Source organism: Pelodiscus sinensis, chromosome 6 (genome assembly GCF_052426305.1).
Source record: "Pelodiscus sinensis isolate ZL-2025 chromosome 6, ASM5242630v1, whole genome shotgun sequence".
Classification (NCBI taxonomy): Eukaryota; Metazoa; Chordata; order Testudines; family Trionychidae; genus Pelodiscus; species Pelodiscus sinensis.
In genome coordinates, this window is record NC_143057.1 from 55113394 (window position 1) to 55234734 (window position 121341).

A 121341-nucleotide genomic window follows, 5' to 3' on the forward strand; every position below is an offset into this window, starting at 1 on the left:
TTATATATATACTGTATTCATTATATACTGTATATAAAGTGTTCTTAACCATTTTTATTGTACATACTGTATACAGTATACTGTAATGTTTTAGTTTTTTTAAGCCTTTTTTACCCTTTTTCCTCAGTTCAGCTGTTGGCGCAGTTACCTTGTGACTCTTTTTTTGCCGAAGCTCACTCACTAGGCTCTTGCCATTTTGATGCCGGACTATCAGGAGTGCCGGTGTCACAGTCCACCCGCTGGTCCTGACCGTATTGTCAAAAAAAAAAAAGGAATGCTTTGGGGTAACGCGTCGACCACTGCCGGCGGGGTGGGGTTCGGGCCCTCCCTCGCTCCCGAACCCCGGTCCAGGGCCCTAACACTAGGAACTTGACTCCCAGTGGAGTCACTCCTCATCCGATCCAACCTCACATAGAGGGACAGGGGCACAGAGGTGCCAAGAGGAGCACGCTCCCCCAGAGCAAATGACAGGATGAGGAAATCAAAACGTGAAAAAGTGTAGTGCTGTCATCACATATCTCAAAGCCAGATCCACTGATGGGGAGCCATAAGGTGCAGCTGCTCTGGAGCCTAGTGAATCAAAAGGGCCCAGGACTCCTGGCCACCACTACCACTATAGTGACCAGAGCCCCACACTCTTTAAATCGCCTCCGGAGCCACAGACGGCATGCTTAGGACTGGTGTGTGTGTGTGTGTAAACATGGTGCAGCTGGCTGCCCCAGCCCCATCCCTTTTGGCTAAGGCCCCATCCCTTCCAGGAGCATGGAGCCAGCTCCCCAACCCCACGATTTCCAGGGGCTTGGCAAGTCTGTTGGCTGCCCCTGATCAAAGCACACACCACACAGAAAAATTCACATACTCCTACTCCTAAATTCCCAACTTTCCAATCCCTCCCATCCTCTTTTCTTCCACTACTCTCCCTAATTTCTACCGTTTCTGCCTTTACCTGAGCCTCCAAATCCTCTTCCTTATCCTACTAAACATTCCTATTAACCCTCTTCACCACAATATCCCCATCCCTTGCTCTGCATCCAGTTTCCAAACCACTCTTTCCAAAAGTCCATCAACTCTTACACCCCCGCAGTTGCACAACACCTCTCAGGAAGCATTTCTATGTGTAATTTGTTTTCTTTTCAAAAATAGTTTCAGTGCTTTCTTGACTATTCTGCTGTACTCAAATTACGTTTCTCACAAATAGACAAATACACCACATAAATAAAATTCCCAACCCACAATCATCCTTAACAATGACAAATTCTTGACACTGGCAGATTTTCCCCAAATATTTACAGTTTATTCTCCGATTTCTGCTCAGGGTTGGCTGCCAACCTCAGAGAATGCACAAACTTAATGAAATACTATTTCTATTCTCAGGGTTGCATCTCTTCTCAGAAACCCCTTACAGTACATCTAGACTACAGAGGTATCCTGGAAAAGCTCTGCTGTATTCAAGGAACTCATCCACTTTTCCGAAAAAAATGTCAGAAAAGCAAACACAAGGAAGAAAGGATGTTCCAAAAGAGGTTTTTTCCCAACATTTGGCCCTGAGTAGCTTCTTGGAAGTAAATTGGAAAAAGATATGCAATTTGCCCTATTAACCCTCTTCATCACAATATCTTTGTTCCCTCCCCACCCCCAAATGCAGACAATTGTGTCAAGGAAACAAGCACTACAGATCCCAGCATTTAATCCATTCTATGGAGAGATGATTTGTTTTTTCAGTGCTATTAGTCCAGTTTTCACAAACATACAAATGGTTGATTGTTTCTTACTTGAAAAAACTTGATACAGCAATGTCATAGGTCTGTAGTATGGCTAAAATAAATGCTGTATTTTACAGCAATTTAAAAAAATACCGGTGAGCCTCAAAGCCCAATATAATTTTTGTTCTCTTAAAAGAGGTATATACATCCACACAACTTCATCATAGCTTCATGAAGTAACTAAGGTATCAAATACATAAATTAGAATCTGACTAAGGATTTGCCTTTTGGCTCCAATCTGAGTGGAATGATCCACTCATGCTGCTTCCAGGGCTGGGGCTGTGGTATGGCTGCTCCTGGGGCTGAGGCTGGGGCTGCAGTGTCACTGTCCCCATTGGGATAAACCAGATTCAAACCACCTCTCTGGGCATTTCCCTTGTACCCAGGCCCTGTGACACCACTAGGAGGACGGATCACATAACTGCACAGTCCCTTTCTTCTTCCTTTTAGGAAGCTAGCTAAACAACCAGTGGGGCCACTGGACGATTGAGATGCTAAAGGAGCACTCAAAAATGATAAGGTAATTGCGGAGAAAAGAGATAAAAAAGACTGGGACTTTTCAGCTTAGAAAAAAGGAGACTAAGGAGGGATATGCTAGAGGTCTATAAAATCATGACAGGTATGGAGAAGGTGGATAAGGAAAAGTTATTTACTTGTTCCTCTAACATAAGAACTAGGGGGTCACCAAAATAAATGTATAGATAGTAGGTTTAAAATAAACAAAAGGAAGTTTTTCTTCATGCAGCGCACAGTCGACCTGTGGAACTCCTTGCCAGAGGATGTTGTGAAGACCAGGACTTGAACAGGGTCTGTAAAAGGGCTAGATAAATGTATGGAGATTAGGTCCGTCAATTGCTATTAGCCAGGAGGATGGGTAGGAATGGTGTCCCTAGCTTCTGTTTGTCAGAGGCTAGAGGTGGATGACAGGAGAGGGTCCCTGGCATTGGCCACTCCCTCTGGGGCACCTGGCACTGGCCACTGTTAGAAGACAGGATACTGCGCTAGATGGTTCTTATGTTCTTGCTTTGTGCTCCCGCATGTCCAGAGCGCTTGGGGTGTTGTTCTCCCTTCTCGGCCACAGGCGGCGCTGTTCCCTACACTCTACGACCTCGAGCCTGAAAGGCCGCCGTGAACGCTGCTGTGCAGGGCGGCCGGGGGATGATCCCAGACCGGAAGCGGCGCTCTCTCTTCTCCCACCCTAGTCTTTGTGTTTCTCGGTCCTCCAGCCTGCCCGGTGCCGCTTGGTTGCTAGGCGGAAGTGAAGCGGCGGGGGCAGCGGTTTGATTTAAGCGTCCGAGGCGATAAAGCGACGCGGCAGCGCGAGTGGAGCTGGGCGCGGCGCATCCCCGATTTGTCCCCGCAGAGGTGGAGACCCCCTGTTAGGGCCGGGCCTCCCCCCACCCAGTAACCTCGGGATCAGCCTGGGCCGGGATCTCTCTCGCCCCTGCCTTAGACACCCCCGCAGGCCAGGTGCCCCGGGCTGCCAGCCTCCGCTCGCCCCTCCTCCCCGCGTCCTAGCCCTTCGCCGGAGCCCCGCTCTCACAGGCAGCCCCAAAGCAGAAATGGCTTCCAAATCCGACCAGCTTCTGATCGTTGTCTCCATCCTGGAAGGTAAAGTAGCGAGTCCGGGGCACTGTCCTCTGAGCCCACAGCTGGCTCTTGCTCCAGCTCGTTTCTCTCCTGGCATTGGCGCTTTTGCGTTTTTCTTTTATGGTTTTTTAACGGTGTAAATTTTGTTAGAATACCGGGATGATGGCTTTACTAATCCTTATAAATAACATGCCAGGATGTGGGGCGGAGTTACCTTTAAGTAAAGCATATGGACTTGCCTTGCAACAGCTGATGTATTTTTGTCAATTTTTTTCTTTGTATTGTCAACAGCAAAGTACTTCATCAGGAATATACAAAAAGAGTTTGAATACTGAAGTTACATTATATTTTAAAGGCACAGTCTCATCTTAATAAAATCAGAATCTAAATAAATGAACAATCATTCCTTAGCCTTGTTGAAAGCTCTATGAACTAAATTCATTTCTGATTTAAGAGGTCATGTTTTTCATTGCAACTGACATATTAATGACAAAGATAATGTAGGGCCTAAATAGCTTAACAGGAGTCTCTTAGTTGCTATCTATAGTCAGGAAGGTAAAGCAGGTGCTGGGATAACATTTGTGCAGACTTTAATAACATCTTCCTTTTTGGCGTGTTTGTCCTGGATTTGTATCTAATTCAAGGTATACAGGCAGTCCCCGGGTTACGTACAAGATAGGGACTGTAGGTTTGTTCTTAAGTTGAATCTGTATGTAAGTTGGAACTGGCATCCAGATTCAGCCGCTGCTGAAACTGACCAGCGCTGACTACAGGAAGCCCGAGGCAGAGTTGCTCTGCCCAGGGCTTCCTGGAATCAGCCGCTGATCAGTTTCAACAGGCTGAATCTGGACGCCAGTTCTTACATACAGATTCAATTTAAGAACCCCAGGCGTCCCCAAGTCAGCTGCTGCTGAAACTGATCAGCGGCTGATTCCAGGAAGCCCTGGGCAGAGCAACTCTGCCTCGGGCTTCCTGTAGTCAGCGCTGGTCAGTTTCAGCAGCGGCTGACTTGGGGACGCCTGGGACAGAGCAGATGGGGTGCTGCCGGGTTGGTCCCGTAGTGCCCAGCGCGGCGCTACGGAACCAACCGGCAGCGCCCCAGCTGCTGTACCACAGGCGTCCGGGGCAAAGCCGTGGAGCACGCCGGCAGTGGGACAGCCGCAGCGTGTCTGGGCTGTCCGCTGCCTGCGTGTTCCGCAGCTTTGCTCTGCTTTGCTCCCTGTCTCCCTGGTCTGTTGGTCTCCAGCAGACCAGGGAGACGGGGAGCAAAGCCGCGGAACACGCCGGCAGCGGGACAGCCGCGGCGCGTCTGGGCTGTCCGCTGCCCGCGTGCTCCGCGGCTTTGCTCCACGTCTCCCCAGACCAGGGACAGCCCAGACGCGCCACAGCTGTCCCACTGCCGGCGTGCTCCCCGGCTTTGCTCCCCGCCTCCCTGGTCTGCTGGAAACCAGCGGACTAGGGAGATGGGGAGCAAAGCCTCTGAGGACGCTGGCTGCGGGACAGCCGCGGCGCGTCTGGGCTGCCCGCGTGCTCCGCGGCTTTGCTGCCCATCTCCCTAGTCTGCTGGAAACCAGCAGACTAGGGAGACGGGCAGCAAACCCCGTTTGTAACTGCGGATCCGACATAAGTCGGATCCGCGTAACTCGGGGACTGCCTGTATGCAAATAACAGGTTATTTTTTCTAAAGCATCAGAAAGTAGAAGTATTAAACTTTTGGTTGTGTCAGTTATTTTATGGTGGAGCTCTCTATTCCTCCAATTTTAAATGGTAGAAAATATTTAAAGAAAAGTAATTCATGTAAAATCATGAGATTTGACAGTAGAGAAATCAATTTTGGTTGTTAAAATAATCTCTGATTTTGCTTTGTTGGTTGGAAATGAGGCTTTGGCTATGTATAAGGGAAAATGGGAAAAGTAGAAAAAGGGAAACAATATTTTCAGTGTTGTAGCTAGTTTGTATGATTACTTTAACAGAAAGAAATTGGATGAGGACTAAGAATGTTAAAATGATTTTATTTAAGTACAGTAAAACTCCATTAGTCCGGCATCCAATGCTCCGGGACTCCTGATGGTCTGGCACTATCAGGAACCCGGAAGTGCTGGGGCAGCCGGACAGGCTTCCCCCATTCAGCTGCTGCTGAAACTGACCAGCAGCTGAATCGGGGAAGCAGGGAGCAGAGCAGCTGGGGTGCTACCGGGTTGGTCTCGTAGCGCTGCCCCTCGGGGCTGCGGGACCAACCTGGCAGCACCCCAGCTGCTCTTGGGGACACCTGGGACAGAGCAGCTGGAGTGCTGCTGGGTTGGTCCCGCAGCACCAAAGGACGGCGCTGCGGGACCAACCCGGCAGGACCCCAGCTGCTCTGCCCCGGGCTTCCTGGAATCAGCCGCTGATCTGTTTCAGCAGTGGCTGACTTGGGGACCCCTGGGGCAGAGCAGATGGGGTGCTGCCGGGTTGGTCCCGCAGCTCCGAGGGGCAGAGCTACAGGACCAACCGGGCAGTATCCTAGCTGCTCTGCCCCAGGCGTCCCCAAGAGCAGCTGGAGTGCTGCTGGGTTGGTGCCGTAGCGCCATCCCTCGGCGCTGCGGGACCAACCCGGCAGCACCCCAGCTGCTTTATTGCAGGCATCCCCGATTCAGCTGCTGCTGAAACTGACCAGCAGCGGCTGAATCAAGGACGCCTGGGGTAGAGCCGAACTGTCGTAAGGGGGGGCTATGAGGAGTCTGGGGTGGCATCCCCTCCCACCCCACTCCAGACCCCTCATAGCCCCCCCTTCTGATAATCCGGCACCTTTGGGACCCAGTGGGTGCCGGATTATCAGATATTCTGGACTATCGGAAGTTTACTGTAAATGTGTAACACGGGGGAGGGGAGCAGCTCCCTGGGAGCTGATGCACAGGGGGAGCTGGCTTTTAAGCCACCTGTGTGCTGCTGCCTCTGATATGGGGTAGGGAGGGTGTGTACTCACTCCCCTAGAATTGTCTGTCCCCTAACAACACCACTCACCTCTGCCTCTGTATCAGCGGGCTCCCGCCTGCCTGACTCCTCACTGCTACCTTTGATATAGTGGGGGAGGAGAGGGGCTGCATGTAACTGTGAAGGCCTGGGATCATTGATTAACCATATACAGGATTAGGCTTTCACATCCATAGTGAGGACTCAGGAACTCCTTTCAGTGTTGTTAGAACATGTGACAGCTGCTTGTATATGATGAGTTTTTAATGGTTCTGTTTGCATAGTGGTTTAACATCTCTCTATTAAAAAAAAATGTTCTGCAGGATGACAGTGACTTCATCACTCTGCGTCCTGCCTGCCTCCCCTCTCTCCTTTCCCCAGTGCTTGGTAGCCAGGGCTGTCATGCTGCGGCTTCCTCCTTCCCTGATGCTGGGGGGAGCCTGGGCCATGCCTTGGGCCCCTCCCCCCCAAGTGGCCAAGGAGAGAGCCAGGGCTGCCTACCTCCGGGGTGGGGGGGCTTGGTGAGCGTAGCAAGAAGGGGTGCAGCCCCCTATTATAGATAAACAGAGAAGGGAACTTGAGAGAAATGCAAACAGGGTACTGCAAAGTTTTGTGTGTTTTACAAAGGTGTTTTAAAGACGGGTATAATTTCTGAAACTGTTGACATACTCATGGCACTCAACTCTAGGCAGCTTTTTTTAAAAAGTTTATAGGCCCCTTTATTTGCCATAGCCTAGTGATCTATATCTGAATATTTTCAAACAAGTCATGATCAAATCGGTTTTAATATCTGAACTGACCAAACTTTTTAAAAACACAATATTGAAAAATTGTTAACAGAATCTATCAGCGGTTATACCCCTGTTATTGAAGGCCTTGTATGTTATCTTAACCAAAAGATAGTAGGTATAAGGTCTAGGTGTTGTAATAAATTTTATTTAGACCTCATTACAGGTTTGGAGTCTAGTACACCACGATGTTGCACTTGTATTCCTTACCGGTGGATCCCCACCTCATTTATCTAACACTGATAGATAGCTCTATGGACCAACAGCTTTCAACATTTATTTTGTGCTTTTTTAGGAGGTTCTTATACATTTTTTACATTTCAATAACAACTCAAACATTTTTAGAAATTATGGTATTGGGCTGAAAATTTGTATATAAAATTCAGATAGATGCTAATCAAATCCATAAATCAAGTATTATGAACATTTTTTGGGGAAAAATTTTACAAGGCCTGTCTGGCTGAGTATTTTTAATAACTTACTATTATGAGCACCAAAATAACAAAATGTACAAACTATCACAAGAGGTATAATTTATCATTTCTTCTATCCCTGATTGTTTAAAAAGAACCTCACATCAGATTACAAACTTCTATTAAGCTTTTCACTAATGAATCACTTTAAAAGACATAAAAATCTGCACCAGCAATATTCCTGCTATGTATCTGACAGTATTATCTTTCCAACTTTGAATGCAAGCTCTCTATAGCAGGGAATAAATTATTTTGTTTATGACAGTACTGGACGCTGCTGGTACACAGTACATAATATAAAAATTGATATATTATGTCTCTTTAGTTAGAAAATATTGCTTATTGTATTCATTTAAATAACCAATGAACTTCCAGAGCCAAAGGAAAAAATCTAAAATATTGTAAGTGCCTGATCCCATGCACATGGGATGGTAAAGTTTCTTGTGTGAGTAGTTCCATTATAATCAGCTAATTAACTCACTAGTAAAGTACACATAGGCAAGATTGGGACGAACTGCATTAAACACTGTTTGTTAATATAGGTGACAATTTTTTATTAACTCAGGATACTTTCATACCTGGTATGTGTGGAAGTCCACCCTCCACTGTTTTGGACTAGCACAGAGCTACTGAACTTTGGAAGCTCTTGGGGACACAATGAGAACCACAGCTTAAGTGTGGTAGCATATACATGCAAATATCTCCTTTCACACTGACAGGCATGAATACAAAGATTAAGGCAAGACTAGACAACACGCGGGCCCCGTTTAAGTCAGTTCTGCTGATATTAATAAAATTCAATATTTACCCCATTTCCACCCATATGACAGCACTTTTAATGAGCAATGACAGTCCAGGAATTTAACTACTAAAACACATGTGAACAGAAGACCATTATATTGACTGCTTTTTTGTTTTGGCTCCCTCCCCCACCACCTCCGCGGGCTGCATGTACCCATACTGCACTGTGGGCCACAAACAAATGGGCTGTGGGCTGCATGCGGCCTGCGGGCCACGTGTTGAATAGCCCTGGACTAGCAGAAAGGAAAGATATCTTTTAAAATACATTAATACACTTTCCAAGTATTAATTTTTAAAACAACTTTTAGAAGAATGATACAGGAAACTTATTTGTAAATTATCTGTTTTGTGACAAAAACACCAATTCTTTCATGTTTTTACCAGACATGCCTGATAGTTGTGTCTTTGTATTTTGTTCCAGGACGCTATTTTCCCAGACGTGCAAAGCATATGCTGGTGGTAGAAGCAAAGTTTGATGGTGAACAGCTAGCAACAGATCCTGTTGATCATGCAGACCAGCCAGAGTTTGCCACAGAATTGGCTTGGGAGCTTGATAGGAAAGCACTTCACCAGCACAGGTTATATTATTAAATTCTCAATTTTGTCATGATTTTTATCTTTACAGCCATTGAAAAACTGTATCTGACGTTAAAAATGTTTCCATTACAGTAGTACAATCTGCTATGTTTAATTAAAGTATATATTGTAAGTTTTCCACCATTATATTGCTTCTACAGTACAGATGATAACTGGTAATGTGAGCGACACTGAAGGAGTCTAATACTCACATGTGAAGTTTAATTTTTTTTAAAAAATCTTGTAGCAGAAGAATATTATGCTACAGTACATACACTGGATTCAAGTTATTTTGTATAAACTGGAATATATTATGAGAGAACCATATTGATCTTAAACCATATTAAATGCAAAGAAAAAAATTTTACAATACTGTTTCATTCTAAGAAAAGTTTGGAAACTTTTACAGTTTTTGTAGCAATTGTCACTTAGCCTACTTTGAGTATATATCATTATGTGGCATGAACTTTATGCCTTAATAGTAATATTCAATGTGTCAGAATCACCACACATGGATAAATAGTTTTCATTTTGAGTAGTTATACCTCCATTACTAGAGAAACCTTTTCACACTTGCTACTGACAAGTAAATTAGCAGCATGCCAGTACAAATTTATTGATAAAGCACAAACCATTCGGGGTCGCTATGTGTGCAGCCATAATTATAGATGGTTGTATATGTGGGGAATAATTTCAGTTATTTTAAGACCATTTAAAAATAATGGTGTAGATAAACTTGTATTCTGAAAATATATGTGAAAATAACCAAGGAACATAATCAAGTATTTAATGCAACTGTTTGTTTCACACATTTATACTTTTGTAACCAATTAATTAATACTGAGGAGAAATTGCGATTGAAATGTGTTGTACTGCTCATTTTGTGTGGAAGTTAATACTGTATGTCCAACTGCTATGTCTGAACCTGCCTTTGTTTCTGGTGAGGAATAGGTTCATGAAATACTATTATCTTTTCTATGATTGCTTGGGTTTAGGAAGGTACTGTATAGTGAATTATTTTTTAAAATGGGGTTATTTTCTTTTTGCTTCTATAACACTGTTTTAGGTTTAACAGTATGTATCCTAATTCAACCTAAACCTGTTAAAAAGTTGCTATATTTTCATTTTTATTTTATATTGTAATTTTTCCATGCTGTGAAATTTTTTCATCATTTTTGTCACATCTTGGATTTCATTGTGGTATTGTTCCAGGCTACAGCGTACACCTATCAAACTTCAGTGTTTTGCTTTGGATCCTATATCTTCAACTAAGGAGAATATAGGCTATATTGTTCTAGATTTAAGAGCTGCTCAAGAAAAGAAACAGGTGTGTTTTTTTTTTTTATGAAGAGATGTTAATAACTAACAGATGGTACTTATTGCATTTTCCATTTTTGTAGAAATACTGAAATAGTTCTTGTAATGAATTTGCAAAGCTTTGAATCCTATTCGAAGGAATGTTGACTTATCAAAATATGTAGTTCAAAACCTTTACAAAAGAGATCTCAATAGCATGTTGAAATACAAATACTGATATCTTGTGTGCATCACTCTATTAAAATGATTAAATGTAAAATGCATTTGAATTATTTTTAATTAGTCATTGGAGATGATTGTGATATGAAGAAATTAAACATGTGAGAAGGTTCTTTTGCCTTCCTGAATTTTAAAGATTTTGAGACTTGCAATCTTGATATATTTAAATAATTCTCTATAAGCTGTTTCTAATAACCAGACTAATATTGGATTTTTATTTTTTAGTCTAATGGAGTAGATGGTTCCTATCTTCTGAAACTACTAAATTTCCAATCTTAAAAAAACCCTCCCGATTTTAATAAAGAAATAATAGTACAGGTAAAAACATTCAGGGAATGGTTACAGTGAGTGAGGGATTTAAACTTAAACAGATTCAGATCTTTATAAAAAATATTGAGCGGTAACTTGATTACGATGTTTAAGTACCTTCTTAGGAAATAAATACTGGGTACTAAAGAGCAAATTTGTAACAAGAACTAGTGGCTGGAAATTGAAACCAGTAAATTTTAACTAGAAATAAGGTAGACCAGGTGGGGGGAGGGGAGGTGCGGGGGTAAAGTAATAGCTTTTGTTGGTCCAACTTCCATTGCTGAGAGGGCTGCCTTGAAGAGCTCTGTAAAAGCATATTTCTCTTAGTAGCAGAAGTAGATTGAACAAAAGGTATTACCTAACCCACCTCTACTATCTTGGGGCCAACACAATAACACTGTACATTTTTAACACTGTGGATCTGGAATAAACTACCAAGTGAAGCAGAAGATTCTCCATCTCTTGAGATCTTCTAATCAGGCCTGTATGCATTTTTGGAAATGATGTTTTAACCAAATGTAAGATATAGTGCTCAGTACAGGGAAAACTTGGTGAAATGTAATGTCTGTGATATAGAGGCTAGATGATCTAATAGTCCATATTGGCCTTGAACTCTGTGTGTACACCATGGCTAGTCACATCATATCCCCCATTCACTGAAGCCACAGGTTTCCATTTTAGCAGAATAAGAAAGCTTGTGTTCCATCCAATCTTACTTTGTTGGGGGCCTGTCGGATGAAACCTATAAAAAACAAGATTTTTCTCTATTGTGATGTAAGATTGTATGGCAGTGTTCCTCAGAGTGGTCTGTGAAACTATTTTGAGAAACCTGTTAAGTGGCCACTTCGGTGTGTGTTATTACTAGCTCCGTAGCCACGGAGCCTCACGGCTCCCATTAGCTTTGGTTTTCCATTTACAGCCAAGAGGAGCCGCAGGGAGTGGTGTAAACTGGTCTGCCACTTCCTATGGCTCCCCTTGGCTGCAAACAGTGAACTGCAGCCAATGGGAGGTGCAAGGTTTGTGGCTGTGGAGCCGGTAAATATACACTCTGGAACGGCTTTTGTGGATTACTTTGAGAAACACTGTTCTATGGTGTTCTTAACTTCTTCCTTTATTGAGTATGCCCAGCTATTGGAAGGAATATGCAGATTTTTATCTATGAGTCTAGTCTAAAATATAGTCAGCTATTATGGCTTCAGATATGTCAATCTATGTCTTGATGCAGTTTTTCAGTAATTGGACTGAAATATACACTCTCTTTGTATGTCAACATAGGGCTTATGTCTCACAAAACAGCTATAATTCAGAGTGCAATCTAACCTCCAGGTAGTCAGACAGGTGCACAGAGAGGTAATGATTTGAATGAGGTTATGCAGGGAACTTGGGCAAAACTGAGACTAGACTTCAGACATCTAGACTGTTGCTTTCCATGCTGCAGTCACTAAAAACCAGTTTTTGATTTGTTTTTCCTTTATATAATGCTTTTCTATCTGTGTTCCTCTTTCTCTCTTCTCTGAGATAGGCAACAGTCATTTAGAGAGCTATTTGTATGTGGATGGCAGGCATTTTTGAGTAAACTTTGGTCAGGAGTGCCTGGGATAGAACACGTGCAAAAGGGGCAGTTTACTCCAGGCCCTCTGCTTGAGGGAGCTCCCAAGCTTGTGGAATTTGAGGTCATAGCATTTTGACTCTGCGCACCAGGTCAAAGTGCTACTTAGGTTTGATGGAAGAAAATCATTACTCTGTCATGATGGAAGTGTGGCTGAGCCACATTTGGGTGAGTGGTGACCCTATGACAACAGGAGCAAGGAACCATGCCCAGCCCTGTGGGATGAGAGGCATTTCTACAGAGTGTGGGACTGGCTTGCTCGCTACCTCTCATTTCCCTCCCACCTGCCGACTGGAGGGTAGAGGGGGCAGTTGCCCCATGGCCTGGTGATTTGAAAGGGCCTGGGTTCCCAGCAGCCGCTACTATAGGAGTGGCAGTGGTCAGAGCCCCAGACCATTTTAAATCACCACCAGAGTGCCTCCTGGTGCGCTCTGAGCGGCTCTGAGGGCTTCCTGGGGTGAGGGGATGAGAGAGGAGGCCGTAGCACCAAGTGTTCCAGATGGTGCTGAATGCTGGCTGCCTCTGAGGGCATTCCCCTTCTGGGAATGCAGAGCCGGTCTTTCCAGCCCCCCCTCCCCTCCTTGCTCAAGGAGCTCAGCAAGTTGGTCAGCTACGCTGCTTCAACCCTAAGATCTCAGGTGGGGAGTAAGAGGTTCAGTTTCAGATTTTGATATGGGGCTCTGTAAACATCTGTGATCTTGATGTAATTTGGTTTCTGCTTCATCTTAGCCTTTGGAAGTGTGTAGAATGTATCAAAAACCAACACTGTTATGGTGGAATGGAAGTGACACAATCAGATTGATACTTTGAAAATAAATACTGAAGCACATTTTGAATCTCTTGGCAGTTAGGCTGCAGCAGAATTAATTTCATCCTGTAACTACGTTGTATTCTTTTGCCATTCTCTTATGTCTTATTTTTGGAACATATCAATTTTCTAAAATTCTGCAGGCACCAAAATGGTATCCTTTGCTCAGCAACAAATATACTAAATTTAAATCTGAGATGCAGATAAGCATAGCATTGGAAACTGATACAAAAGCACCAGTGGATGGCTTTAAAGCAAAAGAAGCGCCTCCTAGAGAAAGGAAAGGTTAGTAGCATAATAAAAATGTTAATAACATTCTGAAAAGTTTCATGCTTATGAAGAATGTACAGTTTCTTGCAAATGATAAATTGTGTTTTGGGGCACAAGTGCATTTTAATTTAATAGTGTTTTTATAGAAAATACAGGTTGGACCTCCCTGGTCTGCCTCCCTTGGGATGTGACTGGTCCCAAACATCCAGGAAAATCCCTCCAGGAGAGGACATTTCTGGCCCTCCATCCCAACTCCTCCTGGCCTGGTTGCCGGCCTCCTCGCTGGCTTCCCCTGCCAACCACTGCTGGAGCTCCTGGCCCCACTGGCTCTGCTGCAGCTGAGCTGGGGCACCTGGCCCCGCCAGACTCGCTGCAGCAGCCCACAGTCCTGCAGGCTCTTATCCCCACCGCAGCGGCCCTGCTTCCAGGACTCCTTGCCCCACTAGGGCAGATTGGGCTCCAGCAGGGCCCTGAGCTTAGAATGGCCGTACTGGGTCAGACCAAAGGTCTATCTAGCCCAGTAGCCTGTCTGCCGACAGCAGCCAACACTAGGGACCCTGGAGGGGATGGACTGAAACAATGACCAAGCCATTTGTCTCGTGCCATCCATCTCCAGCCTTCCACAAATAGAGGCCAGGGACACCATTTCTACCCTCTGGCTAATACCACTCCATGGACCCAACCTCCATGACTTTATCTCACTTCTCTTTAAACTCTGTTCTAATTCTAGTCTTCACAGCCTCCTGCAGCAAGGAGTTCCACAGCTTGACTATTTGCTTTGTGAAGAAGAACTGTCTGTTATTAGTTTGAAGCCTGCTACCCATTCATTTCATTTGGTGTCCTCTAGTCCTTCTATTATGGGAACTAATGAAGAACTTTTCTTTATGCACCCTCTCCACACCACTCTTGCTTTTATAGACCTCTATCATATTCCCCCTCAGTCTCCTCTTTTCTAAACTGAAAAGTCCCAGTCTCTTTAGCCTCTCTTCATATGAGACCTGTTCCAAACCCCTGATCATTTTAGTTGCCCTCCCCTCTCCCACCCTCTCTCTTCCCCTCTCCCACCTCCTTTTCCCAGTCTCCCCGAGTTTTGTTCAATAAAGAGAGTTTCTATTTTTGAACACACGTGTCCTTTATTTTGTACATCAGGAAGGGGGGCGAGGGAGGGGTAAGTGGAAGGGGGTGAGGGAAGAATGGGGTACGAGCCCCTGATGAGGAGGACTAGAGTGGCTCTGCGGGCTCCTCGGGATGGAAGCTCTCCTGCAGCCCCCCTATTGATCCCCCCCTCTGGATGGCAGCCTGCGGCAAGTGCAGCCAGTCTGATGGCCGAGTGCTGTGATGTGCCCAGTGTGGGCACTGAGGGCACTCCAAGCCAGGACTGCTTTGCAAGTGGGGTACCCCTGAGAACTGTCTGTCCGGGGTGGGGGTCGGGTCCCTTTAAGCACAGCCCTCGGCTAGCCTGTGACAGCAGCTCCATGCTCTAAGTCCTACTCTGATGCCCTGCCGGCACTGCTTCCAGCCATCCTTAACCCCGGTTCAGGGTCCACTCAATGTGGACATGCTAGTTCGAATTAGCAAAACGCTAATTCGAACTAGTTTTTAGGTCTAGATGCACTTGTTCGAATTAGCTTAGTTCGAATGAACTAATTTAAATTAAGTTAGTTTGAATTAGTGCTGTAGTGTAGACATACCCTCAGATAGAGACAGCAAGAGGGGCGGGGGAAAGGGAGAGAAAAGGAGGATAATTAAAAGCGGCAGCGCTGCATTGAGCCCGGGATCAGCAGGGGACTTCTTCCCAGTTGACCCCAGGCTGAATGCGATGCTGCTGCTTTGAAATGCCAGGTGGAACAGGATCAACTGGGGACTTCCCAGCTGACCCCGGGCTCAGTATGGCACTGCTGCTTTGAAATTCTGGGTGGAGCCTGGAATCGTTTGGGGACTCCCCAGCTGACCCTGGGCTCCGTGCAGCATGCCAGCTTTGAAATGTTCAAGCATTCCCAGCGGGGCTCTTGTGCATTTCATTGAGGAAGTGCAGCACCAAGCCTGGGGCCAGCGTGCGACTCTGAGCCCCTGCTGGGGTTTTTGCGCATTTCAAAGCGGAGGCACCTGTGTGGAACCTGGAGTCAGTGGGACTTCCCACTGGCCTTGGGCTCCACGCTGTGTTCCAGCCCACTGGGGCTTTTGTATATTTCGAACACAGAAGTGCTTATTGACTAGTTGAGTAGTCAGTGGAAATTCCATCAACTACTGGAATAGTAAATTAAGCGCTACTGAACATCCCTAGTGTATACTAATGTAAGCATTGTTAGGGTTATTTTATAATGGAGGCAGGTATAACAAGATGACTATCAGTGCTGGTGCTCTGAGAACTGTCTCAAGAAAATAGTTCAATGCAGTGTTAAATGGTATTGTGTTAAATAAACTATTCAGAGTGCTCTTTTCAGCCTAATTCTTTGTCCTTTATATTCTCTCCTCCTTCCTTGGAAGGAGGAATGAGGGCACATGTGAAAGGTTGCCTAAATTTGTCTTCCCTGTTTCCTGTAGGCTAATAAGAGAAAATTTGGGGTACCCATGTCTTGTATTCATGTTTGTGTCTGGAATATTGAGCTCTCCTCCACAAATTGTAGCAAATTATGGGCTTCACTTAGGATGAGAACTTAATGTTTTAATTTCTCACTCATTAACTTAAAGTCAGGCCTGAACCCAATAAACAGTGATCTGATCAGACTATCGATCTTGAAAACAGTAGTGAAACTTGGTGTGTGTGGCAGTAATCTCTGTAGGATGGCTGCTGCTTGTCCTTGAGATCGTCAAATATAGAAATGAGTGGCACCATGAAAAAAATAATTTCTCTTTCCCTCAAATCCAGTTAGGCAGCAGGAAGAGTTGGAAAAACCCATCTTACTTCTTTCCTGCACCTCTCTGTTCAAGCATGATCCCCACTTGTATTCTGTATGGAAAAGATTTGTGTAATGGAAGGGCCTTGCCCTTCTCTCTCCTCTCCAGACCACCTCATAAGGAATTGTGGTGCAGGATGAGAACCTCGAGTGTCTGGGCAAGCTAACTGGGACAAGGGGCCAGGAGGGAAGTAGGCACTGGATCTCAGTGACCATGGAGAATGAGGGTTGCATGGTGTTGGTAGAGACAACTGGAGGTTGTGTATGTAGGGGGTGAGATTTGAATTTGCTTGGAGACGAAGACTAGTATTCGAATGAGGAAGTTGGAGTGGAGACAGACTAGTGAGGGCAAGCGAGTGTCAGGAGCAGCCAGGAAAGGGAGCAGATATGGCCAAGACAAGGACAGATTGGAAAAGATAGGGCAGAAGGAGTGATGTTTACAAGGGACGGAGGAATGGGCAGATGAGTCTGTGTCTGATAGAGCACTCTTTTCCATAGCCTGGGATTTTCATGTGATTCGAGCCTCTGTTCCTCTGCTGTCAGCAAATAACTGTGAAACCCATGGGTAAATTGTACTGGTCTGCATACAAGATGCCAGTTTGATACTTCTTTAGTTACTCTATTACCTCAAGCAATCTGTGTCTGTGTGATGGATATAAAGGTTCCAACTCTGCTAGTGGCCCAGGTTGATATGAATCTGATGTTCGGGGTTAGGGTGGGATTCAGTTATTACTAATTTAAGAACAGATGTGAAATACACCAATCTGGTGATCTAAGGAACATTAACCAGAATAATTCTCATCTCTTCAAGTGCCTGCTCTGCTTTCTGGGCTAGATCCTAAAAATATTGTAGCAGTTCTGAATGAGGAAGAAGGCTATCATCAAATTGGCCCAGCAGAATATTGCAGAGAATACTTTGTTTTGTCTGTGACTATAGCATTTGCTACACAGTTGGAACAGGTAATTATTATTATTCATCTTTAAGACCATTATGCCAATAAAACTTTTATAGTTTGTGAAAAAGTAATGATTTGGCCATTTTCTCATTTCCTGTGTACAGGACTTTAATCTTTTAAATCTTTATCTTCTTCTAGTGAAAGAATGGTATTCATTTTGGGCCAGATTTAAAATTGTATTTTAAAATATTATGCATTACTGTATACTAAATAAAATTATTCTGACCATGTGGACAGTGTAAGATTAATATCAAGCCATTCATATATTTTCTTTATGCATTTGGGTTTGTTAATGGTGAGATATATCGAAAGTACATTGTTGTCGCTCAGCAATCTTAACTGATTTCTAAAATAAATTGAGGGTTTTTGTTTATTTGGAACTTGGAAAGTTGTGTATTCGGGTTTTTTTAATTTGCTTGTAATTTTATATTTAATTGCAACTACAGTTCTAGGATTGTGTATGTTTTTAAATGTGGAGAACATTTTTTTTTCTCCCTAATGTTACACGCTTAGCTGAAGTTTGAGAACTTTTGGTCCTTCATCTTCAATAATACAAATCTGTGCCACTTGAGTTTAAGGAAGTTCTGTTAGCTGCTTGCTGTAGAAAGAACTTCGGAATATTTCTAAAATGCAGCCAGCCCAAAAAGGACAATATGTTCTCTCATAGTAATTGGGCTCAAAATTATCCAAATGATAACTTTAAATTCAACATATTTCTTCCAACATAGACATACATAAATTTTACAGTGATCTAACTAATGGAAAATGTGGAGGGTTTACAACAAGTTGCTTTTTTAATTACAAGGACACAAATAATTTTTAAATATAAGTAATGCTTTCAAGTCAGCATAACTTTTAAATTATTTATAACACAAGCTGTTAAACTTTCTTCAAATCTCAGAGGTATTTTTCTTTCTTGAATAAATTTGGCAAATTTCCATGCCAGAATCCTAGGCAAACAAAATTAGAGCTTTATAAACCAAGCTGGTTGCAGCCATAGGAACTGATTTGGCTACTTTTTACATTGTGCCTTATTTAAAAGTGTTATGATCATTTCTGTCTCTACCATTGACTTGTTTGACTTTGGGAAAGTCATTACAGATCTGTCTGACCTCTCTTGCTTGACTAGATTCTCAGTGCTTGGGGAAAAGACTTAGTACATATTTGAACAGTCCTACCGTGTTAGGGCCTTTTCAGCTAAGTTCTCTGGGTACTAATGTGAAATACAAATTAAAGCTACTTGGCAAGTACTCCCATGGAAGTCTTTAGGATGACATCTGGAGTAAAGTGTTGCGCAGCATTAATAGGAGTGGCAGGATCTGGCTGTCAATATGGAAAGACTGTTGCCTCTCCATATATATGTTAGGGATGTTAATGCGTTTAATCAACTAGTCACAGAAACTGCAGAGCCACAGTGGAATTAGCTCCCAGCCCCAGGAGCTAACCCTGCTGCAGCTCTGCCTTTTAGTGTATCAAGAGCGTGGCATCTGGGACCAGGCGCAAGCTGGAAATCAGCTAATTCCTGGCTCATGCCCAGTCCCCTGCTATACCTCTGCCTCACCTGTCACCCATGGGAGATGGTGCTGGAGGGCGGCTTTTAAGCCACCTCTTCCCAGCACCAGCTCCTGCTCCTCCCACCCACCCCCTACTTACATCCCTAGTATTTTAAAACATTTTTGCAATCTCATGTTTAAGTTAGTCTGGTCTTCTGGAGTTTGAGACCAGTTTTATCTACAATTTTTATAACTCTAAGGAGATGCTCGAAGGCAGCTGTAATTATTTGTGTTGGTAAAATATATATATTGTGTTTTTCCTCACACTTAGTTAATTCCTAGTACAATGAAACTTCCGGAACGACAGCCTGAGTTTTTCTTTTACTATTCGTTACTGGGAAATGATGTAACAAATGAACCCTTCACCGATTTAATCAATCCAAACTTTGAGCCAGAGAGAGCATCAGTTCGAATACGCAGTACTGTTGAAGTCCTTCAGGTTTATTTTTCTGCACAGCCAAAAATACAGGTAAACATTCTTTTTGCCTATGATAACCTAGGTTAAGTAAAAATCTGTTTAGCTCTAAACTTGCCAGTCTAGAAATTAATGAAGTAGACTTAAACACAATATTTTATAGATTTCTAATCTTCTGTTTTGTCTTACTGGGTGGTAATTAAAAACTTCTCTTAGATCTTGATTCTGCTCCCATTAAAGTCAATAGAAAAATTCCCAAAGAGCAGTATTAGTGGGCCCTAAGTGACACAGTTGACGAGCAAGCCATGTTTCAGATGCAACACATTTTATCCCTTTTATTAGTTGTCTTTTTAAATGTGAAGTACAGAGTTGATTTTTTTACAGGGATTTTTTTCTGTTGATCTTTTCTCTACTGAACTACATAGTTTTGTTTTTAAAATGTATATTTTAAACCATTTTAATTTAACTAATATTACTCTGTACCTAAAATAATTTTATTTCGGATTGTTGCATTTCACAGTAGAATAGCATTTGTTAACCAAGACTCTTTAAATTTATATTTCTGTAGACAGGACTCTACTGAGCTCACATAGTAGAGTTAATTAAACCTGATGACATCTTGCCTTGATGGAAAATATTTTATGCATTTTATATGTTTGGCGTATGTTTTTTTTTCTTTTTTTAAAATAACAATCTTATTGTAACATACCTTGCAAAAAACACATTGAGCTGGATTCTCATCTGGTGTAAATTAGGGTCATTCCATTGATATGAATGCACCTATTCATTTGCTTAAAGTTAAGCACATATTTAAATGCTTTGCTGGATTGATGTCAGCATGCTTGTATCATTCAATCTCTGTCATTTGCTAGTAAGACATATTTATTGCTAAAGAGGATCAGATTTATTTATAGGGTTTATCAAGACAAGGAAGAATGGCTATTCTTTTCCCCTTAAACTTTTTTTGCATACAAATTAAAAAGAAACTTGTATTGAAATAATAGATATGCATATGTACACTCTTTAGACAAAACTTTATTCAGGTGTGACAAACAACAATTCTTCTTGAAATCCAACAAGAATTGAGGGCATATATTCAAGCGCAAAATAACCCTAAACAAGGAATTAAAGAGCTGTAGACTTCATCTGGTAATTCCCAAAGCCTTCATTGTTAGACCAATATTTTAAGTACAGGCAGTCCCCGGGTTACGTACAAAATAGGGACTGTAGGTTTGTTCTTAAGTTGAATTTGTATGTAAGTCAGAACTGGTACATATTGTAGGGGAAACTCTAGCCAAACATTTCTCCAGAGCTCAGTTTTATTCTCCCACACCTCACTTCCCTCAGTCCTTTATTCTCAAGCTGAGGTGTCTGCTGAGAAAAGCCGCTCCGCGTCTCCCTGGTCTGCTGGGGGGAAGCAGCTAGTGCGGGGTTGCCTCACCCCGTTTGTAAGTAGGGATCTGATGTAAGTCGGATCCATGTAACCCGGGGACTGCCTGTATATGAATGCATAGAGATACAGGAGACAGGACTCTGCATTTCCCTTTTTGTATGTCACTGTGATGTAGATAATTGTTATCTTGGCTACCTACTTCAGTGTCTGCTCTGAGAGAATCTTGACCCAGATTGATACAGAGGTTTTAGGGTCTATTTATGCCACTCCAGCCCTTTTACTCAGCATAAGGAGACTAGGCAGGGGGCTGGATCTCATCGTTCATTTCTTTTTAGAAGGCGGTTCAGTTTCAGACATTTGGCAGTGGTAGACGTAAACACTCTAATATTTGCTGAGCACTTCTTTTTCCAATAGATCCATCTTTGCTGTGGGGACCAGTCTCTTGGAAGCACTGAAATACCACTAACTGGATTGCTGAAGAAAGGAAATGTGGAGATTGACCAGCACCCTGTGGCAGTTGAAGGGGCGTTCAACCTTGTCCCACCAAATAGAGCCAAGCAAAAATTGCCACCATTGGCCATAGATATGGCTCCTACTGTTGGGGTATCAGTAACCTTACAGAAAGACAGCATAAACACCCAGGTATGCTCCACCCATTTTGATTGTGGTTCAGCTGCTGGTTTAAAAGATTTAAAACAGTTGGATTTTGTTAAACACAATTTTACACTTTAAATCGTGGACAGGAAAAGCCTGAAAGAACTAGCTACAGTATATTGTATAGCTCCATCAGTGTTTCTGTGCCATAAAAATAATCTCAAATTCTGTAAAGATAGAAAGATTTTGTAAATATAGAAAGATTTTCAATGACAATTTTTTTAATAAGAAAATTGTATTATTTTGTTCAGTCATTGATCCACTTAGATCCTCAAACTGAGCAAGAACAACAGTCTCTGAAAAGAGTTTTTTCTCCTACACGGGATAAAACAAAGAGTCCAGAGCAAAGATCTCAGAGTGCCCCTTGTGCCCCACTTCAGAATGACCATTCTCTTCCCATAAAAGATGATGCAACAGAAAGTGAAATAGAAAGTCTTCAGTATGATAGGGGCACAAAATTAAACAAAAAAGGTAAGTGATTTGTAATTTTGAATGTTAATAGGCATAAACCAACTTTTGTTAAACGTTTTCATAGCACAGACCACAGATTGCCCCTTAGACCTCATCCTCTCCCGTTTGTGATCGTATCATTGTGGCAAATAAACAACTCATGTGGAAAACATATTAGAAGAGTAGTTAATGTATTCTAGCTGTTTTTAATATTTATTAGCAGCTGAAAATAACAGAAGAGCCAGCCCCATTCAAGCAGTGTGCAAAAGACCACCAGTGGTCCATGGACAGCAATTTCATAGAATTGTAGCACTGGAAGGAATCTTGCAGGTCAAGTCCAATACCCTACACTCACTCCAAGACTAAGTACCATCTAGACCATCATGGCAAGTGTGCGTTTGTCTAACTTGTTCTTAAATCTTCAATAATGGATTTACAATCACAACCTCACTAGACTATTTTTTCCAGTGGTTGACCACCCTCATGCTTAGGAAGCTTTTTCTATTGTCCAACCTAAACCTCCCTTGCTGAGATTTAAACTTCTTGTTGCTTGTCCTATCATCAGAAGTTAAGGAGTATCATTTTTCTCCTTATTCCTTGTAACAACTTTTTAGGTACTTGAAAACTGTTATGTCCCCTCTGTCTTCACATCTTCAGACTAAGCAAACCCAGTTCCTTCAGTCTTCCCTTATAGATCATGTTTTCTAGACCTTTAGTCATTTTTAGTGCTCTACTCTAGACCTTCTCCCATTTGACCACATCTTTCCTAAAATGTGGTGCCCAGAACTTTACACAGTGCTCCAGTGGAGGCCTAAGCAGTGCAAAGTAGAGCAGAAAAATTATTTTGCTTACAACACTCTTGTTTATACATCCCAAAATGTTTCCTTTGCGTGTGTGCGTGCAAGTGTCATACTGTTGACTTAGATTGAATTTGTTGTCCACTTCGATCTCCTAGATCTGTTTCCATGGTACTCCATCCTAGACAGTCTCAACTCATTTTATATACATGCAGCTGATTTGTTCCTTCCTTAGTGGACTATTTTGCATTTTTCCTTTTTTAATGTTATCATATTTACCTCCAAGCATTTCTACAGTTTATTCAGATCATTTTGAATTCTAACCCTGTCCTCCAAAGCACTTGCAACCCCTCCAAGCTTGGCATTGTCTACAAAAGTAATGAAAAAGAGTGACATAAAAAAATGAAATGGGGGAGGAAAGAAAGAGCATAGGATATTTAAACTTCAAGGAATTGGTAAATTAGTATTTTGTAAAAATAGCTGACTATTTTAATGATTTGTAATGCATTAACTTCATGAAAAATAGGAGAGATTCAAATTAATATTGAATAATTAAATGTTCAATAGAACTTCACCAATTTTCTATTTGCTAATTAACAAATATATTTTTTCTGAAACCCCACATCACTCCTATTCCTCACCAAACATTTAATAGCAGATTTATTTTTACTAAACATTGCCCATTATGGAAGCCCCCGTCTTGGTTCCCTGAGTTGAATTTTTCCATTTGGGAGCACTGTCACCAAGAATTCTGTTTACTGTATTTGCTAAATTGACTTCTTGTTGTTCTGCTTTCTGAGACTGGTCCTAAACCACACTGTGGAGGGAAATTCAGGGTCTCAATCCTGCTTCCTTTATTCAGGTGAAAGCCCTTTCATCATTAATACTTTTCCTAGACAGGTCACCGGGATTGGGCTCTTAATCTGAAACATAACAGGGAGAAAAATCATTAGCACAGGAGACAAATGTATACTTATGATGAAAACTGAAGGGATGTAACTTTTTTTTAAATATAGACACTTCTGTTGTAGAAATGGTTATTCCTAAATTATTTCACAATTATCTTTCAGAGCTGATGGTTGAATCTTGCAAAGAAGTTAACAAACAAGAGCCTGAAGAGCTAGCAGTTTTCAAATCACAAAACAAAGCAAAGTCACCTTTACACTCAGAGCTGCAAAATTTATGTAATGCTCACTAATGTTCAGTCAGAAAAACCTAATCAGTGCAACACTGTTTAAAAACAGAAAATAGAAGTACAGTAAACTTCCGATAATCTGGTACCTTTGGGACCCACGGGGTGCCGGATTATCGGATATGCCGGAGTATCAGAAGGTACTCCGGAAGGGGGGCTGTGAGAGGTCTGGGGGGCAAAGGGAGTCAGTGGGGAACGATGCAGCGTGGGCCAAATCCTCCGCCATTTTGCAGGGTGGTGGGGGAAGCCCCACGCAGCCGCCAGCTACAGGCCAGCTGGGGCTGCAAGCGGCAGTGGTGATTTAGGGAAGCCGCGGGCAGAGCAGCTGGGGTGCTGCCGGGTTGGTCCCGCGGTGCTGCGGGACCAACCCGGCAGCACCCCTGCTGCTCTGCTCCACAGCTTCCCCAAGTCCGCCACTGGTCAGTTTCAGCAGCGGACTTGAGGAAGAAGCGCAGCGGACTTGAGGAAGAAGCGCGGAGCAGCTCCTATTGTCCGGCTGGCCGGAGCACTTCCAGGTTCCAGTTGATGCTGGACTATGTGGAGTGCCGGACCACTGGATGGTGGACAATTGGAGTTTTACTGTATTTGTTTCCATATACCCTGAGAATTCGTCAACCTTATTGTCTTGGTTCATTTTTAAAAATTGTAAATTATATACAATATTGTAGTTAGAACAGATCTGTAATGCTGTGATGATCTCTGGTTCCTATCCAATCACTTTGGCTACACAATGTAATTTAATGAATCTTTTTGCAGTTTGAGAGCAGTTAAAAATCTATTTTCAGTGGCTCACTCTATGTATAGAGTAGCATACGTTGAAAGATCTGCTTCTTTTTTAAATTACTACCATTAATACTATGAAATACAAGCTAGCAGAAGATGGATGAAATTTTATTTATTGTATCTCTTTATTAGTATGAGACTTACTTTAAAAAATATAACAGAAAATTGCACCAGGTTCGAAAGACCAAAGCAGAAGAACCAGTATTTAAATTAATTTTAAATTAATTTAAATTATAAATGATAACTCTGTCCCTCTCTTAGATCATAAAATAGGGTGAGTGCAGAAACAGTTCTTTTGAGATTTGAAGATGCTATGTCTTGGTAACCTCATTCATTAAACACACAAGTTAACCAGCTGTCAGCTCCCTGGAGGAGCATTTGAGAAGGTAGGGTCTAGTTGGTAGGGCATTGGTCTGAACATAGAGGTCTGGCTGGCAAGCTGGTAGATCTTTGGCAAGGCACAGTTTTTAGGTATCTCAGTTTTCCCATCTGTAAAATGGGAATAAAACTCTTTTTTTTGTTTTTGTTTAAGTTCTCTAATGTATGAAGATGAAAAGTTTTTATATAAAAGAGAGGTATTATTGTTTAATCTAAGCACTTTCATTCCACACCCAGGACAAGCCTGGGGGTTTGCTTCTCTCCAAGCAAAGGATCTATCCATACAGTTTAACTAATACGTCATTCCTTTTAGAAAAACTTTCAGAATCTTCATCCAACTATTTTACTTAGTAATTTGCATGTGGCTACTTGATGGCACATACTTACTAAACTCTTAATGAGTGTCTTTAAGTTTTGATGCTCCCCAAAATCTCAGCATCAAGTTCTAAAATTAGTGCCAAAAGGCTCTCTGTTTACGTATTTTGTCAAATTCAATATCCTTACTAGGAATATACTTATTGGGTGATGTTTACCAGATAATGGTTAGTTGGTTCCCTGGGAGCAGCACCTCGCCCCGCACCAGAACAGGGACTACTCCAGATGGGCTGGAGCTGTTCAGCACCCCGGATCCTGCTTAGTCGGATAACGAGTTAAATATTTGATTAACCTAATATTTAACCAGTTGATTGTTTAATCAGGATTTTACATCCCTAATTCTTAGTGCTATATAAGTTATGAATGCCCATTTTAAAGTGGATAGTCAAGTAGCTTCTCCTTCAATATATCTTCTCATATGCACCATAAATATATAATCCATACAGGATTTTATCTTTCCAAATGGCTTCCCCCACTTTAGTAGTAACTTAAAAATTGGAATGCCATTTCTTACATTAGAAAAGTAACTTATATTGTAAAAATGTTTCAGAGTGGCTGTCTATTTCCATTTATAGTGCCAGGCATGTTTTTGTATTATATATAAATGATATTATTTTGGACAAAATAGAGGATAAAACGATATACAGAACACTCTGTATTTATACTTTCAGCTTTGAATGTTGAAGCATCTGTTTCCCAGTCCCAACCTGGAGCTACACACTCTGCTTCTGAGTCTACATCGGGGCAAAAAATTGCAGTGCCAGCAACATCACATCACTTTTGCTTTTCAATAGATTTAAGAAGTATTCACAATCTGGAGGTTGCATTTCCTGTCAACTGCATTTTAAGGTATGGTATATTTTTACTGATGGCCTTATTGTAAGGAAGGGTAATGGATTTTGTGGTTTTGTTCCCTTCCCCCATTCTATTTTTTAAAAGGAAAACTACACACCATTTGGAATATTGGTAGTACAGGCAATTTGATACCTTCTCAAGTAGCCAAGTAGCTGCCTTTAAACACTTTGAAATGTTGGACTTGCTCATTGCAAATGAAAGTTGGGATAAAACCTAGCATTACTGATACTGGATTTTCCTATGTGTCTGTCACCTAAAATGTTTAGACTGTTTGATTCAGATTATCATTCAGCCCTAGGAGGGAAAAAAGAGAGATTGTTTCTTAGGTACAAGTAATCTTAAGGCTTGAGTGGGGTCTTCTGCATTGTAAGGGAACACATCTTTCCACCTAATTTCTATATGGAAGAACAAATAGAGAAAACGCACTCCAGTATAACAGAGCTCACAGTCAGTGTCATCATGCGTCATATGTAAGAATTTTTAGTGAAGACAAAACATTTTTCCTGTTTAGTATATTCCAGAATAATTGTGCTGATGACAGAGAATTTTTCTTGAAAGACCTAAAAAGCAAACAAATATTCTAATAAGTTGATATGTCTCATTGGTTACAATTTCAGTACATATTCTGGAAAGTTCTCTCTCTCTCTCTCTCTCTCTCTATATATATATATATAAAAGAAGTTTTTTCTGCTGGGCTACAGAATGATGTCATCATGCTCTCTGGCTGCAAAAGTTGTCAGAAAGAAGGGGGGGAGGGGGGAGAATAGCGAGCAGTGGGCACAGCCCCCTAGATTAATTGAAGATCAAAATTAACTTTTAAACAATATAGATATGCAACTAGACAAAGTTGGACTTCTAGTAGCAGCAGGAGTTTAAGTTGCTTTTTTTCAAATACAGATCTGGAATAGAATAGAAATATAACTTATTTGGTTTTGTGTGTGTTTAAACCCTGAAAACAATATGTCCTTAAATGTAATTGTAGCTAACATCCAATTTTAGATTGCCAATAGCAACAAGTTTAGTCTGATTAGAAAATTCCTTTCCTTTCCTTCACAACCTTGGATAACTATTCTCAGAAAGTAGATATTAACCATTCACAGTCATGCTGGAAGGGCATAACAAGTGGGGTTTCTCGGGTCTGTTTTGGGACCAGTTCTGTTCAATATCTTCATCCGTGATTTAGCTGATGGCATATGGAGTACACTTATTAAGTGTGCAGATGATACCGAACTGGGAGGAGATACAAGTGGTTTGGAGGACGCAGTCAAAATTCAAAATGATCTGGACAAACTAGAGAAATGGTCTGAGGTAAATAGGATGAAGTTTAATAGGGAGAAATGCAAAGTATTCCACTTAAGAAGGAAAAGTGAGTTTCACCCATACAGAATGGGAAATTACTGTCTAGGAAGGAGCACTGCTGAAAGGGATTTAGGCGTCATAGTGGACCACAAGTTAAACATGAGACAACAGTTTGACATTGTTGCAAAAAAGCAAACATGATTCCGGGATGCATTAAGAGGAGTGTTGTGAGCAAGACACGAGAAGTCATTCTTCTGCTATACTTTGCACTGATTAGGCCCCGGTTGGAGTATTGTGTCCAGTTCTGGGCACCACATTTCAAGAAAGATATGGAAAAATTGAAGAATGTCCAGAGAAGAGCCACAAAAATGATGAAAGGTCTAGAAAACATGATCTGTGAAGGAAGAGTGAAAGAATTGGGCTTGTTTAGTTTAGAAAAAAGAAGACTGTGGGGACATGATAGCAGTTTTCAAGTATCTAAAAGGGTGTTACAGGGACGAGGGAGAAAAAATTGTGCTCTTGGCCTCTGAAGCTAGGACAAAGAACAATGGGCTTATATTGCAGCAAGGAGGCTTAGGTTGGACATTAGAAAAATCTTCCTAACTGTCAGGGTGGTTAAACACTGGAATAAATTGCTAAGGGGCTTTGTGGAATCTCCATCACTGGAGATAATTAAGAGCAGGTTGGGTAGAATCTGTCAGGGTATGTCTACACTTGCACCCTAGTTCGAACTAGGGATGCAAATGTAGGCATTTGAAATAGTTAATGAAGCGGGGATTTAAATATCCCGCACTTCATTAGCATGATCTCACCGACGTGTTACTCCGATCAACAGCTGTTTCGAAAGTGAAAGTGTGCGCCGGGACGCATTAGTTCGAACCAAACCCCTTGGTTCAAACTAACATTACTCGTCATTTTTTGTAACCAAGGGGTTTGGTTCGAACTAACGTGACCTGGCACACACTTTACTTCAAAACAGCTGTTGATCGGAGTAACGCGCTGGCGAGATCATGCTAATGAAGTGTGGGATATTTAAATCCCCGCTTCATTGACTATTTCAGATGCCTACATTTGCATCCCTAGTTCGAACTAGAGTGCAAGTGTAGACATTCCCTCAGGGATGATCTAGGCCAGTATTTCTGAACTTTATAAAAAAAAAAGTACCCCCTTTAATTTTTTTTAAAAAAGGTACCCCTAGTACCTACAGTTTTTTCAGGGGCACAAATTTTTTTCTGCCATTGAAACACATTTGTTTAAACAACTTAATCATAGCCGGGCAAGTGATGACATGTTTGGGTGTAAAAAGTACAAAAATAATAAAGTGCTGTAAAATTTAAAACAAATTCAGTTTTCTCCAAATTTACTCATACAGCTGGTTGAGAAACACTGATATAGATAGTGCTTGGTCCTGCTGTGAGGGTAGGTGACTGGACTCAATGACATCTTGAGGTCCCTTCCAGTTTTAGGATTCTATTATTCTAACCCTTAGAGAAACTAGATATATGCTTTAGAAGACTAAAAATATTAAATATAACTTTCATAGTCCTGAAGATTAGCAATAGCTATTAAGGGTGTTTGTGTTCGAACGGCAGTGAACTTTAGCTCTGATCCTGCAATCTTAAAGTAAATGGGAGCCATTGAACATCAAGAGCCAAATTTCTGGTTTTGGATATGCTTGTACAACTGACATTGCCCTTAGATATTCCCAAAGTAGAATTGGTTCTAAGCTACTAGTATCATCAACTGAAAATGATTTCCCTTGGCTTTCTTGCCTACCAGAATATTACTTGAGTTAAATTTGCATTTTTACTTTTCTCATTAGGTACTCGTATCCATTTTTTGGGAGTGCAGCACCCATTATGACAAATCCTCCTGTAGAAGTGAGAAAAAACATGGAAGTTTTTCTACCCCAGTCCTATTGTGCATTTGATTTTGCAACTATGCCTCATCAACTTCAAGACACCTTGTTCAGGTAACACTTGTATTTTTATCCTATTACATGGACCATTATTTAACCATGAGTAGTCCTATGGTTCATTGTTTTTAAAAATACAGACCAACATGGCTACTGCTTTGAGACTTGTCACCATTATTGAACTGTTTTTAATATAAAACATACTTCTAAATCTAAGCTTTTGGGTGGGGATGGGGGGTTGGAATAATTTTAAGTTAGTAACCAAGAAGATGTTGTTTATTTTTTTTTGCACTTTGAGGCTTTATAGTCTAACACAGTGTTTCTCAAACTGTGCTCTGCGGAACCCCAGGACTCCGCGAGACATTTCCAGAGGCTCCGCAAGGTTGACAAACTGGAAACATCGATAGGTACAACACATACAATCAGTGGACCGCTGGGGCTCTGCATAAATTTTTACACATGTAAAGGGCTCCGGAGCCCAAAAAGTTTGAGAACCGCTGGTCTAACATATAAAGGTCAGATATGTGCAAACCTTACTCATAGTTGTGAACATTTACTTACACAGGAAATGTTTTGATATCAATTGGAGCATCTCTTTGGGTTAATTCTTACTAAAGTAAAGGGCTACATAATGTGGTCTGAAGAAATCAATTTTGCTTTCACAGAATCAGAGCAAGATTTCACCTACTCTGACTGGATTTGAAGGATGGTTATCAAACTGACCAAAACCTGTGAAACACAGTTGCTGTATAGGTTACAATGAATGTCTCCCATAAACATAGCTTCCTTTTGTAGGCAAGTGAATAGGGTAGAGAATAGCTTTCATGCATACTCCCACCATAAAGCCTAAAACAAAGTGGTAATTTGAAAAGGAAGGTAGAAGAGAGGTTTTGTAGATGCAGTAACTAAATCGTAGATTGATATTTTCGGTAATGGAGAAAACTTACGAGATCATCCAGTTCATCATCATGTAGGTGTAGGTTTGTTCTCTGTACAAAAACTGGAAAAGGGTTGTCATCTAGCCAAAGTGATTGAATGAAGAAGGAGACACAGAGTTTTAAGTCAGTCTTTTGTGGGGAAAATGAGAGGTATAAAGGGTATATTTTTTGCTATGGTAAGAATGAGTTCCTACTGCTAGATTGCGTTTGGGAAATTATTTTTGTAAGAAGCTCCCTTCTTAAGTGAGAATATGTTTTCTTTTGTCTGGCTACTGATGCCAAAAATGTTTCTGTATTCTAGATTACCACTACTGGTTGAATTGTGGCACAAAGATAAAATGACTAAAGATATACTTCTGGGAATTGCAAGGCTGCAGCTTTCAAATGTTTTGGGCTTGGAAAAAACCCGATTCTTGGGAACTAATGGAGAACAATGTTGGCGTCAGACCTATAGTGAAACAGTTGGTGTTATGGCAGCACAAGGGTAAAACCTTTTAAAAACATTATTTGCATTATATCATGTCTTATCTTTTTAATTTTATTTGTTTAATGTTTTTTCCTGATAAAATAACCCTTCTTCCCTCTAGTTACTCTTTATTATACTTTGAAAACCTTTTAGTCTTAATTTTCATTTGAAGTATTAGATCAGATTAAAAAGGACAAAACTTGTCATTCATAGAATTTTATGAATAGCTGTAATACATACTTGATTCAGAGGGGGTAGCCATGTAAATCTGTTCGAGCAAAAATAAAGAGGAGTCTTTAAGAGTAACACATTTATTTGAGCATAAGCATTGGTCGTCTGGAACCGACTTTGAGCTGCATGAAGTGGGAACATCAGTATAAACATATAAAAGATGGGTGTGTTACATTACTAAGCAAAGGACCAGTGATCATGCGGTCAATTCAGTCAGGGTGCATAGGAATCATTCCCAACAGTTAATGAGAAGGAGTCAATATCAAAAGAGGGAAAATTACATTTAATAGTGAACTAGCCACTCAGTCTCCATTCTGATAGTGTCAAGTTTGTGTATGAAGATTATTTCTGCAGTTTGACAGTGCAATCTGGTTTTGAAGGTTTTCAGGAGAAAAAAAAAATAGCTATTTCAAGTCTTACTGAATATCAAGGCAGTTAAAGTGCTTTCCTGGTTTTTGAATGTTACAATTTGTGATGTCTGAATTGTGTCTGTTTAGTCTTTTGCATAGAGTTGTCTGGTTTGGCCAATGTACATGGCAGAGCAGCATTGTTGGCACATGATATAACACATAGTAGATGTGCAGGTAAATGAGCCTTTTATGGTGTTGCTGATGTGATAAGGTCCTGTGATGCTGTCATCTGAGTAAATCTGCAAACAGAGCTGTCAATGGAGTTCACTGCAGGGTTTGGGTGCTGGGTTAGTGTTTCTGTGGTGTGGGGTTTAGTTGCTGGTGAGTATTTGGTGGTATTGCACAAAACTTAATCACTAGTAGATAGCAGTTTACCTTAACATCTCATCTTTTTATGTAAACTACTTACATTTATATATTTTTTCAAGGTTATGTTAGAATGTTCTGAGAAATTAATATAATATGCTTACATACTCCACACTCCAATTTATTTAACGTCTTTCTTAGGAAAAGAGAATATAACATAGGCATAGTTTGACTTTTATATTTGGGAGGTCCATTCCAGGCAGGCCAGTGGAGCCACTTGTGGGAGGAGAGTGGGTATTGTGCAAGTATTACTATAGTTCTGTAAATTAATAGTGTTTTAGCACTCACATATGCAGCATTGTATGCTTTGTAAGAGATTTGATCAGACTACACTGTAAGCTTGTTAAATCTTATTTCCTTGCTGTTTTACATTACCTTGCCAGAAATGAACGACACTGAGTTGTGGCAGCTTCCAACAAAAATGAATAATCATTCTTGTGTAATGCAATTTGCAGGGCAAACAGTCGGATAGCAGAACTTTCTTACAGTGTGACTCTAGAAGATTATGGGCTTGTGAAAATGCATGAAGTTTTGGTGTCAGATTCTTCTCAGGTAAGTTGTACATAAGCATAATCCTTTTTCTTTCAAGTTTTAAAGTTACTTTTTCATTCAAATTACATTATTTTTATAATTAGTGTTTAGGTGCTGGGCAGCAGCAGGCACCTCCACCACAGCCTCATCATGTCCCAGAAACTGAACCAGAGCCACGAGAAACTCTTGAATACAAAGCAGCACTTGAGTTAGAAATGTGGAAGGAAATGCAAGAGGACATATTTGAAAACCAGGTCATTACCTATAACTAGTTCGAGTTAACGTTTGACTACTACGTGTAGCCACGGGCAGTTAGTTCGGACTAGGGGGATTTAAAAATGACACCCAGATGGGAAGTTGCAAATAAAGCCCAGGATATTTAAATCCCGGGCTTCATTTGCAACATCAAATGCCTACGTTAGCCTCCGTAGTTCGAACTAGGGGGCTAGTGTAGACATGCCCTTAGGTATTATCTAACTTGCTGTCACTATTCAACTTGCATATTGTTTTCATTCTCTAAATCAGTGTTTCCCAAACTATGGGCCATGGCCTGATACCAGGCCATGAGGAAAAAAATACCAGGCCTCAGCGTGGTTGCCGGGAGGGGAGCAGAGCAGAGTGGGGTGGGGTGGGCTGGGGGGGACTGGCTGCTGGGAAGCAAGTTTGGGGGTAGTAGGGCTGTCACGCGGAGATGGCAAGGGAGAGGGAGTGGGGGCGGGCAGCCGGTGGAAGCAGGTTTGGGGGTAGCGGTGCTGTCCCGCGAAGTTTGAGGTGGGCGGGCGGCGGAAGCAGGGTTGGGAGCAGCGGGGCTGTCCAACGGAGATCGGGGAGGGCAGGCGGCGGAACCAGAGCTGGACAGAGTGGTGGGGGGAGGCTGGGGGAGATCAGGAGGATGGGAGAACCAGCTGCAGAAGCAGGGTTGGATGAGGTCAGCGGGGCTAACCGGGGGAGATTGGTGGGGAGCGGAGGGGAACCGGAAGCAGGGCTGGACGAGGGCAGCAGGACTGGACTGAGGAGATCGGGAGCTGAAGGGGGAAGTGAGACTGGCCCGGGCACATGAGTGAGTCCGGCTCCAGGGATTCCATGTCTCCCCTCCCCTGCCCCCTCCACCCCTCCACATACCCTCCCTCGAGTAGTTGCGAACTGTCTGGCTGGTAGACACTCACACAGCATGAGCACATCTGCCAGACAGGCAGTTCGCAGCTAAGTACCAGCTTTCTATCCATCTTACAGTCCATTTATCCAATCCATAGTCCCTTAACTTGCTGGCAAGAATATTGTGGGTGACTGTATCAAAAGCTTTGCTAACACTGGCATTGGGGGCTTTGAGAGGACCAGAAACAACTTATTTGAATATTCATCATTTGCTTAATGAATATGCAAATGAATGTTACTGGTCCTCCAAAAACTTCAGTTCATGAAGTCATGTTTATATATCGTAGGCATTGTTTCAAAAATAGTGGTAATCATTCTTATAAATGATCACATATTGCTTTTAGAAGAGGTTTTTTTTATAGTTAAGGGACCCTGAGTTGAAGTAGGAAATTTTTTTATCGTAATTATAAAAATAATTATTGCATAATTATGTATGTTGTAACAGCATTTTGCAGTACAATACAAGGTGTTTCATACTGTATGTGTTTCACACACCATTAAATCAGATGCAGAGTGGTCCAGTGTATTCACTAGTTTTAACAAGTATTGTTCATAGCATCCTTCTACTAAAAGCCCTTCTTGTTCAATATTTTGCTCTCTCTGAAGGTCAGATTTCACTATGAGATACAGAATATTTGAACTGAAGTCTGCTATATGGATCTGAAATCTGAATTTCATCCCCTACTTTGGTAGTTGACATCACTCTTCAGCAAGGCTCTCCTAAATACTTAATTCATAGATGGGGTAGCTGTGCATTTTTATTTTTTATGTAGCCTTTATGTTATTGACTTCCAAAGATGAAGTGTGTTTTTGTTTTATTTTGCTTTTGTTAGCTAAAAAAGAAGGAATTGGCTCACATGCAGGCACTTGCAGAGGAGTGGAAAAAAAGGGATAAAGAAAGAGAAGCATTAGTAAAGAAAAAGGTAAGGAGAGCAACCTATGCATATTCTTTTGCAGTATAATGACTTGTATCAGCATGTATGCTCTTGGTTTGAGACTTCAGTGGGTGTGATGGGTCGGGGCCCTCAGGACTGTCACCTGATGTGCTGAGACTCCACTGAGCAGGCACGTGCTTGTTTTATGCTGAATGGAATGCCATACAGAGTAAGCTCATGTAAATTTTCCCTTTTTATCAATGTAAAGAGGGATCTGTACAGACTCCTCTCCCCTCCCCAGGTAAAAGTTATTTAAACTGGGTTTATTAATAATCAGAAGTGATGTATTTAATATAAAAGGTAGGATTTAAGTGAGCATAAGAGATCGCACACAGAAGAAAGATTAATAAGCAAAATAGAACACACAAATTTAAGGGTGCATTTTAATACACTAAGGGTGCGTCTATGCACCCGAAGCTTCAAAATTCAGCACTGTTTACACAGAACTTATTTCAAAATAAATCACTATTCCAAAACGTCCCTTACTCCTTATGGAATGAGGTTTACAGCGATGTTGGAATAGTGAGCCTGTTATGTTTTGAAATAACAGGCACGCTCAGAAGACATGGAATAGCTATTTTGGGATACTTCAGGTATCCTGAAATAGCGCTGCAGTGTAGATGTAGCCTAAGGGAATTGGTTACACATAAATTTTCATAATAAATATGGGTCTTATAATCTCTGCACCGGCTGTCCTTCCAGTCTGATTCAAGTGTTTCCGCCCTGTTCAGCACTCATTATGGGTGGAGTCCCAGGAGAGAACTGTTAACCTGGATTACCTCACTCTTCACTCTTAAAGGATTCCCTTTTTAGGCAAATCCTTTTTATCTCCTGAACCTGACCCTCCCCTTGTAGAAAAGTACAGAATCTAAGAGATATTCAAGCATTAGGTGACAGAGCCAGCAACCACTTGTTACAGGCTGGTTCTCACACTTACAAGAAAACTACATTGTCATGTTAATGGGGCATTTGTTCTGTGTCTGGTTTCTTTATTGTTGTATCTGATAAGCTGCTAACAGGTTTCACTTAATATGAATACATTGTTAGTAAATCTACAGTCAATATTCCTAACTTGAGATGCAGGAATGATATATGCACACAAACAGGATAAAAACATTCAGTAAATCATAACCTTTTCAATGATATCTCATAAAGTATTTTTCATAAAGCGCATTCCATTTACATCATATTCATAAGCATATTCCCCATAAAGTATGGAATGCCCTGTAATAGTGGGTTATCCATACTTCATATCATTAAAGAGCACACAAAAATCCTTTGTTCGAAGTAAATCTAGCACAAAGTCCACTGTGCTACCAATCACAGTACTGAGGTAGTGTATTAGAGAAAAATGATCTATGGCATCCTGAGTAATTTCTGTATTAGGTAGCCTTAATATTTGGCAATTTGACTTGCCTTGTGTATAGAAGTTGATCTATAATTTTGGATCCTAATACATGCATGTTTTAAGTTTCATTACTGTTTGGTTTATAAAAATATTGGAGTTTATATGTGAAGCTCCTGACTTATTGCAAATTGAGGTTTAATTACAAGAAAAAAATCAAGAAATCAGTGCTTGTTTTTAGGTGGCGGAATATACAAATTTGGAAGAACAACTTCAGAAAACCTTGGCCGATTTAGAGAAGCGTGAACGACAGCTTGTCAGTGCAGAATCGGAGGTAAAAATTACTTACAGTATGTTTAAAGAGAATGTTAAAATCTCCCATGCATGTAAACATTATCTTGAGCTTTCCTCTGGGGACAATTTTATTTCTGGTAGCGGGGTGACAAACACTCTATCTTCTCACCTACTTGATTCGTTCATTTGTGATTATGGAAAATCTAAATTGTGACCTCCAAAATAATAGTATATGTGCAGAGAAGACATCTGGCTAGATGAGCAGTTGACATTGAAAATGGTCTTGGGGAAAGATTGAGGTCATAGTTAATGTTTTCCATTATGTTACAAGTCACATGAATTTGTTAAGCGTGTTACGTACAGCTATGTCTGTTAGAAATGGACATTACATTTCTGTGGTTGGCCACACTGTCTCATTGATGGCGTATTTTGATGCATGGGTGATAAAACACAGGAAAAGTTTTCTCATTAACTGGCAGTTTTCTTGGGTTTTTTGTTTTGTTTTGAGAGTGCAGGAGTTAGACTGCGGATTCACATAAAGGGTGTCTCTACACTGCAGTGTTATTTCAGAATAACGACAATGCAAGCATCTACACAGCAATTCCGTTATTTTGTTATAATATCAAAATAACAGGCAGCTTATTCCAACTTCTGTAAACCTCATTCCACGAGGAATAACTTGTCTTCCGAATTAGCTATTTCGAAATAGCTGCAGTGTGGATGCTCCACTGCTGCTACTTCAAAATAGCTCCTCACTAGGGCCATTCTAAGTAATTTCTCCCCAGGTCTTCCTGGGGCTCTTAAACTGAGAGAATGCATAGGGGCGCCTACCTCAGACTAATTTTGAGGCTTCCTTGTAGTGTGAATGCGCTATTTTGGAATATATCTTACACAGATGTACCCAAACTGATTTTAACAATGTCTCTGCTGAAGTTTCTTGGGTGCCTTTTTTTTCCTTCGAAAGGACCCAAATATTTGGGAAGGAGGGTGTGTGTGGAATATGGAGATGGGGGTATACTTAACAGAGGGCAAAAGTAGACAGATATTAAGTGCCTCTTGTGCGGTGTCTGTACTAGTGGTCTAAAGTGAGGACAAGTTTTCCAAGACCTCACATCCACAAATAGTTCCTCTTGTCAGCCTCCCCTCATAAGGATGGCGTTTTAGCACTCATCAGCTTTACACAGTAATGGCAGCATCCTGTCCTTGTAAAAGTGGTTCTGAATTGGGGATGAGGGCATCAATCTTCCCTCACAGACATTCTCCCCCGCCCCCTCCCCCGCCCCAACTCCTTCTTTAGAGACGCCAGTTTCCTCTTCAGAGATCGTTTTATTCTCTGAGCAGCCTCGTCAGGACCACCAGATGTTTACCTGCTGGCAAATGAGCAGAAAGTTGCTGGGTCAAGAAGTTGCTTGGAAAGGAGACCTACTCTCTTAACAGCTTCAGAAAGAGACTCCTCCACTTTTCCTCCCTCTTCCTATCTAACACTTAAGAATGCTAAGAAGGGCCTGGATAGGCTGTAACTGTCCATATTTTGGCAACTAGATAAAATGTGTCTGCTGTATATCTCCTAGCTTGACATCCCCAAGAACAAGGGAGAAAGAGGGGCATCAGCACCTAATAGTGCTGCTGGGTCCCCGAGGATCTTCCACAGGAAGCGAGAAAGAGGCCTAATTGTAGAACTGAGGTGGAGAGGATTTCTTCTTTTGCCTTTTCTGTTTTCTCTTTAAGCAGTGTGGATGGATATACTGGTTTATCACCCTCAGCATGTTAAGATGTTGGTATCTTTGGCCCATAACAGGCAGGTGAACTAGAGAAATTAGATGTGAGATTATTTTGAGTCTGGTAAGGATTAGTGGATGATTCTAGTCCATATTGGAGATACAGAAATCAAGGAAGTAAAAGTAGTACTTCATAGATATGAGCCTTAAAGAGTGAATACAAATGTACTGAACGTTTATTAAAAAGAATGCTAAAGATTTTAATCAAGACTTTCAACCGAAGATCCTAATCCTGTTTATTATTGTATTCAAAAATGTTTTAATTATAAGCTCCAAAGAGTAAAACGAGAGTTGCAAGCACAGCATGAACGAAACTTTCAAGAACTGCAGGATTCTGTGCGGCGAATTAAAGAAGAATGTGCACATCAAGTTGAGTTGGAGAGGTCAAAAATTAAACAGCTGGAAGAGGACAAAGTCCGTCTGCAACAGCATGTAAGTAAAGAAATTACCTGCCTTCCTTCTTGAGTGGAAATAAATATATTAATAATGTTAAAAAGTTGTATATTTGAACACAAGCACGTTCTGGCAAGGTGGAAATAAACACTTGGGTCCCAATCGTTCAGTGAGCTTGAAGCAAGCATGGGGTCCACTTATAAACAGAGCAAGACCTTTGTTTTACTATTTAGATGTGATAGCCTCAAAGAGCACATAATGCTGAAAACCAAATTGAAATTACAGTGGTGTATTGCAGAGGTGGGCAAAAGGGCCTCAACGGGCTGGATGCGGCCCACCAAATGGGTGGATCTAGCCCACGGAGGTCCTGCTGCTCCCCCGCCCCCAGGCCAATTAGGACCTGGAGTGGGGGAGCATCCGAAACCTCCTTCTCTCTGCCCCTAGCCTTCAAGCAGCATGCAGTGGGAGCAGAGCGGAGAAGGCTTTGTGCGTCTTACTTGGCCTGGGGAGGGGAGCATGCGAAGCCTCCTTCTGCTCTCAGGGCAGGGTGGAGAGCGGAGGAGGCTTCATGTGCTTGCCCACCTCCAGGCCAATCGGAGCCTGGGGCAGGGGAGCTGCGTGAAGCTTCTTATGCCCTACCTCAGCCCTGCGAGGAGCCCGCGGCTTGTGCTTCTCCCAGGGCAGCAGGAGGCTTCCTGTGCTCCCCCTCCCTCAGGCTCTGGAGCATGCCAAGCCTCTACTAGGGCATGGGTGCCTAGTGGAAAGGGGGGGCAAGGGGGCTCCCCCACCTCCAGACCATGATTGGTCTGGGGGTGGGTAGCCTCGCCCCTTCCCATTAGGCCCCGCCCCTTCCAGGTTGGCCCAGGGCTCACTTCACCCCTGGGAAAAAATTATTGCTCCCCCCCCCCCCCCCTCGTGTAGTGTATTTAGGAGTGATGCTACTGAAGTGTAGTTGTATATTTCCAAAATGTTGCTGAAACAATTGGAATTTTTTACTGTCATCTCTAACTACCTTGACTGTTCATTTCATTTTACAGCTGAATCATAAAGCAATGCTCAAATAGTTAAATATTTTAAAATGGTAAAAATAATTTTGAGAATACATTATTTTGTGGCTTTCATTTTTAATCCTATTTCAACTTTCACAATAGTGGAAGATGCAGATAACTGACTTCTGTCTCCATAAAACATTTTTTTTTTCATTCAGCACTGTTATCTCTCTGTCATGTGAATAGGGAGCAACAATTTTTGTCGAATGCTACAAAGGATGTTGTAGAGAAGGATGTTGCTACAAAGGTCCATCAATGGCTATTAGCCAGGAAGGGTAGAACTAGTATCCTTAGCCTCTGTCTGGAAATGAGTGACAGGAGAGGGATTATGGGAGGATTACCTGTTGTGTTCACTGCCTCTGGGGCATCTAGTATTGGCTACTATCAGCAGACAGGATACTAGGCTGACCCAGTATGGCCGTTCTTATGTTGGTACCAGAAAATATAACCTGTTGTTTTCTTTTTTAATTTTAATAGTCTTATACCTAACAATTCATGTTCAGCCATTTTACAGCAGTCTCTCAATTATTGTCTCTGGAAATACACTATAGAATAGTGCTTAAATATTTTTCAGTGTGTTTATCTCATTTGAATAGAATTTTTTCTTTTTTAATGTGTTTTTCATTTCTTAACATTAGCATATAAAACGTATAAATCAGTGGTCACCAACCAGTCGATCGGGATCTACCGGTAGATCTTGGAGCCTCTGGCAGGTGATCCTGACTGGTTTGGCTGGGAGGCTGTCAAGTTCTGGTGCTTCAGCTGTCCCTCCCCCTACTGCCCTGCTGCTCCTGGCCAGAGCCTCAGAGCTGCTCCTACTTGTTGGGCAGGGTTGGGGGGAGAGGCAGGGGAGTGCTGATGTCACTCTGGGAAGATGGGATGCAGGGGAGGAGGACAGAGTGAGGAGGGCGAGGCCTCAGTGAAGGGGAGGGGCAGGACCTTGAAGAAGAGGTGGGGCAGGGTATTTGGGTTTGAGGTACATCCTGGATTGACAAATTCAAAAAATGATCTTGTGCTTAAAAAGGTTGGGGACCCCTGGAGTAAATTGAATGGTAATCCCACAGTAGCACTGACTAATGAAGAGAACCACCTGTATCTTGCTAGAAGAATTTTTTATATTAGAAACACCTGGATTTTTTTTCAGTTTTGTAGTGAAAAGTATGTCTTGCATTTTCATTTAGCGTTAGCTTGGTTTTAAGATATTTTTAATGTGAAATTTAATATGAAAAGTACTACCTAGTGTACCAAAGTTGAAGGTACATTTTTCCATTGTGGCATTGAAGAGAAATTGAAAATAGCCCAACTGTTGAGTCAGTATTTTATTATTATTATTATTATTATTATTATTACAAGTATGACCTCTATTTAATCCTCCATGTTTAATCATTTAAAAATAGAGCCCAACTTCAAAACTCATTCTCTTGCATTCAGCCATCATTTTAAATTGTGGATATATCACCCAAGCATACATTTCAGTTTTCACAGTAATCATATTAACTATTTTTAATTGTTAGACTATTTTATAATATTTAGAGCATGAAATACTTTTTTATAGGTATGTAACCTGGTCATGTCACACCTCTGACCATATCCTAAGATAATATATTGGTTCATCACCAGAGGCCCAGTCAAGTCATAGCTTGGGATGCTCAGGGACAGATTCAAATGATTTAAAAGGCTGCCGCAGCAAGATTTCAATAGCAAATGACTTACTCAAAGTACAACTCATACTCAATCTGGTCTTTAGTGTACAAAGCTAAGCTCAGATGATCATTAAATATATCCCTAAAATTCATTAATATTAGGGAATGTGGTGAGCCAGAAGACTCACCTGATTAGTAAAATATTAGTTGCCACTCAGAATTAGGGATGTGAATGGGTAACTGGTTACCTGGTAAGCACCACCCGGTTAACTCTTACTTGGGTGCAGCCCGCACGGGCTCACAGTCTGGGAGCCTGCATCCATACACAGCGGATTGGCTCCCTTCTGACCCATGCGAGGTTGCTGACTCCCAGCTCATGCAGGCTTGGAACCATTAGCTCAGCACAGGATCAGAAGCAGCTGGGCTGGAGCAGCCCCTGTCTGTGGTGCAGAGGCTGCTTCAGCCCAGCCATGGTGGAAGGTGGGGGAACTGCTCCAGCCTAGTAGGCTGATGGAGTGGGTTCCAGCCCATGAAAGTTTATGCCCAAATTTGTTTAGTCCTTAAGGTGCCACCAGACTCCTCATTGTTTTTGCTAAATCTACCTGGCTACCCCTCTGAAACTTGTGTTATTGAAGTGAACCAATTTAGTTATGTAATTAAATAATTTTCTAAGACTAATTTCTATCATTATTTTATGTATGCCTATTCCCAATATTTAATTTCACTGTTTTGCCAGGCATTTTCTCTACATTTCTAATCTGCTGTTCTGGAAGAAGATTGAAATTGTGAATTATTTGAAGATATGATTTGCATAGCTATTATGATGGAATTATATGGTAATATGTTGATTAAGGCAGCATCTTTTAAATTATCAATTTTTTTTCTATAAAGCAAAACACCTCTGTTTTTGCAACTATTTGAGTATCCATGTAAGTCATTTGCTACTGAAATCTTTCTGTGGCAGCCTTTTAAATCATTATTTGTCGGAAAAAATATTTCTTCTTCCAGATATTCCTGGACAAGCTAAACTGGTGAAGTTGAGTCGATAGTAAACATTTGATATAGCAGATACTAAAGTAATTAACCTTTTTAAAGTTACAGCCATGTGTACAAACTTGATAAAACCACATTATTGGTTGTAATTCTATAGAATTACATTCTCCCTGGAGAAATGTGATGAACAGCTATATTTAGGCTTTTCTTTCCTATGTAGCAAAAACTTTCCTTAAACTTTATTTCTGTTATGCTCTCTCTGTATCCCAAAATCAAGAATTCATTACTTATAAAACATTCATTACTTATAAGACACTGAAAGATTCACATTTGTATCAGTTACGTTACTGAAGTAAAATTTTAGGTCCACGGACTAATTTTAAGTTCTGTGACACATTCCATTCCCCTGTGCATGTGTTTTATTGTGAAATGAGTATATTCTAATGAATTTCATATGTGGGTGTTTCTAATGCAGTTTTATGAAGCAGAGAACAAGTATAAAGTTTTGGAAAAGGAGTTCCAGCAGTACAAGGAACAGCAATGCAGCAAACCAGAAATTCGGTTACAGTCAGAAATAAATCTTCTCACTTTAGAAAAGGTACCATTGGACTTCACTAATCTTGTATAATGATGTTCTCATTGGGTAACGGAGATGAAAGAATAATCTGCTTCCAACATTAAATGGGTTATTCTCTTCATATTTTTTTCTTTTCCAACCATTTCTTTAGCCACTAAATATTTAGAATCTAATGGTGATCTGGGAATGTTTTAGAGAGAGTTTGACGGATGGGAGGTGGTGTGGAAATCTGAGCAAGTTTAGGTAGTTGATCCAGAGGATAAAAATACCATTGCTTGTCTCACGTGTATCATTGGTTTCCTGGTGCATTTGTCCAGAAATTCTTTATCAATGAGGCCCGTGAAGGTTGGAACATTGGGGAGCCATCCTAATATCCAGGGCTGTTCACATGGTGAGACCATGGCAGCAAAGATGGTGGTGTTAATGTCGCAGAATGTCTGGAGAAAACAGGCCCTTTATGTGGGGAGTGATTTGAGGATGGTTTCTATGATTCTTGATATTTCTTTAGTAAGAGTGCCCTGGCCACATATGATGGGTCTGCCTGGGTTCCCTTGCTTTTTAATCTTCAGAAGTATTTTGAAGGTCCCATGGGTGAAGGAACTTATTCTAGAGATTCTCTTGGGGTTGTTTGGGAAAGGAGTTAATTATATCCTTACATTTCTGTGGTATGAGGTAATCTTTGAGTTCTTTATAGATAATATCCTGCAAGGAGGTTTAACGGTAGTTCGAATGAGGAGCTTTAATTCGAACTACCTAGTCCGTGCCGCGTGTAGCCGTGAGCAGGTAGTTTGAACTATGGGACATTTAAAAATGGCGGCGCCCGAGAACATGCAAATGAAGCCCGGGATATTTAAATCCCAGGATTCATTTGCAAGTTCGAATGCCTACATTAGCCACCCTAGTTCGAACTAGGTTGGCAGTGTAGACATACCCTGAGAGTTGTTGGTTGCCCTTATTGGCATAGTTGTAATAGTTCAAGATAACAACGGTGCCCCCTTTGTCTGCTGATTTGATCATGGTTTGGTGGCTGACCTTCAGTCACTATGTAGCAGTCTTCTTCATGGTTGAGAGAATATGGTAGATGTGACGTTCATGGAGTTCACAGTTATTTGTTTTTGTTTTCTATGAAGCAATAAATGTAACAAGCAAGTGTATGGTTTGTCCACTGGGAGGTCTCTGGTCACATGATGATTCTTTTTCTTGTGACTTTATGGATGAGTATGTGTTAGTGTGGGTAATGTCATCTTTGTGGAAGAATTCTTTGAAACTGAGTCAGCAAAAGATTATCTGCATGTTAGTGATGGAGTTGAAGCTAAAGCCTTTGGTGACTACTAAACTATTCAGCTCTTAATTGATAGATGATTTTGGGATGTCAGGTAGTGGCCTGTGGGTTGGGGAACTGTAATCAGTTCCATTTTCTGTTTTAGTGTAGGATGGCTCTTGTAGGGTTTTTTAATAGTTGCTTTGGATTGCGTGCATGGTTTCCTGATTCTTTCCCACCTGCCTTCTATTCTGTGGGAACATCTGATGATTACTTGTTTAAGGTTGCCCTTTCTGGATTATGTGAGATGTAAAAGATATCTCTTCACTGTTTTCTGAAGTTCTTCTGCAGAGCTGTTCAACATATTTAGAATTGTACATAGTGGTCAGAAGGTTATGGGTGTTGAGTCTTCTGGGGATATTTTGTTTCTTCATTTTCTCAGGAAGTAACTATTGCTAATAAGTTAGGCTTCCTAGTTTGAGGTAGTATAGCCACGCCAGATGTTCTGCTATAGAATATCCTATCTTTCTTAACAAAATGTAATTATTTTTTAAATTTCTGCGACTAATTTGTAGTATAAAGTTTAATACTTCTGTATATCGTGATAAACTTCTCTGTGATAAATGTAGATGATTCATCATTCTAAAGCAGTGACATTTCCCATTTATATTTCATTTTCTTTGAGTTATATCCAATGCTTAGAAAAGAAATAGTCAGGAGACAGATTGAACTATTCTGTATTTGAACTTCTTTTCAGATCCTAGCGAGTACACCTTCTTGTCCACCCATTAGGACCACTGTGAGGAGAATCAAAGCCTCTGCTGCTGTACATCATTGGGTGTTTCAAGCTATTGGAGCATGAATACAGTCCAGATACTGCCCCAATATTGAGGTCCTTATGCACACTCTCAAGGTTCAGACTTTGTATCTGATACCTCCCTGTGAGTGTTAGAATTTGCTGTCCAGCCACCTACCCTCTTTGGATGTAGCATGGCCTCAGATTCCCTAGTATTTAAACACACCCCTCTCCTAGAAATCCATCCCAGATGTGAAGCTTCTTGTTTAAAATTTAACTCTGTAGGGATCTGCGGTAGTGAAGTTGTCAACACACTCCTTGTCATATATTTTTATGCTCTCTTTACTTAGTAGATAAAACACAGAAGAGTACAGGTCATATAAAACATCTTTAAACACAGTGTCCCCTCACTAGCTCACCATTTTCTTGGGAGTCTTTGGGGGACCCATCTGTGTTCTGTCAGGCAAACACTGGCAAAGGTCTCCACCACAATCTCCCTGGGTTATGCTGCCCCAACAGCAGCCTTCTCATTTTAATGTGCCACAAAAAAATTTCTTTCCAGTTTCCTTATGAGTACTGTTGTGGGTTGCTGCTGGCATTTACCTGCTTCTTTTAGCTGTCCTGGCAACTTTCCATTACTCTACAACAAACACTCCCTTTCCTTCATCCTCTGCTTGTCTCAAATCTCTGTTTGTCTCTCTCTGTGTCTCCACTAGAGCTATCCTATTGTTCCAAGATTCTTTATGTTGAATCGATGATTGATGGTACATCACTCACCATTGGTTCTGGCCTGGCAGAGATATATCACAATTATGATGATCCATGGTGGATCCATATATTTCAGCTTTTCATGACACAATAATTTTGACACAATTTTACAAAATCCTCAATGATTCAAAATAGGAATGTTAAATTTCGATTAATCAACTCTTCGATTAGTCGATGGGAGGAGGTGGAGTGCTCACTATTCCAGCTGTACCTCTGCCTTTTAAATATAGTAAGAGTCACTACGCGGGGCTCTTGCTACACGTCAAAGGCAGCAGGGAACACTGCTTAGGTCCCTATTCACCCCATCTCCGCTTGCTCTGGGTCCCGATTGTTGTGCTTCTGCCTTGGAAATGTAGCAAAAGCCCCACCCGTGCTGTTTCCCCACTGTGCCTTTGCCTCCCCCCACCCCCATGGAGACAGAGCTGGGGGGAGCCAGCTTTTAAGCCAGCTCTCCCCAGCACTAACTCCTGCTCTCTCCCCTCCCCCCTTTGCTGCCTCTCTCTGGGTATGTCTACACTACCCCGTTAGTTCGAACTAGCGGGGTAATGTATGCATACCGAACTTGCTAATGAAGCCCGGGATTTGAATTTCCCGGGCTTCATTAGCATAAAGCCGGCGCCGCCATTTTTAAAAGCCGGCTAGTGCGAACCCCGTGCCGCGCGGCTACACGCGGCACGGGCTAGATAGTTCGGAATGGCTAGCTAGTTCGAACTATCTAGCCCGTGCCACGTGTAGCCGCGCGGCACGGGGTTCGCACTAGCCGGCTTTTAAAAATGGCGGCGCCGGCTTTATGCTAATGAAACCAGGGAAATTCAAATCCTGGGCTTCATTAGCAAGTTCGGTATGCATACATTACCCCGCTAGTTCGAACTAGCGGGGTAGTGTAGACATACCCTCTGATAGAGGCAGCGGGAAGAGGGGAAGTGACCAGTTGAGTCACTACTTGACTACCCAATAAGCTTATACCCATAGTCGCTTAGATCCCTAATTTAGAAATGATAAAATTAGCCATTCTATATCACAACTTGTCAGTTAAGAATTGAAGAACTTATACTGAAACTTGGACAGATTTTCTATTACTAAAACTCCAAACTCTGTATTGGCCACAGTAATTAATTTGGTTCTTAATTTGAGGCATTGAGGCAGTGCATTCCTGAAAATTATGCAAGTTGGCTTTAATGCGGGTATAACAGACTGCTTAGTGCATGTAAAAATAAGTATTTTCAATATGAACACTGGTGCCTAGTTCTTATTCTCATATATCACATAGAACCTGGAAAAGTATTTGCCTTTAACTGTAATTACCTCTTACCATGTTTTACCATTTTAATATAATCATCAAATATTTGTTTAGTTGATTTTGTATCTTTCTCAATGGTTAATTAAGCAACAAAGTATTTTGTAACTTTCTGGAGCAAATTTACCTGTGTACAGATATGGAACAAAGGTGGCAATTGCCCCATGTCCAAGAAATTCAAAGGGGCTTGGAGCTGCCAGCCTCCACTGGTACTGTGGCAGAGGTCTCTTTGAATTGTCAACGGAATGCCACTCTGCATGTCTCTGAGGGTTGTGGGAGGCGTGCCATAGTCTGGGTGACCCTAAAGGCTGACTGCCTTTTGCCCTGCCACTTCCCCACTTTTGGGGGCATGGAGCTTGTTACCCACATTTCTTGCCCTGGGGCCCATAATGGCTGTCGGCCCCACTGAGTATAGCGGGACACATGAACCTGTGCCAACTTTTCTGATTCTTTCCCCCACCTCCCATCAAAAGTCCAAATTCTGCACTGACATGTATCTCCTACTGGCTTTAATAAGAGCTGCCTAAGGCGAAGACTTGGCCCTAAGAGTTTAGAGTGCCCCTTGAACTGGAATGCTAACAATTAGAGCTTATTATAGAAAAATAAATGCGTTTTTCATTGCTTTGTAGCTCTTTAAACAAAAGTTTACATTAGCTATCTTGGGGCTAAGACTAATCTAGTTCGTTTTTGTATAGACTGCGAGACAATAAAAATAAGGCTATATTTAAACAAGAAAATGTTCATGTGCCATAATATTTACATAACAGCTTTGGGTGATGTTGTATGGTATACTGCAAATACGCTTTTCTTAAACGGACTCTTATTGTGTATATATAATCTTTCAATGACTGTTACCACAAGTATAGTGCTTCAGCTGATTATGATTTTAATCACCGTAAGGTTGAACTTGAAAGAAAGTTGGAATCTGCCACCAAGTCAAAGCTGCACTACAAGCAACAGTGGGCAAGGGCTTTGAAAGAACTTGCAAGACTAAAACAGGTATGAAAATAGGGTACAACACATGAACAATAAGGATGCAATAATCTTTTTCTTTATGGTCCTATTGTAGACTGTTTATAGTATATGCTAGTCATGCCTGCTATTGTTGCATATTAATTTCTATTAGAACAGCCAGTGTCCATTAAAATAGTTAAAACATTCCTAAACTGTTGCCTTTGGGGTGGAATTTTCATAACTAGACTTTGACAGCAACTTTTGGCAAAGTCACTTAATCTGTTTGAGTTTTGGGAAAATGGAAAAATATACATTTCCCATGGGTTTTTTTAAATGTCTGACTACCCTTTTTTTTAAAAAAAAAAAAAAGGATACAGAACAATTGTCTGACACTTTGAACTTGGACATAATTCCCATTGTATACCAAGGCCTTTGCTTGGCTTGGAACTTGGGTGAGTTTAAAAAAAAAGTCACTTCTAGGAATGGTCAGAAAGCATCTGCTGGAAATAAAAAGTGACAGTGGTTTATCTTGGCCAAGGTGCACATCTTGTTGTTATATTTTAGACAAGAAACTTGTAATATTGAGCTTTTAACATGTTCAACACTGAACCATAAAAATAAAAATGAAAATGCTATGCATGAACAATGCCGGTGAGTTAATGTTGCTAGTAGAACCTAATCTGCACACCCTAATTATGAAACCTTTAATTATGAAACCTTAAAGTTGCATTCAAGACTGCTTGAAGAAAATCTAGAATGTCCCATGTGAAAGAGCACATTCCTTTTAGGGATGTAATAATATAACTGTTTTTAAATAGTTTTATTGGTTATGGTAGCAGTTACACGCTGGCCCTAGCCCTGCTCCCAGGGAGCAAGCGGTCACCTTGTGGTGCTGCCTCCTTATCAGCTTATACTGTAGAGTCCACACGCAGCTGGCTCCCTGGGAGTGGAGCAAGGAATCGACTCCCAGTGCCCACTGGCTGCCAGCCCTGCTCTTGTATAGCTGGCTGCATTGTGGGCTCTGCAGTATAAGCTAAGATTTCAGTGGTTACACAGTTACTTAATTAACCACTCTTTAACAACCTTAATTCATTTTGAAACCTCTGTTACCACTGCTAGCTGCAAAATAAAAATAATTACTCAGAAAACCTCTGCTGTGCAATCTCATACGGAATTTGCCCCTAATCCCTTTACAATGTCAGATGAAAAGGTAGAGGTATAAATCACGTGTTCAGAAGTATATAATTGGGAAGTACATTTTGTAATAGTGGATGGAGATTTCCTGCTAAACAGGAAGTAGTTATCTACAATGTGCCTGAGTTAGAGTTGTGTTTTAGCTGAACTTCTTAGCCTGAAACACCTAGAAAATATGGTTAGATCATTGTCATTATAAAAAGGTTTGTATGGCATATCCCTTAGTACTGGAGCACGAGTACGAATAATTGGACTTCAGTACGTCCCTGGTGAGGATGAGGCATCCGGATGTCTAACGATCCACTACAGATTAATGCTTAGCAGTACAGGCAGTCCCCGGGTTACGTACAAGATAGGGACTGTAGGTTTGTTCTTAAGTTGAATTTGTATGTAAGTCGGAACTGGCGTCCAGATTCAACCGCTGCTGGTCAGTTTCAACAGCGGCTGAATCGGACACGCCTGCGGCAGAGTAGCTGGGGTGCTGCTGGGTTTGTCCCGCAGTGCTGCTCCTTGGCGCTACTGGGCCATCCCGGCAGCACCCCAGCTGCTCTGCCCCAGGTGTTCCCAAGTCAGCCACTGCTGAAACTGACCAGCAGGTGACTTTAGGAAGCCCGAGGCAAAGTTGCTCTGCCCCGGGCTTCCTGGAATCAGCCGCTGTTCCGTTTCAACAGCGGCTGAATCTGGACGCCTGAGACAGAGCAGCTAGGGCGCTGCCGGGTTGGTCCAGTAGCGGTCCCACCGCCCGCGTCCTCCACGGCGAGAAAAGCCGCTCCGCATCTCCCTGGTCTGCTGGGGGGGCGCTAGCTCTGCGTCTCCCTGGTCTGCCTTGGGGGGAGCCCCTGAATTTTCCCAGTTGTGATGCCAACGGAGGGTTTTTTGGTTGGTTTGTTCTTGTGGATTTTTCTGTGGGTATGTCAGGGAGGCATTTAAAAAATCTTCTTTAGGCAAACATGTAGCAGCAGTTCCTTCATCATCAGTAATGCATATACATGTCAGTATATTATTTTTCCTTTACCTTCTGCCATCTATAATTATGGTAGGATTTTGTGCTTGTAATAATTTGATTTGGTAAGCTCTTCCATTAGGCATGGTCAAATACAGTAGAAAAAGTAAAAATATTACCAATTCCTAGATACCAAAAAAAAGCCTGATGCATTTAAATTTTGAGGGTTCAGATAAGTCTTCATGTTTTCATACTCCATCTTCACCTGTTTTCCATCCTATTTTTGCTTTATGGAAGGGCTATGTATCAAGGAGAGGCAATTCAAATTCACTCCAGCATTAGGGATACTCTTCACAGGATAAGTGAGCCCTTCAACTCCCTGAATCCAAATCTGATTCAGCAGGACCCAGTAATTTATATCCCACTTCTTTTTCATTACAGTATTTTGAAGCGTATGCTCCAGGTTGCAGCATAACTGCTTTCCCTGTATTTCCATGAGATTTGCAGTGGAATCTGAGGATTATAGATACCAGTTATAAGGAGATACAAGAAAGGAAGGAAAACTCTTTTTTCTACAAGAGCAAAGATCTTTCTGGTGCATTCTATCTTAAAGCGGTAGTTTAACAGGATCTAGAGGAGACATTATTAAGAAATAGGCTTGTCTGATCTTAGAAAATTACATCTTTGGATTGGAAAGGAGAGTCTACTGGATTGTGAGGAAAGAGGAATGATCTGTCTGGACATGTTTTTAAAAGGAGGCCCACTTTTGGGAAGGGATAAACAAGATACTGCTACTTCGCTACCTCTCCCTTTTCTTCCCTTGTGATGAGAGAGCACAATCTAATGTACAATTGAAGCTTGAGGAAGATACTGCAGGGAGAGTTGCATGGCCTATTGGGTGAGAGAATTTCATGTGCTAATCAATGAGGGATATGGGATGTAGGGCAAGGTCATCATCAAAATCTGAACCAATGAATTTGAGATCGCAAATTCTTAGTGAGTAAGTCTTCCCTTCTTTCTTTATATCTTAGGGTATGTCTAGAATACATGGCTCCATCGACAGAGCCATGTAAAGTAGTTTACTCGGCATAGTCAAAGAAGCGGGAATTTAAATAATCCCTGCTTCATTAAAATAAAAATGGCCGCTGCGCTGTGCCGACGATCAGCTGATATGGCACAGCGCAGCAGCCATTTTTATTTTAATGAAGCGGGGATTATTTAAATCGCCGCTTCTTTGACTATGCCGAGTAAACTCTTTTATGTGGCTCCATCGACCGAGCCATGTAGTCTAGATGTACCATTATAGATAAATCGTAGAAATTTAGTAAAATGTATATTTGATAATAGTTAGAAAATCAAAGGTTCAATTTTACACGCTGTCATCAGATTGTTCCTGTTTGTCTAATTATTTTAGGTGTCAGAAACTGGTCTCTAATATTTCTGAAATACTTGTGCATAGAGGATCATTTGCTCCTCTAATCTTTTCACCCCAGAAGCTGGATTTTCCCAAAGGAAACACCAAAATATCTTGTCTGTTTGGGTTTTTTTAGAGTCCTGTTAGATACATTTCGTCTTTTAGTTGACTGATTCAAGTCATGCCAGATGGGTAGTGACAAAAATCATCACTAGTTAATAAATTTGGTAAGTTTAAACTAGTAGTTCTAGACCAGGACCAGCTAAACCTCTTATTAGACAGCTGAGCCATTTAAATGAATGGACATCAAGACCAAATTATACTCCCCTGAAATGTTATCCCTGAAAGCAGTCCACTTAAAATTAGATGGAGCCTTTTGGTGAGAATATGGTATTATTTATTATACCATTGTTAATTCTGTATTTTATCTGCTATGTATTTGAGAGAGTTTCTCTGTTTGCTCAAGAAAGTCTCTTACATGTAAGAGTTAGGACCACCAAATTTGATATACAGCTTCCTCTTATTATAACTTAAAGCAAGGTAAGGGTTTGGTTATGCCAGGAAAATGGGACGTGCATAGAATGGGATTGTTTCTCATAAAACCATATAGAAAAGAAACACAATGACCAGGCAGGTGAAAGGGGCTGGCTGGGTGTTCGCTCCCCCCTTGTCCAGGACTATCCCAGTCCCGAGCCTCCCACTCCCCAGTTTCCCTTTAGGGAGGTGGGACTGAAGCTTTGTACCGGCACATGGCTGTTCCCCTTCATCAGGAAGAGAGGGGAAAGTGCACACAATGTGCTGCATTCCTCATTCTGGCTGGGGAGCGCAAGAGGCGGATGAGCTGTAGACAGGGACAGGAAAAGCAAGCAGCCGTGGCACGAATCAGGGGTGGCCCTCTGGCTTTAACGCCCCCTCCCCTGATGCCTGCATTCCACTCCCAGCTTACTGCTCTGAGCCCCTCCTTGAGAACCCAAGCAATACTGGGTAAATATGCTAGTTCTACTCGTAAATAAGATTTAGTCAGTCTGGTATTTAAAATTCAGTTAAAATTTAAAAAGCAAAACTGATCAGGAACCCATCTGCTGTGTTTGAATAAAAAATTGGAAATGTAGTTGCCTTCAGGAATCCCACATCAGCTTTAGTTCAAATGATTTGTGCAATTGCAATAGTTCATCCAATTTCTTGTTTAAATTGGATTAGTACCATGTTAATTTTGCATTGCTTAAGGTGAATAGCCACAGGGTTGTAATCTGTGCCAGTAATTTGTCACACCAAAGCCCTCTGGAGGACTATACAAAACATTTGTGTTGTGAGGATTAGAAGTTGAAAGCCATATCTTAGATTGTTAATAAATGTTAATGACAAAACCCAGCTGGTAAGTCTTGGAAATGAGGTCTAATTCTTTGTGCCCATTGCCAAAGAAATGTTTAAACAGAGATTTCCATTACTCAAAGGTGACATAGCACAGCCAATTTATGAAATAAAGAAGTATAATCAACTGCCTAAGTATTTAGCAAAATGCTCTTTTCTTCTGATTTTAAACTTTAAAAGTCATTGTTTCCTTAATTATAGCATTTTCTTTTCTTTTTCTCTTTGGGAATCCAGTCATAGCTGTGACGGTTTTATATTCTATAGACTATATGCACATTAAAAGGAAGAAATTCTTAATTTCTCTCTAGCTGGAATTTTTGGATAATCAAATGGAGTAAAACCAGTTATAATTAGGGAAGTCCCTGATGTTTGTGACAAAGGCTCATCCTGAAGTATGAAAACTACAAAATTATACATTATAAATATATTTGATGATGGTGTAAAAGTTTATAAAATATTCTGAAAATCCACAAATTGTCACAAAGCCACACAGATATTTCTCCCTTACACACACCCATCCACTTTTTTCCTTGAAGATATTTACTGTAACTTTTTATTTGTACTGTTTAACAAAATGTTTTGTTTAAAGTGCACGCTCCCCAATCTGCATTTTTTTTTAAATACCTCAAGGCTTTAAAATCTTGGTCTTTAAAATTTGCCAACTAAGATCCAGATCCTGCAGAGATTTACCGGTAAGCACAAATATAATTTTACTCACGGAAGTTGAGTTTAAAGTCAGTGGATCTACTCGTGCAGATTACACACATGCTTACGACTTTGCAGGTTCAAGATGTAAAAGTTAACAAAAGTTTGATGCAAGAAATCCCTTTTTAAAAACAATATTGCAATTGTGGTTGTAACTTGCAATAGTGGCTGTAGTTTGCAAGCGATATTTATGCCAATTTTGAAGACTGGTGATCTCCCTTTTTTGATCTGGAAAATTAACAGAAACAAAGTTTATTCTTAAATAAGAATTATGTATATTTTGGGATGAGATATTTTTACCATATTTGTACTCTATGGGTTAGTTCAAAGCAGAACTGATGGATTTGTTTAAAATAACACAGACCTTATTGGCTGACATCGGCTCTATCTTGTCCAGCCTTCTGCTTATCCACTTAGAGTAATTAATTTGATTAATTTATAAGTAATTTAGCCGAGGATGGGATGTAAATCTTTGTTTAAAAAAAACAGTTGGAGGTCCAAGTCTTGGTTAAAAACTGTGTCTTGAAACCATCCAGGCCCTCCTACTGACTTGTCAGCTCTGGGTTATTTTCAGAAAACTTTACTTGAGTTCCTGAGCTTCAGTCGTAATTTTTTTCCCACAGACTAGTATGGTATGTGTGAGTGGGAGAGTGAATAGTGGCTGCTATTTAGCCATTGTTTAGTCTAGTGTATGTATGTTTACATCTCCCCTTTGGATTTATAGGCATCTATAGCAAAATAAAGATTGTACTCTTTTGATTGAAGAGCCTCTTAACTTGAGCACCTGGCGGCATGAAGGGATTCTTCTATAATCTGATTATTTTGCTTGGTTACTGATTATTTAATTCATAAATTGCTGTAGTATCTAAAGGCCCAAAATCATGATTTGGAGCCCAAAATATGCAAGGCACTGTTCAAACCTATAAAAAAGCATCATTCCTGCCCCAGAAGAGCTTGCAATCTCAAGACACACAAAGAAATGAAGGATGATGAAAAAGAAGATACCAGGATTAAATAATTGCACCTGATTGGCAGAGACTTTGTTAGCTAGGTATGGCTTGTTTGTTTGTTTTTGCTTGGTTAGGTCATTGGTGACATGAATTTTGAGTATAGGAACTGGAAAAAAGAATATATGATTTTTTGAGGGGAGAGAGAGAAAAAGTGAAGGAGAGGACAGTATAGAAGGCAGGGTGAGTGAGACACTCAGTGAGAATAGAGTAATAGAATGGTGCTGTACCATATAACCAGTGAATGTAAAAATATCTCTTCAGTAAATATAAAACATAATTTGCTGACATGGGCTTCTGGGTCTTCTGACGCTTTCTTATTTCTCTGCTCCACTGGGGGGCTGTTGATATTTGGTGACCTGGTAAACTTGAGCAGGGGTTCCTTCATTTCAGAGGCGTACTATTCCACCTTCGTCTCCTAGCACGCTATCAGAAGTAGATATATATCTGAGAAAATATATTTCAGGAATGTTTTGCTTTTTTCAAACCATTTAGTGAAATCAGTTAGAGTGCTCCAGGAGTCATTTGATTTTAAACTTCAAAATGTGATTGTGTAATATGAAAATTATCCATCCAGGCAAAATAGCTATCTGAAATCTATATTTCTCCATATGAGGAGAGTATCAGCTCAGTAAGCAGTTTCAGACCTAAAAATACTCTTCTGTTTGTCTTTAGGTTAGGAGTATTACAAATAGAATGGAGATGATAAATAATATTTTTAAAATACATTAACTACGCTTTTTGTTAAGATAAATTGGTAGAGACCATGGATTCTGGGGGTGCTTCTGCACTCCCCTACCCCAGCCTGAGGTTTCCATCTTATATACAGTTTATAGTTTTGGTTTAGTGGCCTTCAGCACCCCTCATGGAGGATGTTTAATATTTGGATTAATCTTTGCATTATTGTGATTCCTCAAAGTATTAGTGGCAATGTACCTTTTTTGCAGAGGCAGTCCATTTCATTATTTCAGCACTGTAAAAATTAAGATCTTTTTCCCTGTCTCATTAATATATTGTAGCTTTATAATGAAAATACTTAATATTAGAGAAACTGCAAAAATGTAACTGTCCTTGCTTTATTTGTCAGTTCAGTGTGAAATAGAATGTAATATAAATAGTATAAATGAACGTGAGAATGCTGAATCATTTCAATATCTCTTCCTGGTTTCAAAAGACATTTTTCAGTAATTTCCATTAAGATTGAAATAGTCTCACACTTACACTATTTTTAGCACCAGTGAATAGGGAGCTTGTTTCATGGTGCAGTATTGAAAGTGTGATTGAAAAAAAATGGTTTTGGTATCTGAAAGAGTCTGATAAAGGGTAGCAATTTTCATCACCAAATATGGATAAAGAATCTTTCCTTCACTCTCCTCCCCAAAATCTGAGTTTTACAAAGGATCCATTCTTTTTCTGTCCTCTGATGTGATACAATTGAATGCTAAGATTTTGTACTGTATCATACATAACATACAATATATGAAAATCATACTAACTCCTCTATCCTTGTCAGATATATAATGTACATTTTTAACATGCTTTTCCTTTATTGAATAATTCTGTGGGGAGCTAGTTTCTGTTTATTCTGAATGCTACATAAATCACATTTATTTCTGAATGTTCAGCATATAGATTGACAGACTATAAAAGATTAAAAATAATTATGCTTGGTAAATAATATTATGTAATTTAGAATAAGGGGTTTGCATTTTAAACTACATAATTATAGTTTGAACCATAAATTGTCGTGTAGTCTATAGGATCACTTCCCCTGTGCTTTTATGGATTTTCCAGGAGAAGATTGGTTTTAGATATTGTGCTAATATGGTATTGAAAAAAAGAGAAAATGACACAGCTAAAAATATAAGCACATCTTCCAGTTGGGTAATTCATACCCATACCAGTATTTTTGTTTTGTTTTGACTTTCTAAGTTATAAAACTGATACTTTTCCGCTTATCATAGGAACAATAAAAATTATCAAAATATAGAATGCCTTAGCAATAAATACATCAAACTACTACTGTGTTGAAGGATTTTATTGTAGTAATCTTAGTTAAGATTTGCTTATAAATTATACTGTACCCAATGTATTAATCTTGATGCTGCTGGGAAGTACTGTCCACAGCTGTTGTTGGAGAAAAAGTTTCTTGGAGACTAATTCCTGGTTTGTATGGGCAGGAGGCATTTTAGCACCTTCAAACTAAGCTATCTCCTGTTTCACTGCAACAGCTCACTTTCTTAATTCTTTGCCCAAATAGAAAAAAATGCTTTGTACAATCACCACATGTATATCCACTCTGCTTCCACTTCCTGTGTAGCTTTGCTTCAGCTTGGTGCAAGGCTGGAAGGCCTGATGCAGCCCATTCTGCTGTGATGAAATGACAAAGGTAACATCATGTAGTCCTTGTTTCTCCACAAGGTCTCGCTCACATTGGCTTCCACAGATTTCATTTGTGACTGCTGTTCTCATTATCCCTCATTTATGTCCCTCAACCTGTCATTAATGATTTTCTCTATCAAGAAACTTCTGGACCAAAACTGTTAGACCATTGCAGCATAAAAGAAGACATCCAGACTTTCTTTTGACTAAGGAAGAATCAAGAGGTTTCTACCCTACAGCTAGTTTGTCTCCACCTAGCCAGGGATGACTGGTACATCAGCCTTAAAAATATATACAGGTTGGACCTCCCTGTCCAGCACTCTCAGGACCTGAGCTGTCCCAGACCAGGGAGTTTGCCAGACTACCGGAGGTCAGTGCTCCCCTGCTGGCTGCCCCATTGCCAGCTCCTCTCCCTGGGGCTCTCAAGGCTGGGGTTCCCTGCCCTACTGCCAGGTGTTCCCTCGCCAGAATTGCCCTGCCGCTGCCAGCCCTGCTACCTCCAGGGGTTCCTTGAGATTTTCTGGCCCTGGGCCGCCTGCCACCACCGGCCCCACTGCTGCTGGGGGTTTCTTGGGGTTCCCTGGCCGGGGCAGTCCCTGGGAATTACCCTGCTGCAGCCTGCCCAAGGTTTCTTAGCCAGCGCTCTCGCACTGCTACCATCCAGGGGTTTCCCAGTCAGGGCTTCCCAGCCATCACAGCCTCACTACTGCCACTGTTCCTAGGATTCCCCGGCTGGGCTGCCCAGCCACTGCTGGCCCCCACTGCCAGGGGCTCTCTGGCAACCTGACACCGCTAACACAAAGGCTCCCTGATGCCACCTGGCCCTGCTGATGCCAGGGTTCCCCTGTGTAGCTGCTGCTGGCCCTACTGGGACCCTGTGTTCTTCTGGCTGGTTCCTGCTCCTGGGGCTCTTTGATTCTTCAACATTTGTTACCTTGCCAGCTCACAGATGTTGCTAGACCAGAGAATCTCAGATTTGGGAGGTTCAACCTGTACTTTCACTTTCTAGGTCACTTAAGCTTTCTTTGTATAACCATAGACCATCATGAAGCAAAGAATATTGTACAGGAACAAGCTTCACTCCCAGCCTTTTCAAACTTCTTTTTTCTCTTGTGGTGGACTTCTCCCAATAATCTACTTCAAATGAAATCCCCCCCAACTATCACGCACATTCTGAATCTTGAAAAAAACAAGTTTGAGGAGCTGGGGAACCCACCTGTGCTCTTTTTACATGACAGGAGCATCAGTACAGAAGGGAGGTTAGTTAAATGGACCTGAGGACCATTTGGATGTTTCTTATAGAAATTCAGGCTTTCCCCAGAATCCATAATAGTCCTTTAGAGAGCATGACAACTGGGAGCTTGTATTGTGATACAGGTTGAAAGAGGAGAGGAACTTAGAGCTTTTCTCTTCAAAGACAATTCAGAATTCTGATCTGTGGTGAAAGGAAAAACATCATAATGTCATCTCTCTCTGTATACAAATGAACTTTCAATATGTGGGCTAGTTCTCAAGACAGAGGAGAAGGGTTTAAACCAACAGGTTCTCTCCAGGATCTTGGTCTTCTAGGAAACCCCATAGGAGGTAGGCACAGTTATATTCTACAATCACAAATATGGTCCTGTTGTTCTCACGCACTGGGTAAAGATAGCTTGACAAGTTGAACCTACTCATTGCAGTGGTTAAGGGAGGTTCTTCTCTATCTCTTTTATCATCATTAATGTCAACAGGAAAATCAGATGGGATTAGATGACATAATGATGGGTTGGGCATTCCACTTTTTGGTAATGGATGATTTCAAGGAGTTGTCTGTCAAATCTCTTCAAACTTCCTGTTGTGGAGAGTCCTCTGAAAGACTACTAGATCAGCTGCTTGAACTTGTGTTCCTAGACTCTTTCTATCTAAAGAATAAGAGCCTGAAACATCTGGATTTATTCTGTTCAGATTACGGATAATCTCCTGAAATCCTATCAAAACATTACAACCAAGGTACATTGTCTCTGTATGCAGCCCTATTTGCTCCTTTGAGTAACAACACAGCATTAATTGGTAACTGACTTTTTCTCTGTTGCATCTTTTCACAAAGGTTAAGCTTCTTGCTGGTTCTAATGCAAGCACCAGGAACTTTGGGGCTATTATGGAGAAGTGCTGGATCCTACTCCTGTTTGTAAACTTATCTGCAGTCAAGATGATCAGTCTGGCCCTTTGGTTTCTTTTGCATAGATATAAATTTAATCTGGTCATCCCGGCTTTGCACTATTTTATCCATTAAATGAGTTCGGAGCTTTAACCATTAAGGAGAACCGTTGATACTGTTCTTTTGGACAAAAATAGGATTGTGAACAACTATGAAAGTTTTATCGCAAGGGAACTCAGCCTTTTTCCTTCAATTAGGATGTTACTCTTCTTCCTTTTTGCCTAGTCTATCCTACTGAAGTTTGCTTTATTATATGTATTCTGAGTACTCTTAAGTACTGTTCCCTTCTACAAATTGTGTGCTCTGTTTCACATTTAAAAAGGCCAGACACTGATGTCTTGGTCCCGCTGAATTTAACTAATGCTCCATTGACTTTAAGAGTGAGCTCCATTGACTTTAATAGTACAAAGCCCAGATAGCAAAATAGACTTACTGTCCTTTGCTTCAGTCTGCAAGTCTATAGGGCTGACTCATGGAAAGAAAGACATAGCCATATCATGAGGAAATTTGCAGGGCTACAACGTGGTAGTTGCTTCATTCATTTACTAATCGTTACTGATCTTTTCTTTCCTTTTTGGACACACTTCAGGCTACAGGTTTCTATCCTTTCCTAATTCATCTCTTTTCTGCTTTTTAATTCCCGGTGGTGCCAGGACTGGTGAATTATATATATTATACGAATAGATTTTATTAATGAAGTCAAAAATTGAAGAGTAAAATGCTTGCAAATAATTAAAATGTTTAAGTTGCAAAATCAAGCACAAGTTAAGATATGCCAGAATTAAGAGTTATGATGCACTGACAGAGGTAAGCAACCCCCAGTATACCTGCCACAAGCGGCATGCAAGCCGATTTTTACTGGCATGCAGACTGGGAGCTTAGCCCCCACCCCACAGCGGGGAGCCCATGCTGTGGCTTGAGCCTCAGCCATGCAGCTGCAGGCTAGAAGAGAAGCAGCTCCGGCTTCCTGCTGGGGAGAAGGTGGGAGAGGTGCACGCGTGTATCCCTGGGGCTGCCTCCTGCTTTGGGAGAGGGCGGATCTGGGCCTGCTCCGCAGAGCTATGGATGGGTGGCCAGCACATGTGGTGCCAGGGCCCAGGCTGTGCTGTGCTGTTCCCTGCGGGCTGTGTGTGGGGGCGAAGAACCCTTTCCCCAAAGCCCTGCTACATCTGGCCTGGCTGGACCCAGCGCTCTGCCTACCCCAGCCCCGGAGCCACAGCCTGCAGGCAAAGGGCTGGTCCAGGCAGGGAAGAGACTCTGCCCCTCCTCCCCACACACACATAACCTCTTCTCGCTCCAGCGCTGCTCCTGGGGGCCTGCAAGTCCCAGCGCTGCTTCCCTGCCAGTGAGAGTGCTGTGGGCACAGGGATATGATGGCAGGAGGGGGTGAAGGAGGATGTGGAGCAGGGGTTGCACTGAGAGTCGATGCAGGGGGTTAGGCTGGGAGGAGTCCTGGGGCTGAGAGGTGCAAGGCTGGAGCAGAGGGAAGATGTGAGGGGGATACAATTTTACTTTGCAGAAGCTTCACTTTCCTTTACTCCCCACTTCTTTGCCTCCCTCCCCAACTAGCTATTTGGCTGCATTCTCACCTTTTCTGCTTTACTCCCCCAACCTCCTCCCACCTCCAACCTCCCTCTCCTACCCCCACCCCATACCTTCTGCTGCCAAACTCCCTTCCAGATCCTATCCTCCTCACCCTGACCTGCATCCAACCTCCTGCCAGATCCTGCACTCCCATCCCTATCCCAGGGCTGACAGCCCTGTCCCACACATTGAACCCCTCATTTTTGTTCCCACCTCAGACCCTAAGGGGGTCCACAAAAATCCACTAACTCTGGGGCCCCAGAAAAGTAAATCTCACCTCTAGGAAACCCTGAACTTCAGTCCCCCCTGTCCCTTCTGCTCACTACATGGGAGCTGGAGTGCCAGAAGAGTGAGGTGTCTCAGTTGGGGGCCACATCAGTGAGGGTTGGGGGTTTGGGGAGGAGTTTTTTTGTTTCTCACTTGTGTGGTTCTCAACTGATTTTTTTTTCTGTGTTTCAGTGACACCCCCCCACCCTCACCCCCGAACCAAAAAGTTTCTCCACCCCTGCCATCAATAAAGAAAACATTGAAACTTTTTGTGTTGGACATAATATTTTACTTTATTTAAAATGAAATTTGGTAAACTAACATGAGAACGCTAAAAATGCTTAATCTGTTTAATAATTTAAATTAAATTGTTCTCTCCAACGGCAGCACTAGCAAAATGGCTCAGGCATAATTATGTAGTTAATGGTGAGTTTCCATTAGCAACAGGTAGTCCATAGAAAGGTTTGCATTGGTCCATGGGCCACACGCTGGAAAGAGCTCTCCCCATCTCCTCTCTCCTCCCCCCCTCCCCCCCTCCCCCCCCCAGGAGAGTGGCACGACCCAGGGCAGGAGGGTTGAATCTTGGCACGCCACTTCAAAAAGGTTGCTGACACCTGTACTATGACATCTAGTATCTAATGACATGATAATATGCTGTTTCGTGCAGGATTCCCGCTCCTTTCAGTGCACAGTAAATTAAGCAATATTCTATAGCTCATTAGTCAGAAAATGACAGGGGGGGAAAAAGATAGTTCTTGTGGTTAATGCAATTTAATATCAACAAGAAGAACTAGGTTTTGTCCCTGGTTTTGCTATAAAATGTCATGTTCGATGCTGGGCATGTAATTATATTTTAGCAATTATGAACTTTGAAAAACCCAGTTACTAACCAAGCCAAATTTATTTACAAAAAAAACTAAAACAAGTCAATGTTTTTATTTCTTCCTCCTTTGGACTTTTACTCAGTTTGAAAATAGAATAAATATAAGAAGAAATCTGAATCTATTTTAGTGTTTCAAGCCAGGCTTGAATAACTTGTCTACATGAACATTTAATGTGCCACAAACTGGCATGTGAATTTACCCCACACTAACCTTCGGACCTGGAACTATACGGTTCTTTAGAACAGTTTTATCTATCCAGCGCTTAAATAGAAGTAGTTTAAAGAACACTCTTAATGCAGATCAGCAGGATCCACACTGACAATAGCATATGGCAGGCTATTCACAGTAGATTCACATCCCAGGTTGCAGTGAATTAAATGTCTGTGTAGACATGCCCTAAGACAGGATACCAGTTTAGAAAGAAGTTCTTTTCTTAGGATAAAATTACCTTTGCTGAACAAAACTTTGTGGTGCTATGCTCTGCAGGTTTAGTAGGACGGAGAGAGTCACGTACTGTTCCTTACAATTTTCAAATGTTATTTTTCACAATATTGAATGTTAGTGTTTATAATTATCTATCTAGGTATTTATATAGCCCCTCTGTCACGTATTTACTTGAGCAGTATTCAAGACTGCAGTATGTGTTTGTTTTTAATTAAAAACTGAAGATCCATGCGCATCAGTTCTAAAATATACCCATTTGATAGTCTACTGCTGACTGAGCTGGTATTTTTGGCCTTAGAGTTGGTTTCATTTGGTTCTCAAAAAATGTTTATTGTGATTTTGATTGATGCAAACTTCTGCCTCAGTCTTTTTTGCTTCATTTGTGCCTAACATCAGAATTAATCTAATCTATATAAAAGTATTTAGTGTATTGATTTTGCTACTTATTTTCTATGTCTGTATGCTGTATCTATATTATTACTTGTGGGTTCTGAAACACTAATTACAGTTAGCACTTTTTATGAGTAATATTTAATGTCAAACTATTTTTTTCCCTTAGCGTGAACAAGAGAATGCAATGGCCCGCCTTAAAAAGCAGCAACAAGAGCTGGAGCACATGAGACTACGCTATTTGGCAGCAGAGGAGAAAGAAGTGGGGAAAACTGAGCGAAAAGAGCTGGAGGATATTAGAAATGAACTGAACAGGTATTACAGCAGTTGTAGGATTTTTTTCCCCCTTGCCTTATAATAGGGGAAGGTTCAGTTAAATCAAATTTTTAATTGGCTGTCAATCCAATAAAAGAACATGGTTTAGTGTCCCTTGGGTAAAAATTGTTCATTTATAAAATATAACAGTCTTGTATTATAGAAAATCTATGCCAAAGGCCACTATACCCAGTTTTTGTCATGATTGTGCTTATACTACAACAAGCCTTTTTTTTTTTTTTTTTTTTTTAAACCTTCAGTTCTAAGCAGAACTGTCGGAAAAAGCTACCCTAATGGAGATTTTCAATTCTCCTCTTGGCCCACATATTTATATTTTAAGTATATCTAATGTGTTCTCCATCTATTATTGTGTTTCCAGTAATTTTAAAATCTGATCTTGGCCACTTATGTGAGTTTTTAAATAGCATTATATAAGTAGAAATCTTGATGAAATCATGGTACACAAACGATCTAAGGCAGGGCTACTTAATACGTAGCCAGCAGGCGGCTTGCAGCCTGTCTAAGGCCCAGAGTGTGGTTTGGGTTTATGCGGGGCTCAACAAATGGCCCATAGGTGAGAGCCAGATAAAAAATGTAGTCAATATAATGGCCTTCTGTTGATATGCGTTTTAGTAATTAAATTCCTGGACTGTCATTGCTCATTAAAAGTGCTGTCATAAGGGTGGAAATCGGGTGAATATTGCATTTTATTAGTATCAGCAGAACTGACTTAAATAGGGCCTGTGTGTTGTGTAGTCTTGCCTTAATCTTTGTATTCATGCCATCAGCGTGAAGAGCTGTTTGCATATATTTGCATATATATGCAATCACACTTGAGTTGCGGCTCTCAGCATGTACTGTGAGTATCATTGTGGCCCTCAGGGCTTCCAAAGTTAAGTAGCCCTGATCTAAGGTATTCTTGGATTTAAAAGGATTCCTTTAAATTTACCCGAGCAAGGGTTAGTTTGTTTTAATTAAAAAAAAAAAATTCCTTGACTTCCATTACTTCAGAAGTAATCTCAATAAAAATCCATCTAAAACATATTTAACAAGACAGATTTTCTGTGTGTCCTTTACCTGAATGATATACGTTTTTATTCTCAGGCTAAAGCAACATGAAGACAAAAAACAATCACAAGATTCCAGAGATATTTCAGTTGAGCAAATGGGTAGTCTTCATAGTAGGCAATTAAATGAAAGCTTGGATGATTATCTCACTCGCTTGATAGAAGAGAGAGATACCTTGTTGAGAACAGGTGTGTATAATCATGAAGACCATATAGTAAATGAATTGGATCGCCAAATCAGAGAGGCTCTTTCAAAAAGAAGCAGCAGTAAATAGTACAGTATGATTGGAAAAAATATTTAAGTTGTCAAATATCCTTAGTTTTAGAATAACAGAATGATTATGTTTACAAACTAAGGCCTTGATCCAAGCACATGATGTTAAATACGTGTGTAAGCTTCTGCAGGATCAGAGCATACGTTTTTATTTTTTATTAACGAATTTTTGTTAAAATATATTTATATGTAAATATACTTAAATATTTTTTGAATGTTCTGTTTAACTATTTTCTATCTCTCCCCATGACCCTGGCTGGATTTATTTATAATAGCATTTTTAAAAAATATATCTGTTCTAAGCTTCCCTTCGGTATTTTTCATAACTTGTTTTGTGGATTTCTTTTTAAATGGGTTTTCATTAAAATTGTATTAGTAAAAAGAGACTGCAGTCATTCCCAGTGATGAGTTTGGTAACTTCTTAGCCAAAACAGGTGTTGCATTTCTTCAGTTGTCCTGTTACATTGGCAAATGTTTAATTTATTTTAGTTTTAAACTTTGTGACTGCAGTTAAAATAGTTTAACCATAAATGTATAGCTGACCATTCTTTTAGCAGAAAACTTACTTTTTGGGCATGAAACTGAGATATAAAGAAGCTAAATAATTGCCATAAAAGAAGAGCACAAAGAATAGAAGGATGTTGTGGGTTTTTGTTGTTGTTGTTGTAGTTTTTGTTTTGTTTTGTTTTTGTTTTTTTGTTGGTTTTTTTTGTGACTGCCACTGTTGAATAAGGGTCACTCGGCATTCAGGGGGGCTGACAGAATTGCTGGGCCCCTGGGAAAGATGGGGTGGGTCCGTGCTTCCAGAAGAAGCAGTCTAGCCTCCTTCTGCCAGCCCTTTAGTACTATCCACAGCATGCCAACAGGTGCTCCAGTGGCCATTTTAAAGAGCCCATGGCTCTGGCTGCCTTAGTAGCAATGACAGCATCCGGGAACACCAGGCCCTTTTGAATTGACAGGCCTCAAGGCAACTGCTCCTTTTGCCCTTTCCTCTCCCTTCGCCCTCTCCTCCCTTCCATCGGCAGGGCAGGCCTGCCTACATTATAAGACCTTTAATCTGTTTTAGCATAGTTAAATTTGTAGTGAGAGCAGAGTTGAAAGCTTACACTTACTGTCTTCTCCCATCAGTGAGTGTTTGGGGTTTTATATATCTCCTGATGTCACAAATGTTAGTTACTGATGCAAATTCATAGTTCTGGAAACAAACCTCAGCAATTCAGCTTCACTTAAAATATGAATGAATACAGTTGATGAGGATACTTACGTTTTTATTTAAAATCATCACTGGACTTTTATGGCTCTATAGCCATATAAGTGCCATACTCTTGTTTTAGAACTTCATTTTCATGGTATACTGACTTTGTATTGGTTTTGATGCATTGTTGATAAAGATGGCAGTATTTCTTTATTCTACCACAGGTCAATAATTTATTTAATGAAAGGTTTGTTTAGGTCACTTTTTCAGAAGAAAACAAACTTTAGGTCACTTACTTTGCAGGAAAAGGACCATAAAACTTTCCATTAGAAATGGTCATTTTTCAATATTCAGGCTTCATAACAACAAGGTGTAATACTTAGTAAAATTGTCAGTTTTTAAAAAATGTTTATTGTAATGGGTTTAAAGATGCTAGATTTTTAAAAAAGCAATAAACTTCCACTGGCAGTCGGAATAATGGTTACCTGAGCGTTCATTATAAACGTATGGAGAATTGTAGATACTTAATTATGGCTACATATTCTATATCACTGATGTATGATTATATGCAAATGTCAAATAAATGTGGGATGTTTTTATAATCTTGAATGGAGGCTCTGTTCAGAGTTCTTTGAGTCCTCTTTCTCAAAAAGTTTGTTTGCTGGGATTATTTTTTTTCCCAACACTAGAGGGGGCCTTAGACTAATAAAAGGTAACTATTTTAAAATATTGAAGTTCCATTTACTTTGGTTTAGGTCAATGTAAACATTTTCACCTTTAATCTGATAATATTTTAAATGTTGTGATTTCCATGTTTTTGCTATTTAAGAAATAAAAATCTGAATTCAAACAACTTCACATTTTACAGAGGCTGAGTTTGATTTTTATTTTCAAATTTGTGTATTTAGGAAAATATTTTTGCTTCAATTTATTGTTACAAAAATCTTGTCTTAGTTTTAAGTGCTTGCAATAATCAATATATTCAATCCATGAAAACATCGCAAGTTTTATGTGTTTCTAATACATTGGCTACTTTTACATATCTTTTACAATAAGAAAAAAGGTGGAGATACTGAAAGGCTTTTTTGGCATTCATCAACATGAACATTTTTCATTTTAATTAATTAAAATATTTTTATTAATTCACTAGATGATGACATTTTAAACCTGTTTCTAGGCATGTTACCTAGATGTTCAGGTCAATTTAACTTTAAAAACAACATTGTAAGAATAGGAAATATATATTCTGTGACCCTCTAGAAAAGATTTTTTTATATATTTTTGTTTGTACCTATTGACAATTTTTTGTACCTATTGACAAAAAATTGTATTGTCAATTTGTTTGTACCTATTGACAAAAAATCTGTATTTTGACCAGGATAGAAAAGGATGTGGACGGAATTTTAGTCTGTTTATATACAGAATAGTTGTACTTTTTTTAAACAACTTGTCCAAAGGCTTTTCAATCTAAAATAGCTGCTTATTGGTAATAAGTATATTTTTCTATAGATGTGCATTGAATTAACTCAAGAGCCAATCTTGTTTCTGCACAGTAGCAATCCAGTGAAACCACATCCACTAATGTGATCTATGCCAGCAAAGCCCCTCTGCAATGTGTATTGGCCAGACTGGACAGTCTCTATGGGAAAGAATCAATAGACACAAATCAGATATCTTAAAAGGCAACATACCCAAACCTGTTGGGTAACATTTTAACCTTCTTGGACACTCATTAATGGATCTCAAAGTCACCATATTGTTTCAGGCCAATTCCACAAGCCAACTACACAGGGAAGCCTTAGAACTTAACATCATTTACAGGTTTGATTCCTATCACAAAGGTATGACTAGAGACATTGGCTGGATGACCCATTATATTCCATATCCTAATGACACAAAAAACCAAATAATGGATACTTAAGAACAATTTGCACCTTCTTTATCAGCTTTATGTAGCATGGACACTCTAATTGACTCCCCCCCCCCCCTTTCTTTTTCCTTCTCTTGTCCTCTCCTCTCATCCTCCCCATCACCTATTTTTTTTTTTTTTTTTTTAAGAACTGGACCTTTAGGAACTCCATTCATCTGAAGAAGTGGGTTGTGCCCACAAAAGCTCATGATATCATCTACATGTTTTGTTAGTCTTTAAGGTGCTGCTAGACCATTCATGGTGTGTTTAAGATTTTCCAGTTACAGACTAACTTGGCAAGCCCTCTGAAATTAGGAGAAGTATAGCTTCAGCTGCCATGTTGGCAGATTGACAGCCCAGGTGCCACTCTGGCAGTGTTCCCAGCACCCATGTGACTCACATGTTGATAACTGTGCTGCACCTATACATGCATGGGTGCCATCTTACAGTTGGTTGCAGTATGCCACAGTAGGGGTTTATCTTTCTTTTCACTTAGCAAATGCTTTCTTACATTTGCTAATTTTTTCCCAACATACAGTTCTTTGGGTACTCTGTCCCCCTACCTCTCATGCTGGGGTCATGACCCATAATTTGGGTAACGGTTGCAAGGAGTCGTGGATCTCCAGAGGATTGTTTATTGTATTCTTGTTTTTTAGTCTGTTGGAGATTGATTCAGTTTGCCTTAATCTGCTAGATGACCATGGCTCTAACCCTGCAATTGACTCTGCAAGGGCAGATTTTTATACGGAATCAGTTGCAGAATCTGGGCCTGTATTTGTTCAAATTCAGTTTTTAATGTAGTGAATAATTGGTACCTCAAAACATGATAGCATCTGCAAACTCATTATTTACATGTGATAAGATTAGCAGTTTGATAGCCATTTTCTCATCTCCGTTAGGCACATTAATTATTGAATATTTATATATCAACAATTCTGACTTTCGTGGCACTAGACAACTTCACTACTAGAAGTGTTACCTGAAATAACTATTTAGCACTGTTGGTTCAAGATACAAAGGTAGACGTGTAATAACAGTGGTTTTCATACTCTCACATCTGACAGTGTAGTTTTGATAAAGTTTTTGAGACTTGTAAAAATAAATGAACAAATGTTTCTTTGCTAATTATTACAATGCTTATCTGAAAAATCTTGGCTTTTAAAAAACTTTGTAACTGCAGTGCAATGTAATTCAGTGATAAATTTGCCAGATGAATTATATAAAAGAAAGCAACAGTATTATGCTTTGGAGCAAGATTTTTTAAAATATAGTTGCATAGCTTCTTCTCGTGTGGATTTCTTTTTTTGTGGTGTTACAGTGATTGTACTTCATTTCTGTAATTAAGTTATTTGACAATTTGTAAGCTACTTTCAATAACTGCACTTTTTCTATTATGGTAACATTATGTCTGACTCTGAGGTTTCAAGTATTCACCCCCTCCCCTTCACTGGAATTAATAGGTTCTTGTTTCCGTCCACTGAGATCCTCTAAACCCATGACACAGTGATCAAGGGTAGAAATTCTCTGTTGCATCTGTTAAGTGCTACTGAATTACATCTACTAGTTGATACATATTTACTCAATTATTTATTTTGATACTACTGTGCTTCAATTATCATGACCTGTGTCCAGTCTTGGATAGGAAGCACCAGCTCTGCTATTGTTAAAGACAAAACTGCAAAAAGGCGGTTATAAACTTAGATCATGTCATTTGCTTCTCCGGGGGGTTGTATTAGTAGTGTTTTCATTACAAATGTTTTTACAGATGTTGGCTCTCCAGATATGAAGTCTCTGTAGTGGAGAAGTAATCAAGAGTTTGGCATCAAAGACAGAATAAAAAAGGAGGGCAGGGGAAAAAGTCAGTTCTGAAAGACTAATTTTATAGAAAAATAATTTACTGACTTTGAGTATAAATGGACAGCAACCCTGTGGAGGCTTTAAGATAAAGGATTTCAATTCTTGCAAGTACAGAAATTGTTTTCTATTCTTACTTTAAAATCCCCCCACAAATCTGTCGTTCCTCATCATAACAGACTAAAATAGTGCCCATTAATAATGCCTTCCAAAAAGTTGCACCAACTATTATGTAGGCCAGGTTTTTTTCAAGTAAAATAGTAGCAGTTTGACAGCATTTGGAGAATTTTGTGTATTATGGAGAAAAGTTTACCTCACAAGTGTACACACAATACACCAGTGTAGGAGTATAAAGGTGTGCTAAATGATCAGATAGTTTCAGTGCATGTGTGAATGTATTCACAAAAGCGTGTTTGCACTGACAAAATAATTCATGATGAACAATCAAAATTTTGGATACTTTGTGGTGGGTTCATGTTTTATGCTTCCAGAAGAACAAGATCTGATAAGTCAAATGATCACAATGGAGTTGTCATCCCTGTTTCTAACCAGTTTGGTTTTACTATGAGGAAACAAACTGTTCTTTTCAGAGATGTGTCATCACTAAAAGTAATCTGTGTGTTAAGAATGTGCTTTATTGTGTAAAACACTAAATGTAAATTGAGTTATTATGGCACTGCTACTGCATTATCATGTATTTTACACCAAGCTGCTGGTTTGATTAGGTGGTACAGATGACTGATACATTAGTCTTCTATTTCAGGACATAATTCACGTTCTACTGCAGGTCATCAGTGGGAAAGTGAATTGGTTGATCTTACCTGAAGTTCTAGTAGAGTTTTATTCAACACCCAGAACCTTGCAATGTGTTCAACAATTGGCTGTGCTTGTAAAAGAGAAGCCCAGGTATGAGTAGACCAGGTGTTGCAGATCAGAACTGAGGTGTATTGGCAGGGCTGTGACTAGAAACAGGCATATTTATTGACATTGCAGTAGTGCCTAAACAGGCCCCTATCAAAGAGCAGTGTCCCTTTGTGTTAGGCATTGCATACACATAAGAAAACAGTTCTTTTCCCCCAAAGAGCTTATGGTTTATACAACTTACTAGCTTTATTTTTATGTATAGCGATTAAAATTAATGCAATTAATCCCTTATTTAACCACATACTTATCAGTGTAGAGAGCTGGGTTTGCGCTACTTCTCTTAAGAACCTTTTATAAACTTTGTGCAAAGAGTTTAAAAACAAAGTTCATGTTTATGTCAAGATATGTTGTTGGGTGTGTATAACTTCTATAATGTATTTACTTTACTTTTCTACTGATGTTTTTCCAAAGTGTAGCTGTTTATGATGTTGCTTGAAACCATCTATTTTTTATTTCATTTTTTTGGAGATGTTTATGGACTAATCATAACTCAAACATTTCTGCTAAAGAAATGGCAAGTTAGTAGCCCAGAACAACCTTAAGCAAATTGACAGGATGTCAGCAAGAGTACAGGACACCTTACTTACACACACCATAATCTGTATCATGGCTGTGCCCCTGTACCAGAGCAGGGAAGCTATCCCTTGGGAAAGCTTTCATGTATGTCACGCTAGACATTCAGCCTCCAACGGGGGGAATTTTCACTCACCATTCTTTCCTGAATGACTGTGCTCTCTGTTTCCTACCAGTTCCATTACCATTTTTCCATCTGTTTTTGACCCACTTGTAGATTTCATTTTTACCACCTTATCGTGAGCAATCAGCTTGCACCTTGTGAGCCCTATGACAATATCAAATCTACACACTTGTCCTTCTGGGAGCTTCTTGCCTTTATCTGTGAATGCCATTGAATGATATTGTGATGCTCGGAGGGAAACATGCACTCATTTCCTTAACGACAGGTGAATTTTTATGGCTCCAAGATTGTATCTTCCTACTGGATACAGATCATTGGTCCCCCATCATATACCTAAAATAGTCTAAAGCTTGTCAGATCTGGAAGATGTTTAGAGTCTCCCCCACCCACAATATTAAGCTCACATTGTAGGGCTGAAATTGTGTGTGCGCACACGTTCATGCATGCGCAACATAGAATGGATGAAAGTAGGAATCTGATTATCTGACCAAGTATCAAACCATGTGCTGATTTTGTCTTCCAATATTCAGACAGAAGTGGGTAGCTTGATACAATGAGGATGGAATCTGCATGCTTGTCTCCTTGGAAGCCTGCAGAAGCTCCTTTACAGGCTTAAGGGGTAGGAAATGAGTGAATGGGACAGGGCTCTCTGGGCTATGCTCCTAAATCCAAAGGTTCATGGTAATGTTGGTTAGCTTAGAGCCAAAGCTTTTGACCCCTCCAAGAGGAATTGATGTGCAGCCATGGAGAGAAGGTCATGTCAGAATAGCTCAGAGATTAAATGATCCTTCTTACTCAAATCAGAATTACACTTGTATTGAGAGTCATCTCAGTCTGTTGATTGTTACCATTTATTCCTGCTTAGCCCTTCAGAATCAACATAACTAGAGTGAACTGGGTTATATTTTGGACTAGACATCATCAGCAAAAATGAAACTCTTTAATTATGTGACCAGCATTAAAGTCAGTGAGTTTGCACAAGTGTAAGTGAGGAGAGAATTTGGACTGAAGAATTTTTTTTTCGTATTGGTGATACATGTGCCAGAATGAATACATCTTGATTTTCCAGATGTCAGATTGAGGTTGCATGCTATGGTAGCTTTAAAAACTACCCCTTTTTTAGGTAACTGAGCAAATCTGATCTGGAGTCATGGAGGCACTGTGAATGGACCCCCACAATACTATTTTTAGAATCCCTTTTAGATGAGAACCAGCCTTCAAATTATTGAAGTCAATGCTAAAATATTCCATTCGCAGTGGAGTCTCTGGTTTACCAATCCAAGAATGTAGTAAATCTAAAGAATTGCATCTTCAACTTCTACCTCTGCTGCCACGGAGCTTTAGTGGTTGTTCACACTCTCTGAAAGTCTAGTCAAGACAATGATTTCAGGCATGTAAACTTACAGTTTCCGCAACCAGTTCAATTTGTTTTACACAAAAATAAACAGATTCTAAACTGCTAAAGATTGGATTTTTATTTAATTTATACAGGTTAGGTGTTGATGAAGCAAAACAGAATAGAGAGAGATCGGATTAGTACAGTAGGAGAAATCAGCAAAGGACAGCCATATAACAGCCACACAATGTAGAACAACCATTTTAATTGCTTCAGTTAACAGAGCTGACCTTTCCTAGTACTCCTAATGTTACAGTGAGATGTGCAATATGAAGTAGTGTTTCCTAAAATTACTCACTAGGTCTACACTAGGACCGTAGTCCAAAATTAGCCCCCCAGGTCGAATTTCTAAGTAATGTGTCCAGAATACCAACCCTGTTATCAAAAAGAAAAAATGTAGTAGCCCAATGTCTGTGACTCTGTAACGCTGAAACATTGGCTGTTCCCTCTGGGCGGCGCTGTTGCCTCCCGCCATGGTGCTTGGCTGACTTCTGCGCCGCTCAGCCAGGCCGCCACGCGAGCAAGCAGCTGTTTGGGGTCCGCTCTCCCCATGCAGCTCGGGGCCCAAACGGCCGTTTGCTCCTGCCCGGCCGAGTGGTGCGGAAGTCAGCCGAGCGCCACGGCAGGAGGCAACAGTGCTTCCCAGAGGGAACAGCCAGGGGGTGGGGCCTGGACGAGCGTGCATCTCTGACGTCAGGAAAGGGCACTGGATTCAAAAGGAGGAAAGCGGAGCGGACGCAGAGGAGACAGAGGAGAATGGAGGAGGCAGAGAGGAGGCAGAAGACAGCGAGAAAGAGAGACGCAGCAAGAGGAGGAAAAGAGAAACACAGAGTGAGGCGGGAGGGGGAGAAGAGAAAGAGAGAGACAGCAAGAGAGGGAGGAGGCGGATGAGAGCTGAGAGAGAGGGCAAAGCAGTAGGAGGAGAAGAGAAAGAGAGGCCATTTGCGCTGCTTGCTCCCGTGTGGCAGCCCAGCTGAGCGGCGCAAAAGTCAGCCAAGCGCCACGGCGGGAGGCGAAGGGGCACGGGTTGGTGATGTACACGCCCGGGGGTGGGGCCTGAATGAGCATGCATCCCCGACGGAGACAGAGGAGAGTGGAGAGAAAGTGAGAGACAGCAGGGAGAAGAGAAGAGAAAAGGAGAGTGAGAGGCAGGAGGGAGAGAAGAGAAAGAGAGAGACGGAGAGAGAGGCAGAAGGCAGAGGAGAGCTGAGAGAGAGCGGGGGAGGCAGTAGGAGGAGAGGAGAGAGAAAAAGAGATGGAGTGAGAGATGGGAGGCTCAGGAGAGAAGACCGACGTGGAGGAGAGACCTGAAAATCTTATGATGGGCTAATTGGCTAGTTCCGGAATAAGAGGCCATAGAATTTGAACTCCATTGTCCTGCTTTTCATGAGGAATACGCTATTCCTGAACTTGTAGTCCAAAATAATGTTAGTGTGGATGCTCCAGTGCCGCTAATTCAAACTTTTTGGCTTCCAAGAGGTCTCCCACAGCTCCCCAGAGTGCTTCCTGGACTCCGAGTCCAAAATAGGGCGTCCACATTAATGGAGCCTGCCTTGGACAACATTACAATTCCTCCCCGTATTGAGGACACTGAACTTTGAATTTGAAAATCGGGTGCCCAGAAGTCTAACTTGGTAAATTTGAACTAATCTTCTAGTATAGACATGGCCTAAGGAAACTTTGTGGATAGTGCACAGGATTGGACCTTCTGGGTAACCTCAAGCAACTCATTTCACCTTCCTGTGGCTGAGTTTTCCCCATATGCAAAATGGGGTTAATGATACTACCCTCCTTTGTAAAGCACTTGGAGGCCTGCAGATGAAAAGCAGTACATCAGAGCTAGGCTTTTATTATCTCATTAATACGCAAGAAGGAGAGATTAGCCGCTACTGGAACTGTCTTTCTCGAGTGAGTCAATAGAAGTTGCCTACATTACAGTTTCTTTTGATGCAGCAAAATGTACTGTTACTGCCTAGCTTTCTTAGGGTATATCTACACTGCAGTGCTAATTCGAACTAACTTAGTTCGAATTAGTTAATTTGAACTAAGCTAATTCGAACTAACGCATCCAGACTAAAAAAACTAATTCGAATTAGGGTTTGCTAAGTCAAACTAGCATGTCCACGCAGAGTGGACCCTGAATCGGGGTTAAGGATGGCCAGAAGCAGTGCCGGCAGGGCATCAGATGAGGACTTAGAGCGTGGAGCTGCTGTCTCAGGCTAGCCAAGGGCTGTGCTTAAAGTGACCCGACCCCCACCCCGGACAGACAGTTCTCAGGGGTGCCCCGCTTGCAAAGCAGTCCTGGCTTGGATTGCCCGGAGTACCCACACTGGGCACATCACAGCACTCGGCCATCAGACTGCTGCTGGCTGCCATCTGGAGAGAGGGGGCAATTGGGGGGCTGCAGGAGAGGTTCAACCCCCAGAAGCACGCAGAGCCAGCCCAGTCCTCCCCATCGGGGGCTCGTACCCCGTTCCTCCCTCACCTCCTTCCACTTACCCCTTCCTAGCCCCCCTTCCTGCTGTACAAAATAAAGGACAATTGTGTTCAAAAATAGAATCTCTCTTTATTGAACAAAACTGGGGGAGACTGGGAAAAGGAGGTGGGAGAGGGGAAGAGAGAGGGTGGGAGAGGGGAGGGCAACTACAATGATGAGGGGTTTGGAACGGGTCCCATATGAAGAGAGGCTAAAGAGACTGGGACTTTTCAGCTTAGAAAAGAGGAGATGGAGGGGGGATATGATAGAGGTCTATAAAAGCACGAGTGGGGTGGAGAGGGTGCATACAGAAAAGTTCTTCATTAGTTCCCATAATAGAAGGACTAGAGGACACCAAAGGAAAGGAATGGGTAGCAGGCTTCAAACTAATAACAGAAAGTTCTTCTTCACAAAGCAAATAGTCAACCTGTGGAACTCCTTGCTGCAGGAGACTGAAGGCTAGAACTAGAACAGAGTTTAAAGAGAAGTGAGATCAATTCATGGAGGTTGGGTCCATGGAGTGGTATTAGCCAGGGGGTAGGAGTGGTGTCCCTGCCCGAAGTTTGTAGAAGGCTGGAGAGGGATGGCACGAGACAAATCGCTTGGTCACTATCTTTGGTCCATCCCCTCCAGGGTCCCTAGGGTTGGCCGCTGTCGGCAGACAGGCTACTGGGCTAGATGGACCTTTGGTCTGACCCAGTACGGCCATTCTAAGCTCAGGGCTCAGGGTCGGGGGGTCTCAGTGGACCACCTTGATTCTTCATCGAGTAGTGTCCCCGAGGGTGCTCCACTCGAGGTGCTGGGCTCGTCCCGGCGCCGCAAACCGGAGGAATTTTCACTAGCAGTAGCCCCCTGCCGGACCGCGCATGCGCGAGTGCCCCTTCGCGCCTTTCATCTGAGCGCGGTCCGGTCTTGTCAGTTTCTCTCCAACCTTCCGCAGCCGCAGACGGAGTTAGTTCAGGCTCCCTTCTCCTCTCTGAGGGGAAAGGGAAAAACCTTCCTAATTATAGTTATTTGGTTAGTGATAGGTAGTTATCTGTTACACTGTTCTAGTTGTAGTTCCCCCTTTTTAAAAAAAAAAAAAAGAAGAAGAAGAAAAGAAAAGCCGCTTTTCTTCAGCAGTCGGTCAGGGCTTTCCTGACTGAAATTGACTAATAACCAAAGGACTCAAGAATGCCAGGATCACCCGGCTTCAAGAAGTGCCTCCAGTGCCAGGAGGCTATCCCCATCTCAGATGGACACTCCCGGTGTGTCAGATGTCTCCGGGACACTCATGTCCCAGCCAAGTGTAGTCACTGCGCGAAGATGACTCACCTACCTCGTCCCATGCTGATTACCGTCGTCGTATTCACTGTTACACGACCTCCAGGGAACCCTACTATAGGTCACCTCGTCATTCATCGCCACGTCGGTACTATCGGGATCGCTACTCGAGGTCTCCCTCACGCTACTATAGGAGATCCCTTTCACCAAGATCCCCAAGACGTACAGACTGCCGTCGTCGGTATGACACAGTGAGAAGATACAGCCGTTCTCCCTGTCGCAGTCGGAGGGAGGATCGATATTATCATGAGTACTCTTCTCATTCATCTCACCGCAGAAGGTATTTGCGATCGCGATCACCGCAATCTTCTCGGCATCAATCTCCACATGGTCTGGACGAGTCTACTCCTTATGTTGCGCCACCATCCTCGGCTGGGGATTTGGATTCGCAATATCATGAGGATAAGCAGGACCACACTCCTCTTCAAGGGCAGCAGAGCCCTGACTCCCCGGCGCAGCGTTCCTCATCCTCGCCGGATGACGCAGTGGTCCCTGCGGACTTGTCTCCTACGGAGGACCACAAGCAGTTCCAGGAGCTCTTCAAGAGAGTTGCACAATCCCAGGACGTTCAGACCGTGGATGTGCAACAGAAACAACATCGATTGCTTAAGAATCTACAACCTTCCCAAAAGTCAAAGCTCACTTTTCCCTTTGATGAAGCTATACTGGAGATCGCCAACGACATCTGGCAGACCCCGGCCACTTCGCTACCAACTAATAAGCGGTCGGACAAGAAGTACTTCATCACTCAGAAAGATATGGAGTTTCTCTTTACACATCCTCAGCCTAACTCCCTTGTCGTGGACGCCGCGCAACAGAGAACAAAATCATCTCAGACCAAGAATCCCTCAAATGACAAGGAGGCCAAACGACTGGATATCTTGGGCAGGAAAGTATATTCCTCCTCTACTTCTGCCCTGGGGATGTGTAACTTTGCGGCACAACTAGCAAACCACGATTTCGATAACTATTCGAAACTGATCCCTTTATTTGAGCACTTGCCGGATTCCAAACGTCAGATGCTCAAGGCAGTGATACAAGAGGGCTATACAGTCGCCCGAACAGCCTTGCAGATTGCCCTTGACACGGCTGACGTAGCTGCTAGATCCGCAGCTTCGGCCATAGTCATGCGTCGGGCGTTTTGGCTGCATCAGGCCGCTGTCCCGAAGGAGATGCAGGCCAAGGTGGAGGATTTGCCCTTCGATCGCAAATCGCTATTTGCTCAGTCGACAGATCAGGTCTTTCACTCGGGCAAGGATACACGTACGACTTTGAAAACACTAGGGATGTACACCCCCCCCTACAAACGTAGGAGATACATACCCTACAATAGACAAAGACCATTCTCATATGCGACGCCACGCGCCAGGCCATACGAACAACAGAGGCCGAGACAACGGCCCCAGAAGCGTCGCCAGCAACCCAACAAGACGCCTGTCCAGCAGCAGGGCCGACAGCAGGTTTGATGGGTTGATCGAGGGACTTCGGACCACCCTGTTAACAGAGACTCCGGATATCACAAAAGGCATATTCCATCATCGTCTCAGACCTTATCAGCATCGTTAGGCTGTCATATCCACCAACCGGTGGGTTCACGACATAATTACTTCAGGATATGTCATCCCCTTCACCTCTCTTCCCCCTCCCTCCCCTCCTGCCCCGTCCCTTTTCAGGGACCCCTCTCACGAGACGCTTCTACATCAAGAGGTGTCACGCCTTCTCATGTTAGGGGCAGTGGAAAGGGTGCCGACACCCTTTTTGGGGAGAGGGTTCTACTCTCGCTATTTCCTCACCCAGAAGAAATCAGGGGGTTGGAGGCCTATCCTGGACCTACGTCGGCTCAACCGTCATCTGAGAAGGCAAAAATTCAAGATGGTCACGTTATCTTCGATCATCCCAGCTCTCGACAAAGGGGATTGGTTCGCGTCCCTCGATCTTCAGGACGCCTACTTCCATATAACGATAGACCCAGCGCACAGAAGATTCCTTCGGTTCACAGTGGGGTCCGACCACTATCAATATCGCGTACTGCCTTTCGGACTATCGGTGGCCCCACGGGTTTTCTCCAAGACCCTGGCGGTAGTGGCGGCCTACCTGCGACGCCTCGATATTACAATCTTTCCATACCTGGACAATTGCCTGCTAAAGGCTTCCACACTCGACGAGGCTACGAGGGCAGTGTCTATAACTACCGCTTTGTTCACAGCCCTCGGGCTCATAATCAATGTCGAGAAGTCCTTCCTAACACCTACTCGCAACCTGGAGTTTATCGGCGCAAGACTCGACTCCCTAACCGCGAGGGCATACTTGCCGGTAAAGAGGTTTCAACTCATACAGGACCTGGTACAATCAATATCAATTTCCCCGAAGTCCCGAATACTTACTTGTCTGCAACTACTGGGACACATGGCAGCCCAAAAACCATCTCTACAAATCACTACAGATGCCTCTCTACTCGGCTGGGGCGCCCACCTTTGGGAGCTCCGTGCGCAGGGTCTCTGGATGCCCCAGGAATCGCTACAGCATATACATTTTCTCGAACTAAGAGCAGTCTTCAAGGCTTGCAAGCACTTTCTGCCCATCATCCGAGGACATTCCATACAGATTCTCCCCAGGTATCACCATAACTGCAGCATACCTCCCTGGCAAGGACAATGTAATTGCCGATACTCTGAGCAGGCATTTCCTCTCACAGCACGAGTGGAAATTGCATCCCGAAGTGCTCCGCGACATCTTCTTGCAATGGGGTTTTCCCAAGGTGGACTTGTTCGCCACTCGACACAACAGGAAATGTCGTCAGTATTGCTCACAAGCAGGCATCGGCACGAACTCTCTCGGGGATGCCTTCCTTCTGGACTGTAATCACCACCAATTGCTGTATGCCTTTCCTCCTCTTCCACTCATTCCAAGGGTTTTGGAGAAGATAGCACTGGACGGCGCAACAGTGATTCTGATAGCACCTTTCTGGCCCAGACAGATTTGGTTAACACAGCTGTCGAGAATGTCAGGGGCCTATCCACGACGACTACCGCAGCTGTCCAACTTGCTATCCCAGAAACACGGCATGGTTCTTCACCCAGCCGTCGACCGCATGCACCTCACAGCATGGCTCCTAGTTGGCTCCAAGCTTCGGAACTCTTATGTTCCCAAGAAGTGAGACGCGTGTTGGTTAACAGTAGACGCAGTACAACGCGTAAATCCTATCTCTATAAATGGCGCCGTTTCCATTCGTGGTGTTTGGCAAAGGATCTTGACCCTCACTTATCGTCTATACAACAGATAGTGGATTATGTGATGCATCTAAAGACGATGGGACTAACTATTTCTTCCCTGAGGGTGCATCTAGCGGCAATTTCAGCCTTCCGTCTTCCCGTTGACGGCTATTCAGTGTTCGCCCACCCTATCACCAAGAGATTTCTGAAGGGGCTAGGCAACTTGTATCCGGCCCACAGGATCCCACTAGAGCCTTGGGACTTACCTCTGGTATTGGACGCTCTGACTCGCACACCCTTTGAGCCGCTTGCAACGTGTGGTCTACGGATGCTCACGATGAAAACTGTGTTTCTACTTGCCATCACGTCGGCGCGTCGAGTAAGCGAATTAGCAGCTCTTTCCGCCGATCTGCCGTATATGCAATTCTTCAGTCATGCGGCAGTACTGTGTGTCCAACCAGCATTTTTGCCAAAGGTCAACTCTGCTTTCCATATAAATGAGCCTATAATTCTACCGACTTTCTACCCAAAGCCTCACTCTTCATTGGAAGAAGCACGTCTACACACCCTAGATGTCAGGCGAGCACTGGCCTTTTACCTTGACAGAACTCGAGTCTTTAGAAAATCTCAACGGCTTTTCCTTTCTACAGCCGAACGCTCCAAAGGCAAACTACTTTCTGCACAGCGTATTTCCCGTTTGGTCGTTGCTTGCATCACTCAATATTACGCCTTGCGCAACAAGTCTATTCCAAGCGGTCTTTGTGCTCATTCCATCCGGGGCATAGCTACAGCCATTGCCCATCTTCATGGAGTACCATTGCAGGACATATGCCGTGCAGCAACCTGGTCGTCCACCCTCACATTCGCTAAACACTATGCCCTTGCGAACATACTTACCTCCGATTAGAGGGTAGCTCAGGCTGTCTTGTCTACAGCCCGAAAGCGATAGGTCCGAAGCACTCAGGACACGCTGGACCACTGCTGTGTACTCACCTCGAGTGGAGCACCCTCGGGGACACTACTCGATGAAGAAAAGAGAGTTACTCACCTGGTGCAGTAACGTCTGTTCTTCGAGATGTGTGTCCCCGTGGGTGCTCCACGTCCCACCCTCCTCCCTGCTTCGGAGCCTCTATTTATGTCTTTCAGATGCTTCCGGTTGGGAAGAAACTGACAAGACCGGACCGCGCTCAGATGAAAGGCGCGAAGGGGCACTCGCGCATGCGCGGTCCGGCAGGGGGCTACTGCTAGTGAAAATTCCTCCGGTTTGCGGCGCCAGGACGAGCCCAGCACCTCGAGTGGAGCACCCACGGGGACACACATCTCGAAGAACAGACGTTACTGTACCAGGTGAGTAACTCTCTTTTTTTCATGCAAACCTGCTCCTGGGTGGCCAGGCTGGCAGCTCTCCTGCCGTAGACGGCCGCTTTCCTGTGCCTAGTGCGGAGGTCGTGGACGAGGTTCACGATGTCCGCACTGGACCAGGCGGGTGCCCGCCTCTTGCGGTCCTGGACAAGCTCCCGGGAGCCGCCAGCCTGGTCCCAGGAAGAGGGGGAGGGCTGGGGGGCATCAGGTGACTGGCTCGAGCCGTGCCAGGTGCAGGGTCTGCTAGCTGGGTGCGGCAGGCTTGCACCTGGCATGGGCATCGTAGCCAGCCCATACTCCTTTAAGGGCTCCGGGACCGGGAGGGGGGCATACGAGTTTCCCTGGTGTTGGCCAGAGGGGCCACCAGGGAAAGCTGGGGAGAGCTAGCCTCTCACTAGTTCAAATTAAGGGGCTACACAGCCCTTAATTCGAACTAGTAAGTTCGAGCTAGGCTTAGTCCTCGTAAAATGAGGTTTACCTAGTTCGAACTAAGCGCTCCGCTAGTTCGAATTAAGTTCGAACTAGCGGTTTGCCTGTGTAACGCCTATGAAAGTTAATTCGAACTAACATCCGTTAGTTCGAATTAACTTTGTAGTGTAGACATACCCTTAGCGATTTAAGCATAAAGAGCCTGTTAAAGAGATCATTTTAATCCTTTCACATGTTGTTGGGTTTTTTTCATTTCCAAAAATGTGTGGGTTTTTTTCCCCAGTCCTGGAACTTTTCAGGAGAACCTTGGGTAGTCTGCTCTTTTCTTAGAGGGGGAAAAAATCAATGTTTAGCACACTGCCTGGTGTGCTCCAGTGAGAAATGGGAGCATTCTGAATCTACATCCGATGCTTTGCCAGTGATTTACTGTATGTCCTGTGGGCAGCTCCTCTATGCCACAGTTTCCCGATCTGTAAAGTGCAGATGTGTCCCAACAGGGATGTTGAGGATCAACTAATTAATGTATGTATGGCATTTTGCATGACGAAGTATTGTTTATTATCATATCCTTTTATATTGAACGGATAAGTAATTGAGAGGGTTTTAGAGAATTCTTTTATAGGAAAATAATTTCCAGGCTTATTAATATGGGAGCACTAATAAAAGTGAATCCTTATTATCGTAAAAAACACAACAGATAATGTTCAAAGTGAAAGCTAAAAGGCCTGGAAAATTAGTATAATAACTTTCAGCCTGTGTGAAGTCAAATGTCTCCCTCACAAAGACGTACATGTCCCCCATCAGTGAATTTAATTCCAATGATAAAGTTATAAATTCTCTAAACTGGCTTGGTGTTTAGCATAAACACGGAGGGGCTGCTGGACCACAGAGAGAGAGGCAGGGAAAGCAGTTGCTTCGCTCTGGCTGCTTGTCTATCACAGAGAATGCTCACTATCAGCTGCTGAATCACAAAACCTAAAAATCTCCCTATATATCAACTAGTTACCAGCATTCTTGTGATGGTGGAAAAAATCTGCTGTCTTTGGGGGAGCTAAAAGGGGGATGGGAGAGAGACAGATGCACTTTGTTTAGGACAGGACTAACTGCTGCTGCAGATTCCATTTGGCAATCAGCTCTTTGTTTTGCCACTTACTCCTTAGCTAGTGCTGTAGAGCTTAGATTAGAGTGAAGAGTCTATCCATTCTAAACTGGTGATAAAAAATTGATAAATTGTGCGCCATGAGGGAGCTTTTTTTACTCCCTTTTTTGTGTCTACACACTAGGAGAGACCAGTTCTTCTTACAAACAGAAATTCATATTAGAGCAATTGTTACTGATGAAAGATGTGGATGGTGGGTAAATGCGAAGAGAAGCTGCATGTTGTTTAAGTGTTTAATTCAATTAGAGTAGATCATAGTATCTATTTCAAAACAAGATCTGAAAAATGTCTTCCCAAAAAATTCTTCTTGAGTATATTTAATTTTTTTTTACCAGCGCTTATGCTCAAATAGTTGTTGGCAAATAATTTGGCAGTCTTTATTTCCCCAGAAGTCATTAAATAAATCATGTCCATTACAACTGGAAAGACAATGAAAATGAATTTTGTGAATACTCTGCTAAAAATCGAAATAATGTACCTTAGCCATAACAAACACTTCAGGATTAAAAAATTAATTGTTGTCCATGTCTTCGTTTTGCTATTGCTTACTTTACCACTCATGTTTCAGATAAAAATATATTTCATGCTATAAGGAATGCAATCTGTTACAGAGAATGAACAACATGCTAACATGTATACCACAAAATAACAAGCGTATGTGATTGCAGGCAAGTCTGTTATTTATACTGCTGGATTCAAACTTCTAGTTAATTTTTTGGCAGAAAAAGCACCAGACTGTTACTTATATACTAGTTATTAACTTACATTTTTTATTAAAAAGAAAACCTTTATTAATGGTCCCTGAAGTCAGCTTTACTGATTTCTTTTCTATTATAATAAGGGATATCTATTTTAGTCAGAGGTTTAACCAGAGATTTGTTCCATTTTCATTAGCAATGGAAGTTGCTGCAACCTTCTGCAAGTGTTTGCTTTTGAGAGAAAAGAAACAAGATCACTTTTGAAAGGGTGGAAGTATGGAAAAAGCACTATACAAGATTTATTTTAAAATGTGATGCTAACTAATAGAATGCAGAGGTGATAGGTATTATAGTTAGACATCTTCAATAAGGACAATATTCTATATTTTCTCCTTTCTATGGGGCAGCATCACAAATTAAATACTGTATTAATTTTCTTATAAAAATTGATATTCCATTCATTGTTGAGGATTAAAAGTATCACTGGGGAGAAGGTAAAGGCAACATTAAGAATGAGCTTTTCCTGATCTGGAATTCCTGGCTAGTACTAATATCAACTTTTGTTCCCATTTCCGTCACCCATTTTAACACAAGCTCTTAGAGGTTTCTTAATGGAAGATTTAAAATCCTACATTTTATTCATACATCTTCATAATACATGTTTTTAAAATACCACAATCTAAACTGCTTTTCGTAGTTCCATTTTTGTTATCTTGGTATCTGTTTTAATGGCTATTAAGCCACAACGTCCGTACCTTATCTTTGTCAGTTAATGTATCTAATTCCACCATTCCCAGAGGGAATAAACCTGAAACTAAAGCCTGCAATATATTAAAGAATCAAGAACGCTTATGCAGAACAAACAGAGGATTTAGCTTGGATAAACAGCAGAGAGCTCAGTGTCTTTTATGTCCAGAGCTCAGAACTGGAGGAAGAAAATGACTATAAATCATCCCAGTGAAACAACATAACATAAATGTTGTATGTTTATTTAAAACTTTATACAATCATTTATCTGGCTGTAGCTCAGTCTCAAAAAGTGCTCTGCTGTAATGAGGCTAACAGTGAACAAGAGTAAAAAGATATATGGTCTTCAATCAGAATTTGCTTATGGGAAAAATGAAAAGCACTTAAGCAGGCACAGAGTATCTATAGCCAGTAGATCAAGCAAGAGGATAGTGCAATAATAACAAAAACTTTGATAATTTTTTCCTGTTTCTTTTCAAAATACCACATTTCTTGTTATGGGACATTGTTTTGAGAGTTAAGGGGAATCAAGTTGTGCCTTAATTTTCACACTTAATTAAAGGTTGATTTGTTGTCGTCTGAAGTATGATGTTCCCCAATAAAAATTAAGATTTAAAAGAAAACAGGGCAGGACTTCATGTTAGCATGCATTCCAGAGGAGGAACTTTTTCAAATGTGCTGTTTATGCTCATCTGTAACAATACTTACAAACCAGAGATTTTTGTGAAAATGTCCTCAGAAATTGTTCACTTTTTAAAATGTGTTGTTCGTGGGAAATTAGAAAGCCAATAATTATGTATTTACCCTTGAAACTAAAAATCTGTTCTATTGCAATGAATAAATTTACTATAAACCAACATGTGCAGCTTTCAGTTATTCACAGGGCCAAATTCTGTGACTGCTGCTCACATTGAGTAGCACTCTGCTTAAGGAATCCGAGCAAGTATCCGAGGCTATGTTTACACCCGGAAAAACTCTGCCACATCCAGGGAATGTATCTGCTCTTCCGAAATTTTGTAGACATAGCCTGAGAGTCCTTCACTCCTGTGTTGTCTGGGAAGGGTTCTTAGAACAATGCAGCAGTAGGCCTTGTATCCTGTTTAGAAGCTCATTGTTTGTGTAGTGAGATAGTGATGGTGGTATTTAAATAAGGGCTGCAATATTGATTTGACTTTTTATTGATGATGCACTAGTCTCAAACTTAAAGCTCTAATCTGCCAGAGTAGTGCAAGGGTTCTTTTTCTATGTATGTATGTGTACACTCATATGTAATGCTTTCCCTCATTTTATTTTATCCTCACAGTAAAATGAAAAGGATGTGACTCGTGTTATATCGACAAATCCTATATTTCTACATGTCTTTGAAATTAAGTATTTGCTAATGGCAGATAAACTCCATCATACTATCGCACCTAACCCATTATGCAATACTGTATGTATGTGGAGAGTGTCTTTCTGCTTCTCAGCCGGGGGCCACATTAGGGATGGGGGGGGAGTTGTTTTGGTTTTTTGCTTTTCTCTTGTGTGAAGCCCCTGACTGATATTTCTGTGGATCAGCAGCCCCCAACCCAACTTAAAGTATGATTTATATATTACTTTATATGAGCAGAATTGCCATTTTTTGCTTGCAGAGCCACAGATGTTAGTAATGATGATGAAGTTAGCTAATTCTTTTAAAATTCAACCAGCGTAATTGTCTCTTGATTTCAGTTTTGCTTTATTGCCAAAAAACAGATGGAGTTAGGAAAGTATTGTAAGCCCATGTTCTAAAACACAATAGGTAAATATTTTTTCGGTATTGCCATTAACAGTGTCCCTTTAAAACAGACGTATTAGTGCTATAAACTACATGAATGCATACATAGTTCTGTTTATGCAACTACATATATTTTTCAGCAAATATATTTACTATGTCAATTAAAATATATATCATTTATTCAATATTTCATAATGACTCTTGAATAGTTATGGATTAGCATGTGAATAAATGTTTACTTTAGATAATTTAAAATTTAGATTAGTTCCTTGGCAGACTGATATTATGTTTCTAGCATCTTGTTTATTCATGTTAGCTTTATTTACTACTACCCTCCACCTTGACCACCCATAACAAACATTTAAAATAATCCTATGCCTCTATCCTCAGAATTGCTATCTAGTGTGTATGTGCATGTGCCTATGCACACATACATACAAAATCTCTTATACCATAATATGCATGGGTACCAGTTTTTAAATGTTTGTCCAAATGATTAAAACCGGGCATACAGTTAACTAGATGGTAGAACTGATTTAATTTGTGTAATTGAAATTTTTAGATGTTGGCTTTCTTTATTGTTTGTCTTTATGTTGTTAAAATGGATAAATATTCCTACACTGCTGGTATTGGTATATACCCTGCTAGGCTATGTAATATAGTAACTGTAATGTATTGCAGTATGGCATGGTTTGTGGAAATACTGATGCAGCCCCTTAACAAACACAGGGACAGTTGTGTGACCAGCACTGCTTTAATCATTTCCCAGTAGGGACTAGTGGCAAGAACCACAGCTTAAATTAGCAATGGAAAACATATAAAGTCCTGGAGGTGGCATCTGCTGGTGCATATAAGGTTAGTGTAGGCATAGAGTTATCAGTACATTAAAAAAAAATTCAGGGAGGCTTTAATGAATGCTAAAACATGGCCAGTAACATGAGGGTTGAAAGCTGTGTGAATGTATTCCATCTAGTTTTGAAGGGATTTTTTTTCTTTTAAATTTCCAGCTATATTATTACACTGGAACAACTTTTTTTTTATATAAACTATTTTTATTTTTGCTATACAATGGAAAGCTTGTCTACCCTGTTCCTGGAAAAATCATAATATGGAACACAAAAGAGGTTCACGTTATTGAAAATTGTTAATATATATGAAGATATACCTATCTCATAGAGCTGGAAGGGACCTTAGGAGGTCACCGAGTCCAGTTCTGACCAAGTACCATCCCTGACAGATTTGCCACAGATCCCTAAATGGCCCCCTCAAGGATTGAACTCACAACCCTAAGTTTATTACAGCAAGTGCTCAAACCACTGAGCTATCCTTTCAAAAGGTCTATTCAAGGTCCTTGTTCAAAATGGACAAATTGTGTGGCTGAAACTTCTTCTTATAGTCAAACACCAAATACACTGGGCCAGATACTAGAACAAGATCCACATGACTGAACACCTGTGCCCCCAAGTTGCCACAAAGGCTGTGATACCATTAGCATATTTTGCCTGAGTAAAATTTCATAGTTAGTTATTTTATCATTTAAAAAAAACAACAAGCACTTCATTTTAGTAAAGTTTGCAGCAAAGAATAACATCAGTTCTTTGCATCCCTCTCTGCAGAGTACAACAAATTCTTTCTTTGGCGTTCCCATACTATCACCACAAAACCACAGGGTTACAGTAATCTTTACAAGTTGATGCAAAATATGTTTATATACATAGGACTTTTAAAACCCCTATTGACAAGATTCTTTTTTTCCTCACACACATTTAAAAAAAAGTGGGAGGAGGGGTTCTTATTGAAATGAGACTCCATGCAATGTAAAGGTGGTTTTACCTACTGTTGACTGTAGAGAGAAGTGCTCACCTTAACTGAATGTGGTAGGTCTCGGGCTGGTATGAAGAAGTGGATGGAGCTCATTTAAAGGTCCCTATTGCATTTGGGGTTTGAAGGAGAGGGAAGGGGGATGGACTTAGCTGAGCAGAGTAAAGGAGAGGAACAAGAATCGGCTGGATCAGATGGGGGCATTGATCCACCATGTGCGCTCCAAGTGGGGAGGAGACGGGGAATGAGGTATTTATACCTTCTGCACTCCAGGTGGAGCATTCGCGTTCAACACATTCTCATATTTTTGGCTGATATCGGGGAAAAAATGATCAAGTATGTACACACTGGTTGTGAAGAAAGCATCCAACCTAACTGCCTCCTTGTGGTATCTAGTGCAGCCACTTATTTATTAGGGAGCTTGTGGCAGGAGTTGAAAGTGGATGTGCAGAGGCATCTTCTAAGGAAGTTGGGAAAAAGGAATTGGGGAAAAAACTCCTACCATTTGCTGCAGTGGGGACATTTATCCCCTTTACCGCTCGTACAACACAGGTAGGATAACGTGGGCCCATCAGTGAGCTGTCTGGAACCAGGCTGGGAAGGGGGAGGGTGGATGGCAGCCTTCTGAAATGGTTGGAAGGGATTAAAAAAATAATGATGTTCATCTACACTCTACAATTTCCAGATATGCTAGGTGAATAAAGTTGCATTGCAATTAAGTCACATCCATTGCACCTTGTCCACCTTCCTGTGTAGCCAGAGCGAAAGAACTCTGCAACTTCCATAATTGAACATTCGTTACCATTCGGCAGTGTCAAAGTGATCTCCAACAGGCATAGCTTTGCTAAAAGGTTCTGGAACCCACCAGCTGCAGGTCTTCTTTTCCCTGTGCAGAGGCAGCAGCAGATCAGAGTAAGTAGCCTCTCTTTTTGTATTGGTATTGCAGCTTGAAGTTTTTGTGCTAGAAGTTATCCTTATGCACATGTAATCACCACTGCTGTGCTGCCTATAATTACATACTAGTGAGGTTTTCCACATTGTGTTGTTCAGTCCAGGACAAATGAAAAGCACACTCCAACTCATTTTAATCGCTTCAGAAGTTACTTATAATATACAACTAAATGTTTAGTTATGCAGAGGACAGCTTGTCACAGACAGCTTTGTTGCTAATGTATACAAAGGTTGGTATGGTGCTGGCCTTCTCTCTCCCCCCCACCCCCATCCCCACCCCCACTTCCACCTCCCCCACACACACCACAGCCTAAATAAGCTGATTTATTCCAGTTATTTGATAAGTACATCATACCTCAAACCCTAAGAAACCACTTTCGGAGGATTATAAGTTTTATGATGTGAAAAGATTACCATGACTATAGTTTATATTCAAGGACTCTGAAAGAGTGGAGTTATTTCCAAAGATTTGGGGGGAGGGAGTGAAATGTGACATACAGAAGAGGGATTTTCTTTTGTTGCTGGATTTTTAGGATGTTCATGAAGTGACTAATTAAACAAGCCATTAGGATTAGTTAAGATAAACTTTTTTTCCCCCCTAGCAACATCCAACATAGCAAACAGTTTGGGAATGTACTTGTTAAATCACACTTTATACTAAAAGACATAGTCTTGAAGAATGACGCATTGAAAAATTGATGTACATTGTTCTTCAGACATATCCACATCTTCATCCACCTCATTTGCTCTCAGTAAGCAATTTTCCTTATGATGTTTCATTCTTGCAACTATAGGCCCTGCATTTTGCACTGCTTACACTTGACACATTTTCCTTTTTTATCCAGGGAATGAATGTCTTCAAAATATTCCCAAATAGCATCTCTCTTATGCACAGAAGCTATGACTGTTCTTCCGTCACAAAAGTGTGGGGGAATATACAAAGCTCTGGGTGTGCAGAAAGCCCAGAACTTTCAAGAAGCAAGGGCTGGTAGTTAGGCTGGACAGACTAGCAAGTGTAAGTTTAGCATGTTTGTAATGAGATTTAATTGGAACTGTTAATTTTAAATGAGAAATTTAGTATTTTATTGATTATTTTAAAAAATCTGACAAATGAAAAGAAATCTAATTTTTATTTTTTTTTAAATAATTGATTTTTTTCCACACTGATTCAAAGTTCCTGTCCTAAACTAGTATGTACTGTTTCTGGGCATTCCATTTGTCACCTTTAACTCCAGAGAAATGTGGTGGATGAAAAAAACATATATGAATTGTTTGCATTTGGGGCTTTTACTTTTACAATGTTTTTGTGGTTGAAAGTGCTATATTAAATGTAAGATATTATTATTTATTTATTTATTATACCATTTGGGGGTTTATTAGAAGATGTAGAGGTATTTGTTGAATCAGAATCTGTCCTGTTTGCATTTACTTCCCCAAATGGTGTGAAACACAACTCTACTTGAGTGAACATTTTATTTTTTTTTAAATAAGGAAAGGTCTAACACAGCCAGGGCTACAGGAATATAGCCAGGGTAGTGGCTTTTTTAAATAATAATATAGCAGTGTGTTAAATAATAAAGGAATGAAACAAAAAACACAAAAGCCAGTTCTTTAGCCCATTGAAGTCAATGGGAGTCTTTCCGCTGACTGGAAGAGTTTTGGATCAGGTCCTAATCTAGTGTTCAGATTGAGAACACAGAGGATTTATTTTTCTCTGAAGTGCACCAGGACCTGTCTGACTTCACCCCAACTGTAACAGCTGCGCTTTTGGAAGGCTCACTGTATTGGAGACCACTCCATTCCTCTACCTCCCCCTTTTTCCCCCCTTCCCCAAATACACACATACCCTTCTAACCCTGTTTAAGTCCATTAATGAAAGCACTAATGTCTGGCTATATGTACTCTGTAATACCACTGTTACTAGAATGGCATTTATATTATACTTTGTCTCCTGTATCTTTCATAAGGGAGTTTTTATGTGTCAGGAGAAAATACTGGATAACGCTCTTTATTAGCCTCATGATACTATAACCCATCAATACTTGTCTAGGCCTGATGAGGTCATGCTATGATTGTTAATCAGAGTGAAAGAAGGAGGTGGGGGGAAAGAGAAATACCTTTAGAAAAAATCAATTAAAAACTGGTTGTTGTAGGTAAATACACACAATGTTTTCAGTGTAATACAGGGGGCAGTAGCCTGGTGGTCACGCTCAAGCATAGTATCAGTTAGCTATCAGATGTTCTTTGCTCAAGGAGGAAATGGATGATATACTTGCAGAGTATAGTCCAGTGGGGTTTTTTTTCTACCTGTCGCTAAGGCAGTCATATTAAGACCCTGTATTCAGGAAAGCTAAGCACATTCAGCTTTAAATACATGTAGTGTTAGTGAGGATGTCTCATTAACTCTTCAGCAGGCTAAAAAGTTTAGGCCTCAGTATGCTGTTGGGCACTTGATGGTGTTTATTATTCACTTGAAATTTTGCTCTGATCTTTTCAGAGTCCCTTTTTGGCAAGAAAGTTTGGCAAAAAAGAGTAAACTGTTGTGACTGATTTGTATATTCCTTTTATTAACCCTCTCGTCTCAAAGTCAGAGAGAGAGTGAGAGAGATCACTGTTATTACTAGGTTCATGTATAGTATACTAACCAGAAGACCAGTAGTCTGGTTTAATTGTACCAAAATTTCCCTGGAGTGAGTAAAATCATCACTGATGTTCTGGGGCCATTTAATGTTACTAGTATGCTTAATTTTGAGTTTCAACAGTACTTTTCATCTTCTTTATGTTTTCACTACACCCCTGTAAGGTAGCACATTTTTTATCATGAAGAAGCAGAAATAAATAAGCTAAATGACTTGTTCAGTGCTACAAAATAAGTAAATCAGAAATTAGAATGGAGCATTGGTATTATACAATCATAGAAAGGCCATATATTCCAGCCTTAGAACAAAGGCAGGACCATATTTCCAATCATGGCTCCCAGTCTTCTAGATTGCTAGAACATGCTTTCTGTAATATTCGGAGAAGTGGTGAGAACAGGTAAAATATACTTTTTGTATTTCTTTCTGAATGAAAACCAAATAATCTAAGAGGACTATGTTGCTCAAAAACTGGGCACGAAATATTATATTCAGTGTCTTTCACACCAGTCAATGTCTTTAACTCCATCTAGATCGGTAATGCTGAGTTCTGTGCCAGGTGTTCAATAGCTTATATGTAATGACTTGATATAGATGCATATCACAAAATCGCCTCTCTGTTTGGCTGTTCTGACAATTGCAACACAGTGGCCTGGGACAGAATATCTTGGAAACTAACTGCTCATCCTATAGAGAATTGTTCCTTTAAAGCCTGTTCCTTTAAAGACTGACAGCACTGTGTGGATGTGGATGTACTTTCTCTTGCTATACTCACACTATTCTGAGGATTAATGGATGACTTCAGTTTTCAGTGCTAACCATCTGGTACCTTTCACCAGCACTAAATTAAATTTTAGAACAGGAAAAATTAGAAATCCTATCACATCAGTGTTAGCTCTGCAAGGTCCCCTGGTGTTAATCCTGGTGAGAAATTGCTGCCTAGGACTTCAAATGATAGGAAATGCATATGTGTTTTAAAAAGTGGTGAGTCGGAATAGCAGAATGAAAAATAGAGAAGAAATGCAGGTCATATATGTAATAACACTCACTTTTAATTCCTTCCTGCCAGTCTGTAGTAGGAGTGAAACTAATAGTTGTGTTCAAGAGTAACACAGAATTAAAAATTCCTGAGGCCAGATTTTCAGGTAATGTCAATAGGCATATCTTTATGGACTATCCTATGACAATTAGTAGCAGCTGAGGATCTGCTGCTGTTTTCATAACTTTTCTGAATAACTGCATACATAGGAAGGCAGAATCTTTTTTGAGTTCTAGTAGAATTTTAAATATATTTCAATAGGCAAGCCCAAACTTTTTCTAGACTATTAGGTTTTCTGCTCTTGGACTTCTTTCACTAGAAGGCAGACCCCATGCAGTGGTGCTCCTAGAACTCCAGCCATTGTGGGGGCTGGGCTGCACAGAGGCCCTAGTAATATCTGCTATTGATTGCTAATGCTCCTGTGCTGCATAGCCTAGAGAGCTTCAGGTTGAAGCATGTCACAGGACACACTCTCTTCAATCTAACATATACCATTTCCTTAACTCTCCCCACATTGCCCCTCCCTCGGAAGCAGGCCATGGCAAAGCAGTGTGGGGTAGACATCTATTGTATCTTGAGTATTCTGATTGAAGGGCCTTAACTGAATGACTGTACAGGAAACCCAACAAATATTGGACCCAGTCCTGTTAACTTATTTTCTCTGCACGAAAAGATCTTGGGTTTGACCTATGATTCTCTGTCACAAGTATTTGGTACTCTTACTATATCCATGCCTCAGAAGCAGAGGCTACCTGTGCATGCCAGAAAAGGGGAAGGAAGGTCGTACAGAGTGAGGGCATCCAGCTTCAGCAATTAAATATACAGGGACATGAGAGCCATCTAGGGGAGCATGTGATCCCACATCCGCCCCCCTCCCTCCCATGCATTACGTACACTCAGAAGGGTGCTCTTCTGCTTACAAGATCTGTGCTCTCCCTCTCCCTTGGCATTCTATATATGTTCTTAGCAGCCCTACTTATAACACAAAACTCAGGGTTCATGTTGAAAGGGAGGATTAGATAGCACAGGGCACACTGTTCAAAATAGCACATGAGTTTAATGACTATAGAAGTAGATGACAAAAAAAGAAAATGAAAGCGGGAAATGGGCTCTGCCTGGATGCAATAAAATACTTGCAATAAAATACCAGCGAAGACACTATTATAAGCCAAATAAAGTTAGTATAGTTGCCTCTCTTTATGAATGAAGTTTTTGGTAGAGGGAATTTTATCTAAACCAGTGTTTCTCAACCTTTTTTTTTTTTAATAAAGTACCCCTTTTTCAAAAAAAAAAAAAAAAATACTCCCTTTAAAAAAAGTACCTCAGTACCTATAGTTTTCAGACACACACACATTTTTTTCTACCATTGCCACACATTTGTTTTTTAACAACTTAATCATAGCCAGGCGGGCAAAATTTGTGGGTGTAAAAAGTACAAAACTAATACATGCTGCAAAACTTAAAACAAAAATTCAGTTTTCTCCAAATTTCAGTTATGTTCACGTACCCCCCAGACTTCTCAAGTATCCCTCAGGGTATTTGTACCACTGATTGAGAAACACTGATCTAAATCAATGCTAACCAAGAATAGTGAGGGATCATCTGGCTTATTTTCTCTGTATCTTTTTTAATTCTGCTGTAATGCAAACAGGGCCTGTACATTCAGCAGGAACAGTCCATTTTCAGATCTTTCCTAAAACAGAGGCACTGCCATAGCCTGTCTCCCCCCTCTTTAAGTCCTGGGCTATGTCTACACTGGCGCCTTTTTCGAAAGGGGCATGCTAATTTTAAACTTCGGAATAGGGAAATCCGCGGGGGATTTAAATATCCCCCGCGGGATTTAAATAAAGATGTCCGCCGCTTTTTTCCGGCTTGGGGAAAAGCCGGAAAAAAGCGTCTAGACTGGCCCGATCCTCCGGAATAAAGCCCTATTCCGGAGGATCTCTTATTCCCCTTTGAAGTAGGAATAAGAGATCCTCCGGAATAGGGCTTTATTCCGGAGGATCGGTCCAGTCTAGACGCTTTTTTCCGGCTTTTCCCCAAGCCGGAAAAAAGCGGCGGACATCTTTATTTAAATCCCGCGGGGGATATTTAAATCCCCCGCGGATTTCCCTATTCCGAAGTTTAAAATTAGCATGCCCCTTTCGAAAAAGGGGCCAGTGTAGACGTAGCCCTGGTGTAAATGACTGCCCCGGGCAGTCAACCAGGCTGTTTAAGAGCATACGTTTACAGCCCTTTGATATGCATAGCTCCTGTGTGCAGGAACAAAACTGAGAAACTGAATAAAAGCCTGTTCAGAGTGAAGTTCACTGTTCATTCTGCTGTAGGAACAAGTTTGCTTCCGTTTACATTGCACTGTAGGAATTGTACTGTACCAGCTTATGGTAAGGCTGATGCTGAGGCAAAAAGAAAAAAAAACGTAAAGGAATATGTTCACAGATCCATTTAGTATAAAACCAGAATCATACTCATAGAATTACAGGGTTGGAAAAAACCTCAGTAGATCATAGAGTCCAAGCCCCTGCTAAAAGCACGACTAATCCGAGCTACATCAACTTTAAGGTGCTGCTAGAGCAGCTAGACTATTCGTTGTTTTTTAAGTTTTTCCAGTTACAGACTAACATGGCTACCTTTCTGAAGCTTTTAAATCATCCCAGCTAGGACTTTGTCAAGCCAGGACTTAGGGATGGAGATGCCACCACCTCCTTAGGTAACCCATTCCAGTGCTTCACCACCCTCCTAGTGAAATAGTTTTTCCTAATACAGGGCATCCCCACTATACATTGACCCGGTATATATCCATTCCATAGTAAAGTTGTTGATGCTCGTAGCAACTGTTGCGTTATAAGTCCTTCCATTCTCCGCTCTTAAATCATTCCAAAAAACCCCCCAATTTGTGCAAATGGAAGTGAGCCATAGGGAAAAATTCCCCACTTTAAGTTGTTTTGCTATAAGTCCAAGTTTTTTGGAACATATCTTGGACGTATTGCGAGGATGGCCTGTATCCAACCTAGACCTCCCCACTACAACTTGAAACATTCTCATTCTGCCATCTGTCACCACTGAGAACAGCCTCTCTCCATCTTCTTTGGAACCTTTCCTCAGGTAATTGAAGGCTGCTATCAAATCCTGCTCACTCTTCTCTTCTGTAGGCTAAATAAGTCCAAAGGACCAATTAGATCATGTAGTCTGACTTCCTCTATATCTCAAGCCATTACATTTCACCCACTTGCCCTGTACTGAGACAATAGCTTGTTTGACTAAAGAATATCTTCCCAAATGACAGCTAGTCTTTTTGTTTGAATATGTGTGTGTGTTCAGATCCCCAACTGTTTCCAAGGAAGTAATGGAGTGGAAGAACTCTGCTTGGATCCTTGGGCAAATTCACAGTTTGAGCAAACAAAAAGATAATATCAGTTAACATGTTTTATAAAAATGTTTGTTTATAAAGTTCAGCTTTATTGGCTTTCTACCGACTGTACTGGAAATTCATCTGTTTACTCCAGCTGAAGTTCTGCATGTTTGGATCCCTTTTCAAGATTCATAGCAAAGAAATGAAAATATTTGTTTTAAAAGTTAACTTGCCATTGGCTCACCATGCTTACCCAATCTCAGCTACCAGAACTACAACCACAGATAATGTGCTAATTCAGGGCAAAATATGGCCCGGGGGCCTGATCCGGCCCACCAAGCCACCAGATCCAGCTCTGCTGGGACCCTCAGGCACACAGTTCCTATGGCTTAAAATGCAGTCAGTGCAGTTCTCTGCTCTGCTGGGAGGGGGAGATTTTGTGTGATCTCCCAGCCCAATCCTCACTCCTCTTGGCTGGAAAGAACCGGCCAATAGGAACTGATCCCAGCCAATCTCTCAGCTCCTATTGGTTAGAAACAACCAATAGGAACTGAGAAATTGGCCTGGAGGATGGAGGCAGCTCAAGCCTCTACCCCGTCCCAGAGCTGAGATCCACTTGGAGGGAACAGCCTCCAGTTTAAAGTGATCTGAGGCTGTAGCAGTCAGGAAGTCCAGCCTGCCTTGGGAGTGCTGCGGGGCTGCTGGCCAGGAGACACTTAGGTAAGCACCTTCCAGCCAGAACCTACCTCTGGCAGCCTTGCCCCTCCTACACCCCAACCATCTGCCCCAGGTCACAACTCTCTCCCAGACCCTGTACCCCGTTTTATGCTCCTCCCCCAGGCAAGAATCCTTTCCTGCACCCAAACACCCTCCCAGACGCTGCACACTGTTCCCCTGCCCCAGGTCACCACCCAAACCCTCTATAGTTTGCATCTTCTTTCACCTTCTCCTAGGTCAAGATTCCCTCCCAGACTTTGCATCTCCTCCTAGAGCCCCTCCCCGAGGCCAGTATCCTCTCCTGTACCCATACTCCCTCCCTGACCCTACACCTTAATCTCCTGACCCAGGTCACAACCCCCTCCTTCACCCAAACTCCTCTTAGACCTCACTATCTCCTGCACCCCAGTCCCTTACCCCGTGTGCCCTTCTGCACCCAACCTCCATCCTAGACCCTGCATCTTCTCTACAGAAAAGTGTGGCTCTTAACCACTTTCCAAAATCTTGGAGTGGCCTTCCAACAAAAATTATTGCCAACCCTGTGCTAATGTGTATTTGTCTGGCCTCAGTTTTAAATTCTGCTGCCTGATTTGTAGAAGTCAGTTTCCTAGGCATCCTCTGAAAATCTTCAAGATTGAGGCCACAGGGAGATAATGGAGGCACTTTGTATAACCATAGGATGATGATAATAGTATTTTTTCTTGTAAATCACTATGTCAAAGGTTCAGTGTGATTCTTATAATTTTTCCCACTAAAAGTGGGAATCAGAATAGTTACTTTTAAATTGTTCCTTTTTTCCATGTTCCCCAGATCTTCTAGACATAGGGAATTCTGATACTTCTAAAAATTCATTGAAAGATATGGAAAAAGAAGTCTCTTTTCTATACAACTTTCTTCACTAGTTTCACATCACACCTAGTTTGGGCTAAAGATGGGAAAGTAGATAATTCATGTGAGTGAAGTTAAGATAAGATCAAACTAATAATATCTTTACAATATGCAACACTTGTATAGGAATATATAAAATAAATTAGGTGAACGTGATTCTTTTGGACTGAGTCATTACAACTGAGCAATTAGTGGCATTAAGTGTCAAAGACCACTTTAAATGAGGGAGAACTTCCTGTAAATGTTAGAGAGTATAAATATGACACATCAGATGTTTGATAACTGCTTTCAAAGATTTAAAAATTGCAATTTACTTGTCAAATAAACACATAGGAGAGATGCATAGTCTGGGCTGCTTGGGCAACTTCAACAGATTTTTAAAAAGCATCTGTAGGTATTTTGATTGAAATTCACATGACTTGGATTGAGCATTAACATTAATTTTATTTTCTGGGGTGTTTTACGTACAAGTCTTTTTCATAATTTGGTCTAATCATTACAGGACACATGATTTTTCCCCACACGCAAGTATCATGGCAATGAGGTTCATGGCAATGAGGTATTATTTGTTTCCATGAGTTGACATAAAAGCAATGGCTGATTAACCTTTTCTTTTGGCCTAATCTCAGACCAAAAATGTTGCCCGACTACAGCCCTCAGCTTGCTCCACTGAAACAAAACACTTGCCTCTGTATTCTGAGGCTACTTAATGTACCGATGCCAAATTCAGGAAATAGAACTTCAAGTGTGCTTAAGAACTTGGTCAGTATAATATCTGAATGATCAGAGAACCAGCCACTGCCACAATATGATATGAAAATGGGCAAGATGGTTCCCACCATCAGTTAGATGTGGGTATATTGCTAGAAAACACTTCAAGGTAGCTTCAGGATGTCTGCCACTCTTCACATAATTTTTTTCCAATTTTTCTGACTCAAGAGATCTCTTGGGAAAGCTACAGTATCTGAGAAACACTGTTGGGATGTTGGGAGTGGGGGTGGATGAGATTATTCGATTTGGTAAGTAGAAACATGACATTTCAACCACTATCCTCATCCCAAATACCTAGGGAGTTCACTGCACAGGCTTCCTAAGTCAATCATCCTCATCAATCAAACAGGCACAACTTCGTTTTGCATCATTTATACCAGGAGGTGTTTGCATTTCTCATTAATTTGTTGGCTACCATTTTGGAAGTATTCTTGTGCAATCAACAATAGTCAGCAGGTAAACCTAAATATTTTCACAAACTACGCTTAATGAGATCCTATAGTCAGCTGTTGACAGTATATGTCACTGAGGACCAGAATGCTTCATAATAATGAATGGATACTTGAGAAAATGTGTGCGCACGTACGCGCGCGCGCACACACACACATTTTCTCTCTCTGTAGATATGTATGAACACTCTCATAAATTAAGTAATGTCTAAAGCAAACAAAAAAGATTTTATTTCAAAAAGAAATACTAACCCTAAATTCCACATGACTAAAAATATGCTATTTATATGCAATAAAACCCATAAAGTGCTGTATTGCTAAGTTGTCAAAAGTCATATTGTAACTTGTCAGCTTTAAAGATTTCCACAAAGTAATGACATTTGAAGAAATGCACTTACCTGAAGAAAGAAAATGTTATAGATTTCTGTAAATCAAACATTAGCCAAAAAGCAGTTCCCCAGTATCCATTCCGACTTAACCACTTTGAAAATTATATTGAGCTAAATCCTGTGGTTTAAATCAATACTATGACTGACACTGTATAAATACCTAAGAGAGACAGATGAATAAACACCCACTTAAGTAAGGACAGCAGAATTTTCCCACCTGTATACACTAAAATTCACAGCATCATACCCACAATAACATTGATGCACACACAAATACTATATTAGTGGCCAACAAACACTCAACATTAATTTTATCCGTTTCTTCCAAGCATTAGTATAACTGGCTCATGGGAACAGAAGTCTCCTTGGTGAAAGTCCATTATTATTATGATGAGGTGATATAAAGCTCATCCAGTGATGCGTAAGAGGCTACATTTACCATCTCCAATTATTTTTCCTGTCCACAGGGAAAAGATTGGGTTTTGTTAATGAGAGTGGTACCCAGCAGCCCTGCTGCAATTAAGTCTGTTGATGTTCCCATTCAGGGGGGCTAAGAGATTTGCTTGGACAAGGTGTGTGGTGTGTGTGTGGAAGGGGCAGGGCAGCTCTCACTGTTGCCTAGAGTGCACTGTGCTGACACCCCACCCCCAGTCAGCCCTGCGAGCTGCCCAGAGTGCGTATCACGGTGCTCTGGCAGTGATCTAAAGGGTCTGGGGCTTCAGCCGCTACCACTCCCTCACCAGACTCCAGAGCAAGTGCTCCCTTTGGCCCTGTGCGTCCCCCCTCTCCCCCCCAATCGGCAGGCTTGTTCCCATTTGTAAAGGGTTGTGAGTTGTTTTTTAATTTACCCATTTCTTATTGAGTTGGGGATGAAATAAAGCACTGGTGTTTTTATCTGTCCTGGAAATTCATCTTTTGTAACAAATTTTCATGCAACAATTAAGCTGCTTTTAGTTTAGTTCAAGATAGTAAGGGCTCCTAAACATTTGCATTCGTGGTAATTCCCTAAGCACAAGGAGTATCACTAAAGTCAGTAAGTGACAATTTAAGGCATTAGAATGAAGTCCAAATCAAAATCCTGGATCTGAACTTTGTGGAAGTTTGGTGCTGAATTCATATAATGGGCTATATCCTTACCCCAGATTCAAATATACAAAACTGTAAGACAGTTCAACTCCATGTGTGGATGAAGCATAGTCCCATTTCTAATGCATGTCTGCCTCTACAAACTGGTTGCGGTTAGTGAATTTATATCTAGATCCATAAAGTCTCTTAGAACAGTTTCTTGGTTCTTTTCAAATGCTATTACCCACAGGAAACTCTATTATAAAAGCTGAACATTTTCAGCTTTTCTAGGATATATTCACATGTCAAGGTTTTTTGGGAGGGAAAAACATTTAAATGCAATCGTTTGTTGGGCCTTAGGGTAAAATTACATTTCACAGCTCCCTTGTTCCCATGCTATGGTAAAAAAGAGATTGATGTCTGAAATTTCAACTGTATTTGTATTACAAATTTGTTTGACTCCCTTGAGAATAATTGTCTCATATCATTTGAAGGCTGGTAATTCCTTTGGAATGACCTCTGTGTTATAATTACAGCAAGAATATGAGTATGAAACTAGGCAAAGTGAAAGTTAATGTTCTTGGTTTCTGTCTTTGTTGTTTTATTAAATTGCTCCCCTTTAAAAAAAAATACCTATAGATATGGAGTTTTATTCTCGAAGGCTTTTCTAGATAATACAATGTCTTTCTCAACAAAACATTAATGAGAATTAAGAATTATCTGCCATTTGCGAGGTATTTTTAAAGTCCTCTTGCATTTCTGGAATATATTAATTAAAATTAATGTTTTGCAAGAGTTTCAAGATTTTTATTTTAGTGTTACCTGTTTTCTGCTACTGAATTGCTCTTCAGAAAATACTGCTTCAAGTAGTTTGTAGTTCTCTGAAAATAGGTTCAGCAATGGTTTATATGTATACCTTTCATTGTCAGGATGTAAAAGTGAATTAGTAATAATCTGCTCAATTGGAGGTAAAATCATGGAATCTGATACAAGATCTGTAAGTGACAGTGGACAGAATATTAAACATGCAAAATTAAGTGTGAATTTTCACCATGTGGTGTCGGGGGGGGGGGGAGGAATGTAATGCAATTTTGGATAGTGTATTATTGGGCTTTGTACCCTTTATGCTGGTTTTCCTGGACCACTAGATAGATAGATAGCTCTAGATAGTGTTCTGTAACTTTTAATCGGAGAACCTGTGTATGTGTGAGCATAGATTCATCTATATAGAAATGTTTCATGCCTTATACCTTTATTGCAAAAATTGAAATGGATACTTACCATTAATAACTATGCTAGGATTTTCACAATCAAATTATTTCTGCCTCACTGAGATAATAAATGCCTCAGAATATTATCACTAGGTGTGTATGTAGTTCTGTATGTTCTAGAGTCTCCTCTTCTTTTGATTTATTAGGTAAATTACCTGTGGTAACCCACATTAAGGCTAGGAGGAGTTTTGCATATCAAACCTCAGTACATCAAGAAATTATTTTGAAGTTATTCTGGTATGATTTTTGTGTTTAAACAAGTTCATTAACGTGTTCCAAAAGCACTTACATCTCTTAACAATAGTTCTTATACAAATTCTTGAGCTAGTATTTACAAATGAAATGCAGCTTGGAATGTCTGTTAGGGTTATCTATTTCATGTGACAAGTATCGGAGATTCCATTGTCCTAGGCATAAATCATTTTAACTTTGGCCTTGTCTAAACATACTTGTTTCAGTTTAGTGGGTCTAGTGAAAACCTGCCAAATTGATAGCAGAGCGCAGTCCAGATTACTTTTGTACTTTACCCCTATGAGAAGAATAAGGGAAATTCATGAAAGAGCATCTCCCATTGACTCTGCATGGTATAGGACCATGAAAAGTGACTTAAGCCACATTGACTCCAGTTACTTTATTCACCTAACAGGAGTACCATAACTTGGGTCAATTCACTGCAGCAGTATAGACAAGGCCTTAGATACCTTGTTATATAATTGCTAGTAAACACGGAGGGCTTGATTCTCTCCTACATTAATGCCTTTAATTGCAACCATCTTATGATATGCATCTATATAGTAAACTACATTCCAGCTAATTTTCCATGTTCTTCCTTGAACAATGTTCATTGAAAAAACTTGGAATTAATTAATTTATTTATGTATTTAAATATTTTTAGCCCAAATCGATGTATCTAAAATTGTAGTTGTTTATTTGTGTATGCTATGAACCTCCCATTGTCCTGGACAGCAACAGCAGCTAGAACATTCCAAGTTTTAGTAGCAGAACTTTTGCCTCTGTTTTTCTTCTGATTGTTGAGGGAGGAAAAACACCTCTGCTCCCCCCAATTTGTGAGTTAATTATAGTGATGGATAATTTTAGATTACTCATTTAAATTAATGTGCATATTTTTCATTATCTTATAACTGTAAGAGTTCAATTTTTTTCATAATTGACTACCAAAACAGTTTTCTACATTAATTTCAGTTATATGACTTGATAGGTTTGTATGGTGAGCCTGCACAGAGGCTGTCTGACAACTAGAAGAAAATGAGAAATTTTGTTGAAGAGGAATAAGAAAGTTTTGGTCACTGCTTTTGATGGGTATGGTAGGAGAAATAGTTAAAGTGCATACTGTGTTAATGTCAGCTGACATAACAATTGTTTTCAGAGACTCAGACTTCTGAATTCTCACATAAAACACTAGGGAGCTTGAACAAGGCAAAAGAATGTAAGGTTTGGAGAGGGGAAAAGGGAAAGAAAAACATTATATGTGTTTGGCTACTTCAAACTTGTTTTATATCCAATTGAATTGAGAAGATATTGGGAGGCTTGGGAATGATCCAAGCCAAGCTTGGAGAGCATTAATATTGCTATTTAACCTGAGGCTATTACCTTATCAGCGCTCACCCAAAAGAAGCTTTAGTTTCATTTTAATCATTAAAATCAAAACTGGTTTTCAGTGTGAGAAGTAATAAAAAGCCCTCTTGAAAACTTTGCAACTCTTGACTAGTAAAGCCTGTTCCGTTCATTGCTCTCCCAATGGGCCAGATCATAACTGACTTTTATGCAGAAAAGCTTCACAGGTATAGCTGAGTTAATCTGTAACAGGAAAAACAACAAATGGTCTGGTTGCACTTTATAGACTAACAAAACACGTAGATGGTATCATGAGCTTTCATGGGCACAGTCCACTTCTTCAGATGACTGTAGTGTTGGATGTCCAGCAACACTCTGGTCATCTGAAGTGGGCTATGCCCACAAAAGCTCATGATACCATCTATGTTTTTTTAGTCTATAAAGTGCTACCAGACTATTTGTTGTTTTTTATGCAGGAGTGCAGCAAGAGATGGGCTACAACAAAGAGCCTTCCCTGGCTCTATGCACTGTGCGTGTAGAAGAGCAGGCAGGAAAATAGCATTGAGGGGCATGCAGGGACTACTTGAATATTCTCCCCAGGCCAGAAATCACCCCCAAACAAGTCAAATATGAGGCAGGGCAATGACTCTGACCCTCCTCTGCACAGGTTCCCAGAACAAGATAGTGCAAGTGGCATTCCATAAGGGGTGTAGCAAGGACTCCCCATGAAAAGGAGTTCTAGGCTGAGGCATACACCTTGAAATAGAATGGCTGCTTGTGCCCCCACTGGAGTTGATGGATCTGTGGTACCCATAACACAAGGCTTAATAGACTCAGTTAAGCCCTATGTTGCTAAAACCTGGGTCTTGCTAAACTTACTTCAGTAGAGATTTTTTTATGCATTGTATGGTTCAAGGTGCTACAGAGCAACTTTAATTGATCTGGATCAACCCATGTTTTGACTGGCAAGCTCTCCCAAGGGCTGCTGTCAGAGTTCTCATGTAGCTCATACTCATTAAAACATCTCAGTTTAAAGAGGTATGTCTAATACAACAAGCTTGCCAAAGTACAAAACTTGCTAGCACTAAGCAGTTGCCACTAATGATTACAGTACTGAAGCAAATCTGTGGAAATATCTGGGTATTATTCTGCCAGTATCAAGTACAGTACAGTAACTTCATCACAGATTTACTCCTTGTTATGTCCTATACACAAAAATAATTTTAATTGTTGCCTGATGGAGCTGAAGTGCAGGAAAATACAAAAATTTCCTCCTTTTATTCTTCCATGCATTCTGTTGAAAACACACAGTACATTGCATGCCATTTCTGGGTAATTGTGCATGCATGTAGACATTGAGTATGATCTAGGGAACACGAAGGCTGTGTCTACATTGGCATCCCTTTCCGGAAAAGGGATGCTAATGTAGACACAGCCGAATTGTTTGATCTTTATAGCCTTTGAGTCAGATCTTCAGCTTCCAGCCTTTCTGCATCTGGTACAATTCAGGAGGAGGGACACCAGGGTGGCTTTAAGATTCCTTTGCTTTCCCCAAAACTGGGGCTCTCAGCTTCTGGGTTGTTTCCTTCAGCTTAATATAGCTTAAAGGCTGCTCTGTAGCAGATCTACCCAACAGACAGCTGAGGATCACTGAGTTATAGGGAATTACCTCACACATACCCTTTAATAGTCTCACCCAATGTCTGTTTAGGTCAATAAGAAGAGGGCCTTGGATCAGGAGCTAAGCCAAGTTTAAGGACATTCTGAACCCTTCAGAGATTACTATTTCCCACAGCCTTTTCTCTTTACCCTACTGATTTTAATGGAACTACTCAAGTGCTTGAAGTTATGCACATGCTTAAGTACCTTATAGAATTATAGCTTTAATAATTCTCGGAATTAGTAATCATGGGAGGGGAGGGTAGAAGAGTTAAACCCTAATTGAGTCTAGTTTCACTTCCTTTGATCATTTAAACTGCTATCCATTTTTAACATGGGTGTTTCAAAGGTTATTGCAACTTTAAAAGATTGTGGTGTTCTTTTTCAAGTTGTTTAATTTTTTTTCCTTCATGAAATATTTTGATAGGACACACAGAACAAACCAAAAAGAAAAATTATCAGCAACATAACTCCAGCCCATCTCAAGTAACTTCATCTCTCTTCTGTAAAAGACAGCTGTTAACATCTCTCATGCCACCTAAAAGACTATCCAATAAGGGTTTTGTTTCCTTCTAAAAGTTCAGCTGAAAGAAAAGGGAAAAATATTTTTGTTAAAACAAAAAACTTTCTTAGTATTTTTCATTTCAAAGGCATTAACGGTTTTGCCTTCCTCTTCTGTATATTGAATAATAAAAGGTTTAAAGGATTTTCCATGGTGTGTTATCCAGGGTACTAAGTAGGCTGAGGGCTCTGTATACCAAACCCTAAGCCTTGTTAACATTATTTAATGTTGGACTATGTTAATAACATATTTGGGTCCCTACATTCCATCTATATTAATATAACATTTTTGGCACCCAGTATGGGCCCTAAAGGGTTAATACATACTCAAAGTTTTTGAAGTTAGTTTAAGAGAATAGTTAGTTTTTAAAATTCTTATGTTTTAAGTTTGTTTAAAATAATCACACAAAGGAAACCGCTCATGAATGCAAAAGTGGTTCCAAAATGACATTAATTTTGTTCCTTCTGCTTAAAGGAGGCAACACACATATTTAAAAATGCCATTGGGGCTGAAGTTCTTCTCCAAGTGAGCAAATTTAACCAATGATGCATAACATGTTTATTGATTGTGCAAATATATAAATATACATCATGAATTATGTTAGCTGCAAATATACATCATGAATTATGTTAGCTGCAAAATGGGGGAGAGGCAGTTTTTGCTATCCTTACTCATTCTGGGCAAGCAGGTAAAGAGATGAGAGCTATTTTGTTTCTAAATATCTTACAAACTTTCAACAACAATAATTTCAAGGTGTGTTTTAGCTACAAATAAAGTAAGTTGTAATTCCTTATCTTTTTAGTATCTGTAGGTTTTTTATTATAATTTTTGTAACACCTAGTCAAGTAATATGTAATACTAGATATACCCAGCATTGCTCAGGTCCTTCACTCAAATCATTTTTTGTTTTTGGATAAAATAAAATGAAAATGTATCTGCTTCATTTAAATCATTGCTCGGGGTGGGGTTGGGGAGGAGGGGTTCAGTAAGCAGGCTGCCCCAGGGAGACCAGACTGCCCCAGTCCTCCCTACCGCAGCAGCTTGGGGCCAGGTGAGAAGCACCTGTCCATGACTTCTACAGGGCTCTACTGAGCATGGCTGGGGCAGGGGTGCATGTCCCTCAGCTGGGGCAGATCCAGGTTAAATTGGATGGTGGCCACAGAAAGACCACCTGTCCCCGAGAAGTGGCAGCTCTGGGACAGCTCCAGGATGGGTGGCATGGCTGAGGAGGAGGGGGGAAAAGAGAACTCCTTCTCTGGCCTCAGCATGGAGCAGACATAACTGGAGGTAGAAGGGAGGTGCCCCCCTCCCATAGCCCCAGCACAGAGTTGCCACAAGTAGGGGGGGAGGTACAGTCCCCTGCCAGCCCAGAATGTAGATCTGTGCTGGGGTTGGTAGGCAGAAGTGGTACTCTGTGAGCTCCTGCCCTCCTGAGCCTGCTTTCAACATTCACTCAGGTATGTCAGTTTTGAGGACTGTACTTGATTTGGTGATTCTGTCTCTTTTCTGCATGGCTTTATGAGAAGCAATCCCATTCCAGGCACATTCCATTTTCCTGGCACAGACAAACCCTAACATTGCCTTAAGTTATGATAAGAGGAAGATGAATACCGAATTTGGTGGTCCAACCTCTTACCATTTAGGAGGAGTTCTTGGACAGACAGACAGATTTATTCTAATTGCAACCTCATCTGTGAAAAATACGTAAAAAATGGTAAAATGTCAAAATACCCTATAATAACAACTAAGAGAGGGAAATTATACCAAAAAAAGAGAAGACAAGAAACAAAGATACTGTGCAAAAAATCCTTAAGTTCTATCAATTCAGTGTATGATAAAATCCCACTTAGTGAAAACAAAAGGTGTTAAACAAGAAAGGAATAAACCAAAATTGATATATCAAAACCTAGGCCTAATTGGTGAATAAAATGATGAGAGGCTGGGCTATTCCACCTCTCACTCCCTTAAAGAGACATTTGTTGCGGGAATAGGACATAGAGCAGTGGTTCCCAACCTGTTCAAGCATATGGACCTCTTTTCAATCTAACAACATTTCATGGATCTCCCTCCCTGGAGAAGGGAAAAAAAGAAAAGGGAAAAAAAGCAAGGAAAGAAAATGAAAAAGGTGGGCCTGATCCTTATTTTTAAACTTCCCATGGACTTCTCCCTCCCTCTTCCCCCAGTATTGTTGCTGACCACCAGGAGTCCGTGGACCACAGGTTGGGTACCACTGAAATAGAGGAACCAAGTGGAGGTTACTAGAGCAAGATTCACAATCACAATTAACACCCCTCACCATTTCTTGAAGCCCACTCCTTTGTCATCCCGACCCTGTCAGTTCTGACTTGGCTGTGCCCAAGAGAGGGATCCGGATGATATTGTGCCTGCTGCCTTCCCTAGCTCAATCCCAAACAAACACCACCTGAGGTGAAATGGGATTGGTCTTTAACAGCAGCATCAACAACAGCTTCAGCTCATCTCAACTTACTACTTTTCTTTCCCCCAAAATTTAATTCCTGAGTGTTTTTTCCTTCTAAAATTCTCTCCAGGTAAAGAGAAGAGGGACACACTATGTTATTGAAATGACTCCTTTCCTTTCCATTTCAAAATTTGTAAGTGTTTTTCCATCTTTTCTGAGCCTTTTTAATAAAAAGTTTAAAAGAATTTTTAAGAATATGTTTGCCATGGTGCTAAAGCAGGCTGAAGTCTCTGTATGCCAACCTCTAAACTTTGTTTAACACTATATAATATAGGACAGTGATGGGCTATGTGAACAGCTTTGGGACTGTATATTCCCTCTAAATTTATACAACAGTAAGGCCGTGTACCACTCAGTCAGGATAGATGATAGCATTGTCCTTCACTTTAACTAATGGAATTCAACTATTGATATACTCATTGGATGTCTAGAGAAGGAAATGGACTTCTTTTGCAGTTATGGAAAGTTAAAAGGCTGTTCAATATTAGTGTAGTTCCTAGTTTGTCACCTATTGGACATGCTGATTTGAGTATCCACAGGAGTACTTCATGGACTAATGGACGATCCTGCCAATGTGTATCTGGTAAATTCCTTTGTTTCTTTCTTATCCATATTGACTCTGGTTACAGATGCTACTGCTCTAGGCTGGGGAATTCACCTAGGAAACTGACAAACTCAAGGTCTGTAGTCTTATCAAGATTTGATTCTCCACATAAACATACAAGAGTTGTGTGGCTGGTCAGGCTTTGCTCCCTAAGACCAGTGCTCATGGACAACGCTCAGTCTCCCTCTTCCCAAAAGTGATGCATCTTTGGGAGTTCTGTATCACCAGTGCAATATCTCTCATTGCCTTTCACTTTCCTGATACTCAGAACAGCTAGGTACATCTCCAGAGCAGATTGTTTAGCAAAGATCACAAGTGGTGTCTCAGGCCCCTCCTCATAAGAATGAGAAGTTCCATACTTTAGATGTTGGAATGTCATTCACTTTTCATTTGGAGAGAACTAGGTTCTTTAGATTTCATCCAAACTGTCCATGGCCCAGATGGAAGGCTCTTCATCCTGCATACATCTGTGCAATGATGTTACCAACATTAGACTCCTCCCTCCTCTGCCAAGAAGAGGGGGAGTCTGAGCAATAAGGCAGCTCCCACAGTTTTTCGCTTCAATACCTATAACAGCTGTTTGTAAAGCTGCAACTTGGCCGCCTGTACAACACGTGATGCTATAGCTCAGCATTCCAGGGATGATGCCAGGTTTGAATGGCTAGTTCTTCAGTCATTACTCAGAGAGACTCTAAAAATCCCACCTCTGAATTGAACTGCCTGTGATTCAATGAAGTGACATGGGCATGTGCAACATATCTTGGAAAAAACAACAGTAACCTACCAGATTAGTAACTGTTCTTTTTCTCTTTGCATGTGTTTGGCATAGGTAAAATTGGGCAAGACACAATGTGCCCATAATGATGCATCTGCATCTTGGTCAGCAGTAGTGATGACTGTGACATTGTGAGGTTGCAACTTTCTTTGGCTAACCATGAGGGAGATCCCTAAGTGACAAATTCAAGAATAATTTAGAAATTATAGACTAGATCATAGAGCAATCATAAACCTTTCAGCAGCCAGTAAAAAAGGCTTTTCTTGTCATAAAAATGGTTCAAACATTTTAGTCTTAAAAATGAATATTGATGTTGGAATCCTGAAGACTTTGTCTGCAGTCTATTTTCCCTGCTGCTTTTTTATTTCCTGTTTTATGTTTTCATTGTGTGTGGTGAAGTCTCTTTCATTAGTGCCTAATGCCTTTTTGATCCACTTTCAGATGGGGTGCCTGGAATAACACCTCCACGTTGCCTGTCTGTGATCCTTACCACCAGGTCACAAAGCAGCCACAGGTTCTCAGAAGTTGTGAAAAGGATATTTTAGTCAGTATTGAATTTCCTTCAAGCAATGGAAGAAGCTGAGGTCAGTTGGGGATCTAAATTGCCATGGAAACATGCCCAACATTCTAAGTGTTCCAGACAGAGCAATGTGTAAAAACGTTTCATAACATTTTTTGCTGGTTTGCAGGGAGGAACACTTTTCCCATGACATACTTCCGCAAATACCACTGCGAGGATTAGGCAATTCTCTCCATCTCCTCCTAGGCAATGGAGAGCATGATGGACATTACTGTTCTTGGTTGATTGGTTCACCCATGAGTGTGCTTGTTCCACCTCAATAATCCCACTTCTGCCAAAATGGTGACTAGTAGTCTGACCGACACCTCATCTCACACTAACCTGATAGAAGTTTAAATGCATCTGTTGCTGAGGTCATAACCTCAGATGCATTACCTGCTGACAATTTCATGTCCAGGTGTGTTGTAGAGAACACAGAGCCCCCTGTCATTCAGGGAAGGAAAGCTACATTCTGTTCAGCTAGTTTCAGATCTAAATTAGCACACTAGATTAGAAAAAGGTGAGCGCTGATTTGTGTCTCACTTCACCAAGAGATGTGCCATATCTGACGAAAAGTTGCAAAACATATCATACTAGATGATTTACCTGGCGTTGCTTGGGTCCTTAACACAATTAAATTTTGGTTTTTTGGAAAATAAAAAGAAAATGAAAAAGCTTTGATTTAAATCATTGCTTTTGGGTGGGGTTATGCATGAGGGGTTCAGTATGCAGGCTGCATACTGTACCCTGGGGGGGAGAGGACAACCCCAGCCCCCTCTCTCACTGCAGCAGCTTGGGGCCAGATAAGAAGCTCTTCTCCATGATTGCTGCACAGCGAGGGAGGGGTGCATGTCCCCCAGCTGGGGCAGGTCCCCCTGTGCTCCCCAGCCAGTGTGAGGAATGGAGCAAACTTCATGAAGGGAAACAGCCAACAATGTTCCATATGAATAGGGAGGGTAACTGCAGCCTGGGTAGTGGGAGGTTCAGGGCTAGGATAGTCCTGGATAGGGGGAAGACAACCCCAGCTAGCCCCTGTTACCTGCCTGGTGATTCTGTCTCTCTTCTGTATGACTTTATGAGATGCAATCTCATTGCGGGCACATCCCATTTTCCTGGCACAACCAAACCCATACCCTGCTTTGTTATGATAGAAAGCTGTATACTGAATTTGGTAGTCCTAGCGTGTACTGGGTAGGAGTAGTTCTTGAACAGACAGAAAAAGAAACAGATACATTCTCTCAAATAGTAGATAGATACGGTGTATAGCTCAATTATTTTGCCCATGTGTGAATCGTACATGTATGTTGGCTTGTATGTACAGTGCTTGAAATCATTTCAGAACTTTCCAGCACATCAAATGAGCCCTAAAAAATACAATAGCTAAGTTCTTTGCATCCTACAATTTCAGACAAATACATTTTATTCCTAAAAATAATGTTAATCAGAGTTATGTTTCTTTTCTCTAGTCTTCGATGTTGTTAATTATACACAAATATTTGTTCTCCTCTTCAAAAAGTTTGTCCTCTGATTTGGGAGGAGAAAATATCATATGAGTTAGTGACAATTTACACAGCACTATCATCAAACAGACAAAACAAATAGTTAATGAACAACTTCTAGCCTGGAATCTGTTAACATAATACTTAAAACTACATGTGGGGACATCAGGACTGGTTCATGAATGGGGGAAGCAGGGCTAAATTCCTCAGGATACCTTATTTGCAATTAATTATTGTCCAGCTCTATTCATGTCTTCATAAAGACATGTACTGTTCAGCAACTGATAGTGCTGGAAATAATCAACATTGCAAAGCTTTGTCCTCTTTCCATGACTCAAACTTTTACAGCCTAATGGAAATGGTATCTTAAATTATTGCTGTGCAGCTGATTGGAAGTTGCTCTACCTGTTTTCAAAATGTTATAAGTAAAAATTGATGTGATTTTGAAAATGGAAAACTATTGTATGAATCTCTTTAGCATCAAGAAGACTAGCTGGACTATCGCCATAAACTGCATTTATTTGAGTCAATTTTGCATTAATCACTGTGTCTTGAAGATTACATTTCATGTTTTTTATTTAGTGGTTCATATATTATAAAAAGTGCCTTTAAGTGTTTTGAGGAAACACATTAAAATCCACTGTAATGCTTAAGTGTCTGGCAATGTTAATATATAGCAGGCACATTTGCCTTTGCAGTTTGAATAAGCTGGAAGGTTTGGGTTTTTTTTAAAGTTTTATCACTGAGGCTCCATAACATCTGAGGATTAAATTTATGAGGCTACTTTTCAGTGCCTTACAAAATATGAATGTGTATTTTTCAATCACTCAATTGCTAAATATGAGTTTTAAGAATTTTTCCAGCTTTAAGTTACAGAAGTGATTTGCCATCTTTTTGCTCTGAGGTGAGCAAGTGAATTAGCAGAGTGCTTCCTGTTACATATATTAACTAACAGAATTAAAAAGTTTGTCATTTGTAAAGCGAAATGCAAATATCTGTTACTCTGTGATAATGATTGGACCATAGAATATTCAGATCAGGTAAACATCCACATTTGGATGCTTTATCCATGGTTTATCTGAACGTCTCGTGTCATGAAATACAGCTGGACATCTCAACAACAGATTTTTGTTTTTTTAATTTTCCAGTCCTTCCTTCATGGATATGACAATCCTTCCTTTGTGAATAACTTTTTCTCATGGGAATAGTTCTGTCACAGCCACCAGACTATTCATGTGAATAAGGATTACACCTGAGAGTATAGGTTGCCAAACTGGGCCCTTAGTTTGGGTGGAGGGCCAAGGTAAAGGAGAGATTTTGTGTGTGTGTGTGTGTGTGTGTGTGTGTGTGTGTGTGTGTGGGCCAAGGTAAAGGAGAGATTTTGTGTGTGTGTGTGTGTGTGTGTGGGCCAAGGTAAAGGAGAGATTTTGTGTGTGTGTGTGTGTGTGTGTGTGTGTGTGTGTGGAGGGTGCTTCTCTGATAAAAGCAGAAAGATATCCTCCTCCCCATTTCTCTCAGCTGGGTTAGCCATGTTCCTTATCAACTCCCCTCCCCACACTTGTTAGCTGGTGCAGTTATCTCCCTTTCTTGTTTGAATCTGTTTTATCCACTACTGAGGGCCAACATGGTGTGAAAAGATTGAGCAAGCTGAACAGAAGCAAAACAAGTAATAGATGGGGTTTAAATGGTCCTTTCATGGAAAATCAGGCTCTTTAAAACATACACAGATTTCCTAAAACAAAATGTCTTCAAGATTGCTCTGTATTGAATGTTTAACCTCATAGGAGGTATTTGTATCATTGCTGGTTCTGCTGTGGTGCTGATCAGAGTTGAGCTCTGCTTTCATAAAGGAGGGTATTTCTGATAGCACCACTATCACAATAAGACAGGGCTGCTGTGTAATATTGCCCAAGATCCTGGCATAGCACACTGAATGCCAGCATCATGTGAGGGTCTGTGAATATTGCCATTCACAAATATTAAAACCAAGTGCAGAAGGCTAATCAAGTGGCTTCTGCATGATTTGGGTTTTGAGCAAAGGTTTTTTTTTTTTTTTAAATTTATTCTAGTTTGTCTATCTCTAGAAAATGTGCAGTGGGACATGACATATATAGCTTTTAATCTTTACTCAGGCCAAATGCCCATTGACCTCAGTAAGAATTGTGCCAGGATAATGACTAACAAAGACTCTTGGCTTTAGCTTGCATGCCATTTAGATATGACTTCCTATATAAATATCGCAAATTTTCTTTAAATAAAAGCTTATACAAGTGGAAGGAAGATAATAATTTATGTGAAATGACTAAAAAACCCTATGTCTCTCACTTGTTTAATATACACCAAGATGCAGGCTAGGGAATGAACCTTATTTGCAAAGAAATATAGTGTATATAATTATATTGGGAGTGGGCAATGGGCAAACAATATGCGGCTGGGTGTGAAGTTGAGTGACTACACAGCAGTTGTTTCGTACTTTCCCCAGACCAGTAACAGGCCCACACAAATATATGCCTGTGATAAATATCTATGTAGGTGGTGATGAGCCAGTTCATTACTTTCATTAGAATTATATGTGTTTTGCTGGGCAGCTGACTCACTGCAACAATAAAGTAATATATTAGAGTGCATTCAGATGAAATATGAGAGAAGTCTCAGGGAGGCTGCACGCTTATGGCCCCATGAAACTCTGGTATAACACTGAATCAGTGAAGTTTCATGAAAGATTAAGTCAGTTCTTGGAGCCTGGAACAGAAACCAGCCTTGTCTGCTGGCCTCTGGAAGCTCCACAGCCTGCTGGGCTCTGCAGCCATGATGGATGGTCTCTGTTAATAACTATGGCTACGTCTACACAGTGCAGCTATTTCGGGATACCTCCAGTATCCCAAAATAGCTATAAACGCGCCCATTATTTTGAAATGTATTTCGAAATAACGGGCGTGCTACTCCGGCATCCCTGTAACCCTCATTCCATGAGGGTTAAGGGATTTGTTGAAACAGTGCTTTATTTCAAAATTTGGTGCTGTATATTTCGAAATAAGCTATTTTGAAATAATCTCGAAATAAGCTACACAATTTGTGTAGCGCAAATTGCATAGCTTATTTCAAAGTAAGGGTGCTGTGTAGACGCACCTCATCTGAATAATCATAATGTAGCCTCATGCTCCTTGTTCCCAGGTGCAGACATAAACAGAAGTGGGGTGTTGTTTCAGAAGTATTTGGGGGGTAGGAGAGAGACGGCAATATTGTGTCAGCAGATAGAACAGTCTCTGTACCAAACAGCCTCACAAATGAGGAAAAACTAGGTAATTACTGTTTTTCTAAAGACTGAATCCAAAGCCTGGGACAGGCAAAAAGTGGACAATATAATGGAGTATACAGATCTATGAAAAGGCTGGGGAGCAGCTGAGCAAACCAAGGTAATAGGGGGGCAACTGCCTCCCTTCCCTGTAGCAAATAAGGCCTCTAGATACAACTCAATTCCGTTACTAGCGTTAAAAGCACTGAATGGCTTAGTAACTCCTGCAAGCGTACGTAGAGAGACAGAGACAGAGGAGAATCTGAATGTGAGAAGTGGGGGATCTAATTTACTGGAATTCTTTTCTGCTGGCCAGCTTTGCAGGCCAGTCTTAAGAAGTTTTCTTGGGCTGACCTATCCACCGAAAGGATATTTTTGGCTGCATCTGCTCTTTAGAGTATACTGCACAAATCAGAAAAATTACATCTGGCAAAGCCTTATTATTTCATTTAATCTGTCTGCCTGGCGCTGCAGGATTGTCCACTAGAGTATGTTTTTGAAGTGTTTATAATATAAGCGAGAGCTGGCTTTCAAAAAGAAAAAGAAATTTAGTTTAAAATTGTCCTTGGTTTGTATGACAAATGTTACAATTCAAAAATATTTGACCTGTCCAGTATAATCTGCGTATCCATACCTACAAAGACAGTTCCATATACTGTGGTTCTTTACCATGGAGTATATAGAAAGAGGGTTCTAAAGCTTCTACATGGGAAAATATATTTTAGAAGTTGCAACATAGTTGTGTGATGGAGCATCATAATGGCATTGAATCTTCCCATTGTGGTATCATAATGTAGCATCACACATTTGTGTGGTGCTACAGTATCCTAACGTGGCAATATAGTTATTTAATATTTACACTGCAGTCGCATCTAGAGGCTGCTGTCTAGATATACAGAAATACATGAAGGTGCAGTATCTGGTCTGAAGAGTTTATAAGCTACAATTATAGAACAGCTTTTGGTGCAGCTCTGGAGGCCTGGGGCACAATCCAGTCTAGGCATATAAAAGGTGCAAGTGCCCCCCAGCACAATTTCATTCATTTCCAATGTACTGTTCTGACAGCTGGAAACCACCAGACCAAATCAGCAGTTCAGCTATGTCCCTATTAATGAAAGACTGATTGATGGAGACCCTTGGTCTGCCACCTCCCAGGACCAATCACAGGAAGACAGTCATTTTCACTTTCTCCTGATATCTCTGGTTCAAAGACTATTTATTTAGACACAGTGGACCAGTTGCAACTGGAGAGACAAAGGGAGCCCACTGTGCCTCCCACAACAGAATATCCCATACCTCCGTGGTTAATACACTCTCCTGAGAGGTGGGAGACCCCTCTTCAAATCTTTTCTCCCTCTCTGTAAGAGTGTGGAAAATTGAACCTGGTTCTCCCATGGTGCAGGTCAGTGCTCTAACCCCGGGACTAAAAGTTATAAGGTGGATTCTGCCACTGCTGCCACATTAGGAACGGGACTTCATCTGGTAGGTGGTTTCTAAGCATGCCTGTCAGATTGGGCCTCCCAAGGTCTATGCATAATTTTTTCATGCCCACTACAAATTTGTAACGTGGAACCCCTCTCTCATACATACCACAATTTGCAGCCTGGGCTGGGCCCCGCGGAATCTACGGGCCCTGCTGACATGTATACTCCCTCCTCCCCCATTCCCTTCCATCCCCAAAAGAGACATGTCCCATTCTGGGCCCAATGTATGGGCATTTGAACACATAGAATCAGGGAGCTGTGCAGATGCTAGACACACCCATGGAACTTTTATCCTGAAAACGTAAGAGCTGAGTGAGTTTAGGTGGTTTACAATGGGACTTAAGTGCTTAACTCTGGGATTTAGGCACCAACATATCTTTGCAGTTATGAGCCAAGTGCTTTTTCAGACATCATGAACCTATATATTTTTACAGCAGGTTTAACTCAAATAATTAACTGAGTTCTTTTGGCACCACATTTCACCCCCATCACATTTACCTGTTCAGAGCTGCCTGGCAAGGAAACCGAGTATAAAAATTGACAGTAGTTGCTAGTATTAATTTCTCTACCACATCTGGTATTGCTTAATGTTATGCATAGTCTCTTAGCGGAGTCATTTTCCTTTCTACATTACCAAATGAAACATATTGCTTATAATTTGTTTCCACTCCCTTTCATCTTTTCTGCTTTTAAAAAAAAATTAAAACATGGAGAGAAATAATTAAAAAAAACCTTTTTTTTTCTTTCTAAGTTTCTGTAACAAGCAGTTTAATATGAAAACCAAACTGGTAGGGAGAAGGGGGATATATTTTGTCATGGTTTTGCCAAAATCATGTTTTTCCTTATGAAAAACCAATAATCATCAAATACTGGATATAACTCAGACAGTTAGGAAACAAAATACTGTCAGGGGCATGCCTCAATGTTCTGACAACTTTACAGACCAATTCAACTTTGTTGTGGCTTTCAACATATTGTTAAAGAATTGTGGCCCCTATGTGCATAGCCTTTCAGTATGAGAACTAAGGAACTGATTCAGGAAAGAAACCCTATTGGAATGGGAACTAAGGCATGTGCTTAACTTTAAGCATCTTATTAAGTCACGTTGACATCAGATGGATTTAAGCGTATGTGTATATGCTATCCTGAATAGGGATTGACTTGCATATGTTTATGTGCCTTCCTAAATCAAAGCCTAAAGGTATCAGTTCTGTCAATGTAAACACTTGAGTAACACTTGAGAATGAGTCTGCTCTATAGTACTAGCAACCATCCTGATGGTTTTTAGCTCAGGCAAAGAGGAAGTTCATGTTCTAAGCTCCAGAAATCCCAGGTTTGATTCTGCCTGTTGGTGCTAAATGTGTCCCCTCTTCCCCAAAATGGCCTCTTCTGTCTAACTTGGAAAGCAAGTGAAGTGAAAGTGTGTGGAAGAAAAATTAATCCACAACACAAATAGGAGCATATCTCGCCAATTAATCTCTACTTCTGTCTTTCTTCACTGAGCAATAGAATAGCCTTATTAGGGAGTGGGATTTTTTTAGAACAATTTCCCTGGCAAAGATGAACTACACGGACAGGAGGCAGGTATCCCACTCTTCAGAATCATGGCTGTTTGTAAGAAAGTGTCTGAGACTTGGTTATTTTGATTGTCAGTTTTCTGGGAGAGAGAATTTTAGCAGAGACACATGACAGTTCTGTACTTTACTTCTCATTCAAGTTCACGTCTTTACATTAAAAGTTAAACTGCAAAGCCAAAATGAAAATTGATCTAAGCCTAGATTTTTCTGCTGAATAGCTCCACTAATCATACCGTAGGAACATTCAGGACAAGGACATTTATAAATTCTTTTCATCTGTGAAGTCCTCTTGCTACTTCTTGGTTCATTGAATATATCCCATAATGCATCATTTGTTGATCCAACAATATGAGTGTTACTTGAATCCATTGTGTTTATGATGTCATTGGATGATACACTATATGGGATAGCTGTAGTGAATTTAACGGATTTCACAGAGGAAAAATAATGTTTAAAAAGATTAGCTAAAGTGTATTTTTGTTTTGAATGTCCTCCAAAGTCTAGTTAGTGAGAACTTTCAATCCATATATAGGGGCTAAACTCTATTTTCAGTTCATCTTTTAGTGCTGAAGAGGCCAGTTAGTTCAGGAGAGAGTGCAGCTTGAATCCTGTACAATGTCCGTGTCTGTGGTGTGCGCATGTAGATCATTCCATGGGTGTGCAAGTTAGGCATGAATCCATGTAGTAATCCTCATCCTATTGTTATCAAACATAAGCAACATATACACCCTGATTTTAGTACTGAATTTGTTTTCATTTCATGCTGATCTTGTGATATTTCTCCCTCTCTTTCCAGGAAACTACTGACTTCATATGCGATGAATTATGAAACTGAGGTTGTAGTCAACACCATTGGTTCTAAGAGTTGACATTGCATTGTTGAAAATTCCATGTAGTTTTGTCATGTCTATCACTAGGCAACTTCCCCACATTTTGCCTCAGCAAATTTAGAGATGGGATGTCAAACAATGTCTTCATGGGCTATAAGTAAGTTTCTTAAACCTAAATGAATAATCACCACATAGTACAGTGGTCATCCATACATATTTTACAGTTTTCTTTAGATCAGGGGTGGGCAAGAGAGCCTTCGAGTTGATCTAGTCTGTGGCAACCCTGCTGCTCCCCTGCCCCAGGCCAATTGAGACGTAGAGTTGGGGGAGGGCATGAAGTCTTCTCCCTCCTGCCAGGTGTGTGCAGCACCTAGAGTGAACCACCAACTATTTTGAATAGCTCGTGGTCCCCTCTAGATGCCAGGGGGCAAGGGGAAAGACTTCACATGCTCCTCCCGCCCCCCCAGGCCAATCAGGGTCTGTGAGCAGGGGGAGCATGGAAGTGTCTTGGCCCCGTCCCTTCTGCTTGTAGCCCTGCCCCTTCCAGGGTGGCCCAGGACCACTTCAAAAATTTAAGTACCCCCCCCTTCTAAAATTATTGCCCACCCCTGCTTTAGATGCTAATGCTCAGAATTTGCAAGACTGCACTTACTATAGGGGAATACACTAAACAGATGAAATGTTATCTAAAGCAATTGAGGGTTTTTAATAATGTGTGCTGGATATGTGCTGCCACCTCTTCTATAAAAACAAAGTACAGTGATGGTAACAGGTTATCTACAGTACTTATCAACACACTATTAGTACTGCATTAATGCTTGGCATTATCTTTCTTCAGAGAGCTAAGTCACTAACTGGGGAATAATAGTGGCTCTTTTGTTAAATATTTTCCATAATGCATAATATGCAGCCAAGGCAAAATGCTTCACAAACCTCAGCCATCATATATTTTAAGGAGGAAAATATAATCCATTGGGGGAGAGGGTTTAATGGAGCCTGCATGAAGTTGCTATAATAAAAGGGTCTTTGATCGAATTAAACTGGTGTAATTTGTTGGCTATCCCAAAACTGCTGTTCCCACAGACACTATAGAAACACCATCATTAGTAATGTGGTGTGCAGCCATACAGAACTCATTGATTTGTAGTGAGTGGACGGGGAGGTAGCCGGGAACATTTAAATGGCTGTGCTCTCCACTGTCACAAATGTAGCCGTAGCCACTGGAGTCCATGCAGGTCAACACCATTGAGACAATGGAATAATATTTGGTAAGCCTGACTCTCATCAGATGATGGGTATCAGTAAAGACCCCTCTTCCTGTGTATTACAATACCCGTATTACAATGGACTTTTGGCTATCAAAGTATTGCCTGCTCAAGTGTATGATTTCCAGAGGCTTGGTTTAGAAGTGTATGTATATTATAGTTTATAGGTAAAAATAATTTGAGAAACCGAAAGCTATAAAGATGAATTTAAAAAAAAAAACCTGTTTCTTCTAGGCTGGAACAATGTCAGAAAAACTCACAAAGGAAACTGAAGTGCTGCTAATCATTCTATTTTTGGCACTGTGAAGTTGTCACCATCACAATGGTCAATATTGAAGGATGGGTGTTGGATGGGTAAGTGCTGGGTCACCCAATGACCACATATGATACAAAGCCCATTGCTCAGGATTTCCAATGTGTAAAATCCCTAGAGACAATATGTAGTTATATAAACCTTGTCAAGTCTATAGGGCCTTTTAAATTCTCAAATAAGAAGCCTATGAAATTTATGGCACTGTTGCTAGATGTAGAGGCCAAGTAAACTCGCAATGTTGATCTTAGTTGTGTTTAAATTTCTCCTGCCTTCTGGCACTTCGGGCAGTAGTGGAAAGAAATCATTTACTCATTGTGGCATTAAGCATTTAGAAACACAGGGGTACCATGGACGAGCATTAAGAACATAATTTATGTTCCACATGTGGTCTCCAAACTGGTGGTGGGTACATTTTCTCTGAAACATTGTTCATCTATAGTGACATGGGTGGCATAGAAACCAAACATCACCCTAATGGAGCAGACAGAATGGAATAGAGTGCCAATTTTCCATTTATCAAGTTTTGAACCAGGCTACCCATTTTAAAACAAGGAAAACAATTACAAAAGATTGCGTTCTTGAAGATTTTATTTCTGATGAACACACAGTTGTCTTTGCTGCATGGGTGGCATTTAGAGGACTTTGTTTATCTTTGTCTATTCTTTGTGGCTTGATTTAACATAGAATGCAATTCTGTTGGCTGCCTCTTCCTGTATTTTTAATTCTTTTGGAAGTTTCAGGTTTAAGAAAAGAATCGAGTCAGTTTGGGATCCAGGCAGGGATTATAGTTTATAAATACAACTAGAATCCCAAATAAATAGCCAGACCAAAAGAGTGTAATAACCTCTTAAAATGTCATACACGTAGGATGGAAGCTTTAGAAACAGCAAAATGCCTAACCACCTCACACAGCACAATTGTGGTTTGAAGAAGCTTTTTTTTGTTCCTTCATGGAGCATTTCATTTCAGATGTACAGTGAAGATGGTTTAGAAATCACAGTCCTTATGGCAATGTAAAAACAGTAGTGAGATGATCTACCAAGGGAAAGATAACCTTGATTTAGTACTGTAGAAGATAAAATGCAGCACGGTATTTTAAATCTAGAGACAAATTAGGGACTTATTTGAAAAGTGATTTTAATGAAAAAATTGTGTGGTGTATATACACATCCTTCCTCCGAATACCCTTAATTTTCTCTGATATAAGGTTGCTTTTTTATGATTATTGATACTTGACTTTTTATTTCCCTCCTCCTATGAATCTGTGTTACCATCCTCTCTTCCTCATATACTTAAGTATTTAGAAAAAGAAAACCTTCTTAAAGATCTCTACAGAAAGAAAAATGCATCACTATATTTTTCTAGCACATACGTTATACAGTAGAATTAGACTATAAGCTATATTGGGATTCTGCTTGTTAAGAAAATGTATTACTCAAAATATTATTTTTAAAATTAACAGTTTTAGTCACTTAAATTTTGCTTGTGTCTTCAGTCAAATTAGAGTTATTTTCGTATGATTCTAATCCATCTGTTAGAATAGTTATATGCACTTTTCTCTTGTAATATTTCTATTTCATCATATTTTAGTTGGCGTAGCTAGATCTTGGAAACACCTATCTGAGTGCTATATGAATTTTTAGAGCCACAGTTTTTTAGAGCACAAATTACACTTCTCTATTTCTCCAAAAATGTTCATATCATGTGGTTTACTAAAGGGCAACCTCATTTGTGGGATATAGGCTTTTTTTCTTGATAGAGTTTTAGCTGAAGGTTTTTACAAACTGAGATCTACTGTTTTTCTTTCTTTCTGTACACCTTTTAATATTAGTTAATAACATTTTCTTCAAATATCATATATAGTTACTCAAACACAGTCCAGTTTGTTACACATGATTAGGATTAAAAAGTACGATATGGATTCATTGTATTTTATATGTGTGGTTGAATGTTCTTTCAGAAAGTTCACTGCACACATCCTTTGAAGGAGAGCACTATGCCTGCAAAAATAGGCCAGCGAGACAAGAAAAAGAAGGGTTTGGAAAGGCTATGTTTATTGATCAATAAATCACAGTCACTATAAGTGACCTGCTGACTTCAAGTTCCTTAGGTCAAGGAACCCTTTGCTATTCTGCAACTTCACCTCTTTGCTGAACCTCTTAATCAAAACTGTGAAAGCTAGAAAGAACGTCAAACAATCAAGACTTGGATGATTGGATTGGTTATTTTAAATGACTAAGCCTCTGTTGGTGACAAAGAGTTTTGTGGATAGATTTCATCTTCCCAGACATTACTAAGTGGGTTCAGCATTTTGTGAAAAATGAACAAAAGTCTTTTAAAAAGAAGCAAGCATTCAAAGACAAATCACTGATTA

The 121341-nt window shown here is 40.9% G+C and overlaps 1 protein-coding gene across 2 annotated transcripts; it reads left to right on the forward strand.

Annotated features, from left to right (window-relative positions):
- Positions 1–2945: 2945 nt before the first annotated feature.
- Positions 2946–66058, forward strand: CEP120 (centrosomal protein 120). 2 transcript variants are annotated; one of them, XM_075931936.2, is made up of 21 exons: positions 2946–3374; positions 8789–8945; positions 10156–10270; positions 13349–13490; positions 17184–17332; positions 19153–19350; positions 21104–21331; positions 21595–21814; positions 23661–23774; positions 25990–26167; positions 29295–29444; positions 30627–30809; positions 32254–32350; positions 32434–32583; positions 34318–34407; positions 36006–36098; positions 38107–38268; positions 42390–42512; positions 47514–47612; positions 62519–62664; positions 63769–66058. In XM_075931936.2, the coding sequence occupies exons 1-21, from the start codon at positions 3326–3328 to the stop codon at positions 64004–64006; spliced, it is 3081 nt and encodes a 1026-aa protein (XP_075788051.2). In that variant the 5' UTR covers positions 2946–3325; the 3' UTR covers positions 64007–66058. The 2 variants fall into 2 exon arrangements, with proteins under 2 accessions (XP_075788051.2, XP_006130162.2); XM_006130100.5 differs by lacking the exon at positions 23661–23774 and having other exon boundaries at positions 2951–3374.
- Positions 66059–121341: the final 55283 nt, after the last annotated feature.

Excerpts from the sequence above, each read along its gene's own strand:
- CEP120 (XM_075931936.2), top strand. The coding sequence starts at position 3,326 with ATGGCTTCCAAATCCGACCAGCTTCTGATCGTTGTCTCCATCCTGGAA. Across the intron at positions 30,810-32,253 it reads GGTGTTATGGCAGCACAAGG|GGCAAACAGTCGGATAGCAG; the intron begins GTAAAACCTTTT and ends TGCAATTTGCAG. Across the intron at positions 36,099-38,106 it reads TTGTCAGTGCAGAATCGGAG|CTCCAAAGAGTAAAACGAGA; the intron begins GTAAAAATTACT and ends TTTAATTATAAG.